This window comes from Lutra lutra, chromosome 7 (assembly GCF_902655055.1).
Source record: "Lutra lutra chromosome 7, mLutLut1.2, whole genome shotgun sequence".
Classification (NCBI taxonomy): domain Eukaryota; kingdom Metazoa; phylum Chordata; class Mammalia; order Carnivora; family Mustelidae; genus Lutra; species Lutra lutra.
In genome coordinates, this window is record NC_062284.1 from 144,874,458 (window position 1) to 144,998,018 (window position 123,561).

Here is a 123,561-nt window from a genome sequence, read left to right on the forward strand (position 1 = left end):
TTGTTTCCTGATTGTTTTTGTAGTTCTTCTCTGGCTCTCTTCCCTTGTGATTTGATTGTTTTCTTTAATGTTTAGATTCATTTCTATGTTTTGTATATCTATTATTTATTTTATTATTATTTATTTTTTACTTATTTACATCTACTTCTGTGTATATATTATAGGTTCTTTGGTCTGGGATTACATGAGGCTCCTATTTAACAGTCTGTGTCTATGGCATTCTGTTTTAAATAGGTGGTTGTTTAGGTTCAAATCCATTCTCAAAGCACTACATTTCATCTCTTCTACCGTTTTATGTTTTTGACATCCTATTACATCTTCTTATTTAGTGCATACCTTAAGTAATTGTTGCAGAATTTAGTTGACTTTACTACCTTTTTTCTTAACCCTCATACTGACTTTTTAAAATTTTTATTTATTTGAATAATCTCTACACCCAACATGGGGCTTGAACTCATAACTAAGACTCACATGCTCTATGGAATGAGCCAACCAGGTGCTCCTGAATGCCTTTCATTTTGCTTGTCTGGGAAACTCTCTCTCCTTCAATCCTGAATGTTAACTTTGTCAGAGAGTATCCTTGATTATGTTTTTTTGTTTCAGCACTTTGAGTATACCATGGCACTGACTCTGGCCACCAAAGTTTCTGCTGAAAATCAGCTGATAGTCTTAAAGGAGTTCCCTTATACATAACTAATTGCTTTTTTTTTTTTTCTGCTTCGTATTCTCTGTATCTTTAATTTTTGACATTTTAATTATAATATGCCTTGGTGTGGATCTCTTTGGATTCATCTTCTTTGGAGCTCAATATGCTTCCTGGATCTTGGTCTGTTTCCTTCCCCAGGTTAATGATGTTTTCAGTTATTATTTCTTGAAACAAGTTTTCTGCTCCTTTCTCTCTCTTCTTCTGTGATCTCTGTAATATGAATGTTAGTATACAGAATACTGGTTGTCCCAGAGGTTCCTTAAACTCTTATTTCTTTTCATTCTTTTTTCTTTTTGTTCTTCATTTTGGGTGATTTCCACTACCTGTCTTTCTCCTCTCTGATTCATTCTTCTGTATCCTCAAATCTGTTGCTAATTCCCTCTAGTGTATCTTCCATTTCTGTTTTCATATTCTTAAATTCTGACTGGTGATTTCTCATATTTTCTCTTTTTAAAAAGTTTTTATTTCAGAGACAGAAAGGGAGAGTGGGCGTGTGAGAACAAGCATGAGAGAGGGGAAGGGCAGAGGGAGAAGCAGACACGTCGCTGAGCAGGGGGCCTGATGTGGGGCTTGATCCCAAGAACTGGGATGATCTGAGCCGAGGCAGACACTTAATCAACTGAGCCACACAGGCGTCCCATATTTTCTATCTCTTTGTTGAAGTCTGCACTCTTGTTTCATTTAGTTATTTTTCTCAGGTTTTGTTATTTTGTCTGAAACATACTCCTATGTCTGTTCATTTTGCCTGACTCTATGTATTAGGTAGGTCAGTTACTTCTCCCAGTGTTCAAGGTTTATGTAGGAAATGTCCTGTGTGGCCGAGAAGTGCAATCCCTCCTGGCCACCAGTGCCAACGGCTCCAGGGGTGTCCCTTACATGGACGGCATGTACCCTTGTGTTGTTGTGAAGCTGTGACTGCTGTGGGTGTGCCCGTGGGCGGGGGTGACACCTGGTCTGGCTGGCTGGGCCTCCCTGCTGTAACTGCCATGGTGCACTGGCAGGCTGGGTTATAATGCTCTCAGCTGTGGCCTCAACAAAACACAGGGTTGTGGGAACTTCGGGGGTGTACACCCTGTTGTTAACCATCTAGAGGGAGGATTTCATTTTTTAAAAGATTTTATTTATTTGACAGAGAGGCACAGCGAGAGAGGGAACACAAACAGGGGAAGTGGGAGAGGGAGAAGCAGGCTTCCCACTGAGCAGGGAGCCCAATGTAGGGCTCGATTCCAGGACTCTGGGATCATGACCTGAGCTGAAGGCAGACGCTTAACTGAGCCACCCAGGTGCCCCTAGAGGGAGGATTTCAAAATGGCACTTGCCATCACTGGGGTCTACACAGAATGGGCTAGGAAAAATGGCTGCTCCCAGTGTCTCCATCCTGGGGAGATGCCCAGCTGTCTCTGCCCTCTCTGGCAGGCACTCCAAGATTTTATTTTTATTTTATTCTAATTTTTTTTCAAGATTAATGAAAACATTAATTATGCCTACGGTATGTACATGTTTTATATGGTGTTTTCTGAGTCAAAGCTAGTCTGTGCATTAACCCTTTAAGGGCAGGCTTTCCTTTTCCTATAGTTCCACTGTTTTCTTGGACAGGACTCCCTGGTAGTTTGGGAATCCAGGTGTTTTGCGAGCTCCTCTGGATCTGGGCTGCCTGATGTGGAGCTCAAACCTCTCTCTCCTCAGGAAGAACCTCTGTACCTGTGAGATCTCTCCACTGTGGAGTACTGCCTTTGTGGGAGTATGTTTTTTCCTTAGGCTGCGTTTCTGCCTTTTCTACCGCTCTCCTTGCTGTGCCTTGTTGTGGAGGCTCTGTTCACCCAGGGTCTGGGTCCCCATTACTGGGGATTATTCCAAATACAGTTGTAGATTGTTGTGTTCATGGGATGAGGTGAGCTCCGGACGGTACTATGCTGCCATCTTGAACTTTCTTCTTTCGATATTTGTCATTTGGACCCTTCAAACAGGACCTTCATTTAACCATGAGAAACCTGTATTGGCTGGAGGAGTTTCCTGTAAATTATCAGAGTCAGAGGTGACCTGTCTGCAGTGATGAGGGGTGTTGTCCGAGAGGGAGGGAGCAGGGTGTCCGGGAGAAGGTGACTGCAGCGAGGAGTTCTGGGAGGAGTGGTTAGGAAGAAGATTTCATAGGACTGGGACGATGGGCCGTAAGGTGGTGGGTGTTCAGGAGAGCCTCTACACATGGCATGGGGATGGCTATGGGGGTCCCGGGACTGTCTCCTTGCTGCCCTTAGCCAAAGGCGTGGTGGCAGGAATGGCTCATTTTGGGGTGGTATTTGAAGGCCCTTCCTCCTCACATATTAAAAAGAAAAATGGGAGCTAATAATTAGGATGCCCAAGGGCAGGAGGCATCATTAAGCTTTTCTTTAAAGCCTCAAAGGTTATGTCATCTTCTTTCCTAAATAATAGGGTCAGATTTGTTGATTTCTTTAGAAAACAAACAAAGTTGGGTCCTAAGAGAAGTTCAGAATCCAATTCCACAGCCAGCCAGTCTGAAAAAAAAACTTGTAATTGGTGCTTGGTTTTAGGTTTGGGATGTTCAGGATACTACAAAAGCACATGAGCTTCTACATGAGTCCTTGTTCCAAGACCAGGTGCCCTAAATACTGAATCTGAGTTTGAGCAAACTGCCATTTTTCCTGGAAGACTTTCTGTTCTTTTAAGGCTAATGGTTTCTACAGGAGGCTGCTGTCCTCCTCCTGTCGGGAGACTTGGGAAAGGGGACAGGGAAGCAAGTGCTGCACAGACGGTACCGGGGGAAGCCTCCAGAAAACCTTGTGTCACTAAGTCCTTTTGTAAGGTGTGTGAGCCCCCGGGGTGTGACTGCCTGAGGGTCCTGCCATCCTGCCCAGGGAAGCCGGGATCCCCGCTGGCCGCCGCCACAGAAATGCTGACACAGGCCCTGGGTACGCTCATTATGGCCAGACCCCGGCTGTCGGTTGAGACGGAGGCGGACAAGGACAGGGTGGCGAGGGTCACAATGTTATTTTATGGCTTGGAGCTCCCAGACGAACCTCCCTGCTCAGCTGCTGGGTTTTCTCACAGGTAGGATCAGGGTGCTGCGGGAGCTAGTGCAGGGGCAGTGAGGCCGGGGGCCTCTAGCGCTCTGTTATCCTGGTGCCCTGCAGGGTCTATTTATAGGGTATTGGTTTGTTCTGGGGAGAAGCTTTGCAGGGTCTGCGTGGGTCTCAGTGGGAGGTGTGCTGTGGATTCTGTGGGGATCCATTGAGGGTTTTGCCCATAACGGGCTGGTAGTTGATCCAAGTGGCCTTGGACTTGGCGGCAGGGATGGAGGAGACACAGCAAGGACATGAAAGGGTCACGTGACCCACCTAGTTGGCTATCTGGATTGCTGCTGTCAAATTCCAGAATTACTTCCTCTTTTGGGAGAAATTCCAGCACTTTCTTGAAGAAATTTGGGCCCGGTAAGGGAATGGGGCCAAGGAACTAAGAAGAAAGTGTGAGTATCTCCTAGGGGGCCCAGGCAAGAGAGAAGAGGTTCACGACAGGACCTTGTCGAGGTTTGCTAGAGACCCCCATTATCTGAACGGATCTGGCTCTCCGAGGTGGGGCTCTTGGTGGTAGCGGGGCTGAGCACTGAGTGTCGCTCTCATGTCAGTTGGGACAGAGACTCATTCCCAGTGTTCAGGGCGGTAGAGAGGGACGGGAAGACCCTCTGTAGTTCCTCGGAGCCCCGGCACAAGGGGTGGGAGGGACTAGAAAAGCCCGGTCAGAGAGCCGAAGGGGGCTGGGACTCTTCTTCCGTGTCCAACAGTCTTTTTTTCCATGGTCTGGCCTCTTACGGTAATGGTGAAGGTCAGGAGGGTTTCGGTTCTGTTTAGGGGCCTCTGTTTGTCAGAGTTGGAAATTATGGGTCTCCGAAGTCCTGGTTTTAGCTGAGGCACGGAGGGCACAGGTGAGCGGGCTTGCTACATCAACTAGACCCACAGTGGACAAGTTTCCCATTTCGTCCTGGTCCTTTTAACTGAAACATCCGCCCAGTAACAAACATGGAGCTCAAGGCCACCTGGCTGGGGTGGGCGTCCAGGGCAGACGAAGCGATCTGCAGGCATCAGAATCGCAGGAGCAGGCTTACAGGTGTTTAGCGTCAAGCCTGAACTTCGAGCAACCAGCAGGCTTGGGAACAGCTTCAGTAATTGTTCTGCAAGTTTTCTAAGGATTTCCCAGGCTTCCTGGTCTGTTCCTCTGAATCCCTTCCAGGGTCTTCCCCTGGGCCACAAGCGTGTGAGCACCTGAGAGACCGCGTCCGAGAGACTGGGTTCAGAAGACTGAGTGACCTGTTCCGGGTGTGCTCGAGTCTGCGAGGATCCCGTCCTTTCTCAGCTTTGGCTCCGGGAACACGAGAGATTCGGGGCTTAGCTTTCAAGGGGCAGGTTCTGACGGGTGCGGGGGTGGGGGGCGCTAGGGCAGAAGAGTTCATTCGGAAAGCACTGGAACGAGGAGGCGCGGGTGGCCCTGGAGGCAGGCAAGGCGGCTGGGAGGGGCCGCTGAGGCCTCAGAAGCCCTCGGAGGTCACGCCGCTGTCTTCCGCCGCGGTTGACTGAGGACGGGGTTTCGTATGGTGCTGGGTGCGCTGGTGTTCCCGGGGCTCTTCCCCTCACGTTGTGTAAATTTGGAGCCACCGTCCTCTCCGATTCTGAGAAAGTGACTCTGGGGAGACCGAGGTTTCCCGAGTGACCACTGCTGCTCTCAACGGTCTCTGCTCGAGTCTGCCCTTGAAACACCTGTCCGAGGGGAGTCGCGGGTTTGAAGCAGGACGCTGGGGGCTCCGGGAGGAGCGCAGCTGGAGGCCTGCCCCCACCGCCCGGAGCGCGGCTGGCCCGCGGGGCCACCCGCCCGCACACTCCAGGGCCGGGGGATCCCTGCTCCCCAGCCTCACAGGCTGTTGCGGGGGGTGGGAGGGGGTCTTCTCTGGAGCCTGCATTTGACACCACGTGCCAGGGACCTTGCAAATGGCAGTCATCTGCAGAAGGACGGGTTTCTTCTGGGACGGCAGGGGAAGGGCATGGCGGGCTGCTCAGACTCGGCAAACCCACGGGCAGGCGAGTCTGGAGCCCAAAGGAGAGGAGCGGGATGTCTGCGGAAGGAGGAGGGGGCTGGGAGAGGCGGTCTGGAATCAAAGTCCGTGGTGGGGACGGGGGGGTGGGGGGGGGGGGAGGATTCAGGGTGTGCGGGTCGCTGTCCGGGTCGCTGTCCGGCTGTTCCAGAACAACCTCCGCTGCGCAGGCTTCTTGAGGGACGAGGCGCGCGGAGGCCGCGCGGGGGATGCTGGGGGGATGCTGGGGGGCTCCGGCACCGCAGCGGCCTCTGCGCGGGTTCCCACTGCCCAGGCGCGAGCTGAGCACCTGCGCTGCCGCAAAGCCCCGGATGCTGTGGCTCTAGCCCCTCCCACGCGCGCACACAGCAGGGGAGCTCGGGCCTACGGGGTGTCTTTCCGGGCGGGGGCAGGTAGAGCCTCTGGCGTCCACCGCTGTCAGGCCCGGTGCTTGGGGCGGGGCGGTGTCCCGGTGGCAGCAGCGAGAAGGCGAGTCACACGGCATGTGTGACAGCGGCCGGGTCTGTGACCAACAGCACCCCCCACACCCAGGGCTGGGACCCCGAGGGTGTCTGGGCAGGGGGGGGCTGGGGCGTGCCGGCTGTCGGCCTCTGTGGGCAGCAACTGAGTGCGGTGGGGACCCGTCACTTTGGGGCCCGTGGCGCTCGGCGGTGTGAACCCCACCTGCTTCTGTGCTACCCGCTCTGCCGCTTCCGTAGGACACCCGGCGCCCGCCGCTGGGATCTGCCGCCTGCACGTTGTGGGCACGGCGGGGCCGTCGGCGATCGCGAGCTGGTCCCACGTGGCGCCGGTCTCCGAGGAGCCCTGCTCCTCCTCCGCTCCTGTTGTTCCCAGCCGGTGGCTTTCACCTGGGTCTCTAAAAGGCTCCACCTGTGCCTGGCGTGGTCCCTGCTGCCCCGACACCCTGATCCTTTCAAGGACAGCCACCTGTGCCCTGTGTGTGGTGGTGGTGGTGGTGGGACATACAAAGTGAGGGGAGCAGATGGGAAGGGAGAGCCGGTGGCGGTGGCCCAGGGGCTGGTCCCTGAACATCCCCGCCATGGGGTGAGTGAGCTGCTCTCCGGACTTTGTGGCCTCACAGCCCCCCTGCAGGCAAGGCTGTCACTGGCCCTGAGTTACCAAGGACACGGGAGCTCTTGGAACAACTACAACCCAACTCACATCGGGGGGTGGCTGTCCACAGCGTCGGGGTGACTCCAGCCTGCCCCATCCCATCCTCTAGGGCCGCTGAGGGGCCAGCGTGCTTGTGTGTGGCCGGGGTCCCCCTGCTGCTCCAGGCGGCCCCACAGACTGGAGCCTCTCCTGCGCGACGACTCTTGTTCTGCCTTGCAGTGTCTCTCGGGTGCCCCCACCCCCGCCCTGCCCGTGGCCCCTGGAGGCTTCTACTTCTATCGGGCTGAAACTCTAACCCAGTTCCGGTGTCTGGCTACCACGAGGCCTGGCAGGAGCACCTAGCCAGGGGGCCCCTTTCTCCCCACAGTGGCCAAGCCCGCCCCTGCCTACCGTGTCCGGGCGCCCCCCACCAGGAGCCCCATCACAGCCCTGGGGGGCCGCAGTCCCACTGGAAGCCAGCTCCGGCCATGGGCAGACAGGTGCCTTTTGCAGGACCCCACAGAGCAACTGAGCAAGAACGGTGTCGGCGGGCAGCGGTTTCCGGCACCGGGTCCCCGTTGGGACACAAGCAGGGAGACCAGTCCTCACACGCAGACAAGCCACTGAGAACTTCAAAACTGCTGTCTTCTGCTTTATTGGCAGCTAAATTGTTCAAAAATGTTCTCACGAATCAATAATTACAAAGACTCAGACTTACATTAAAAAAGTAAAAACCAGAACCCCCAGCAGGTGCCAGACCCAGCAGAAGGCCCAGGGGGCAGCGGACAGCAGGCGCTGGGTGTGCGACACGCACAGGCAGGCCGTGGTGCCCACATCACTCAGTGCCGACTCAAGGGAAGTGCACGTCTTCCACAGCGTCGCCAGAACACGGACCAGCGGGAGCGCAGGGCAGAGCCCGTCCTGAGCCGGAGACCAGCGCCGCCGGCTGGCCGGTTAATAAGCCTTTCACAGGACAGGGCACAGACCTGATTACTCAACACAGCAGCAAGGAAGGGGGAGAGTAAATCCACGGGCAGAGCCAATGTGCAGGAGTGTTGGGCGAGTCTATGTGATGCATACGGGCACTAACCACAGGGCTCCATGCAGGGGCGGGGCGGCGGGGGGGGTGTCCGGCGCCCGCAGCAGGGCTCCGGGGGCGCTGGCCTCCTCTTGCCCAGTGGCAGCTCGCCACGCCCACCTTCATGGTGAGGCAGCAGCCGTGCGAGCGCAGGGACTTCACAGTAGTGAGACAGGTGACACTTGACGGCTGTGACCAGGAGTGGATGGACACACGGACATACACACACACAGCCCAGGGCAGGGGTGGCTCCGGGGGCCTCTGGCCATGGCTACATGGTCGGCAGAAGGTCTGCAGCTGACTGTAATGGCTAAGCGAAGGCCACCGACTAACCTCCGCTTTCCTGTCTTCAAGATTCTAGGGACACGGGGACTGAAACACAATTTCCTACGATTCTCTAAGGTCCTAGGGAACAGGCTCGTCACGGAGGCTGCACGGGGCCTGCGGGCTCACCCCTCGGGAGGCCGGCATCCACAGCTGGTTCCGGGCGGGGGAGGCGAGGTGCTGGTCCTTCCTGTGCAAACGGAATGGTGCTGTCCCACCGTGGTGCAGGTCAGTGGGTTGGGCCCACCACCATCAACCATGTGGCAGAAAACTGATCATTATTATAATAAAGATTTTTCTTTATCTCCATATCTACATATTGAGTCTACGTTTCCTTGGACAACACTGGAGGGTCAGCTTTGCTTGGCACTGGCACCGGAGGCCACCCACCCCAGCTCCCCGGCCCCGTGGTGGCGAGGCCGGTGGCTTCAGGCGTCGTAGGCTGGCTGCTCCAGGCCTTCGAGGGGGAGCTGGCTTCTGTGCGGGGAGTTGGGGCTTGGGGGGCCGCTGGGGTTGGAGCTGTTCGATGGAGTCGAGTGTTTGGTCGAGTCGGAGTCAGGCTGTTAACACAAGGAGGGGGAGAGCGTAAGGATAACCGCCCCGGGCCTGTGGAGGCTGGGTGCAGCCCTCCGGACACGGGCACTGGTGGGATAAAGACGGGCCCGCTGCTGCCTCCTGTCTGGTTACGACAACACTCTGCGAGCATTTCACAGCGTCCTTCAGTGCGCCAGTGAAGCGATCACAAACCAAAGCCCAACCTGAAACCCACAAATAACTCAGCAATTACAGTTCCAAAAAGGAACGAGCAACTCTACAGCGAAGAAACCAGACAGACTGAAGTCAGAGAAGGCGCTCTTTCATGATGAACTTTCTCAGCGTGATAAAAGGCCCACAGCTCACTTCACACTGCGTGGCAAAGTCACAACTTTCGCACTAGCACGAGGCACAAACGAGACGCCCGCTCTCACTAGTGCTGTTCAACTCCGGCATAAATTTAACCAAAGAGGTGAGACATCTGACCACTGAACATAGAGAACACTGCGGCAGAAAGACGGCCTGAGCCATCTCATGACCGTGGATGGAAGACCCAGCATCGCAAGGATGGCAGTACGCCCCCAGAACAATGCACAGCCTCAGCGCCGTCCCTACTGAAATTCCGACAGCTCTTTTTCCAGAAATGGGAAATGGCTGTCCTGTCCTCAAATTCATATGGAATTGCAAGGGGCCCAGAGCAGCCAAAACAATACTCTGAAAAAACTGGGAGGAACCACACGTCCCAAACTTACTCCTCCAAATGCACTGAAAAGCAACAGTACCCCAAACGGCGTGGTGTTGCATCGGCACAGAGAGCAGCAGAACAGAACCGAGTCCAGAAATAAATCTGTGCTACCACGGTCCACTGGCTTTTGACAAGGGTGCCAAGGCACTTCGACGAGGGAAGGTGGCGCTGGACCTCCACCTTACAACGTAAGGAAGAAGAACTCCCAGTAGATCAATGACCCGAACTTAAAGGCTAAAACTGGAATACTCAGAAGAAAACAAGAATAAACCTTCATGACTTTGGATTCAGCAACGAATTCTTAGTTATAACTCAAAAGCACAACCAACAGAAAAAAAACGGTTGGGTATCACCCAAATTAGAAGCATCAGAGAACAGGATCAAGAAGGTGAGAAGACGACCCACAGGAAGGACGAAAACACCTGCACCTCATGTCAGGGCCAAGTGTCCCGATAACACAACGTGCTGTTCAACCCCGTAACAAAAGACAACTCAATTTACAAAAACGGGCAAACGACTAGACGCTTCTCCGAAGGTACAGAAGCTGCCAGCAAGCGCAGGGAAACGAGGCTGGACATCAGCAGTCATTAGGGAGATGCGAATCTAACCACAATGAGGCTGGTAACTTCACACCCACCAGGATGGCTACTAAAAAAAAAAAAAAGGAAGGGAAGGATAAGCACTGACAAGGATGCGGAGAAATCGTCCCCTTCACACTTTGCCGGCTGGAGTGTGAAATGGCGCAGCTGTTGTGGGAAACACTGACGGCTCTTCAGAAAGTGAACCGTCCTCCGCGGCTGGATGCGCCTGCACGACCGCGGGTCCGCACATGGTCTTCTCCGCGCTACTCGCAGCAGCCAGAGCTAGGGACAGCCCACGTGTCCACCCAGGGACAAGGAGGATGTAAAACGGGGGACATCGGACGCCTGCTGCAATGTCAGTGAACCTGGAAGCCTTTACGCTAAGTGAAGAGGCCAGACTCAGAAGGCGGCGCAGATGTCTGTGACGGGCACACCCGCAGAGACGGAACAAAGATGTGTCACTGCCATGGGCGGCGGAAGGGAGGAATGGGAGAAAACGCTGGGTTGGGGTGGGGTGGGGTGGGTTTTGGGGCAATGGAAATACTTTGGTTGCACAACTCTGAATTTACTGACCAGCCACGGAATTGTTCACTTTAGAGTGGCATGAACTCCACTCACATTCCTCCCAGAGTGTGAACACATGAGAGCAGTGCGGGACGAACGGGTGCTCTGTGCCTGGGGGGTCCCCTGTCCACTGTGCGGCAGGCTGGCCTGGGACTTCTAACCTGAACCCCGAGAGGAGGCAACGTTGGAAAGACGGAGGACCAGCTCCAGGGTCAAGGGGACCAAACAACGTGGTGAGACCGGGGGCTGGGGAAGCAGAAAGAAGGCGCCCAGTCCACCCCTGACCGACACAGCTCAGAAGTGTGCGGGTGCACGCACAGGCACATGCTTACACACACTCATCTGCCAGTCCCTGGGGAGAACACTATGAGGCCTTCTTGCTGTTCTCCAAGATCTCAGACAAGCCTCGCCCGAGGGGCGTTCTGCACGAGAGCTGCACTTTTCAAAATTCAACGTCATGAGAGAGAAAGGCTGGACCCAGACTAGAGGCAGGACGACAGAACCCACGGGTGCTCCTTAACTGGACTCTGGGTTTCAGAGCGGCCAGGCCCTGGGCGTGAACAGTCCCCGGGAGACACCGAGGTGCGAGGTGAGCCCTGCCGGGGAGGAGGGGGCTGCACCCTCAGGAGACGCGCTCAAAAGCAGGCTGGGGCTCCGGTGAGGCCGCACCTTCCCTTCTGCTGGGCGTTCCCCCACAGACCCGACCGGGGGGCAGGTCACGTAAAGCTCCGTGGGCGCTTACTCTGGTGTTCTTGCAACTCTTCTGAAGGTTCAAAACTTTCAAAATACACAGCTGAGGGGAAAAAAGCAAAATAAGAGAAAAAACCAAGACCTACCTCTAGAGGCGGCAGCGTTCGGCGGTTCTGAGGGTGTTCTAGGAACCTTCCCGGAAAGAAAACGGGTACGTTATGGCTACCAAGAGCGGAGTCAGAACTGAGCTCAGTACAGCTCTGAGGACAAAGGCGGCCGAGGTCAGCCCAGGGCACAAGCTTTACTGATGAACACTGTCAAGCGAAGGACCCCAGACCGTATCTACTCCAAGAAACAACACATCACAACCAGGGAGCACTGACTCTCAGGAGGCAAGGCCGCGCCCTCCGGCACAAACAGGCTGGAGAGAAATCCCGGGAAGGTGGGGTTGCCAAGGGAAACCTTTGATAAAAGCACCTGACCGACACCCACCACCCCTGCCTTAGCCTGGTGAGACGCTGGCCAGAAAGGATGGAGACGTGTGTCTTCCTCCGTGATGCACGGAGCCCGGGGCATCAGCAGGCCAAACCTCTGCTCTCAGGAGGCCCCCCAGTGTGCTGAGCGAGGAGACGCCACCTCCGCACCCCCACCCTCTCCCAGGGTCCAAGAGACAGAACTCTAAGGCCATCAACCAAACACAAGTACCAATCAGAACTCATCAAGGTAGGGGGACACTGAAGGGCCCAGAGTCGCCAGCCAGAACCACCAGGTATGCGGCGGAAGATTGCGGTCCATTCACAATGGCAACAAACCCCTCCAGATTCCTAAGAATCACTTACCACAAACACGCACTACCTGTAGGAGGGAAACCAGCAACTGGAGAGACACTCCATGTTCCCACACAGGAAAGGTCAAGATGGTGGGCATCCCCCAAATTAATCTATGAATCAGTGTAATTGTAACAAAAAGCTCAACACAATTTTTACTTTTTTTTTTACCGTGAAGCCAACAAGCTGGTTTTAAAATTTGGGGGGGCAGGGGCAGCGCCTGGCTGGCTCGACCGACGAGCACAGGACTCCTGATCCCAAGGTCATGGTTTCGAGCCCCACGCTGGGTGTAGATGTTACTTAGTAGATACACTTAAAAGAAATAAAATTTATTTGTGTAAAATAAAAACAGCTAAGAAACTGTTATAAAGAAGGAACAGAGATTTCTTTGCCTGATCTCCCACAGGCGGCGCAGACAGAGGAAAAGAATCCATCCACTGGTGGACAGACTATCCAGAAACAGAAACACGTCAACAAAGGGGTTTAACATACTAAAAAGACAACATTTCAAGTTGGAGGGAAAGAAATGGCATGGGGCCAGGGCGCCACCCACTTTCAAAATAAGTCAGCTCAGGTCCTTGCCTACAAACATACTCTCCGAGTCAGGACACTCTCTTGCAAACAAACATCACGAAGGCATGACGCACCAAAAGGAAACCTCGCTGAACTCAAGAGATGTGAGAACGTCTGTTCACCTTAGCTGAATGAGACAGACGGGACTGCGTGAGAATTAGCGTGTGCAACAGACCATGTTCACAGTGAGAAAAGAGCTTCCAGGAATGAGGGAGGGGGCGAAGGTGCACAGCTGGGCCTGGAGGAAGAACGGCCAGCCCACGCTGGCAGTGACTGTGGACCTCAGAGAGCAGCCCGGCAGGAAGACCAGCATCGGCCTCTCCTGTTCTGCCCCGGGTGGGGCTCCCAGGGAGCCACCGGGCAGGGTGTGGGGCTCCCTAGTGCACGGAGGCTGGTGAGCACGGGCTCCCACACTGTCCCCACTCCCCACAGCAAGCATAAGGCCACACCCACCACGGCACGGTCCGGGGTGCCCAAGGAACAGCAGAGCCATGCTGGCCCCGCAGGCCCCGATCCTGAACAGCCATCAGAGAACGGGGGAGACAGGCCGGCGTGGAAGCCTCTCGCAGACGCACCAGGCCACCTGCACACCCGACCGAACGCAGCTACCAGGAGTTACATAGGAGCGTGCAGGAGGACACAGACGGTCTAGAAGGGAGAAGCTGGCTGGGCTTTTCTCGGAAAGGCATTCATTTCTCAGTCATTCAGCAGAGAGCCCCTACTTGTCAGTGTCCAGGAGGCTTCTGTGGCCCTCCCAAGCCCCCAGTTGGGGCAGCCACCAGCACCTGGAGGGTCCAGGCCCTCGGGAGCAGAGCCCGGAAGGGGGCCTGGTTCCAGAGGCCTTGGTCTGACTGAGGAACATGCTGGTCAGGTCATTACCTGGGAACAGGATCCCACATCCTTCTCCCACCAGGCTCACGGTCACAGAGCCTGTGCCGTCCCACCCTCCAGTGGCACCGGGGAGTAACACTCAGGTCAGCCTGTCACTAGGCTGCTCTTCCTTCGGCGGTGACCAGGCAGCACCCCGGCCCCTTCTTTCCCGGGCCTGCTGGGCCCCACAAGGCTGGTCCAGGCGGGGTGAAGCTGCTGTCACCACTCGGATTCTCCCCCACGTGAGGAGCTGCAGACACTCAGTGGCGCCCCTGGAACAAGGCAAGTCTTACCTCTTTGTCAAAGTCCTGGTCAGGATCAGACATACTCCTAAGAGGCACAGCCACTCCGGGCTCCGACCCCCCTGTGGAACAAGGACAGCTGCCATCTTAGGGAAAAGAGTCCAGAGCCCCGGCAGGCCAGGCCCCCACTCTCGGACACCCTGGTACCTGATGAGGGCCATGAGATGTAGGGCTTGTTCCTGGGTGGAGGCTGCCGAGACAGGTTGGGGGGAGCTGGGCCAGGCCTTTCCTCCTGGGAGGGGGGTACGGCGCTCTGGGTGGAGAGAGAGGTAGTGAGCAGGCTTGGGGCGCCCAGGCAGACAGCAGGGCAGAAGCACGTCTGGGCCCCGGCCCCACTGCAAGCCAGGCCCCACAGACCACAGCCGGGGGCCTGAGACCTCGCTCCATGGACAGAGGCACCAGACTAATTTTGAGCTAAGAATTGAGAAAAATGATTTTATGCCAAGTCAAATCTTAGCTCATGTTTGTTTTTTTTTTAAGTTAACATATAATGTATTATTTGCCCCAAGGGTACAGCTCTGTGAATCGTCAGGCTTACACAATTCACAGTGCTCACTATAGCACACACCCTCCCTAGTGTCCATTCTCCAGCTACCCCATACCTCCTACCCCTGCCCTTCCAGCAACCCTCAGTTTGTTTTCTGAGATTAAGAGTCTCTTATGGTTTGCCTCCCTCTCTGGTCTCATCTGGTTTCATTTTTTCCCCTCCCTGCCCTTATGATCCTGTCTTCTCAAATTCCTCGCATCAGTGAAATCACATGGTAACTGTCTTTCTCTGACTGACTTACTTCGCTCAGCCTAATACCCTCTGTTCCACCCATGTCATTGCAAATGGCAAGATTTTGCAGTTTTTTGATGGCCACGTAGCAGTCCGTGGTTTGTGTGGGTGTGTGTCTGTGCGTGTCCCACAGCATCTTTATCCATTCATCTGCGGATGGACGTCTGGGCTCCTTCCACTGTTTGGCTGTTGTGGACGTTGCTGCTATGAACATGGGGGTGCACGTGCCCCTTTGGGTCACTACATCTGTATCTCTGGGGTAAATATCCAGTAGTGCAACTGCTGGGTCACAGGGTCTAGCTCACGTTTTTAAGTGAAAAGCTCCACTACCTGCTTGTACGAAGATGTTCCCGAGAAGTCACTTTTGATGGCTAGTTTCCCCACAAAACACGAACAGCCTGAAATGGTGACTGACCCCAGCCGAGTGTAAATGCCCCTTACAGACCCCCCAGATGAACCACAGCCAGCTCCGCAGTGAGGCGCCGCGGGATTCTGTCCAAGAGGCGGTGGGGCAGGGGCTCCGACTGCTCTGCATGCGGGGCAGCCGGGTAGCCTAGGCTGGTGGACCGAAGGGCCTGCAGCCCCGCCCCGCCCCAGGCCCCGCCCCACCCCGCCAACCCCGCTCACCAGAGGCAAGTCCATGAGCACCTGCATGCCGTCACCGGGGCCCATGTGGGCCACGTGGTTGAAGTTGGTGGGGTTGGATATCATTTTGGATCTCAACTCTGGGTCTCTAAGCATCTCTCTGAGGAAAAGCGGGGCGCGTTGCAGACTCCCGAAAACGCCGCGGGCCCCCCCCCGCCCCTCCCCGCCCCGGTGCTCACCGCCGCTGCTGCAGCCGCTCCTCCTCCGGCACCTTGAAGACAAAGCGCCTCTTGCTCCTGGTCCGGAGCATCTGCTTCTTGCTGTTATCAGACGTGTCGGGCACGTTGAGGGCCGTTCCTGCGGGAGGGGGACGAGCCCTGCGGTTCCGTGCGGGCCCCGTGCGGGCGACCCGCGGGCCCCGCCGCCCCCGCCCCGCGGGCAAAGCCTCACCCGCGAACTTGCTCTTGAAGTAGATCAGACGGGGGGGCTCGCAGCTGAGGAGGTTGAGCGAGCCGTCGGAGCTCAGCGGCCGTATCTGCGGGCGAAGGCAGAGGGAGGGGAGCGGCGTGCAAGGCTGCGGCGCGCGGGAGGGGGCCGACCCGTGCCGCCCAGGGCCTTACCCTCCGCAGGCCGATGGTCTGGACCCACTCCATGGTGCGCACGTCGAACACGTCCACGCCATACTCGCTGTACACCGTGACGTGAGAGGGGCTGCAACCTGGCGCGGAGGGGGCAGGCGGGTGAGCCAGCCGCGCCCCCGCGCCCCCGCCCCTCGGGCCGCGCCGCCCTCAGCTCGGGGGGCGCAACCCACTCGAAGGTAGGAACTCGCATGCTCCCACCCTAGAAGGACCCTTCGCTCCCAAGGTCCCCAAACACCGGGCCCGCCTGTGCCCGCGCAGCGCCTTCCACACACGGTGCAGGTGGTGAGCAGCCGTGCAGGGAGCCGGCTGCCCCTTCGCTCCCTCCCGCAACCACTGCGGAAACCAGCGCTTTAGGCTCAACATGCCTGGAACTGAGGTGGGGGCGAGCGCTCTGTTTGGAGGCAAATTCCTTTAAGAGATGCAGAAAGTCAGATTTCTCAGTGAACCCTTAAAATCTCCAAACAAAACTGCTGCCCAGCTCTGGAGCAACCACCCGCCTTGCCTCGGCCCAGCTAACCCACTGGCTTGCTCTCTCGGGGACTGGTCCCTAAAGGTGTGTGCAGGCGGCCCTCCGGTGCTCTGGTCTCAACACACCCGGGACCAGTTTCCTGTGAGAAGCCCTGGGGGGTGAGATGGGGGAACGACATTCCCCACTCCTCCGGAGCGACGGGACACTGCCGGGTGGGGACAGGAACACACCAGGGACCAGGGGCCCATCTGGCATTTGAGGCTTGAGGGGACAGCCCCCGCCTTTAGAACTGCAGTAAGACTGAACCTCGGGGGAAGGAGAGCAGGTCTCGGGAGAGGACCGGCCCAGGAGGGCGAGGCAGGGGCGAGGCCAGCGGTGGGGTCCCCAGCGCCTCCCCGCAGCAGCACAGAGCCCCGCAGCTGGCAGAGATGGGCCTGTGCCCCGGCCCTTCTGCCTTCCAGGCTCAAGTTACTCTCTCGCGTCATGCGTCACTGACTGAAGATGAACCTTTGAAAGGCTTCTCCTGCTGTGCTGCTGTCACCGTCCCAGTGCGTGGTCAGCCCCTCTCTCTTGAACACAAACGGGGAGATGAAGGAGCCTTTAGGAAGCAGCCGAGAGGCTGGAACTAGCCAACGCCCGTCACAGAGGGGACATGCAGCAAAACTCCCTGCGGGAGCTCTCAGAGAACCGTCCTCCACACGGAGGCCCCTGGCATGGGGGGGCTCCCTCTGCGAGGAACCGAGGAGAGGCGTGTGTGGCTTGCCGATAAACTGAGGCATCGTTGTCTAAAGAAAACTGTAAATGAAAACATCAACACCGGTGGCGAGAGGACAGGCTGGGGAGCCTGACAGATGTGCGTCCGAGCCCGGCTCCACCGTGTGGCCTATGTGGGACCGCCCGTGCCTCCCTATGTGACTGGGACGGGTGAGGACACACGCGAATGCGCAGCACGGGCGTGGAACAAGGAGGCAACAGTTTTCGTTCTCCAGCCTGAACTTAGCGAGTCGTTTCTCACCCACTCACAAACGGATGGGGGTGTGTGGTGTGCACGCGGGGGGAGTGGGAACCAGGAGGGCCAACACAGGAGAGCATGAGGTGCGCGGGCCAGCCACACAGCCAGGATGCCGAAAACATCACACGCAGTGACCTTTCCACAATAAACTTCCCAAAACTTAGGGTTCAGGAGGAGAAGACCCTGACAGGCAGGGCTGCTGCACAGCTCTGAGGCTGCTCCTGTCCAGGCTGCCCATGAGGACGATGGGGTGCGGCAAGGAAGGGACCCAGCCAGCCATCACCTGCCTGCCTGTCTGCCGCCCTGGCTGGGGGCTGACTGAGTTGGGGACCATGCAGAGGCCTGGAGAGCCGAAGGCTGGCGGATTACCTCAACGGCCCGGTGTCCCACTTCCAACACCTCTAGGGACTCTGCCAGCTTGGCGAGGCCCGCCGTGAGGCACACAGAAGGTTATCCTTTTAGGTAATTAAGGAAAAATAGGACCCCCACCTCCCACCCTGTCCCCACCCGCTCAACATCAGCACGTGCCCTGTGACCCGTCTCCTCACTCCCTGCTCCCGCCCGACCTGCTGCTTCTCTGACTCCGGCTACACCGAGCAGGAGATCTGAGCCATAGAGTCTGCTGAGAGAGCCCAGACAGCAGGCTGCGTGGGACGTGTCCCCAAAGAGCCAACTCGTGGCCCTGACTCACTGGGCTCAGGCCTTAGAGACTCCTGTCCCGGGACCCCCCCCCCACCTCCCGCTGGTCCGAGAGGTGCAGTCAGGAGCACATCTTCTCCTGAAGAAATGCAGGCGCCTGCCACCCCCACCCCGGGGCCCCTCTAACTGCTCAGCTGAGGGACTGAGACACAAACCAAAGCGAACTAGAACGCATGCTGACTGTCGAGGTGACGAGCGGCAACAGGGATATGGCAACAGAAAAACATATACATACTACAGGCAACAGGCGCCGCAGGCCACATGAGCTCCTGCATGCGTGACCTCCGACCTTGTGGGTCCACGTACAGTCCCATGTGGCTGAAGCAAAGCAGGTACTCCTCGCTTTTGAGCTCCACAGCACAAAGGGCATCAAAAGACTGCTGTGAGAGGAACGTAAGCGAGGGGTCATTGGGATTTACCAGGGTTAGAGCCTGCCCGTCCCCCTGGGGGCTCAGCAGAGAGAACCCAGACGGGTAGCCCACACACAGCTTGTCCTTGAGTGCGGCCATCCACTGCACAGTGCCGGGGGCCACGATTTCATTGACCTTCCTGTGGAAAGGCCTAGTTCTCTGGACCTCATAGCAAAGGACCAGGCGCTTCACAGCCGCAAACAGGCAGGTGGAGGAGCTCTTCCTCAGCGTCGCCGTTGCGATGAGCTGGCAGCCTTTTGTTTCTGGAAGCTTGACGTCGGCGCTGCTTTCTGCCCCATCGAAAGCAGACCACGGACAGAGATGAACGTGGTGGTTCCGGCCGCAGAGGAGGACGGCAACTTTCTCTTTGGGAGCAAGCTCGATCTGGTAGACTTTCTTGTAGTCAGCAACACGGACGATCACTGCGGGAACGGAATAGCGGAATCTCAGCGGCTCAGGAGCACCTGCGCGAGCGCGCCAGGAACCTCGCCATCGGCTCCCTGCCCTGCCAACCAGCTCTAGAACACGCTCGAGAACGTGCCTCCAACCCTGCCAACCTCAGGGTCCTGCAGATGCCAGGGCAGCGCCCTCCTTCAGGAGCCCCCAGGGGCCACCCCAATCTCACACTCCTCTGCCTCCATGGTACCAGCACCCCAACCCCCCTGCCGCCCGGGCTGGGAGATGCCAAGCACACCACGGCCTCGGGGGGTGGATCTGGATCTCTTCCCCGTTCATCCCCCAAGAAAAGAACCCTCGGGTTGCACATGGGGAGCAAAGGTCTGTCTACAACCTCACTGGACCCTCAGATAAACTCTCTGAAAGCAGCCACCCCCAAATTAACCCACTATCCCCAATACCCTAACTGGTGTAGGACCTGCACTAAGGGCTCTCTGAGCAGAGCCTTCAGTCTGGAACCTGAGGGACCAACAGCCCTGGGCGCGGGCTGGCAGGAGCCACTGCTGGTGACACGTGTTCCCACCAGGCTCAGCAGGAAGGGAATGCTGGCCACCACGGAGCAGCTCCTCATTTCTGGGGGATGTGCCCGGAGCCCGTCCCAGGGGCCAGGCCAGTTCTAATCTGCCTGTGTTTCTCTCCCGAGACACAGGATGGTGAAGAGAGGAGATGGGGCTACTTTGCATTTTCTTGCCAGGAAGAAGGAAATACCCCACTTTGAAGCAGAGGAAAGCAAGCTTCAGGAAGGCATCAGCACATCGAGGAATTCAGTAAATCATCTTCCTTCTAGGAGGCTCTCCCTGTCCCCATCTCTCCCCTTAGTCCTGTCCTCCACGAGCTCAGTGGGTGCAGGAAGCCACTCGCCACCCCACCCGTGGTGCTGGTGGGTCTCTGTGCTCTGCTGAACCTGCGGGTAGAGCCTAGCCCTGACTCTGAGGCACCAGGGGACGCGCCACACACATCTGCTGAACATCTGTCTTATTTGCCACAGGTGATGTTTCTCAGCTGTTCGCCCTTCCCTTTGTTTATGGAATTCACACGTCACGAAGACGTCTTCGCTCCCAGGGATCCTGCTCCTCTTCCCGCACCTGTGTGTGTGAACCAGGGAGGGCAGACAGCAGCTCCTGGGCACTCACCATCGCGGGTCACCTCTATGACATACAGCCCTTCTTCTAGGCCGACCACGATCCTGTCCCCATCTGTCACGGTAGGAGGAGTAAGAACAACACACGGACGTCAGTACTATTGATGCACACCGTTCACTTCTCAGAGCAGACACAGGCACTCCATTCCCGCAGACACCACGCAGCAGGAGAGCAGATCGGGCCCCACAGGCCCCCGCGGACACACTCCGCCGTCCCCTGCATCATGAGCACAGCCCCGCACGGCACCAGGCACGCACCAATGACGGCGGCACTCAGGACAGCCTTGATGAGAGGCAGCGTGCTGTCGTAGGCCTCCTGCGGGACGTGCACGACCTGGTTCTTCAAGCGGTTCTTGTGGAGGATGGACTGCAGTCCTTCCAGAATCCCAACCCACTTCCTCTTCTCGTTCTCATTTTCTGTCAGAATGAGCAGTGAGCTGGTCTTAGAAGGTGTCCCTAAAAGAGAAGCTGTCACCTTCGTGACAAAGAAAAGAGCTGTAAGACAAACAAAGCACGGCACACAGATGCCCACAGCCTGGCCCTAACTCCCCGTGCTCGAGGCCGCGCTGCCCTGTACTGACTAAGGGTGATGGCGGAGTCCCGGTTCCGGGTGCCCACGGAGGTGGTGAGGGGCTCTGCTGCCATGAACAGGCGCCCCGCATCCCTTCCTTGTCAGACTGTGCTTTTGCCGACACTGATGGAGCGAGCCCACTTTAAAACGATTTCTTGAATGATCTTACTATACTTAACAAGACGGGAAAGACAGACTTGCCCACAAAAATGCTCTGCCCACACATGCTTAGCTGGGACTGTCCCCCAAGCATGTCCAGGAGCCTGGGCATCATAGGCTGCTGCAGAAGGTCAGCTTTAAGCACATGAGGATGGCAATTCTCTGTACTGCACGTGTGGGGCAGTTTCTGGGCGGGTAGGTGAGTTCAGTTAAGAGGACTCTTGGACTTCATTTTGCGGTCAGTGAAAATTCTCCTGTGTTTATAAAAAGTCCCAGTGGAGGGGTGGGGGTGACTCTTTCCTTAACCCACAATGGCTCAGAGGCTTCCTAATGCCACACCACCTAATAGGATCTCTGTGGGGGGCGGGGGGGGGGGGGACTCTCCACCTCGGCCAAGGAACATGCTGCCGGGACACATCTACTGATTCCTGCTGTTTGCTCCAGCTGAGGACCAGGAAGTCCCAGGGAGGGGAGCTGCGGGGGCACATTCCACTCATACAGGACCACGAGGTGGCTCCCAGCATCAGGCATGCTGTGACTGCACAGACAGACCAGGTGGGGTGCAGACGGGAAGGCAGTGCGGGTGACATGGGGGAGACGGGGCCCTGGGCAGGAGGGACCCCCACACAAGGGAAGGCATCTGCAGCGAGATATCTGCTGGGCTCTTGCTACGGCATACTGAAATGCTCCGAAGAATGGTTCCATCTTAAGCACGGGATTCCTTTTTTAGGGTTAACGAGACTTCTCTAAGGAACGGAAAACATACCCTGAATATACACGGGATATCTCGGCGGGAAGCGTGTATGACGTCTGAGGCCAGGACCGAGCTCACCGAGAACTCCTCATCTCTGGTGAGAAAAAGAACACTTGGAGCATCAGAAAGAAACACACAGCCAGGCCTGACCCCACCCCGCAGTGCTACAAATCTCCCAAGAGAGGATACTTCCATGGCTCTACTTTCTAGAATATACGGTCGGCCCCTCGCCTCCAGCGTGATGAGGAAGCACTTATGCTGACAAAGCCCGCAGACTCAAGAACCCCGCAGGTGTTCCGGTAACAAGGGACGTGTGAGAGTAAAAAGCCTTTCGTTCCCTGAGCCACATGGTTCTAGTCTATGCCAGATGCTTCCAGCCACAAATGCATCGCTGATTTAGCTCAGACCTGGCTCCAATCAAGTGACCGCTTGGTGACGGCTTCTAAGGGAAGGGGTGCAACCCGTGGAAACAGCCGTGCAAGCCCCATGTCGACCCTCTGAATCCGGGGCTCCACCTGACACCACTCCCGTGGCTGCCAGCCCGTGGGCTCTCGCCCACCAGGCCAGGGCCTACCTGTGCCCGGTGACGGACAGGCAGGATCGCCTGGGGATGTGGAAGTGACCCAGCCACATGGCTGTCCCTGGAGCCGTTGTCAGGGGCACCTGCCACAGCTGGGGCCACCCAAGCACTGGGGTGGAGACTGAGGTGCCGGGCTCTTGCCCAGGGCAGGTGCCGACAGGCAGACAAGAACCCTAACCCCGTGCTGAGCGTGTGACTTCTAATTTTTTTTTTTTTTAAGATTTTTTTTTTTAATTTATTTATTTGACAGAGAGAGATCACAAGCAGACGGAGAGGCAGGCAGAGAGAGATAGAGAGGGAAGCAGGCTTCTTGCTGAGCAGAAAGCCCGATGTGGGAACTCGATCCCAGGACCCTGAGATCATGACCTGAGCCGAAGGCAGCGGCTTAACCCACTGAGCCACCCAGGCGCCCGAGCGTGTGCCTTCTAGAACTGCTCTGTCCTCACAACCTCTCCGACCTGATCACGCAGTCGTGCCCACTTTACAAGTGGGGAAACGCAGAGGGGACGCTACCCCTAAGAGAAGCCAAGAGGGAGGGAGGGAGGGGGCTCTGCTGCTCCGTCTGCGGGACGCCAGAAGGCAGGTGGTGAGAGATGCCATGGCTGAGGGAGGGGTCATGCGGCAGAGCCCTGGGCTCCAGATTTCTGTCACTGAGAGAACGTGCAGGTACCGACGCCTTGGGCTGGGCAACGTGTTTCTGGGGAATCTCCTAGTTGTTCTCAGGGGCAGGTGGTCTTCTTACATTAAATACCTATGTGCCAAATTGTTGAGTGCAAAAATATCCACAGGGAAGTTTCTAGCATGCGGGTCTAACACCTGTTTACAGAAGTGCGTGATGACCAAGGCTGTGAAAGTGTAAGTGAGGTCAGAGACTACCCGGCAACAAACGCCCATCCTGGGCAACACGGAAGTCAGCCGGAGCTCGCGGGACAGGACAGAACGCACAGAACAGACCTGAGGTCCAGGACCTGGCTGGCGACAACGCCAGGCTGGGTGGACTTTCCCTCGGGCAGGTCGTAGAGAAAGAGCTTGCAGTCACAGACCACTGCGTAAGCCCGCTGCCATCCTTTCTTCACCCCGGTGGGCTTCGGGACCTACGGGCAACAGTGAGAACATTCCATCAGGCCGGAAAGGCCAGGCCCTGGGCCCCAGGAGCCTCCTTACCAAGGCTTCCTGTCCAGCTGCTGCATGGTTGGCCTGCTTCTCCAAGGACAGCTGCCCCCATGACTCAGGGCACGACTAGGGAGGGGTCCATGCAGGATAAAAGGTGACGCAGGGGACAAAGTGGGGAACTCGGCAAACAGGTGTGTCCACACCACACACAGCATCTTGGAATGCTGTAGCTCTGAGGCCGTCTGGACCCAGCACTCAGCTCTGGAACCCTGTCTTTAAGTGGCTGAAAGATGGGGTCAAGGGTATCTCCCGACTGAGGATCTTCTGGGGTCCTCAGAACCCAGGTCTGAATGCCAGAGGGGAGGCCTCCCAGGACCAGCACAAAGACTTCACAAAGCAACAAAGGTCATCCGGAGAGCGCTGCGGCGGACAGTGGGCCATCATGCCCAAGACAGGGACAGCAGAACTGACGCACGCACCCTCCCTGCTCTCCCCATGTCCTACCTTAACATAGCCCTTGTAGGCTGTTCCTATGCCCCTCTGCACATCCACGCCCAGAGGCCGCTTGGACTGCTCAGGAGGGATGGGGCACACCTGGGGCGCGCTCTCTCTGCAGGATACGTGGCACGCGAACGAGCACACTGGGAAAATGAAGGCGCACTGCCGTCAGAACCTGCTTCCTCCACAGCAGAAGCCACAGGAGGGCGTGGGCCGCACATGGGGCCATGCGGTAATCCCCACACGTCATGGGAACGGCCCGGACCCCCGAGCAGAGCGACCGGTTTCTAGAACAGAAGCTCTGGGACTCTGGCACCGAGTGGCCCCCGCACATGCACGTGGGAGCCCTGACAGGGCGTGAGGGCCAGCGCAGACAGGTGGCCGCAGAGCTGTGCGCGCTGCTCCCCCAGGTAGCTGGGCCTCAGTCCCCACAGCTCCGTCCCCAGATCACCCACAGAGGAAGCCACCTGCGGGTGTGTGACAGAACAGTGGCTCCGAGGATAGACAGGGGTCCTGGCAGCCGATCTGAAGTCCTGCCATGAACAAAGTAGGTGGCTTCTGCGGCCAGGTAGAAGCACAGAAAGCTGCTTTTGCAGAGCCCCCCCCCCCCGCGAGCAGCAGTTAGGACTTCAGCGGGCTGCTTGTCGGTGACCCGGGCTGTCACATTGCCCCGCGGTGGCCACGCTGACAGACTGAGTGAGGTACGGGGCACCCAGAGGTTCCAAGGCCAACCATGATGCCAGGAGAGACAGAACACCTCCGCCTACCCTCACTGGCAGGACGGTAGGAGAGTGAAGTTGTTTAGTGTCTGCTCTTCCTGATTTTCCGGAAGGACTGCAGACATTTCATTTCACAGTAACCAAGAGCCCACAGATAACCTGGGTCCCTGTGGCCCTGTGGTCTCCCAAAGTTCAAATAAGCATTTATCCAACTAAAGAGAGCATCTGCCCTCGCCAGCTCACCACTGGCTCGTGTCCACTGCTCCCCAACCCACAGTGCGCCCAGGCCCGCGCAGGCACCCTGCGGCCTCCACTCACCCTCGCAGGCGTAGCCCTGCCGGATCAGGCCCACCATCAGGGACGTGCAGTGGCTGCACTGTGTGGGGCTGGAGAAGGACTTGATGCTGAACTGGTGAGCTTTTGGCTGGAGGAAGAACATCAAGAAGGTGAGACCCAGGCTCTGAGCAGAGACCACCAGTCTGCTGCGATCACACTGATAGCCTTGGGTATGACCTTGAGAAGCTGAGAATGTGCAGTTTCACTCCGACGTGTACATGTGCCTTCCTGGTGATAACCTAAGAGCAGAGCCGACCACCCGCCTCCCAAGCTCAAGCCATAACAGAAGTCAGCACACGCCTCCCCTGGGGCGCGGCCCTGCTTCCAGAAACAGCAAGGGGCTCGGCAGGGGTGCGCTGGCACCAGCGCCTGGCCTCCTGGGGGCCGCCACCCAGGGCTGCACATGCATGCGAGACCCACAGTCGCGCAAGAAACCCATGGCAGCCCTGCTCCCGAGAGCAAGGGCAGGGACAGACTGCCGTCCCTTGTCGGGAGGGCGGGCGCACCACATGATCCACCCCGGGGGACAGAGCGTGAGGCCGAACAGAGGAGCAAGCTGGAAGCCCGCAGAACTGAGAGTGTGTAAAGCTCTAAAAGAAAGGATAATTACTCGGGGACACAAATGCCACAGGACCACAGGTAAGAAGCAAGGGAGTGGGCAACACCAAATCCAAAGGCTAGTGCCCCCAACTAGCCTAACAAAGCTAACTAAACCCAAAGCCTAACAAAATCAAGTGTCTAGCTGGCCCACTGTCTCCGGCTTGTTCGCGGAGAATGAAGCGTCTGAGGGCATCAGGCCATGCGCTTGCTAAGCCGGACACTTCGGGCCTCCTCACGAGAGCCCAGAGCCGGTGCGCGGCCCTCCACACACACTCCTGGGAAGGACAAGGTACCGAACTGCGCACTGGGCGCCGTTCTGCTTACTTTGGGGAAATCACCCTTCCACGAACCACATGGTTCTCTCCCATTCCAAGTGCAGACAGACAGATGGATGTCAGGTGGAAAGAGCATGGCGGACACATGACCGGAGTGGTCACTGCTGGAGAAGGAAGTGTGGTCTGGGAGATGAAGAAGAGGAGACTGATTTTGAAATTTCCCAGTTAACACACAACCCTGTGTCATTCACTGGTTGATTTAAGGAGACACAGGGTCGGGCGCCTGAGTGGCTCAGTTGGTTAAGTGTCTGCCTTTGCCTCAGGTCATGATCTCAGGTCATGATCTCAGGTCCTGGGATTGAGTCCTGCTTCAGGCTCCCTGCTCGGCGGGGAGCCTGCATCCCCCTCTACCCCTCCATTGCTTGTGCTCTCTCATATACTCTCTCAAGAAAATAAATTCTTAAAAAATGAGAGGTAAGGTCCTGACACTTCGTGGACCACACACTGTCACAGCAAGCCATTACTAGACACCAGGGTCTCACTGTGCACACAGAAACAGTCTTATTTATACAAAGTTATCTCCTAAAACTGAGAAGGAGGCACGGGTGCAAAGCCAGGCCCTACCTTTGGTCCGGCCAGCGCGAGGGGCTGCGTGGTGGGCAGCGGCACAGCGGGTGGCCTCTGTGTGGCCCGAGCCATGTCCTGGGGACAAGCAGGGACAGGTGAGCATCCTCTGAGCTCGCTACTGCTCTTACATGTCACACCCTGCTTGGGATTCATTTCTCTCTCGAACCGATTAATAATGAATGGCATTTTTAATCTCCTACATTGTTGAGACATCTGTCAGAGCAGGCCTCATCCAGCGGGTAATCTGACGATAACTGAGACCCAAGTTGGGCTCGACAGCTGGCAGAGGGTCCTGCTACAGGCTGAGTGGCAGGCGTGGGGGCCCCCCTGGCGTGAGCACGGCCCTGCCTATCAAGGACATAGGCGAGAAGGGGACCCCAGGGCTCGCAGGGGGTAACAGGGTAATACTGCTTACTTCGTGCTGTTCTGTGCTTGCGGCCACGGAAACCGATGGGGACACCTCTGCCTTTGGAGCCTGTGTCTCTTGCTCCCCAGCTGAGCCACTCTGTGAAGACAAAGGCAGAGACACACAATGGGAAAGAGAGAACTTCGCAGAAGTCAGACTCTGATTGCTGGGTCTGTCCCCCTGGAGAACTGAAGTCCCACCTAGGCCCAGACGCTCGTCATGTCCCATCAGAGCCCACTTTACTCACAGCTGTGCTGCCTTCCCTGAGGACCACTGCCCTTGGCATTCTAAGACCGGAGTGGTGACAGGAGGACTGCGTGGTCTGACAAGTCAAGGTTATTACCAAAGGCCAGAGGCCACCTTCCTCACCCTCCACCTGCAGCCCTGACCACCTGTTCTCCCTTCCACCCTCTATTGAAGGGGCAGGAACTGGAAACCGCCGACCCACTCTTCTCGTTCAGAAGTGACTTTATCTATAGCTGGTATCGTTAAGCTAAAGGAGTCCAGTACTTTTTAACCTCATTTCGGGGGCCAAGAAGAAATTACGATGTCAATAAGGGTCTGGGGCCTATGACCCAGAAGTAAGAATTTCCTTGAAAGTTTTACAACACGGGAAGGCAATGTTTTGTTCTAAGATTCCCAAGTTAATTTCACAATTGAAACTGAAGCTAAAGCTTTGAATCTAATTTGAAGCTGTTTTTATAACCACTTAAAAAGGACCTCATTTCCAGTGTTCCTTAAATTGTTTCCTCACGAACGACTGTGACTATTTGCATAGACATGCGTAAAGCACGTACATATGCTCCATAAGCGTGAGCACTGTGACATGGAGGTGGCTGGTGGGTTCTTATGGGAACAGTTTATAGCTTTATCTAGTGTTCCACACTGAAATCCCAGTGACGCAAACCAGGAAACACTTCCTAAAAGTTGGAATGAGCGAGGTTCCTGTACAAGGAGCTGAATTCAGACAGGAAGGTATGTCTGCTCATGAACACACACGACCACGCACCACACTATTTAAATCTGTTAGCAAACTCATGAGAGAAATGCTCTGTGAATTAGCTAATCATCAAAGTGCAAACTAAGTGGGGCGTCTGGGTGGCTCAGTGGGTTAAGCCTCTGCCTTCAGCTCAGGTCATGATCCCAGGGTCCTGGGATAGAGCCCCGCATCGGGCTCTGCTCAGCGGGGAGCCTGCTTCCCTCTCTCTCTGCCTGCCTCTCTGCCTACTTGTGATCTCTCTCTGTCAAATAAATAAATAAAATCTTTTAAAAAAAAAAAACAAACTAAGCAAATTTCTCCCATGAGGAATAGTACACGCATTAGAGTTCCATCTCTAGACAAACGAAGTAAAAGGATGCGAGCTAACTGAATTTCAGCCACATGATGGCCTGGCTAGTCTCCCTTGGTTGGGGAGTCCAAGCATGGGAATGAGGGATGAGGAGCCGTCCACATCTGAGGGCAGCTGGGGACACAGGGAGGGTGGTGGGGGGCCAGCACGGGCCGCGGCTTACTTCTTCCCGAGAGGCTGGCAGAAGATGTGGGGAGGAGGCAGAGTCCTTGGTTGCGACAGACGGTGGGGTGGAGGGGAACGAGAACCATCAAAATACACTGACTCCGTCACTGTAACCAACACTATAGTATTTAACGATGTGTTTGTACAGAGAAAGCAAGGTAGAAACTTCTAGAAGATGGTTCTCAGGTCTGGAAACACCTGACAAACCCAGACTCTGACCAAGGATTTTTTCTTTCCATCAATGAGTGTCCTTCGTCCTCAAACCACAGAGGGAAGGAGGGCGAAGGCCAAACATGGAGATGGCAGGAGTGCCGGCTGCTGGATATAGAGGCCTCCGTCCAGGTCCACGATGGGACCACCTCCCCAAGGACCACTCCTCTTGCCCCAAACCTGCAGAAAAGCCTCAGTTCTCCAGGCCACCTCCACCCGGTGAGGACGGCAGGCCTCGGTCTGTGGGGACATGCCTGGCGTTCCCGTGATGGGAGACACACGGGCCCCACGAGGCTGCAGGTCTCTGAAGGAAGCAGGTAAAACTATCTGCTTCTTAAAACTGAGGAGTTCAGGGTGCCTGGGTGGCTCAGTGGGTTAGGCTGCTGCCTTCGGCTCAGGTCATGATCTCGGGGTCCTGGGATCAAGTCCCGCATCGGGCTCTTTGCTCAGCGGGGAGCCTGCTTCCCTCTCTCCCTCTCCGCCTGCCTCTTTGTCTACTTGTGATCTCTCTCTGTCAAATAAATAAATAAAATCTTTTAAAAAAAAGAACTCTTATTAAAAACAAAAAACAAAAAACAAAAAACTGAGGACTTCAGGGAAAAGACAAACACCACCAGTTTGGTAAGAAACCTTTTTTTTTTTTTTTTTTTTTAAAGATTTATTTATTTGACAGTGATCACAAGTAGGCAGAGAGAGAGAGGGAAGCAGTCTCCCTGAGCAGAGACCCTGATGCGGGACTCAATCCCAGGACCCTGGGATCATGACCTGAGCCGAAGGCAGAGGTTTAACCCACTGAGCTACCCAGGCACCCCTCTAAGAAACCATTCTGACAGATGAACAGAAGCAGGTATGAGCCAGGGTGGCAGGAGTAATACAAACCTGCTTGATTTGGTCATAACCGACCCTAGGCAAGGACCACCGACAGATACAAGCCCGCTGGCACACAGCCAGCCAGCAGCCATCCCAAAGGCCCAGTGCTGACGAAGGTGGGGTGGGCTCTCGCAGACACCACCTCACCCTAATGACGAGGCCCGGCATCACCAACCCTACACGGGAAGTACCCCAGCATCACCAGTACACACAGGGGAAGTACCCAACATCTCCTGGGCAGAATCCGTGTCCAAATGTGCAACCCACTTCCAATCGTGAGGACTATCAGACAAATCAGAACATAGGACATTCTGCAGGGCAGCTGGGACGGCCACTACAGAAATGCCAATGTTATAACGATGGAGGTGGGGGAGCAGTGGGGGCCGCTGTTCCAGACCCAAGACCCATGTGTCCTATGGGCTTTGGCTGGATCCTGACAAGGGAAGGCTGGGCAGCGGTAAAGGACTTTGCTGGGGCAACAGGGGAAATGTACGTGCATGCTCTGCTATGGCATCAGCGCAAAACATCCTCTGCCTGCTAGCAACGGCGTGCTTATGTGCCAACACCCTGATCTCCAGACCCCACCGTGTCCGGGGACGTGTCTGTACACACAGATGGGGTCATACAGCTGAGAGAGACCCGTATGCTTACTGTACTACTCTTTCAAATTTCCTGAAGGCTTATAATTTTCTAAATAAAAAGCTGGAAATCAGTAAAAACAATGACACTTTGTCAGAAGTCCCATTAATGTGATCGGCTTTCATTATCTTAATTTCTGGCTTGTTTTAAGGGTTGCTTGACCCTAGTAAGGGTCCACCTCTAGCATTTTGGAAAAAGGAGGGAAAGGCTGTGCTGGGCCCACTAACAGCGCACACAGGGACGAAGTCAGGCTCACACACACCGACAGCTGCTTCCTTGGGCAGCCCCGACCTGCTCCCGCGGGGGTCACTCCCAGAGCAGAGGCGGCAGGTCGGTGACAGGGCACCTGGGGCTTGACTCCTCTCATAAACCACCTTTCCTCTACCTGCCCCTAGCCAATACAGGAGCCACTGAAAGGATAATGACACTGGCTTATTCTTCATCAGCTGCAGTATGAGAATCTGTATTTTCAAAACTGCCCTGGGCGTCTGGGTGGCTCAGTGGGTTAAGCGTGTGCCTTCAGCTCAGGTCATGATCCCAGTGTCCTGGGATGGAGCCCCACGTCAGGCTCCCTGCTCAGCAGGGAGCCTGCTTCTCCCTCTGTCTGCCACTCCCCCTGCTTGTGTGCTCTCTGACAAATAAATAAAAAACAAAACACAAAAATGCCTGAAATACTCAGCAAACAGCCAGAGGCCAGTGTAGATTTTCTTCCCCGAAGACGTGAAGCACTTTCTTAATCAACTTCCTTTTAGCCTGAGGACGCTTCTCTGGGAACCCTGTGAACACCTCAGATGCGTCTAACCGCACACACTGAACACCTGCGTCAGTGACGGGTCCGTGAAGGCAGAAAGCTGCGGGTGGCCCTGGGCGGGGTCACAGCATGTCATACTAGTTCCAACTTAACATCAATTCATTGATCACTTTGAAAAAGAACCACTTACTCTAAATGTCAGATCGTGTGCGAGAGGCGCAGTGTTGAAATACTCAAAAATGGAATCCTGAAAATCTGGAAGTTTGAGTCCTGTAAAAAAGAAACAAAGGCCAGTCAAAGCAGGTTTAAAAGACAGTCCGTGGTGTTTAGATGGGAAGATGTGACAGCATCAAGACATCAATCCCCCATACGCCAATTGGTAAATCTGATGCGATTCTAGTCATGTTCTAGTCATGGTCCGGAGACTCCCCAAGGAAGACAGTCTCAGGAATCCTTACAAAAGGGGGTTGGAAGAGAAGAACTACCAGATATTAAAACAGGTCCCCCAAGCCTCTTTAATCACGATCGAGTCAACAATGAACAAGGAGGAAAATCCAGAGATAGACTCTGGTGCTCCAGGGACTCATATGGGAAGAGTCACATATGAAACCAGTACAGAGAGGAACTTTCTAGTAACTGCTTTGAGACAACCGACTAGCCACAGGAAAAAAACAAAACCAGATCCATTCCTCAAACTGTACATCAGAGTCCATCCAACTGAATGAGCACTCCCGACGTAACCGATGAAACCGTACCAGCATGGACAGTACGAGCAACTCACTTGGAACACCTGGGGATTTGCGAGTATTTCCCTATGACTTGAGGAAAGGGAGAAGACTGATGAATTTACTGCACAAAAACTAAAAACAAAAAGCACTGAAAAACATAATGCTTGGTAAAAAACAAAACAGACTCCCCCAAACCCAAAAAACCAAACATAAAGTAAAAAAGACAAAACAGAAATGAGGAAAAATATCTGCAACTTCCATCACAAACAGAAGGCTCTAATCAATATACGAACCGCTTCTAGAAGAAAACCTGAAGTTTTAAAAATGGGCAAAAGATACAAACACATAAAAATTACAGAGTAAGAAATACGAGTAACACTTAAACATACAAAAGGTGCTCGGTTGTGCTCGTGACAGAGGACGTGCACGTGACCATGCTGAGGCTCCTCTGGCCTCCTGAGCATGCAGAACCACTCTGCGGCCACGGCGTAGGCAGGGACGCACGCGCTCGAGCCCCTGGGGCAGCAGAGTGGATCCAGCCGGAGTGGAGGGAAGCTCACTCTCTAACCAGCAACCCCAAAGAAACGGGAAGTGTCATACACATATGGCTGTCCTGTGACAGCAAGAGCAGAGCCCAGCACCGTCCGCAGGCCCCAGCAGAGCGTGGTGCGGTGTGGCCATGAGCTGGGACCACCTCGCATGCTGTGGCCCTATCCACGCACAGAACGGAGCCCCGAGCAGGCTGCCTTGTGTCACCAGGGGGATACGGATGCACACCTTTACACACACACGTATTTGCTGTGTATTCCAAGGTCCAACAGCAAGGCTAAACCAAAGCCCATGCGTACCTAAGGGGAAGGTATCTTTGATCATACCCTATTTCGGCTTTGAAATAAGTGGTCTGAACATACCCTATTTTGGCTTTGAAGTAAGTGGTTTCTTTACGTAACCCAAAAAAAAAAAAAAAAAAAATCTACAACAAAACCACATTCTTTAAAAAAAGCCTGTATGTAAGTAATTCAGAAGCTTATAATTTTAATTTACCAGTATCTGCTCTAAATTTTTCTTCCATCTTTTTCTTCAGAATTTCCATTTCTTCTAATAATTCTCTATTTTTGGCTTCGGAATCCTTTAGTTTACTAAAACAAAAAATAAAAAATAAATGGCTTTAAGCACACTGAGAACAGGTCATCCACACGCTGACTCAGCTAGTGTCAGGATGAGGGCAGGGGCTCATCTCCAGTGGCTAGGAAAGTGCCAGAACACCGCAGGCTCCCCGCTGAATGGATGTGCAGACACGCTCTCGGCCTGGGCGAGCCTACTGGGCATGTTATGGAGAGTATGACACTTCTGAATCATAAACAGACATGGATTTTAAAAATCATGGTTAATGCAGGTATATCTCAAGGCTGCCATGCAGTTTCCGACACTCCTACTCTCTTTCCAGAGGAGTCCTTTGCCCTCTGAGGACACACAACCTCTGAACGTCTTTCCCATAGCTGGCAAGATGGTGGGCTGCCCCTGAGACCATGACCACTGCCCAAGCACCGGGGCTCTTGGGGCTCCCACGCGATCACACAGCCATAGTCAGGCCGCGGCAGTTCACATCTGGCCCGCAGCTGAGCAGGGGCTTCTGTGCTGAACTAGCCGGGGCGCTGGCTGGCCCACCGCGCCTCTGCCTGTCTGTCTCACCATCTGTGAAATGTGGCTGCAGGACGGCCAGCCCACCGGGACGGTTGGGAGGGTCACGTCATTAACAGAATAAAACTCTTACGCGAGCATATTCAAATGGCAGCCATTATTACTCTTTTAGCCCAAACCAAGGAAATGGGTGACTCCATAATCCTGTCAGTGATGCCCTTGCTGACACCCAGGTCCCTGCCCCTCAGGAGGGGCTTGCGCCACTCCGAGCAGGGAGGCCCGGTTTCTACGAAGCAGCACGCTGGTGGTTACTGCGTCCTGAGCGTGCCAGGCCGTATCTGCAGACGGCGGCCTCTCGTGCCGTCCCGGCTGGATTTACTGTTGTGTATGAAGGCTGTTCCTAAGACTGCATGAAGTTGGAAAAGTGTTTTCAAATGGGGACACCATCTCCAACCTGTATTTTAAAGTTTCAGGTTAAAAGGAAAAACTTGAAGCTGATGAACGGAATGGCACTGTGGTGCACAAGAAGCCCAGAGCGGCCGCGTCCTGTCGCCCGGCACGGGGAAGATAAGCCTGGCCCTCGACACGCACAGACACACAGAACTACGGACTCACCACTCGCACTGCTCCCCGGAAACCCGAGCTGAACCCTCCAGCAGGAGGTGAAGGGCATCGGCACCGTCGCCCAGCCCGTTCTTCCTGAGCACCTACCAGGTGCCCAAGACGACCCCCTGCTCAGAGCTCCTCCTGTCAGCTGCCGCCCAAGGTCACACGGCCCCCTGCATGGTCGGACCACAGGACCAGGTACCTTTCAAAGGACAGATTCGTGTCTTTGACTTTCCTCAACTCCTCCTGAACCAGCTGCTTGGCCCGGATCTCTGCCTCGAGGGCGGACTGCAGCTCCAGCCGCGCCGACATGTCCAGCTTCTGACTCCGGCGGACTTTCCAAAGGGGATCCTGCAGATGCAATGGCGCAGGCGCGTCGTTAAGCTATTTATCTGTTAAACAAAATGCTGGCAAAAACACGTTCTTTTCTCTAAAACTTGTATTATCACATTTAATAATGAGTTAATTTAAACATTAACTTGATACTACCAGATATTATCAAAGTCCATACGACCCGATTTCAGTTCGGGCATTTTGTGACGTTTATTGTCACTTAGAGATCTTCTAAAGAACGAGCTGTACCTTTTCTTATTTTTTAAAAGAATAAAACTGAAACCCTAGTGCAACTTCTACTTAAGCTCACCAGACTCTCTCATGCGCCAAGATCTATCGCGAGATCTCAGCAGCCTTACTGTTCCTTCATCCTGAGACATTCTGCTGTTTCGCTCAAAGACTGTGTCCGTACGCATCTGTTAGTCCTGCCCAGGATGAAGGACCATAGTAACCGGGAAGGAGGAAGGACAGAGTAACTGAACGGAACCAGCCTGATGCCAGGGTCCTGTTCCTGCTGAGCCCAGTGTGGTCCGACCACTTTCAAGAGGGCTCGAAGTCTGGGGATGCCACTTTCATAGACCTTTTTAAAGTATTCCCTAAACACCGGGTTTTTCGTTTTCTACGCACAGAGTAAGGAGAAGATAACCCGATGTGGGGGCGCAGCGATGGGGACAGGCGCTTCAGCTGGATGCTAACGCTAGCGACTGCACTGAAATCTGGCAAAGGAGAGAAAACTCAGCGAGTCTTCCGATGCCTGAGTCCCACACGGATTTCCTCAATCAATAGGTGAAAACACACTTCTCGGGACAGAACGGAAAGACACTTTCATCCAGCGAGCCTCCGATACTAGTCTTCTGCAACAAGAACCTCATCAACCACTTTTGCTAATTTAGCACCTACGACCGCCTTCTCTCATCTTCTAGACGGTTTGTGCACTCGGTATATCTCCGCAAGGGCAGCGGCCCGTCCTCTGAGGCTCCCCCCACCCCAGAGCCTGGAGCTGGGTGATTACTTGCTGCGAGAGTGCCCTCTCGGGAGAGCCTGTGATCTCCAGGTAACTCACAGACCCTGAGCTCCTCGTGTCAGGGCTTTCACTGGCCACATGAAGTCCCATGTGACTGGTGCAACCCGCCTGGCACAAGGTGCATCGCGCTTAGCAGAAAGCCGTTAGTGAAGTCCGTTGCCGTAGAAATGCAGAGTTCAGAAGGAGGCCTACCAGTGCTCTGGACCCCAGACTGGAGCTCCTCAGGGCCTCGAGCTCTTCGGTCATCTTGGAGGCAAGAGCCTGAAGATAACCTCGGGCATCTTTCTCATCGCTGACCCTAGAGGAGGATCACACCCTGTGAGCAAGAGGAGCCAAAAACGAGACCAGGTTCCTGCCTTCCACAGGAGAGAGTGACACTGTGTCCTATCAGGCAGAACAGGCGCCCACGAAGGACGAATGCCTCTGCCGGCAAGGGCTGGCCCAGGCTCTTTCTGCTGTGCTGTGTGGAGGCCCGGCCTCCCACTCCCCAAACCCGGGGGGCGTGCAAAGCCTGACCCGCACCGTCAGTCACTTGGGGCGGTTTCTCCATTTTGGTCCAATTGCCTATCGCCACACAGAACTGTGGCCCCCAGACGTTAGCGATTTGTGCTGAGAAAGCGCATCGGCGAGGAGAGCCCAACGGGCACAGGCACGTACCACTGAATGATCTCCGCAATCTGGGCTTCCCAGTGGGCCACCGACTCCTTCTTGGCTGCCAGATCCTGCAGCTCGTCCTCTAGCTGTCTATTTTGTGCTGTGAGTTTATCCACAAAGGAACAAAGCTGAAATTAAACAATCATACCGCACAACTTACTATTGGTGCCTTTTAACTTTAACTTTTTTTTTTTTTTAAAGATTTTAAACTTTTGTATGCTCTGGGAATCTCTGTGGGAAGCTAGAAGCTAACCCGGCGCCCTTCAAAGATGACGCTGGTGTTGTTATAGCCCAAGTTCTCCTGAAGAGCCTGAAAACGTTCCTCGTTACAAAATATTGTCCCGAGTTGGTTTTCAATGTAGGCTTTTTGAGAGCATCTAACTTTGTACATCTCAATACAGATCTTAGCACACGAAGGGTAAGAGCTGGTGGTTTGGGGTAATCAGCAGCTTTTAACCCAGTGAAACACCCAATTCAGAAGACCGAGCCCATGACGCCCATAAGCACTAGGCTCCAGGACCCACAACCGAGGACATGGCGGCCACGCGCAGGGAGGCAGATTACCCTCTCGTTCTCAGCCGTGAGCTTCTTGTTCTCCTCCAGCAGCAAGGCTCTCTCGCGCTCGTACTTATCTCTTACTGTGCCTACCGCCTCCTCCATTTCTGTGTGCCTGGGAAGGTACGAGAGAGAGAGAGGAGTTAAGACGCCCGTGAGGCAGCCCCCCGGGGGCAGGCACACCAGCCCGCACCCAGATACTGCAGAGTGCATGGACACGTACCGCTCTCGCTTGGACTTCTCCAATTTGTCTTTTAACACGAGAACTTCCTTCTGCAGGGCCAGCTGGTGGCTCTCCGAATCGTGCACCTCCTTCTTCACATTTTTGACCTCCAGCACATGGGAGGCCTCACGCCTGACCAACTCCTCTTCATAAAACAGGACTTTCTTCTCGAGCTCAGATTTGATTTTGGAAATCTCCTGCTGGTGTTCTAAGGTGGCACCTGGTCCCCGGACTCCTTGCTTCATCTGAAGATAAAGGTGAAATAAAGTAAATTGCAGAGCTCTGTGTCCTCCTAAGGGCCCCATGGCCCATCACCCGCCCACCCAGTGACAGGCACTGCACCTGATGCATCCGGCCCCAGGGGCTGACAGGACCTGCCCTGCTGAAGGGACGTGCTCAGATCTGCCCGGGACCCCAGAAGCTCTGTCTCTACACCCTGACACGAATGGTCTTCAAAGCTTCCTCCCACTGCTTGTTCATCATGCAACACTATTCCTTTGAGGGCCGACTACGTGTCAGACGCCTCCATGGTAACCGGGTTGCACCGAGCTCTCTGCTCTTGCGGGGCCGAGGGGAGAGCCCAACAACGAACCAGTAACTAAGCAACGAGATGCTAACATCAGGCAGCTAACACAAGGCAGCGGGATAAGAATGGGGGTGGCACAAAGCAGACAACTAGGGAAGGCGGCACGGACACATGAAGCCCCATGTCAGAGGACAGGCAACGAGTCAGGCGCTGAGCTGGGAGTGAGCCATGTGCACAACAGGAGGGCGTCCGGGGTGGCTGCGGTCAGCAGGAAGGGAAGTGCTGGGAGGGGCGCCCTCAGGGTAGAGTCACTCTGAAAGTGACTGCTGGGCACTGAAGACAGGATGCGCTCTTGCTGCCACGTGGAGCACAGACTGTCACTCTGGACAGCGACAAGCACTCGGGCACAAGGGAGCAGAAGTCGAGGCCCACAGGGCAGCAAGGACGATGGAGAAAAATAGGCACCTCCGAGATGTGTACCGGGGGAGAGGGGAGCCCACCGTCTCTACTTCACAGACAAGGAAACCAAGGCTCAGAATGGGGACTTGCACACTCGAGAGCACACTAGGCTAACAACGAAACCTGCCAGGTCCTCACCCATTCCCTATGCTAGTGCCTTTCTTTTTTTCTTTTTAAATATTTTATTTATTTATTTAACAGAGATTACAAGCAGGCAGAGAGAGGGGGGGAAGCAGGCTCCCTGCTGAGCAGAGAACCCGATGCGGGGCTCGATCCCAGGACCCTGAGATCATGACCTGAGCCGAAGGCAGCGGCTTAATCCACTGAGCCACCCAGGCGCCCCACAAGTGCCTTTCTACTCGCTCCCTCCTCCCCTCCCTCCCGAGGTGCCTGAGGTGCCTGGCTTCCCCGACCCGGCCACCAGCCTGCCTCTTCAACTTCAGCAGCAGGATGTGGGCTTTTCCAGAAAAGGACTCCACTAAATTTAGAAGCACGAGATAAGGAAGCCTGGTTAAGCGTCTGCCTTTGGCTCAGGTCATGATCCCAGGGTCCTGGGACTGCGCCCCAAGTGGGGCTCAGTGCCCAGTGGGGAGCCTGCTTCTCCCTCCTCCTCTGTCCCACCCCCTCCCCCTCCTTGTGCCCAAGCCTCAGCATGTTCTCTCTCTCTCTCAAATACATAAAATCTTAATTAAAAAAAATTTCAAGACAAACGGCAGGTATCAGGTGTTAGTTTACCAGGGCTTTCTATAAATCGCCTGAGACTTTTTATAGAAAGAAAAGAAATGGAGGAACTTGGGTTTTAAAAGTGAAAAGCTGCCATAATGGCATGTTCTCCACGACCCGTGTTGTGTCCGCGACTGCCCCCCACCCCCCGCAAGCCCTCCACGACCGTTGGTGAGGGGCACAGTCTGGCCTCCGGCAGGCACTACCTTGAGGGCCTCGAGCTCACTCTCCACTTGCTTGGAGAAGTTCTCGCTGTGCTCACGGAGCTTGCGCTCCCTGGAGGCCTCTGCGACCGCGTCCTCCAGCCGCGCTTCCAGCTGTAAGAGGAACGCCCGCAGCTTACTGGCACGTAGTCGGCCCCCCGACAGGGGCCCTCAGCCAGCGCAGTCCCGAGGGCCTCAGGATCCTCCCCTCCTCGTCAGACTTCATCCCCAGACGAGGGCTGAGAAACACATTCGAGACTTAACCGGAGCGGCTGGTCGGTAATAAACAAGCTTAAATTCTAACGTAAATCAGAAACTTGGCATTCAATTTCAAGAAAGGATGCTGAGTGGTGACACAAGTACTTGGATGTCTGGGGACAGGAAGGCATCTACCCGGCGACAGACGTCACGCACGCGCGGGTGGGGGTGCAGTGGAAGGACTGGGCCTCGGAGTTGCGCCCCAACCCGCAGCACCTCCTGCGGGGCGGGGCCGGTAGCGCTCAGCTGGGGGGAACGTGCCCGTCTGCAGCTCCCGCTGCAACTACGAACTTATCTGGGTTGTGAACTAACCCGAGAAGAAAACAAAGATGCTCTCTGAGACCCAGCGACTAAGCGCAAAAAGGCCCTTCTTTTCCTAATTACCTGGGTTTTCTTCAAGTACTTTATCCAAAACAGTGTAACACGGTGGACCCAATGCGGAAACAGGTATGACGCCCTATGTGTTTACTAAGGCAGTTATCAAAGAAAAGCAAGAAAACCTAAGATTGCCCCTCCTCTCGTCACATGGGGGAGGCAGTCAGTTTTCATAAAAAATGTTACGGATGTTAACACGCAATGGGTTTAGTGTTAAACTGAAGACAGTGTCTTAATCTCTAACACGTAGACTCGAAGGGCTGTAACCGACACAAACAAAAGCTCTCTGGGGGTCTCGACAATGTCGAAGAGCAAACAGCCATCCGGAAAGCAGTTTCCGAGCTGCTGGGCTGACATGCGCTGCGCCCGGTGGCACCCGGTCCTCCTGCGCCTCCCCACCCCCCACGGACGTGTGGCTCACACACACGTACGTACACTGTGCTGTACCGATCGCTCACGCTATGTTTCGGTTACACCTGTTAGTTCGCTTTCAAACGGAATTTTTAAAAACCAGCACCCTAAGACATCTCTTAGTGATTTCACAAACACATAGGGAGACCTGAGAAACACAAAATAAAAACCTGGCAGGCCAACTTGATTTCGCCTAAAAGTTAAGATTTTTAAGTAATTTGTGTAATTCAGCCCAAGATCTCAAGATGTTTTATGAAGATGGTAAAAAGGTCCAAACGGTACAATCCCTGAAACAGCCGGAAAGCTACCTCCTTCCTGAGCTTCTCGGACTTGCGCATCTCCTGCCGCATGGAGTCCATCTTCTGCATGGCCGCCTCCACCTCCTCCTCTTTGTCTCGGAGCTGCCGGGACACCTTCTGCTTCTGGGAGCGGAGCTCGGCCATGCGCTCGTTGAGCTCTGAGAACTCCTGCAAGGCCAGTTTTCGCTGCTGGTGGGCGTCTTTGAGTTCTCTGGCCTGGGATTTCAATCGCTCCGAAGCCTCCACCAATTGCTGAACAGAAAAAACAAGGGACGTTTCACGTTTGCTTGACCAAGACGTGGAAGGCCGGAAGCTCAGTGATCCCCGGTGATGCCAGCTGCAGACCACGGCCAAGATCCAAGAGCTCACCTTCTTGGAAAAAGCCCTTTGCTCAGCCCCAGCACAGCCAAGAGCTGTCTGGAAGCAGCCCACCTGAGCTGAAGCGCTAAGCATCATCCTCCTTCCGGGGAAGATGCCCCACGACACAGCGACCCGCAGCCCAAGCCCACAACTTGCAAAACCATTCACGCCTCTCCCACATCAGATCACTTCCTTGACTACCTTGTGAAAATCCTCCTTCTCCTGCCGCACCACACGGTACTGCTTTTCCAGGCCTTTCAGCCGATGCGTGGAGTCCTCATGCTCTTGGCGAAGGGTTACCGTGTCCTCCAGCTGTCGCTCGAGCCTGTTTGAATCTGAGCAAAAGAGAAAACCAACCATCCTGAGAGTGCATGACTTAGTAACTCCTCATGCTCTCGATCATCCAGGAGCTTTCTGACTTTCTCACACACACCGGTTTAGAGACGGGTCACCTGCCGGGCTGACCCTGTGTCAGGTGGAGGGCTGAGACTCAGAAGGGACTTGAGTCTTTAGGAAGCTCTCATAATCGAGGAACCACAGAAGACTGGGGCAGGGGGGCTGGCCCAGCACCTAAACTATAGAGGAAAGCAGGTCACTGAGGAAAGCCTCAAGAAGAAATCAGCTGTGGCAATTCTGTCTCAGGGTCACAAAGAGGGGAATTAAGACTGAGAAATGTAAAACGTTCCGAGAGTTTGTGGATGAAAGACTAGAGACGCATTCTGGCTTCAACTACAAAATCCTATTATTTGAGCTGTGCCAAGGTAGAAAATCCTCTCCAGTGAGCTGACGAAACAGACATTTAAACAGGTTCACCGAAGCCGGAGTTTTTTCCCTCCTTCTCTGCCTCACGAAAAGGACCGAACGTTCTCTAAAGGGAGGACGGCCCGAGACACAGACCACCCACCTGCTATTTTACTCTTCAGACGCTCGATCTCTTCGTTGAGCTTTTTGATTTCCTTCTCCCGCGCCGAGCCGCCCAGCGCCCTCGTGGAGCCGTGCAGGGACTGCACCGTCTGCGTGGACTCTGGGGGAGGGACACGGGCCGTGAGGGCCGGCTGGCACCCAGGGCGGCCGGCCGAGGCTGCGGAGGGCCGGGCTCTGCCCTCACCTTGCAGCTTCCTGCTCAGCTCCAACTTCTCCTGCTCCAGCCTCCGAATGCGCCGCTCATAGGCCTCCACCTGCAGGCTATTCTCTAGGTCCCGCTGTACGCCCTCGTCTCTGGTCAGGGTGCTGGACTGCATGATGCTCTTCAGAGAGCCGCGGTCAGAGAAACAGCTGCAAGGAAAGCCACAAGGTTTTCTCGTCTGAGAAGTCACGGTGAGCTCGTCGGCGTTCTACAGCTTCCTGGGGCCAAACACTCGTCTTCCAGGCAGGCCACCAAAACCACCTGCGGGAAGACTAGTGTTTAAGGAGCCAGAATTTAGGGGTGCCTGGGTGGCTCAGTAGGTTAAAGCCTCTGCCTTCAGCTTGGGTTGTGATCCCGGGGTCCTGGAATCGAGCCCCACGTCGGGCTATCTGCTCTGCGGGGAGCCTGCTTCCTCCCCTCTCTCTCTGCCTGCCTCTCTGCCTGCTTGTGATCTCTGTCAAATAAATAAATAAAATCTTTAAAAAAAAAAAAAAAAAAGAAGCCAGAATTTAGCCCAGGGCCCTCATTAGGGCTAACGGTTGGACGATAGGGGGTGACCGACAAGGATGTGCCCTCCGCAGGGGTCAGAGAACGAAACCCCTACGGCACTGCTTCTGCTCAGCCAGAATGCGACAGGAGCCAGTGTCCTGCGGGCACCTGGGCGTGGGGGCCTGGTGCAGGCCACGGGGACGGCCCTGGACACCCAGGCCCCCGAGGGCTTTCTCCTCCTCCTGCCACTTACTGGCTGGGGAGTTCTGGGGACGGGCCGCTCCACCTCCAGGGCCCATCCTCCCCAACAGACTGAACCTGCAGGGCTCTCTTCTCCCGCACGGCGGGCAGCCCAGCTAACCACCGGCGATGGGCCCATGGCGCACACCACATGCACAGATTAAAGCCCGTGGCACTGCTCTCACTCAGAGCTTAATTTTCGAGCTGGTTCACAAGTCTAGTTCTCTTGCTTTTAACGTGACAATGATGCCAGGGGGACTCCTCTGAGTCCCGCTGTACAGAGGGCGGCAAAGTCACCAGCACACACACGCTTACGGGGAAGGGCCAGGCCAGGGTCTCTCAAAGGTGGCCTGAGAATGCTGCGCTCGCCAGCACCACGGGTTCGGTTCCAGGAGGAGGGCCCTGGGCCCAACCTGCCAAACACCGGTGGGCCCAGAACCCCGGGTTTCACAAGTGCCCACGGAGCGAGAACAGGTCAGGAAATAGGGAAGCCCCGCACCAAGGATTAAGAGGTCGCTAGGCCTACGGCACCTCAGGCCACTTCGTGGGGACTACAGGGCATCCACTGTCATTCTGGCTCCTCACCCCAAGGGGGTGTCTAAGAGCTCAAGCAGAAACAACCCCCTCCTGAAGGAATTCTCATCAATCTGGCTACGAGCTGCTAGCAGGTGCCAGGAGTCAGGCTGTGCTGCCCTCCGTCAGGAGCCGTGGGGCTCCGTCTGCTCCACGTGGCCTGCCTGTCCTCCAGCCCGGTTTCCTCTGAAAGCCGGTGAGAGCCTGGCAAAGAGGCCCATGTGGGACAGAGGCTAATAGGTACAGTCACCTCATGCTCAGGGCCGAGAGCAACACACGGGGCTTCTGCTCCTGCCCTCCAGTTTCTCCCGCATCTGCAACCGCGCTCCGGCCCGCAGTGGAAGCTACAGAGCTGCGACTAAAATCTGCACAAAAGCTGGCACGACCGGGACAGGGGGCCACCGGCCACGGCCAGGAACAAATCTCGCCAAAGCTGACAGGCTGTAAGCCAGAAGTCAGCCAACTACCTCCCATGAGCCAAGGATGGGTTTCTCATTTTCGGAGGTTTTGTTAACAAGTAAGACTATATAACCGAGACCACCCTTTGTGGAAGAAGTCTGCTGAGCCTGAGACATGTCACCATGTATAGTCACCAGGGGGCCCTTCTAAAGGACAGGCCCGTCCATGCTCCATGAGCACGGTCCCCTCAACGATGACGCAGGCACACACCCGTCCAGGAGCAGCCCCCAGATTGTGCACTGAGCCCGAGGGGAGGCTCTGCCTGGGGAACAACACAGCGAGACCCACCTTTCCGTTGTGAACGTAAAACCGATGAAGGGCAAGTGCAGCCCAGAGAAGCCCGTGTGAGAACCCGGAGGCAGTATTTCCTGCAGAAGAACACACGACAGAGTGAAATCCGCGTTCCAACAAAGGGAAAGGAGAAGGAAAGAATGGTACCCATTGGTGAGATCAGGGGTGCGTGAGAGAGAATGGCCTTCTGGGACACGGAGGACACAGTTACCCGCCAGGGAGCACAGCCAGGGCAGACTTGTAGTTCTCAGGCCTGGCTGTGCCTGCTGCACACACAACGCAGTAAGAGGACAGACGTGCCGCTTCAGGGGAGGATGGCGTCACAGGACACCTGCACCACATCTGCCCCCGCTCCATGTGGCCCCCAGCAGAGGCAAGCAGACAGGGCACAGACACAGCCCCCGGAGGGCGCAGGGCAGAGGCTGGGGCGTCCAGGTTATTGGCAGCAACAGAGGCCAAAGGCAGAAGGGAGGCCTGGAAGCCAAGCTAGGGTATTTTAGGTAAATATATGACCTACTCTATTTTTCAGTTTCAGGATCCTCCTTTATTAAACGTGAAACCGAAGTTACAATTCATCTGGGAAATGTCAGTGTGGAAGTAGTTTCTTTGGAGTCTAGGAAAACCCTTCCCACAGTGACACTACTTTTCTCTGTATGGTCTATAGTTAAGGGCTTATTTGAGTAAGAGGAATTCTCTAGGGAGCCATCAAGAAGATCCTTCCTCTACCTGGTTGAACCCCAATAACTCTATCCCCAAACCAGGTCACGTGTACAGACTGAAGAAGGCTGGGTTCAGCCTCAGAGCAAAACTCTCGGGAGCTAAAGGTGACGACTCATGTACCAGAGGCCCGGTTGGACCAGCCAAACGCCGCACGGCCCCAGAGCCAGGACCCAATCTGGAGAACCCACGACATTGGTGGGAGGACTCAGAACACACACATGGTCACTGCTGCTCCCAAAACCCCTGCCAGACAAACACCAGTGAGCACAGGCACACCTCGGAGAAATTTCGGGTTCGGTTCTGGACCACCAGAGAGGGAGTTTCACAACAAAGTGAGTCAACTGTATTGTTCAGTTTCCCGTGCGTGTGAAAGCTGCGATCACACCACCGGGTGGTCTGTTAAATGTGTGACAGTGTATCCCATCAGGATAAAGCAAACCCCTTAATTTAAAACTACTCTAGTGCTACAAAACAGTGACCGTCACTTGAGCTCTCGGCAAGTCGCAAGCCTTGATCACAGATCACCTAACAATACAGAGTTGTTACAATACAGTAAGAACGAAAAGGTCTGAGACATGGCAAGAGCCAGCAGAATGTGACCCAGAGACACGAAGTAAGCAAATGTGGTCGGAATAATGGTGCCGCAGCCGTGCTGGAGGCAGGGGTGCCACGAACCTTCTGTCTGTAAAAACAGTATCTGCAAAGCACAGAAAAATGAGGTGAGCCTGTGACCCTTACATTCTCAAAGGGACATTAAGGACCAAGCTGAAGGTTGGAATAAAAGGCGCATTTCTTGAAACAGCTACCAGATTTTTAAAAAACCAACACAGTCCGAAGATGTATCATACTGGAGAGCAACCCTGGACACACACTGCCAAGACTTGGACCCACAGGGCCGCCACGTTGGGACGAGACTGCATCGACATCAACACTTACGATGTTTCTCAGCACGTCATCATCCACGTCGAAGTTGGAAGTGTCAGAAGGACTGCTCACGTCAGGAATATAAGGGGCCTCCAGGTTCCGTATGTTCTCCCAATTCAGACCTTCAAAGAACGCGTGCTTCTTGAAGTCCTCTATCCCGTTCTGGCCCAGCCGGCGCTCCCTGCTGCAGATGAGTCTCTGAATGAGGTCTTTGGCTTCTTCAGACACGTCGGTGACGTGGGATGGAAACTGAAATCGCTCCTGGGGGTGGGGGGACATGGGATGAAAACACATTCAGAAAAATCGAAGGTGTACAGATGCTACAGGAGATAAGAGAGGCAACCGCTCCAAAGCAACAGTCCTAATTCCACGGTGACTGCAAATTCCATGGTAAAATGCGAGCCACGGCTAACAAAACTGAATTCCAGAAAGGCAAACGAGAAAATCACTAGTCCTGCTTTTGCGCACAGTGGATTTGGTAGCACATGCCATGTAAATGACGAGGGACTGGTTCATCACCCATCAAAGCGGCCAAGGATGCAGACCGCGCTGCGGTGGTACAGGCCCACAGGGCTCTGCAGAGGGTATTTTGCCAGCAGCTATGGCAGACCCCCTCCGAAAACCGTGTTCTACGGAAACAGTCACGAAGAGAACACCCACCGTGTTCGCACGGCACGATATTCTGACCCTGTAAACTGCAAATTACCTACATGCCCAAAAGGGGACTTGTTAAAAAAAAAAACAACAGGGCACACACACGCCAACAGAATGGTCTGTTTCTATGCACCGGACAGACAGATGACAAAAACACAGACAAAACCACCTGGTTCTATGTGATGTGAGGCCGTTCATCCCAGCACCCCCAACTCCTCGGCGCAGGCCCGCCTCTGTGATCCAGAACCAGGGACGGCAGCACCATGTCCCGGGGTGGCGGTAAGGCTCAGGGGAGAGCACACAGTGAGCCGGGCCGGGCCCCGCCCCACCGGGAGTGCGCGGGACCAGCAGGCTCCGTAGCACTCCTGGAGCCCAGCCTGCAGCTTCACAGCGCTTATTGCCGAAAAGGGGTGGGGGGATTCCCATCATCTACACTCTGCCCCTCTGTGTTGTCCGATGTTTTTACTAATACTAACTATATATTAATTTACACAAAAAGACATTTATTTCTACTTTGGGAAAAGTGTTTTTTACAAGTATGGCCTGCTCTGGTCTGGAGTTAAACGGAAGACCACCCACCACTTCTGTGTGCACCTGCTCCCCACACGAGCCGTTAGTGAGGGGCGGGGCTGAGGACAGGTCAGCGCTGGGGTCGCCCTTGGGGAGGCAGGAGGACACTAAGAGCACCATAGCGGAGTGGGGAGCAGCCTAGGGAAGGCCTCCGTGACTGTGGGGGGCAGACGCCAGGAGCATGAGGAGGAAGAGCAAGTGGTAAAGCAAATGAGAAATGGGAGGCGAGGCAGAGGGGAGGCAAGGTCGGGGTGGGAAACGCACAGCCGGGAAAGGGAACAGGAACAGGATCCGGGAGGCAGAAGGATGCCGCTGTGGGGAGGCGTGTGGCGCCATCACAACCGCCGGTGAAGCCAGCCCCTCCCGCAACGTGCCCGGTGGCTCCTCGGCCCCTGCCGTCCTGAGGCCGTGCCCGCTCCGCATGCTCCTCCTGGGCGCAGAGCCAGCAGCTCTCCTCCCCTCATGCCCACACCACCCTTGCCGGCCGTGGGTGTGGACTCTACTGCCCACTCTCTCTGTTCCTGCCTGGCGGCCAGCGGCCTCCTCCAGCCCTATGGCCTCTTCCCCAAAGATGCTCACAGCTTCCAAGCAGCCCTCCCACCTCTGGGCCTGCACCTCAGGACTCGAACCAATGGGACATGGGAATGCTGTGTCTTACCTCATGGTTCATGATCTTTCCATAGGTCTCCACGAGCGACTCTGCGTAGAAGGGCGTTTCTCCGTACAGCATCTCGTACATGCAGACGCCCAGCGACCACCAGTCACACTCGGGGCCGTACTTGCCCATGCCGTCCTCCATCGCCTGCAGGATCTCGGGCGAGATGTAGTCAGGAGTGCCCACGGCCACAGAGGACTGGACCTTAGGGGAGAGGGTGGTGTTGGAAGGGAAACCCCAAGGCAGCTCTCACGCCACATTTCTAACTACCTTCTCTAAAATAGGGACGACAAATAAGGAAACCATCATGAGATAAAAGTGGCCCATGATCATGATTAGAGACTGTAATTCAAAATTCAACGCGCGTAACTGTTCTCCTGCGGCACTATGCCCTGGGCAGTTTCCAGAACGCACAACACTCTCACACCTGGTCTCTCTGGGCCCAAAGGCCCACCTCAGCCCCCAAATGGCACTGCAGTCCCTCAAGGGGTGGCACGTCCCACAGGCTCCGTCACGGCCCAAGGTGGGGTCCTTTGGCCACGTGTGTTCAGGCCACCTAGGTTCTTGCGGAACGAATCCTAGGGTGGGGCCCAGACACCGCATTTCCAGGACGCTCCCAGGGATGCGAAGGCGGCTCACCCAGAGGCTACACCAGCCTCCCAAAGGGACCATCAGGAAGGGGCGCAGGCACTAGGTCAGTGCTCAGGAACTCCCCGGTAGGGAAACATAGGCTAAGGGCCCTATGGGGAGAGAGTATTCCCTCGGCTACCGACATTAGCAGAACAGGCCTGTGACCTCTCTCCTGAAATCTCTGGCCCAAGAGGGCAGCAGTCATCACAGAGAAAGCGAGAGGAAGCCAGTCAGCTGAGAATCAGACTGGTCTCGGAGGACGCAGAGAACAGAGTCCACAAGACTGAGGGAGAAACTATCACAGAAGGCCTGACTCTCCCCTGGTTACATCTGAAGAGAGGGCCATGGGGTGAAGCCGCACCCCGGGTCAGACGGAATCAGCAGGGAGGGCTGTCTCTGTCACGTGACCAGATCACGGCTGGGCAGCACGGCTGCAGCTCTGAGGCGGGCAGGGGAAGACAGGGGCATGAGGTGGCGGCACCGGATGCGCGGCCACGCGTGCAGGGGAGAAAGCTAAGCCGCGCACTAGCTCAGTGGGAGGCCGCCGTTCCGTCTGTCAGAAGACTGGATTTGAGAACAGCACCCACCTATCAACTCTTTGAGACTCAGAGAAATGAGAGACCGGCTTGTTGGAAAGAGAAAAGTCTAGCATCAAGGACCCCTGCTTCTAGATCTGCAACACCCACAGAAGAGAAAAGCCCTCACGGACGGGAAGTTAGCGGCCCAGATAGAACGAGGAGGGTAGTTACAGCGAATGTCTATGCGCCTCAGCGTCCCGCACAGGGCATTTTGAGAAGGGACGCAAGCACCGCCTGCCATCCACTGCAGCCCTGACATGACTTGAGCCGTCTAGCCACGTGCGGAAACCCCACAACCTCCGGCTGAGAAGACACATGCGTGACTTTTGTAAACACAGAAAGCAAAAAAGAGCTTTCAAACTTAAGTAGAACATTACAACTGTCTCCTTAACAGATTTATCTTTTTACTTCATAAACTTGCTTTAACTGGATCTCAAATCACAATTCTAAGCCCCTTCTAATTACAAGCAAAACCCCAAATCAAATGGAAAATCTCCAACAAAATACCTACAGTTCCATCGTCATTCATCTTCAAGCATGATCCAAAGTCAGCCAGGCGGATATGACCATTCACGTCCAAAAGGACATTGTCAGGTTTGATGTCTCTGTTAGTGAAATAAATAAATGAGTTCACCATTTCCATGCTGTGCATTTGGGAGGTCAAGCCCTTACCTTGCAGCGTATCAGTGACAATCTTGGGAGAATGTCTCCCATGCACTTTACGTGGGTATGCGGCGGTGCTCACTGGTGCAGTGTCCCTGGTCCGTCGGGTGACACGCCACTCCTGTTCCCACCACACAGCCGACAAGGTCTCCTGAGCGTCTCCTTTGTGCCAGGCGCTGTGCTCGACCCCAGGTCTACGACAGTGACAGACCCCACAGCCCCCTGCCTTCACGAAGCCTCCCCCTGGCTGAGGTGGCAGGAAACGCGCCCGGGAGCACAACACGCGTGGGAAGTGCTGTGAGGAAATGCGAGGAAGTAAAAAACGCAGCCGAGGCTGGCCGGGCAGAGCCTGGATGAGAGCAGGAGGCAGGTGAAGCTCTGGGGCAGGAGCCCAGCAGACCGGGGCGCACAGCACACCCCACGCTGGATGTGACGGATGATAACCTGAGGGCCAAAGACCAGTGAGCAGCAGCAAGTGCACGGCAGTAAGGGAAGCCTGTGGTTGCACCCGCTGTTCTAGGTCCTGGCAGACATGGGCCCCGTAGGGACTGGGGTTCTAAAGCACAAACCTCCCTCCGGGCAAATAAGCGAACGACGGGGCCGGCGCGCGCGGTGGGAGCACAGGTGTGCCGGCACGGCGCGCCGCCTCCGGGAGAGCAGACAAGCGCCCAGCTGCTCCGGACATCGGGGACGAGTCCCACAGAGTAAGCAAAAGGAGACATTTCTCACCCACAGGAAGACCCACAAAGCTAAAGAAAGCTAGCACAGCACTCCGAACTGACACACAGGGAGAGAAAACAAAGCCTCGACCGGTCAGGAACAGACAAACTAAGAGCAGAACCAGACAAAACAGGGAGAAATGCAGAGAGCTGATTTAACTCAGGAAGAACCAGAAGAAAAAGACAAAAATCATCTCAGAAATAGTGACTTGATTATAAGGTACCCAAAGGAGAACAAATTAAAATAAAGATCTGATAAAAGGCAGCGAAGCAAGGGAGGGAAAGACCTCCCTCAAGAAGTGAGACAAAGCAGAGAGAAGGGGCAGAGAGAGAAGAGTTGGAGTGAAGCAGAAGACAGGCTAAGAAGACCCAGAACACAGACCGTGGGAGTCCCCAAAGAAACCGAAACAGTGAAACATAACTAATACTTGAAAACACAGAAGTAAAAGGACCTGAACTGACAAACTGAGGGGCCCATCAGCGAACACTTTCCAATGTCCTGTTTTTTTGGAGCCAGAGAAGTCAATACTGAAGGTCCCAGGGACTGGTGACTGTGAAGACAGCCAGAAGAGCCGTGCGGACAAAGCAAGGGGTCTTACGCGGCGACCAGGCCGCCATGGGCTCAGCCTCCACGATTAAAGCAGCAGGGCCCTGGTGCGGAGAGACAGAGACGGCGGACAGGACGGAATTTCCAAAACCAGACCAACGCACAAGGAGTGCGGACGTGCGGAGGGTATCCTCTCAGTCCACTGGGGCAGAGAGACACGTGAATAAGTAAGCGGCTCGTGGCACGACAGGAGGGCCTCTTCAGGGTAAAGTAGGAGCCCCCTACCTCAACTGCCCACCCCCAACTCCCGGTCTTGGCTGCGTCTCCCCTGCGCGATCCTGCGTCTCTTCCACACGGGCAGCTCCTCACTCGAGCTCTTCCTTTTCTGAGACCGTGTTTGCTTTCTGCATATTCCGTCTCACAAAACCGCACCGTGCTTTCATCCCTAAGCCATTCGCCCTGTTCTTTCTGGGAATGTGATGTCCTCCGCCGGCAAGCCTGTGTCAACCTGAGAGTCTTCGTTCCCACCTCTGCTGGGGTCTGGGGCCGACCTTTCAGAAGCGCGGGCGCTGCGCTCCCCGCCCCCCCGCCATCCCGTGCTGCGGAAGCCCCGTCGTGGGGCGGCAGGCGCTACCTATAGTCACCGCAGGCCCACGGACAGCCACAGAAGCCGGGTGCAGGGCTGGGGCACAGGGTCCAGGCCGTGCGTGTTAAAGCAAGCAGTGCCGCTGCTCGTGCTGGCAGAACACGCTTCTCTCTGGCCCCACCAGATGTGGTTTCAGGCTACTCACGCCGTGTCCTCCTCCACCGGAGGCTCGGGAGCACCGACTTCCTACAAAACCTGACTTTGTGAACTTTCTACCAAAAATGCAACGCTTACTGTTTTTAGACAGGGTCATTCAAGTGCTAAGTGTGAATCCTGAGTTGATGGCGCTGCTAATTACATATTTAATTCTCGTACTATGCCTGCAGGTCAGACAACAGAGTGAAGCTGCTATAGAGCCAATTAAGAAAATACGAAGAAAGCTTTCTAATTAGAGAAAATAGGGAAAAAATAAACTGTAATAAGGGGGTCAGATTAATTTCCCTGGAGATCAGTGACAGATGCAAAGACATTCACGTCTGGTATGATTCAGGCACAGTCTGTCAGGAAGGTAAAACATAAAACTGAAGGTTGAAAATAACTACAACGAAGTGTTACAAAAGCAGGCACAACGACGTTAAGGAATCCATGAAAAAGGGAAAATGCACTGCCCCAAACCCCATCGCCCTAAACGAAGTGACAGTTGTTTGGGGCAGCTCTCCCTGCTTACTCTGTGACACGGGGACCTGTACCACCGTGCCCCGGGCAGGACATGTGGCTGGAGGCAAGCTGTACCAAGGCCTGGCGCCTCGGTTTCCCTGCTGAGCAGTAAGGTGACACTCACAGCCAGACCTGAAGGGCGTTTCTCTTCACACTGGGTACCACGGCTACCGTCGGGACGGGAGCTGCGTCTGCTGAGTCAGGCCCTAAGTGAGGCAGCAGCCAAGCAGGCGGCAACGCCAGGGGATGGTGGCAGCCCCAAGCCCCCAACCATAGCACAGTGACGCCTTCACAGTCCTAAGAGGAAGGTGACTTCCAATCGAGAACCCCGTACTGGGTCATCCCTCAGTCATACACCTGGATGGAATTAAGATGCTGATCTCAAAAAGAAAAACTCAGGAGCCTCCTTTTCCAGAATTTACAGAGTGTGTGCTACCAAATTGAAAGCATGAACTGAGAAAGAGGAAGATGTGTGACTCAGAAACAAGGGCTCCAGTCCCAGGGCGGTGGGGAGGGAGGCTGTCCGGGGGAAGAGCTCCCAGGAGGAGGCAGAGCAGGAGGCTCAGAGAGCACCAGGGCGGAGGGGAACGGGAAGGAAGAAGCAGCGCCAAGAAAAGTCAGACCAAGGCACACATAGGCTTTGTAACTCGGTGGCAGTGTTAGGGGATAATTAGCGATGGCCAGCACGGAAAAGCAGACTCGTGAAAAAACGGGGCCACTACAACCCCGGAGAGGACAGGTTATATGACAAGTGTAAATACTGTGTGTGCAAGGCTCACCTGTCGTATCTACACGGGCACTGTGTTATGAACACCAAACACAGATTTAACCAAACGTTATCATTTATGGATTGCGATGGTGTGGGAGGGGGGATGGGAAGCGTGTGCCTGGGGAAGGCCGTGAGAGAGACCTCTGTAAAGGGTAAATCTCCATTTTAATAGATGTAATCTAATTCTCCCTTCTCCACAACAAAAAGAGAAGAACAAGAGAAGCCTGTTATTTAGAAATATGAGGTAAATACCAGAAAAAACATTAAGAAAGCGACAAGCCACCTGCGGCCAGTGGAATCAGGCAGGAAACTCAAAGATTGTTATGTGACTTTGACAAAGAAACAAACCCACTCCCGGACCAATTTGCTGTCTTAAATGGCAGGAAGAGATGGACGCAGTCCCTCGCACCAAAGAGAGCGAGCCCGGCAAAGGGCCCCCAGAGCAGCGGGAGGACACCAACCACATGGACACCAGCGCCCCCGGCCAAGAGCCAGTCAAACCTTCGCCCGGGCTGCTGGGGTGTGAGGCCCTCTCCGCAGCCTCTCCTTCCTGCGTTCTGCTGCAGGCCGTGGAACAGGGAAAGCAGCGCTGACAAGCTAGGGGGTGGGTGTCCTGGGGAGGAGGGTCAGCAGGGGAGAGGGGGAGCTGCTGTCAGGTGGCCTTGGGAGACCGGGTGACTGGTGCTCCAGCATCAAGGCTGTCACAATGACGCTGGGATCCCCCGGTGCCAGGCAGTGGGGCAGCTCAAAGAGAGGGCTGCTAAGTGCATAAGCTCCCGGGGGGCCTGGAGCCTGGGGCCTGTGACACAGAGAGCTCTGAGGGCCCTTTAATACATTCCACGCAGCCTCTGTAAAACCCGAGAGGTGATTACCTGTGCACGTAGTGCAGCTGATGGATGGAGTCGATGGCCAACACCATTTCACCAATGTAGAATCTTGCCATATCTTCCGGAAGCTTGTCTTCAAATTTACTGAGCAGGGTCAGCAAATCACCACCCACATAGTAGTCCATGACCAAGTACTACAAATTGGGGCGAGATGGGGGAGAAGAGGGTACAGTCAGCACCAAGCCTGACAACTGAAGGCCAAACCCCCACCGGGAAGTTCTCCGGCTCCTCAAGTCAGGACCGACGGCTTGCTCCCATGTCATCCAGGATGCCCCCGGTTTGTTGGTCCCTAACACTGCTGCAGTTTCCAGTCAGGCATCTGGCAGAGAACAACTTCAACAGGTAATACATTTAACCTCCGGAGAAAGTTACTGAAGAGTCTGATGCAGGAGAAGGCACAACAGAAGCTGGAGACCCAAAGCAGAAACACGACTCATGATCTATCAGGTTCTCCTGGGTTTGTAGGATTCTCCCGGCCCTTACATCACAGGAAGAGGACACTGGACCAGAGGAAGAAGGTGAGTTACCTAAAATCACATGAAACTAGCAGCTCTTATTAGAAAGGCGATCCCACGAACAAGCTGGAAGGCAGATATCTCTGTGTAAAGCCCCAGAAAAAATCAGACCCTTTACGGCTTATGCAGAAATTAAAGCCACGACAGAAGAGCGTCCAAGTGCCAGGTGTCCTGCAAACGGGACTGAGTGGGCCTCCCCTCTGAGCAGGGCAGCCTTCTCTCTGACAACAGCCTCTCAGCGCAGCACCCTGAACGCTCTGACGTCTGATGGGGCATCTCACAGGTCAGGGAGGCCCGGGACAGGTGAGACTGTCACAGCCAGAGTCGGGGTGGCTGCGGCTTGGGGACTGCTGGGGAAGCGGCGGGCCCCGCCCCAGAGCAATCACCTCCCTGGAAGCCAGTTTCCGTTGACGAGATGGACATGCTGGTCCAGCAGTTAACTAGCCAACAGAAGGAAACGCCAGCACCCGGTTTACTGAGCCAGAGAAACGACCGCTGCAGACTGACTGGGACCCGAACAGCGGTCAGAAAGCAGCTGCTGGGCTCTGTGCTCTCAGGCTCCGGCTCGTGCCCGTCCCCGTCCCCTCTGGCAATGCCCGCAGCAGCCCCCGCTGCAAGCACGAGCACAATCCCATTCTGCGGGCAAGGAAGTGAGGCCCGAGGCCCAAAGTGCCCCAGCCAGCGAGTGACGGAGCAAGGATCCGAACACAGGCAATCGGACCCAGGCCCAGAACAGCAAACACGGCCCTCGGTGCCTCATGTGGGAGGAGAGCAGCCACCATGCTGGGGGGCTCGTGTGAGGAGGGGGACCGTCACTCAGGCCCCTGCTCTCCAAAGCACCCGTACCCACAACCCTCCCACCCGGCCTCACAAACCACTCCCCTCGGCCTGATCTCACGGCGCTGAGGCACGGCAGCCCACCCGTCCAAGGGGGGGTCCTGGGTGATCAGGTCCCCCCTTCACCTGCACCCACAACAACTCCTGTTTCATGGAAGGCCCTCGATGGCGCCCGCTGAGCTCGTGCCCTCCCTTGTTCACTCACTCATTCTCGGCCAGGAGCCCATGGCACCCCGGAGACAACGGGCGCTGTCCACAGAGCTGCTGCTGAGGGGAAGGACAGAGACCGTACGTAAGTGTGCAGATGGCCCCAGCACTTTCAGAGAACGCTAGGCACAGAAGAAAACGGAACCACACAGCCTGCCAGAGCACAAGGCGGCAGACGTCTGGGGCCTGCATGGCAGGCAGAAGCCGGCCTTAGCATGGGCTGGGGGTTATGTTCCAGACAAAGGGATGTGTGCAAAGAGAAGGATATGGCCCGCTGGGGGGAATGGACGACAGTGACTATGGCTGGAGTGTGAGCGGGGGTGGGAGCAAAGCCAGGCCCCACAGGCCACAGCTGGGACCACACACCCCCCTCTAAGCACCAGGGAAGCTGCTGGGAGGGCCTGGGCTAGACCGCTGCAGTCGGCTGCACATTGCAAGCCTTCTGCCTGCCCAGGAAGGAGAGACTAGAGGATGAGGGCCAGGAGCAGGGCAGGAGAGGGGCTGGGAGGCCGTGACGTGGTCGGGCCAGGCAAGAGGTGAGGCTGACAGGCGCGGGGGCCGGGGGCGCGGGGGCGCGGGGGCCGGGGGCGCGGGGGCCGGGGGCCGGGGGCGCGGGGGCCGGGGGCCGGGGCGCGGGGGCCGGGGGCGCGGGGGCCGGGGGCCGGGGGCCGGGGGCGCGGGGGCCGGGGGCCGGGGGGGCCGGGGGCCGGGGGCCGGGGGCGCGGGGGCCGGGGGCCGGGGGGGCCGGGGGCCGGGGGCGCGGGGGCCGGGGGCCGGGGGCCGGGGGGGCGCGGGGGCCGGGGGCCGGGGGCCGGGGGGGCGCGGGGGCCGGGGGCCGGGGGGGCCGGGGGCCGGGGGCCGGGGGCGCGGGGGCCGGGGGCCGGGGGCCGGGGGCGCGGGGGCCGGGGGCGCGGGGGCCGGGGCCGGGGGGGCCGGGGGCCGGGGGCCGGGGGGCCGGGGGCCGGGGGCGCGGGGGCCGGGGGCGCGGGGGCCGGGGCCGGGGGGGCCGGGGGCCGGGGGCCGGGGGCCGGGGCCGGGGGGGGCCGGGGGCCGGGGGCCGGGGGCCGGGGGCCGGGGGCGCTGGGGCCGGGGGCCGGGGGCCGGGGGCCGGGGGCGCGGGGGCCGGGGGCCGGGGGCGCGGGGGCCGGGGGCCGGGGGCCGGGGGGCCGGGGGCCGGGGGCCGGGGGCACAGAGAGGCTGGATCAGAAATCGTGGGTATGTGGAGGCAAAGCCCAGAGCACCTGTGGACAGACGCACCGGGGAGAGGGGCAGGGAACAAACAGCCAAGCTGTGCAGACCCTAAAGAAAACATAAAGCAGCGTATCTGGCCAAATGTCAGGGCTTTCCAGGTCTGCCGGGAAACATGAAAAGAAAACAAGGATGTAGTACAGCTGGGCTAAACAGGACGGACAGGCTCTCACGAAACTACTCTGTAAGAAAAGTCAACCGTAAGAGCTCCCACGGTGGACACGCAGAACCTGGTTTTTGGAGTAAGAACCAGACCAATTACCTTTTCTGTCGCGTAACACAGGATTCTAAGTCAGTAAAAGGCAACGCCCTTTTAGTTACTGGTAAAACAGGTTTAATTTTTATGACAGGCCGAGTTTAGACGCCGACAGCAGAAATTATAACGCGAACCGCCTCAACAGGGCAGCCAAGGAACCCACAATCCGAGGGACGCCTGACCCAGCCCGGCCCACCCCAGGAGGGTGCAGACTGACACTGTCCCAGTGAGCAGGAACCTGCTGGAAAGTGCCACTCGGGGGCAGCACAGACAGCAGCCAGACCCCGGTCCACCGACCCAACAAGAGGACCCAGGAAGGGCGCAGAGTGCCTGCTCTCCTTCTCCCTAACTGTCCCTGGACTCCTCTTTGTGCAACTTCACACACTCCAGAAGACGGCTTCTCGGCTGGGAGTCCTAGCGGGCTGTCCGCGGCCAAGATAAGCTCAGACTGCGACACCCCGCGCTGACCTCGGGGACGAGGCGCTGCCCCGCTTCTGCACACACAGCCCCGCGCTGCCCAGACCCCTCAGAGGCTTCACCACGTCGGAAACAGGCTGGAGCCGGTCCGCTCCCAGCGGCGGCCTATGTGCAGAGGGCTCCAGGGCATCAGGACTCTGTGGTCTGTGGGGAAGGGCCCTGAACACCACTTCCTGCCACAGGCCCGGGCTGCGGTCCCTGTCCAGCCCCATCATCTGAGCGACAACTCTGGGCACATGACTTCATCCCTTCCTGCTCCTGACACCCAATTTAAAAAGTGATGACAACCCTGAATGCCTAAGCCATGGGGTCCTTGGAAAGACATACGGAGGTGACCCACACGCCTCTGCTCAGTAAACACAATGGTCCCCTCTGTAGAAGCAAGTGTATATATTTTAAATTCTTTTAGAGACAGAGTACAAGCACGTGAGTGAGCAGAGGGGACGGGGGGGGGGGCGGAGGGGCAGAGGGAGAGGGAGGAAATCCCAAGCGGAGCCTGACACGGGGCTCCATCTCCCAACCCTGAGATCATGACCTGAGCTGAAACCTAGAGGCGGATGTTCAACTGACTGACCCACCCAGGTGCCCCTATTTTAAATTCTGAATGAAGAGCATAATAAACCCTTTTACCTAATTCGGACCGTTCAAATCTAAGGGAGTTCTCTGATGTCTGAAAGAGACGGTTCTCCGATGAATAAGCTTGCTCTAGGGAACAGAGCACACTAGCAGGGATGTGCTCAGGGAGACAGAGGTCTCTGCCCTGGGGCTGTGCTGACCCCTGAAGGCCCCTCGGCCACCGCTGGAGCCACGCAGGCCAGAGGAGCGAGGCAGAGATCAGCTTCTCCAAGGTCTGTCCTTGCCCGACACCCAGAGCTCCACATACGGACTTTGGCTTTAGACAAACCTAGAGTCCCTCTTGGAGTTCACAGCGCCTGAGACCCCGGGTTTGCTCTCCCTCCACTCTGAGCCACCGTGTCTGCGTCCCCACCTGTTCACGACCAGGCACATGTGCGAACCACGTGGCAGACTGGTCACCACTGGAAGTAAGCCCAGCTCAAGGCAGGGGAAACGGATGCCAAGAGCCCCCCAAGCCTGCGTCAGAAGGCCTCGGAGCGCCCGGCTCAGAGTCCTGGACCTGCCACCAAGCAGCAGAGACAGCAACATCCGCTCGGCATCCGGGGCTGAGCCCTGCAACTCGCTCTCGTCCTCACACGTAACTCCAGACACTCAAGATGGAAAACGCTGGACACCCCCAGCTTATTTAAATGGAACAGCGCCAGTGACCAAACTAATCAGGTTAGCTAATGATCAGGAAAACAAAGTACACAAGCTCACTAGTCTATTTTAAAAAATGCCACCTGATTACATTACAACAAACCCAAGTCTTCTCGGGTCAAACGCGCGGTGAAACAGCATCAATTCCACACTGTGTGACCCCTTTTTCAGTCCCAGCACGAAGGAATCCACAAGACACAGCCACGCGCCATCTGAGCACCTCGGCCCCGGGACCCACACGTACCAGGTAATTCTCGTCCTGGAAGGCATAGTGCAGCGTTGTGATCCACTGGCAGTCCCCGTTCACCAGCACGTCCCGTTCTTCTCGGAAACAGGCCGTCTGTAAGGAATCGGGGACAGTCGGTCTATGTGCATCTGAGCAGCACAGTCCCCAGCAGAGGAGACCCTGCCGTGGCCCGGCTCTGGAGACGGTGCAGGACGCCGGGCTCCCCCGCCCTCACCTGGAAACTCCCCGAGGCAGCTCCCACCCACTCCTCAGTCTTTCTGCAGCCCCACGGGCCGAGAGCCCGAACGGCTCCAGGTTCTTCCCTGCTCCTGCCCACAAGGGCACTGAGGACGGCTGAGAACTCCTTCCTCACGATGGGCCTATGCCCTCCCTTCCTCCCATGGGCCCAATGTTTCAGCCAGTACAGGACAGTCCACTGGGCTCGAGTGTGGACGCTGGCCCGTCCCACGCAGCAATGCCTGACCTCTCCTGACCAGGCCAGCTTCGCCTTGATGGCCTACGGTGCGGCCACCCCATGTGTGACCCTTTCTGTCACAGACCACACGGATGGCAGGAAAGGGCACACACCTGTTTCCGGACCTGAGCCGTGCGTGCCAGGGGTTTCACTTCTAGCACGCTGGTGCACACAACCGTCACAGGACGCTCTGAGCACAGAACATTTCAACTCCTTATATTTGAACTTGCAAAGGTTCACAAAAATGAGAGTGGCACCAACAGGGGCCCTGCTCTGGCAGGCACTGGGGAATTCTACCTGTTCTCTCTGGAGACTCACAGTAGCCTGGAGAACTTTCCTCCTACAAGTTTTCTGCTCTAAACTTGTTTTCTACGGTTTTCCTTTCAAGAAGAAATGACTGAAGTAGATGTGCCTCAATTCTACTGATTAAAAGCAGTGAAAGTAACTTCAGTGGGGCAGCGGTCAGCTTACAATGTCCAGATGTGCAGAGACCAGAGGTCTCGGAGTCCCTGTGGCCCCTTGGCCGGCGGCCACCGAGACCACAGGGCCCAGTATGGGACGCTCCGTGGTCCCAAGCACCTGCCCATCCACATCTAGAAAGAAAGCCATCCTGACACCACGGACCAGCACCGAGACCCGCAGTCAGGAAAGACATGTATTGTTCAGCAGTTTTTTTTTTTTTTTTTTTGAGAGAAAACTTTCAGGACTTCTTTTTTATGAGCCAAACAGATGAGCTGAAAGCCCAGCACGACCCACAAGTTATGAATTAACGCGATTTTGCAGCTTCTCTATTGCCTCCTCTTGCTGACTTCACGCTTTTAAAGATTTTTAGAAGTTAATATAAAATTTAATGTTCAAAATAAGATTACTAAGAATGAAAAGATAAATTACTTCTACCCGCATTTTATATCAATATTATGTTTTTATACGTATCTCACACACCCCCCATGACATATATGCTGAGATAATCGTCAAAATTATCACCATAAATCATATAGAATCATAATTCTGGGACTTTTCAGAGTATGCCAATTAGATAGGATCTCTGTAACCAGATTTAAATTTCAAAATGCCATAATTTTAAAATGTACTCACCATGACATTTGGGTAAATACTCGTATGATAAGGTGAGAATCACCTCTCCCTAAACTTGAGACTTCTCACTCTTATCAAAATATAAACTCGAATGAATTTGCTACTAGCATTTATTCCCCTAAACACTCATTCTTCCCGCAGACTTCTACGTAACAAAAGCTGCTCGTTCCCCGCAAAGAGTCATGTCAGCGACAGCCCTGGGACGACCAGAGGACCAGTGGCACCGTGAAGAGGGCTGCTGGGGCCCGGAACAAGGAATACGGCCGGAGCCCAGGGAGCCGCGCCAACGGTGATGCTTCCACCAACCAACGTGCATTCGCCAAGCAGCCCAGGGTGTGAGGCCTTGTGCTGGGTGCGTGGCAGGAAGCAGGGCAAGCCGTAAAGGACAGACACGATGAACCTGGATGCCACGTGAGAAGGCCTGCCCACTGAGTTAATGACAGCCTGAGCTCAGGAGAGCGATCCGACCAGAACAAACATTGGTGCTGTCATCTGCCCAAGGGGACAGCATCACCCCAGGTAGGAACTGCAGAACAGAGGAAGAAGGGCCACCTAGAATTACAACGAGGGTTCAGAGTGACAGAATGAGGGAGGCCAGAAACCAGGAAAGGAGTTTCCGGAGGAGACGGCGGCCAATCCTAGGGGTGTGCAGTCCTGGGTGAGCTTGCTTCCCAGCTGAGGCACAGCAGGGGTGGCGCGGATGGTGGGCTGGGGGCAGGCGAGGCAGACCCCAGCCCCAGGCGCGCCCAGGGCACTGGGCCTGGACAGTCCAGCAACAGGACACAGGGTAAGGATGCTCAGGTCCTGATGCGAAGCGGAGGAGCACAGAGGAGGGCCGGGGAGGGCAGACTGGGGGCGAGTCTGGACAGCACCAGGGCCGGGAGCGTGAAACAGGCACCCCAGATAGGACGCCGAACTCAGGAAAAACACATCGGAAACTGCCAAGCGGTCACCATCTACTTCTACTTATGATCTCGTCCTCCTTCTAGGACGGAGCGTTAAACGCATCTCTGTCCTGAAGTAGGCTCCGAATTCAATAATGCCCTTTGTGCAGGAAGCAAACCTGGGACAAATGCCTACAGTGCCCGCGAAGGCTTTACTCCGCCCTCTCCGCGACCAGCCCTGGCGGGGGAGGAGCCCTGCAGGGCAGCAGAAGCAGGGCAGGACGGAGCGCGTGCTGGCCCTGCGGCGACAAAAAGCAGTTCGCTGGGACCGAGGAGGGAGGCCCCGACCGGGGGGCACAGCAGCCCCGTCCGCCTGCACACTGGTCACCGCCGCACTCACCTCCGCCCGTTTCAGCATCTCCCACTTGTTGAGGATTTTCATGGCGTAGATTCGCTCAGTGCTCTTCATCCTGACAACGGCGACCTGGGACATGAGCAGGCGTGTGACAAAAATGTAGTTAATGGAACAAAAGCCAGCACTTTTTCACGTAACTACAGTGCAATCTTTGTGGCCTAGCGGAAAGGAAACGCTGGAGAATGAGCTGCTGAGGAAGAGGAGTTTTTTACGTCAACAAAAATTTGCCCTTTTAACCATCGAGACCTGATCTCAGCACCTGGCACCACACGCGCTCGGTTCAGAACCCTCCGCAGCAAGCCATGGGCGCATGGAGTGGGGGACGGCGGGTGGAGGGCTCACCATCCTCTTTGGCGCATGCCTGGGATTTTCATCAGAAAAACTTTAAAAATCTACTCACCGCTCCCCAGCCTTGTTCGCTGTGTCCGAGGGCTCCATCCCCACAGCCTCCCCACCTGCCCCGCTGGGGGCTCACCTCTACCTCTCACTCCCGCCACAGTCTCTGCCAAGTGCCAGCTCTTGCCCCTGAGGCCTTCAAGATGGGAGGTGTACCCGCATGAGCTCTGGACTGTGACCCGGACAAATTCTTCCCTTTGGGTTTCTACAGCAAGCAAAGAGGTCACAGCAGTGCTGGCCCGAGACTGCGGTGAGGATCAAAGAAGCCAGCGTGCCCGCACGTGCTCAGATGGTGTTATACACATAGCACGTCGGCTGTCAGCCACCTTCTTCAAGGTACAACTCAAATGCCACCTCTCCCAAGAAGTCCTATTGGATTTCCTGACCCCAGCAAATCTCAGATGAGCTCTCGCATCAGTCCCAATACCAGATGTGACGTCTGTGCCACCGTCTGGCACATTCTACCCTGTAAAAGCATTCACTGGCCTAAGTGTCCACTACAGACCATGTGCTACATGCCTACTGGCTTGTAGGCAGGTAGCCTACTCCCTGGTTTTCTAAACAATCACGTTAAACTAATCCCACAAGCTCCATGCCCTGGGCGCTTTCCCCGCGCTGGGACTATGCCTTTCCCCCATAGTCTCAGCTGACCCTCACCATGACCCTCCTCGGCAGGGGCTGTGTTTACAGCCCCACTTACAGATTCGGAGTCCGAGGCCGGGAGGTTCAAGCAACATGCTGACAAGGGGCAGAGGCTTTCCCTCAAATGCACACATGTGAGCACGCTACCATACAGTCACAACTGAATGTTGTTTTCCACGGGACTGATGATGGGGGGGCGGGGTCCACAAGGAGCACAGCCTAACGGAACCCCACAGCTCGCCAAAGGCCAAAAGCACCTCCCAAACCACGTGGCTTGCCGCCAGACTCCTGCTGCCCACCATGTGGACCATATGGAATGACATGGTCCTCTGTCACCTCCCTAGGTCACCCTGTCACTGCCAGCCTGGCGCTCACAGTGGTGGCCCTGTTCAGCACACCACACCTGTTCCAGCTGCTGTGTCTCAGCCATGGCCTTAGAATGACAGACCAAGCTCACAGCTCTGTACGGAGAACAGAAAGAGTCTGTTGAGTTCCCCGACACGTCTAAGAACAGCAACTCTGGGCACACAGTCTGTCATTAGGTCAGGAGCGTCGATTTCTTCCTTGGAACCAGCTACGATCAATAGGGAAAATATCAGTGTGAAAAAAATACTACTACAATGTAAACCCTATCAAAATATCAATGGCATTTTCACGTGACCAGAATAAATAGTCCTAAAATTTGTATGGAACCCCAAAGACCCCTGAGAGCCAAAGCCACCTTGAAAAAGAACAGAGCTCGAGGCATCACATGCCCCACTCTCACACTATCCTAACGGAGCTGTAGTGGCCAAAACACCACATCCTGGCACAGAGACAGACACACAGACAAACGGAGCAAAGCAGAGTCCAGAGATGAACTCATGGTATGTGGTCAGTCTTCGACAAAGGAGGCAGGAACAAGCAACATGGAAAAGACCGTCTCTTCAACAGACACGCTGGGAAAACTAGACAGCCACACGCAAGAGAATGAAACCGGACCATTTCCTTACACCGCACACAAACACAAAAATAAACTCAAAATGGATTAAAAACTTAAATACAGCACCTGAAACCATAAAAATCCTAAAAGAAAACATAGGCAATAATCTCTCAGACATCAGTCTTAGCAATATTTTTCTGGATCTCTCCCCCGACGCAAGGGAAAAGCAAAAATCAACTATTAAGACTACATCAAACCATAAAGCTTCTGCCCAGTGAAGGAAACCATTAACAAAGCGAAAAGGCAGCCTACTGAATGGGAAGAGGGATCTGCAAATGATACATCCCGTAAGGGGTTAATACCTAAAATACGTAACAAACATACACAACTTGATAGGAAAAAACGAAACAATCCAATTTAAAAAATAGGCAGAAAACTTGAGGGAATTCTCCAAGGAATACCTCCAGATGGCCAACAGACACACGACAAGATGCCCTGTGTCACTCGTCATCAGGGAAGTGCCAATCGGAACCACAATGAGATACCACCTCACACCTGTCAGAACACTATTACCAAAAAGACAAGAAAAAATAAGCACCAGCGAAGATGCGGAGAAACGGGAAGCCTTGTGCACTGTTCATGGGAACACAAGCTGCTGTAGCCACTCTGGAAAACAGTCCGGAGGTTCCTCAAAAAAACAATTAAAAAAGAACTACCATTCAATCCAGCAGTTCCATTTCCAGGTATTTATCCAGAGGAAACAAAAACACTGATTCTGAGAGACAGAAGCACTCCTACGTCTACTGTAGCATTGGTTACAACAGTCGAGATCCGGAAACATCCGAAGCGTCCAACAACAGATGGACAGACGGATGAAGAAGGGACGGCACACACACACCGGAGTATTACTCAGGCAGAAAAAATATGAAATCCTGCATTTGCAACACCACGGATGGGGCCAGGAGTAATAGGTAAATGCAGTCAGTCAGTCAGAGACAAGTACCATGTGATTTCCCTTATGTGTAGAGTCTCAAAAACAGAACAAAAACAGAAACAGACTCACAGATGCAGAGAACGATCTGGTGGCTGCCAGATGGGTGAACCAGGGGAAAAACATGGCATAGTATTTACTACAGAAGTGGTCTAACTGGGAAAAACAGTGGAGTTGATAACTTTTGAGGGAAGTAATGAAATTCTCAAGATTACAAGCCTCAGGAACAATCCAGATCCTGCTGAAGAGGAGATGCAGGACACTGAACTCTCACTAGATGCTTTTTCTGTAGAAGAGGTCATCGGGGCCCAGGCTCTGGCCAGGAAACACGCCGATGCCTCTGATAAATACCCAAATAAACAGTTTGTAAAAATCCCGTTTCGTTTACTCGAAGCTGCTTCTTGGCCCAAAACTCAGTGTTAATTGCGTCAACGAGATGATGATGATGCTACACGCAGCTCCAAAATCAGACGCTTCCATGAGGAAATACTAACAGAAATAACTTACCGAAACCCTGAAAAATGATCCGGGGACATGACAGGCAAGTGTAATGCCTGCCAGCCCAGGCCCAGTCTGGAGGGACCAGAAAGAATGCCAGGAAGGTCCTGTGTGAGACAGTAGATCAGACAAAAAGTATTCTGACTGAAAATCCACATTTATGAACCGTGACTTTCTAAAAGACTATCTCCAACAAGAAAACGGTCTCTGAAGCATCGGGGGAAAGCACCTTGCTTGACACAGGCAACCCCCTCTCAGTCCTTCAGGAAAAATCACACACAAACACCCGCATGGGAGGGCGGGGAGGGGAGCACGGGGATGCGATAAAGCAAATGAGATCAATGTTAACTGACAAAAGGCACCTGGGGAAAGGGGCGGGGTCACTGATCTCCGACCCATTTTATTCATGCACCTGTTCTGTTAGTTTGAAATTGTTTCTAAACCAAGCTAAAGCTTTGTTTCTTTTTAAAAAAGTCATTCTGGGTTGGGCCTGGGGCTTTGAGTCAGGCAGGCAGGACTCAAGTCCGGCTCCAGCACAAGCCATCCTGGGCCCATGGACCTCGATCTGTCATCTTCCTGATGGGGTGGTGTGCAGGCGGAGTCTAGAAGGGTCAGTGCTCCCACACTGATGAAAGCACTTCCCAGACCTGCCATCCCCACGATCCCAGAAGTGTTTCCAAAGCTACTGTGCTTAAGAAAAAGGGCAATGCCCCAAATATTCCCAATCTTGTTTACAGAATCATCCAGAAGTGTTCCCCTCAACTCAGTGTGTGTGGAGGGGGGTCGTGTATGCGTGCAATTCTGAACTGTGATTTTCATACACTCCTGCCAAGGGGTGTAGAGTTCTGGACTGTCCATGTTCTCTCTGGGAGGGGGCTCCGGGGCGGCACGTCCCAAGGCCTCAGTGCTATGGGTCCATATACCTGGGCTCCAATGCAGACCCCCACGGACACTCACCCTCCCCTGGCATGTCATGAGGAAAAAAACAACTCAGTTAAAACCATGTTTCTCTGTGTGTGTTCTTCATACAGACGACCCCACCACTGACAGAGACCTCATTTCTGGGATCCGCTCAGTGCCGTCACTGAAATCGGGCACACACTTCAGGTACGTGATGACACGAATATCTCAGGCAGGCAATGGCAATGATCCCTCGTTACCAGAGAGTGCCACATAATGGCAGGACTGGTAAGAATCCAAATTTCTAAGGGCGCCTGGGTGGCTCAGAGGGTTAAGGCCTCTGCCTTCGGCTTAGGTCATGGTCCCAGGGTCCTGGGGTTGAGCCCCGCCATTGGGCTCTCTCCTTGGCGGGAGCCTGCTTTGCCCACTCTCTCTCTGCCTGCCTCTCTGCCTACTTGTGATCTCTCTCTGTCGAATAAATAAATAAAATCTTTAAAAAAAAAAAAAAAAAAAGAGAGAATCCAAACGTCTAGTCATGGCAAGGGAGGGCTGGCAAGCGTGTACAGGGAGCCCAGACAGGACGCAGAATGGCTGGGTTGCTGGAGGAGCCGGACGAGGGAGCCGGCGTGGACAGCCCAGGCCACAGGGCCCGGGGAGGGGTGGTAGGGCATAGGGGTTGGGGAGGGCCTCACGGGCTGCTAAAGCCTGGACACGTTGCCAAGGGAAGGCAGAGAACCCGAGGACTTCTGCAAAGGCCCAGACAAGGATGGGTTTCTCTTAGTTTAGGAGGAACTTAAAACGTGATACAGGCCACATTCTCTGAAACTCAGAAAGCTGAGTTTTGCATTAAGTTCTCTGGCAGCGGAGAGCACTTGCGCGAACCGTAACCTGCTCGGGCACAAGGCTGTTGTCTCCCATTCTTTCATCTTGCCTCTCCGGCCCTGAGGCATCTTCTTGACCGTCCAGATCCCTCCGCTAGGCCCGTAACCCCAGATCTCTGGGAGGGCCTGGGCCTTGCTCATATCTGCGCCCAGAGCCTGGCACAGGTCCTGGTACAAGGAAGTCAATCAGCAAAAGTATACGCTGCCCTGAGTCAGGCTTGGTTTCAGAAGGCCTTGTCCCTCTCCTCACAGATCAGCCACCAAACCAGACCTCACATCATCATGTAACCCACCTAGGCTCAGAGATGTGTTATTTCTTCTAAAATCTTTTTTTTTTTTTTTGGAAGATTTTATTTATTTGACAGAGACCGTGAGAAAGGGAACATAAGCAGGTTCCCTACTGAGCAGGGACCCAAAGTGTGACCTGATCCCAGGACCCTGGGATCGTGACCTGAGCCAAAGTCAGACACCTGACAAGTGAGCCACCCAGGCATCCCTGTGTTATTTCTGAGCAGAACTCTCTCTTTTCCCTGTGGCACTGCTGCCTCTCTGCCCACCCCCACCTCCATGAGACACCCTCCTAGGGACAGGCCCAGGCGGGGGGACACAGAGCAAGGTGTGAGAACTTGGGGCTGGGGTCCGAGCTGAGGCCAGAGCAGTGTCCAAGGAAGAACCAGGGCACGACACCCAATTGTCCACACTCGCTGGGGCAGGCCAGGCTTTCTCCCTGGATTCTCTGGGAAGCATTTCTGGAGGAGTACCGTCTTTCTGTGTGTTCTACCGAAGCAGACACGGGAGGGGTACCATCGGCTGCTTGCAGGAGAATCGTCAGAAACACCGACATGTGTTCTAAGACAGATGACAGGACTTGTTTCAACTCAGCAGGCAGAGGAGACGCATCCGAGCCCAGGGGCCACCTAGTGAATGCACGGCTTTGCTGTCGTCCTCGGTGCACAACAGAAAACGTAGGCCGGGCACAACAAAGCCCACGTCACGCTGACGGCACCGTGGAGTCACGGCAGGGCTTGTGGTCAGGCAGAGCACGTCTGCTGCAGTGGGATAGCGTGTCACCGCTGGCTTTCTCCTCAGAACTGCGCACCCACCCACCCCCCGCTACTCCAGCCCCAGAGAGCTAAAGGCAAAGTCTGAGCTGGGGGTCCGTTCATTTCCGTATTTAAGAGGTGCACGGGCCGTAAAACCACCTGACCCTGGTCTGCAGCAGGGACCTGAGCCTCAGGCCCTGTGGGTCCCCGAAGCCAAGGAGGGTGCCCGGGGCAGAGGCCACGGCCCCCGGGCGCTGGCTATCCGGCCCAGGGCAGCGAGGCCAGCGCTCCTGAGGGGAGCGGAGACCGGCAGGGCCCCGTGGCAGACCCCCTCTGCAGCACAGAGGGCCCCAGCACCCACGGCAGGCGAGCTGTGGTTCTGCCTTCCCTGCACTCTGTGGAAAATTTTTCAATTAACAAATGAATTTTTAATAGACTTGTCTCAAAGCAGCAAGATTCGGGGCAACTCACCTGTCACGGGGTTCCGCTGCTCTTCCTTGTTGCATTAAGTGCTCTCCCAAATCCCAGTAGTGACCCCCCAAACCCTGGTCAACACGCTGGATCCCAAAACTGCTGGATGGGGGCTGCTTTGGCCATGAGGCAAAGCCAGCACAGTGAAGCTTATCTTACCTCTCCGAAAGCCCCTCTTCCGATCACTTTAATGATTTCGAAGTCTTCTCGATGAAGCTGCATCTCCTTCACCAGCTGCGTAAATGGTTTAGCTATAGATTTAAAAAAGTAAAATCAACAATTTACTCTCAGGAGCTGAGACTACATAAAAATTCAGTTGACTGAGGCATTCTACTAAATTATACAGCTTTCTTAGGAAAAAAGTTTATTTTTAGATGTTTAATATCTGGCAAGTTTCGGGAAGCCCGCATTTATGCTCAATGTAGGTGCACTTCCCGCTCTGTTGTAGTGAACAGCGCCGCTAAAGCTGGGACCGACCTCTCTGGGCAAGCAACTGGTGGGCAGGTTCCCAGCTGGCCGGCGGCGAGAGCCTGCCATGCCGCACGGAACTAGCCATCCTCCGGGAGCGAGCGCCACGCTCCACCTGTCAGCTCCGTGGGGCCACGGGGCAGCTGTGGGGACAAGAGACATTCTCCAAGAATGGCAGGGACCTTTCCAGTGCAGGCAGTGCTCCTGGATGTCGTGACCATCCTTGCTCATCCCGAGGAGCCTCTAACAGTGTCCTTGAAGAAATGGGGAGAAGCGGCTTCCCCGGCACCCGTGTGTTCCGCATTCCAGGGAGGAGGAAGCTGAGCCAGGTTTCTGTGGACAGTGCACTAGGCTCAACAGTGTCGTGTCTCCCCCACCCCCCGCTCCACCCAATCCAGAGTGTCCACCCAGAACCTGGGAATGTGGCCCTATTTGGAAGTGGGGTGTTTGCACATTAAGGTGGGGTCACAAACAGGAATGAGATGGGCCCTAAATCCAACAGGACTGAGTCCTTATTAAAGAGAAGGAATGCAGACGCAGAGGGAAAAAGCCACAAGAAGACAGAGGCAAGTTTGGAGCGATCAGTTCGAGCCACAGAACGCCGCCTCCACCAGAAGCTGGAAGGGATGGGGCTTCTTCCCTGCAGCCTCCAGAGGGAGCAGAGCCCTGCTCACACCCTGACTTTGGACTTCTGGCCTCCAGAACTGTGAGAGGAGATGTCTCCGTAGTGTCAGGCTGCCCCCAGCTCGTGGGAACCACCACACACCGCATGGGTCATCTCCTTCCGGGAACAGCACAAGCCGCAGCGCCCAGGACAGAGGTCGCGCTGTTCACTCCAGAGGCAGTGCCCTCCCCACCACCACCCGCCTGCCCCTGGTCGGACACCCATTCAGTCAGTCACATCTCTCACACCTGTTCTGATTCTCACCTCCCGGCCCAAGTCCTTGTTTGATGCTAACCTGTATTCTACACATTTCTTTTCTCAAATTCCCACTACTGGTTTTGTGAAACATTTCCACTGGGGGGATCAGGCGCAGTTCACAAGGGCTCTTTCTGTATTATTTCTGGCAAATACACCTGCGTCTACCGTTATCTCCAAAACCAGCCAAAACGAAACCTGCAATCTGACTTTTTCTGGGCTTCTAACTGAGCTCTGTATTATTAACCTAATTCTACCATTTTTCTCTTTAACTAAATGCTTAATAAACAGCACTAAGGTTTGATCACCCTGGTTCACTGACCACGGTAAGAGCAGCCAGAGCGCCAGAAGGTTCTTGGGGCCCATGGAGCGCGAACTGTGACCACTACTGGTGCAGATCCCCATTGGCACAGACATCAGGGAAGAGAACACAGAGGGCCTGATTTCAATTAAAAAAATGAAAGAAAAAAAAAAAAGGCCAGGTTAAAAAAAACCTTGAGCTACAACTTGAAAGGTTGTCTATGGCTCATCTTTCTTTCTTTCAAATATCCCCCAAAATAATCATCCCCACAACTCCTAATGGAAATACGTACTGCAAACAGCCACCAAAAACCTGGACCTCTCTTGGTATCGTCTCGGGAACTGCATGGGACTGCTCTTTCTACAACGACGAAAGACAATCCCAGCACATCGGATATGTTCTGTTTCACACCAGAAGAGAGCACTGCAGGAAGGACCGCTCGCTCACCAGCATGGCTGAGCACGTGCCGCGGAAACATCCACTCTGGTAGGGCGCAGTGCGACGTTCCGGACCCTTCCACAGATACCCCAACAACTCCCCAGAGGTGGTAGCCACTGCTGTAATGCACAGACCAGGCAGGAAAGGCAAAGAAAATTCCACCCGGAATCGTGCCACAAGTCAGCTGAACTTGTCCGTGCTCCCATGCCATAGTGCTCACAGGCAGAGTCAGTGTGTCCTATCTTCTCTACTCCTTTATCTTCTTGGACATTTCATGTCTTTGTACTCAGTTATCACTTTAACAGGTGTGTACTCGTTCACTAGCTGACACACCAACAACTGTAAACGGTGTGTCTGCTGAACAGACAAGTCAGACCTTTTTTTTAAGATTTTTAAGATTTATGTATTTGTGGGGGGAGGAGAGGCAGAAGGAGAGAGAATCCAAAGCCCATCCCCGTGGAGCACGGAGCTTGAGGTGGGGCTTGATCCCATGACCCTGAGCTCATGACCTGAGTTGAAACCAAGAACTGGACACTTAACCAACTGTGCCTCATTTTTTTTAAAAGATTATTTATTTATTTATTTGACAGACAGAGATCACAAGTAGGCAGAGAAGCAGGCAGAGAGAGAGGAGGAAGCAGGCTCCCCACTGAGCAGAGAGCCTGATGCGGGGCTCAATCCCAGGACCCTGGGATCATGACCTGAGCCTGTGCCCCTGTGCCTCATTATTTAAAAAAAGATTTGGGCGCCTGGGTGGCTCAGTGGGTTAAGCCTCTGCCTTCGGCTCAGGTCATGATCTCAGGGTCCTGGGATCGAGTCCTGCATCAGGCTCTCTGCTCAGCGGGGAGCCTGCTTCCTCCTCTCTCTCTCTCTGCCTGCCTCTCTGCCTACTTGTGACCTCTCTCTGTCAAATAAAATAAATAATAAAATCTTTTAAAAAAATAAAATAATTAAAAAAGATTTATTTATTGATTTGGGAGAGAGCGTGTGTGTACAAGCATGAGAGGGGGAGGGGCAGAGGGAGATGCAGACTCAGTGCTGAACACGGGGCCCAAGGACATGGGGCTCGATCCCAGGACCCTGAGATCACAACCCAAGCCACAGTCGGACGCTCAACTAACCGAGGTGCCACACAGGTGCCTAAACATTTCATTTTAAACCATTCTCTTCTTGGAGTACCTGGCTGGCTCAGCATCTGCCTTCCACTCAGGTCATGGTCCCAGGGTCCTGGAACTGAGTCCTGCATCGGGGACCCTGCTCAGTGGGGAGTCTGCTTCTCCCTCTGCCCTCCACTCCCCTGCTTGTGCGCTCACGTGCCCTCTCTCTCTCTGGCAAATAAATATATAAAATCTTTTTTTAAATTTTCTGAAAAAAGTAGTTTCTGTAAAAAATAACACAATGAAGATGAAAACTGGGAGCATAAGGGAGGTGTGGTGTTTACAGGTACGATGTCTGACAGAGTAAAGCACTCATGCAGTTGGTTAAACAGGATTAGCGAGCAAATGGGGGAATGAGTGGGTAATCCGCATTACAGGGCATACAGCCGGCGGCGTCACTGGGCCTCAGGAAACTGCCAGTTTCAAAGGCAGGTGAGACATTTGTGTTCAGTGTTGGGATGAGGAGTGGTGACCCAGGAGGTAGTCTGGAGGGCAAATCAGGAGCTGCAGAAAATGGCAGTGTCCTTTGGAGAGTCCTGGAATTTCATCCTAGAATTATTTTAAAATAGTAAAAAATCTGTGTGCATGAAAATGTTCATTCTTATAGTAACTATAAGAATATAATAGGGTTTTTTAAAAAGATTTTATTAATTTATTTGTCAGAGAGAGAGAGAGCACAAGCAGGGGGAGCAGCAAACAGAGAGAGAAGCAGTCTTCCCACCGAGCAAGGAGCCCAGATGTGGGCTTCCGGGATCATGACCCAGTGAGCCACCCGCGCGCCCCTCTCCCACTCTTTGATAGAAGCACTTCTGTTGTGTTGCCTGTACACAGATCTGCACAAACTTCCCTGAAACGGATGGGCAGGGGTTCATCAGGGCCAGTCAGCTAAACAGGGGAAAAGCCACGGAAACGGAGACGAACACTCGAAACGATATCCAACGGTTCTGAGGACAGAGTAAAAATACGTACTGGTGTGTAGAAATGATCAAGACTGCATTAGAAAACCAGACCAGAGAATCATACCACAGCAGTGGGCCGGCCACCCTGCTAACCACACAGGTCTAAGGGGCCATGAAATCACACTGATGGGACAGGACTTAACAGACAAAAAGCAGAAAGAGTGACGTTTCAAACGGGCTCTCAATCAGTATCAATACAAAAAACAGGGTGACCCCGCCGTGCGGACTGGGTCAAGTCAACAGATAGAAAAACACCAGCTACATGAATAAGAAAATCTCACCTAAAATCTAACATAAAACTGTTAACGAGGTAACTAAAAAGTAGGAAGGGAACTTCCTACAGGGACAGCAGACACAGGAAGCAGCTCTACTACTCACAGGATCAGGGAAGCAAAGGAAGATGCTGGAATTTTTGGAACCTAGAAAAAGAGCTCTGGTGAGCTGAGGGTGGGCTGCTGCTGCTGCTGGGGTTTCTAAGCTGGGATTCCGTGGGCTGGGAGCCAGGGAGCTGGGAGGGAGCAAAGGCCAGCTGACGCTGAGGGTCTCTGCCAGTGTGGGAGAACGCCCAACTGGGACCAGGAGCTCCTGCTAGCAGGCGCTTTGGCCAGGAGGAGGAAGAAGGGTTACTAAGGGCATCACTCAGGGGAAGAGGAGCAGGCAGGAAGTCCCCTGTCCCTTCTGCCTCCTCTGTCCCTCTGTCTCCTCCTTCTGCTAGTCTCTGACTAGCGCCCTTGAGGCAGAGCCCAACAGAGAGCAGGGGTCAGAGCCCAATGGGGGAAATGCTGGGGTCAGGAGGATGTCCCTGCAGGGAAGCGGAACAGGGTGAACAGGGAGGGGAGATCTGCTACATCCAGGAGCACTGATCAAGCAAGTAAACAGAATCAGGAGAAGGGGAGTCCAGTTCCTCACAGTCAGAGAAGGGAGTTAACGAGTAAGTTACAAATCCCACAGTACTGGATTAGAATCGGAGGCATCGGTGTGACCTCATGATTTTCAACGGACAGAGATATCAAAACACAGACATAAATGGCTGCGTCCGTCCCCACAGTCCTTGCTCTACCCACGGACAGGGCCTGGGGGCAGCAACAGGCACAGCAAAGGGCTGGTCCTGTGTTCTCAGGACCATCCTCCCACAGGAGGACCGGGGCTCCCTGGGCCCGCCAGAGCCCACGCTCAAACAGTCTGTGCCAGAAAGGAGAGACGTGCTCAAACAATAATGGTCAAAGTAAATAATGATAATCACAGATTACATAAATATGAAATCAGGAGCCCATACTGATACTCCTAAATTTTAATAAAAATCTGATGAGAAATGAGATAGATATATACTTTCAAAGCACATCCCCAAGGAACAGTTCTCAATGACAAAAGGAAGCAGGCCACTTTATGGGGACATCTGGCAGACACTGCTACCTAAATCAGAGGGAACACTATCACCAGTTATGTGACGAAATGAAACTGCTGTCACCCAAGAAGATACAGTGAGGAAAGGCACTGTGGCTTCTGTATTTTTCTGCCCAAGTTACAGAGTTACAGAACCTGAATTTAATCAGGAGGAAACAGGAGGAAAACCTAGACTGAAGGAACATTCTACAAAGTAACTGGCCTGCAATGTCAGGAAAGTCAAGACAAGACCGAGGAACTGTTCACACAGCAGGGAACAGACCGGCCAGGCCAAGGAGGAGCCATGTGTGGCCCTGCGTGTGCCCGGGAGCCACACTGCCACAGAGCGGAATGTCAGTGAGCTGGTGGCCCTTCCGTGGGCTTTGAAGAGCACCTCACTCTCAAGCAGTTGAGGGCACTTCTGTGTACTGCTTGCTATTTGCAACTTTTCTCTGAGTTGGAACATGTTTCAAAAAAATTTTTAAACATCTTTTTAAAGATTCTCTCTATCTGGAAAACAGGCTGTCGGGGGCAGGAGTGGAAGCGGAGAGAGCAGAGGGGGCCACCTGCCCACAAGAGATAGCAACGGTGGCTTGGAGACCCACGACGACAGTGACAATGACACCGGCCGGGAGGTGAGGAGGAAGAGGCTAGGCTCTGGCAGGGCGGTGGTCTGCGCTGTGGACGGGCGCCACCGACTCACAGGGACACCCGGGACGAGCAGGTTTGGGTGGGGGAGGAGCCACGGCGGAGACGCGGAGCCCAAGATAGCCAAGAGACCAATCTTGTACCGTCCCACGGCTGCTCCATCCTTTCAGAAAAGCCTCGCTTCTGAAGCACCAGCTGCCACGGGGGCGGAGGAGCGCGGAGGCCGGGAGGGGAGAGCGGTGCGCCGGCAGGACCCGGGAGACGAGCTTGAGGGGAGGAAGGAGCCTCTGCTCCCTCCCCCGGGGCTGCCTGCTGACCCGACTAGCGCCTGCGACGCTCTCGGAGCTCGGAACATTACAGGCGAATTACACGAATTATACCCACTGCACCGGTGTGACCCAGCTTGTCACACACCCTCAACACATCCAGGGTGCAAAACAAAGCCATTTGGGACGCGTTTTGAGTCTCATTTGTATTAAGGTTCTCCTAGCAGACAGACATCTTACATAACCTGAACAGATGAGCCGCACTCCTCGGAATGTTCGAATTTCATGAAGAGCGTGAACTTGTAGCTTCCGAAGATGAGAAAACTGGTATGAATTTTGGGAAGGTGACGTACCTCTCCTTCGCATTCCATGAACAAACACTAAAAGGCAACAACTCAGCAAGTCCTCCCCAGGCACCTCCAACGTGCCAGCACGAGGACGCCCCGCCAACGGACAGGCTCCAGCACCCGCCCCGCGAGGCAGTGTGGGGGTCCAGGGCCCGCCCCACGTCATGGACCCCACACACCGTCCCCCTGCTGCTGCACCTGCGCACTGTCTCAACAAGTCCCCACCATCCCCGAGCCCCTGGTCAGTCACACGGCCACCCTCTCCCGTCCCTCTGATGCAGACTCTCTTGTTCACTGGCCGGTGCCCCGCGTGCGCCCTCCCCAGCCCCTCCCGCTCCAGTCCCACAGGCCATGGCACCATCTCCACGGAGGCCGGGGGACCACATCGCTGCCCCGCTCCAGACTCCTCCATGGCTTCCCGCGGCTCCTGGCAAGACCGCGCGTGCTCCCAGAGCTGGCTGCGTGAGCAGGGCCCCCTGCCTCCCCTGATGCCCACTCCAGCCTCGCCTGGCTTCACCCCCGTGCTCCCCGAGATCCTGCCATACCCGGGCTGTCACTCAGGCCCTCAGCCAACCCTGGGTCTTCCCAAGCAGACCCTTCAGCCCAGGACAGCCCTCTCAGCCCTGCCAGCTCCAACCAACTGACCAGGTCAGAAGCCTGGTAGTCCGCACGAGGTAGGCCTCAGAGCTGTGCCTGCTCACTGCCATCTTCCCCAGTGGACCAGAAGGTCTGGGAAGGCAGGGCTACCTCCACCGTTACCGCCTGCTCCCCAGGCCCCTCGTGCAACAACACAGCTGACTGAGTGATGTCACCATGCGCCATCAGGAAAGGTTACTTCCTTTACAGGATGGGCGGCAGAGTTCCTAAGGTAAAAATATTTAATGACCGCATATTAAAAGACTATTAAAAGACTGAATAAAGCTTGAGCCCTTAGAGAGCTAAATGTTTATTAGATTTTCTTCCCCTACTCTCTTCATTCTTCCACAACCCAAGACTGTCCCCAGTAGAACTTCTCTTGATGCCCTGAATTAAGCCATGAATTCATCTATCGTGGGCAGCCACTGGCCAACAGGAGATCCCAACTGCACGGAAAAACTGGGGTCCGGTGTTCCCTTTAAACAGGAAAACACTTGCCAGGAAGAACTGGGGGCGGAGGGAGGCTTCTTGGCTGAAACGGACAGAAAATCATTGTGAAATGAGAAACTGATGCCCCCCTCCCTCCTCGTTGGTGTGTTTATCCAGGGAGGAAATAAGATCAGAGTGGCTGGAAGGAGTGCCCAGGGAGGGACAGCTGGAGGAAAGAGGACTATGTCACAGGGCAGCAGGCCACAGGAAGGCAGACAGGAAGTCCCACTCTGTCCCTTCCCAGCATGCACCCTGGCCTCCCGCTGGACTCGACTGGCCCTGCGCCCTTGTCACCCACTCTCTCTGCTGTTCCAGCCACAGCCACTCACTGGTCATGTATGTGGAAGTGGAAATGGTCTTATAAATCATTCAGTCCAAATAATACATTTACTACTTAAGAAACAGGAGCCCCAAAGGCCAGGGGACCGACCGTTAACTCCGCTCTGTGGTGCAGTGCTCCACTCCTAGGAAGTCCTCCCTAGCAGCTACCAGCTGCTGCTCTGGTCCCGTCCAGAGACCACAGGACAGAGCAGCAGCCCCACAGCTGGCTGGGTGCAGGGGAAGAGCCCAGAGGGCTCTGGAAGCCCCGAGGCGGCAGGCCAACACATGCCGGTGCTCTAGGGACCCAATTTCTCCTAGGGGAGAAGCAGCCAGGGCAGCAATCCAGGACCACGGGTGTGGCCACAGCGGAAGACCACCAGGGGCAGGGCCTGACTCTGACTGTGATGAGCACGCGCCGAGAACGAGGGAGCAGGGCAGGACTGAGAAAGGGCCTGTGGTCATCTCGCGGGTAGCAGAAAAAGCAGACACTTCCCTACAAGGACCAGCTTCGAGTTCGAGTTCCCAAACTGCTTCACTTTATTCTTACCATCAGACCATGGTTCAACCTACAGCAGACACATCCCTATCATAAAGTTTTTGAAGAATGTGCTTAACTTATATCAAATGGGATTTGCTTTAATACTAACTTCGTGAGAGGACCGGACACTTCCTTGCACGGGGAGTGGGTCACAAAGCCATCTTGTTACAAACCACCGGTTCCGAATCTTCAGAGAAACCCTGTTAAGTCCCAGATAGAGCTCTCTAAATCTGGACCCTCCCACGCAGGCTGGTAATCAGGAACTCTACTGTGGTAAAGTGAACAGACTCTACTTTTTAATGCAATTTCGGGTTTTAGAGAACCGAAAGGGAAGCCCTTTCACACCGCTCTGACCCAGAAGGCAAGGCAGGCACAGACGGAGTCAGAGAAAACTGGAGGAGTGAGGCTGGGGGTAGGCTGCACTGAGTCAACGTGAACCCGGAAAGGTCTCACTCCCACCGCCTGCTGCCACCCGGGGACGGCGCGCACCCACCTCGGCTAACCTTGCTCAGACCCGGGTTCAGGACACACCCGGGGCTCAGCGACGCGTTCCTTCCTCTTCGTGGCCACTCGGTCGCTGCCTGATTCCTTTTCTCAATTGGCTATTTGCCTCCCTGGGTCTGTGTCGCTCTGTGAATGACCAGAGCGAAGCCGCACCGTGTCACTGCCGCACATCACTTAGGGGTAACTGTCCTTTCACGGCCCGCTGGGGGTCCCTGCGAAGGAGGCCGTGCCTCCAAGACAGCGAGCCTCACTGCCCAGTGCAGGGCACCGTCCTCTGGGATTCCTCTGTCAAAGCAAAGAGCCCACGCCGTGTAAGAAGAGATCTTCACCATGCATGTCTGTCTCCAAAGCCAACCTCCCCGCTGAGGTGAACACAGATAAATGTTTAACTTCAAAAAAATCCGAGTGTGCAATGCAACGAAACGAAACACGGCCAACCGAGGCACATTCACAAGTCACATGAACGCACCAAAGGCACCAAGAGAAGGCGGCACGACGCTCCGGCGCTTTCCCGGTGAGAAAGCCCGCTGCAGGCCCCTTCTCCCGCAGCGCACTGGCAGCAGGCCGTGCGTGCTCGCTCTCCATTTAAGACACAGGAGAACCTACAGGACAGAACACGTGCTGGTTGTCAGACGGCGGGGGGCAGGGGCGGGGAGAACCTCCCCCGAGAGCACCCCTTCCTCACCAAGGGGCAGGCACACGACCCCGGGGCTGGGCGTCACACCCCAACGCCACTGGGCCGCTGCGCCAACCCGGCAGGCTGCCTGGGCTCTCCCGAGGCCGCCTCCTCCCCGGCTGAGAAGGGCGCTCACCCAGGAGAGGGCCGGTAGAGCTGCACGCCACCCGCACGCCCGCCCCAGCACGGAGCACACGGTTCCCCGAAGAGCAGCGCCGGCTACTGGGTGGCGGGCTCTCTCCTTGACGGCAGGAGTGTTACTCAGATGTTACATCGGACAGTAAGTAAACCAGCTCCACCACCAGAATCACCTGGGAACCCAGCTGAACTACCCACCAGCAAGGCGCACCTGTCACCAACACGTTTTACCAGGTAGTCACCCCGGACAACACCCAGGTGGCACTCAGTAGTTGCCACCAAGAGGGAAGGCCACCTGCACACCTTCCACGTCAGGGTGCCACGGGCGGTGGCTCCCGGACCTGTCTACTGGGGAGACGAGGAGAATTTTACCTGCTGAGACCAACCCACCCGACAGCCTCCCTCTTCTCCGATCCCTGCCGTCCGCCGCATGTCTGCAGTCGGCCCACCCACCTTGGGGACTTGCAGGACCAGTGGGGTGACTCTGATCACTTAGTAACCCTCCCACTTCAACCTGACCTGCATGGCTACTTTTCTTCAGTGACACCCCATTTAAGAATTTCTTTCCTTTTTAAAAGATTTTATTTATTTGACAGAGATCACAAGCAGGCAGAGAGAGAGAGGAGGAAGCAGGCTCCCTGCCGAGCAGAGACCCTGAAGTGGGGCTCGATCCCAGGACCCTGGGATCATGACCTGAGTCGAAGGTAGAGGCTTAACCCACTGAGCCACCCGGGCACCGCAAGAATTTCTTTATAAGCGCAAGATACGAAGGGACAACCAAAGGGGCCATCGGGCCTCAGGCTCTCAACAGGCTGCTGCCTGGTGGGACCGAGCGGCTCACACCCTCGTTCGAAGGCTCTGCAGACCTTCCACGCTGCAGTCGGCGGCGCACAGGAGGACGGACTTCCCACGGCGGGTCAGGGGTGCTGCCGCCCCGCTGCCGTGGGGGAGACCCACACGGCTTCCTGCAGTAACCAGAGTTTCACAGAAGAGTCCTGGTTTTCTCGCTGTTTTGTTTGTCTGGGCTCCAGGTACAGGCCATGGTCTCTGCAGGTGGAACGGTCACCCGGGCATGGAGAGCATTTCTGCCGCACCTGCTACTGATACCACCTGCAGCATCGGCACGGCCACGAGCCACAGGCCACGAGTCTGCCACGAGCGCCTGCCTGCGGCCCACACACTGGCAACCATGTGCACCTGGCCCCGAGGACCCCGGGATTCTGTACCCAAGGACATTATGTCACTGGCGTCTGTGTTGACTGAATAAATGATTACAAGAGACAATACATGACAGCACCTTGAGGGGCCTGGGGGGCTCTCAGTGGGTTAAGCCTCTGCCTTCGACTCAGGTCATGATCCTGGGGACCTGGGATCGAGCCCCACATCAGGCTCCCTGCTCAGTGGAGAGCCTGCTTCCCCCTCTCCTCCCTGTTCATGCTCTCTCACTGTCTCTGTCATTATCTCTCTCTCTCTCAAATATACAAATAAAATCTTAAAAGCATTTTGTAAACTACAATATTGCATAAAAATGCTTATAGTCCCTGATGGAGTGACAACTACCTCACCAATAAATACCCAAAAGGTTTTATTTACGGGTCCTAAAATCTGTCAGAATCATTAAACGGCCACTGTTTGCCAGGTAGTGTGGGTAGCTCCGAGCCAACCCCACCTTCCGCATCCACAGCAGGAGCAAGTCCGCTCTACAGAAGATAATCAATCTTCAGATAAAAGCAAAAAGGCAGGGAGACCGGGAATGCTGCAGAGTAAGGGAGGAGAGCTGCTTCTTTAGGGCTGGCAGTCTGGGCAGAAGCTGCCCAAGCGGTGGGGTCAGGGTCTGAAGGGTATCTGAAGGGGGAGCGCACAGGGTTTCCCGCAGGACTGGCTGCACCGTGTGGGAATCGCCCAGGTGCGAGCCTACCTGCCTGGGAGGTAGGAGCCATGGGGGAGGCAGAAACGCAGGCGCAGACAGAGCGGACTGCAGGGGCGGCACCTGCCCGTCAGGAGGCAGCGGATCCCGGAGCCTGGGCTCCCGTGAATGTGGGTCCTCGGTATCCAGCTGGCGTCAGAGTCACTGGCGCGGGTGAGATCCCCAGGGGATAGCAGAGATAGAGGAGGGCCCGGGGCTGGCCCTCTGGCTATTGGGAGGCTGAGGGAAGAGGAGGAACCAGCCGGAGCCTGGAGGAGCAGCCCGCTCGATGTACGGGAACCGGGTCGTCCGTGCGGAAGGCAGAGGGGCTGACGATCAGCCCCTGGTGTTCGCCACCGAGAGACCACGGGCGGCCCCGACGCAGAAGTGGCTTTCGGGGAGCAGTGAGGGACACAAGTTCAAGGGAGTCTGAGGATGGGAGAAGGGGTCGTGAACACAGGGAGAGCAGACCCCTCTGAAGAGCTCTGCTGCTAAACAAAGAACGCGTTAGAGCCTGAAGTCCTTTCCACCAAATGTTTTTGTGAACACAAGAATGAAAACCATGCATCCTGGAACGGAGGTTAAAGGTGATCCGTTCCAAAACCAAGCTCACGTCCCTCTGATCAACTGACCTAAGCAAGCAGGGGCCGGGACAGGAAGGCTCTGTGACAGTCGCCACAGTCTGATAAGCAAAAAGTTCATCTCCTCCAGCACAGATGCCACCAGAGAGCCCCAACTCCAGGCTTCCCGATCCACGTCCGAGCTTCAGGGAGCGACCCACGGAACACAGCCCCTTCCGCGCGGAGTTTCTGTGGCTCTGCACAGACCTCAGTGGTGTCTGCTGGGCTGGGTCTGCACCAGGCTCCGAACACAAGGGCCACACCAGCTCTTGGTATTTTGTTTTGGGTTTTTTGGGTAGAAAGTAATGATTTTACTCACTGGCTTTTCTTTAGCTTTTCCTGATTTTTCTCCACTGAACTGTGAATAAAAAGGTTTTATTTTGATAAAATTATTTATGAACACATATTGCTTTATGGACTCAACTGCTGGGATTACACACACACACACACACACACACACACACACTCACTCTCTCTCTCTCTCTCTCTCTCTCTTCTCTTTCTTTGGATCACACACAGATTCCACAACGCACCAAACGGAGGGACGTCAGAGACCAGCAATCAGAGTGTGGCCTTCTTGTCCGGCAATACAGTATCGCGCCGCCCTCGAGTGGTTTTGTACTTCCAAGTCTTACTGTGTTAACTAGATAACCAGGAGCCCCAGTAAGGGACACAGCTTACCTTTAATATTCTATGTAGTTAAAGACAAAAGGCAGGCCACCAGCACACAGTGCCGGGCATCCTCCAGCTACAAAGGTGCCCCCAGGTCAGCTGGGGAAGAGCCCACACACCCAGCATGAGAAGACCGGGCCGCCCTGGGAGTGCTCAGCCCGCCTTCGGGAGGACCCTGGGAAACCGTCTCCGGCGGCAGGACGGCATGTCAAGGATGGCCTCCTCGCCCTGCTCAGCACGAAGCCAGAGCCATCCTGAACAGACACGACATGCCTCCTGTACACTGGGCAGTGTGACCAGTGGGGCAGGAAACATGGCAGGATAACAGCAAGGCCGGGGACTGTCTGCCTCTCTTCCTCCCGGGATGCCGCATGTTCACAACGCCTCTGTGCCCGAGGCTGGAGCCCTGGGGCAGAGTGAGTCCAAACCCACTCCCCCGGCTCCGACTGTCGACTGTCGGGTCGGCCTGCACCAGAGAAGGGAGCAGGAGAAAGTAAAATCGGAAGGTGGGAAGTCTACAAAGCCTCCATCGGCAAATCAACACATGAAAAAAAAGGTGACTGAATTTCAGTAATCAGTAATTTGGGGGAACTTTCAGCAACCAAATAATATCCACCAACCTTCTGTTACAATCATTCAGTTTATGCCATGGTCCTGTTTAAGAGGCGTGAGAAGGTGGGACCTGGCCGAATCCTGACATCTGTATCTGTCTTCTTGCTACCACCCCGAATGTCTGATAAAACAGTAAATCCACACCATTGCTAACGGCAGCGACCACCTTCCAAAGGTCTTTGTACGAGTCAGGGATGTCACAAAACAATCTCTAAACCCTGCAGGACAGAGATTACCACCTGCTTTTGACAGATAAGTAAACTAAGAGAACACAAAGTTCACGTTCATGTAAGTGGCTGGGATTTTAATTCTTTTTTCTTTATTTCTCACAATATATTAATTATTCATATTTCCTTAACATTAAAAACTTCCAATTTTAAAATGAGAGGAAAAACTAACTGCTCTTGTTTTTCTCGGTGCTCATTCGGTCGGCCGAGTGCGACGGCAGTCTCCGCGGGTGGCCCTGCTGCAAATTTGGAGCAGTGGGGGCTGCACTCCGCACAGGACAATCACAGCCGCTTCTGCTTTCGTGATCAGTCACCTTCTGCGGAACCAAGAGTCAGTGGAAGCCAGGACCGTTTAGGTTACAGGAAGTGTATCGCCCAAATTCTTTAAAATCTGGAACAAAAGCAATTCTTTTGTGCTCCTCTAAACAGACTCTTCATCACCCGTTCCCCTTCTCGTGTTTGTATCTCCTAAGACGTAAGTGTACCCTGACGCCCCAGCTACGCCTACCAAAGACACGAGAGCGTTCGGCAGCTTTCGTCAAGCCATCACAAACCGATAACCACGCAAACGCACACTAACAGGAGAGCGCACGCACAACGTGCACACATCAGAAGAACCACACATCAGAAGAACGAACCGCGGCCACGTACAACGCTGATTCATCCCAAGGGCACAGTGTGACGCGCGATTCCACCGTCTGAAGTTCAGAAACAGACAGCTCCAGGAGAGTGCAACGAGGAAGGAAGGTCTGTCAGTGCTAAGACAACCGAATACCCATACCCTAAAGAATAAACAGAAGCCCCTACCTCACACCAAGTACAAAAAGTAACTCAGAAAGGATCAAGGACCTGGGGCGCCTGGGTGGCTCAGTTAGTTGAGCATCTGCCTTCAGCTCAGGTCATGATCCCAGGGTCCTGGGATCAAGTCCCGCATCCAGCTCCCTGCTCAGTGGGGAGCCTGCTTTCCCTCTGCCTGCTGCTACCCCTGCTTGTGCTCTCAGTGAAATAAATAAAATACTAAAAAAAAAAAAAAAAAAAAATCAAAGAGCTAAAACTATAAAACTCTTAGAAGAAAGAGTAGGTATAAATCTTTGTGACCCTGGATTAGGCAACAGTTTTTTAAATATGAAACCAAAAACATAAGCAAGAAAATTTTTAAAAATAAACTGGACTTCATCAAAACTAAAAATATATGGACTTCCAATGACACCAATGCAAATGAAATGACAAACTACAGAATGGAGAAAATACGTGCAAATCTGCAATTAGGCACAAATTCATATACCTGATAAGGAACTTGTATCCAAAATATACCAAAACATAAATCACTAATACCTGCTTTTTATTTGTTAAGATTTATTTGAGAGCATGCACACACACGTGTAACCACAAGCAGAGGGAGGGGCAACGCGAGAAGGAGAGGGACGGGCAACGCGAGAAGGAGAGGGACAAACAGACGTCCTGCCGAGTGGGGAGCCCAGTGATCCCAGGACCCTGAGATCATGACCTGAGCTGAAGGCAGACGCTTAACTGAGCCACCCAGCGCCTCCATGTACAACTCACTAATAAGAAGGCAAATCAGGGCGCCTGGGTAGCTCAGTCGGTTAACCGTTCGACTGATTTCGGCTCAGGTCATGACAAATCATCCGTTTATTTTTTTTAATCATCTAATTTAAAAAAGGCCAAAGGATGTGAGCAGACATTTCTCTGAAGAAGACACACGGATGGCCGACGGACAGGAGAGAAGGCACTCAGCGTCAGGGAAACACACATCGAAACCACAGTGCGTTGCCGCTTCACATGCGCCAGGACGGTTAGAATGAAAAAAGACCAACCGTAAGAAGCGCTGGCGAGGCGACAGGGAACCGGGAGCCCTCACACACTGCGAGCAGCACTGGACAACGAGGGAGACACTTCGGAAAGCAGTCCAGTCACTCCTCAAAATGCTAGACATGGAGTCACCCCAAAACTCAGCAATTCTACTGTGTCTATGAAGACCCTGTACACAAATATTCACAGCATCACCCAGAGTAGCCAAAGTCGTGGCTTGCCACGACCCACTGTCCATCACCTGACGCACGGATGCACAAAATGTTGTCTATCCACACGATGGCACATTCTTCAGTCATAAAAGGAAAATGCGGATACGTGCTCCCACCACATGGATGAGGCTTACAAACACTATAAGGGAAGGAGCCAGTCTTATCGGATCCGTCCTATATAGGAAATGTCCAGAACAGGCAAATCCACAGAGACAGAGCAGGATGCCAGAGGTGGGGGGAGGGGAGAGGGTAACCACTAATGGGCACAGGGTTTCTTTTAGGGGTGGTGAAAATGTCCTAGAACTAGACAGAGGTAACTGTACAATTCTGTGACATTAAGATCACTTCATCATACACTTAAAAAATAACAAACTTGAAAAGGAGGCATAACCAATCTGTGATATGGGTCACAATGGTGCTTACTCCTGGAAGAAGGGGCTCCACACTGTGGGGGAGGGGCCGCACGGAGCCCGCAAGGGCTATTCAGAAGGTACTAGGAATGTTGGAAGAAATGACAGGAAAGCAGCAGCAGACACAGCGGCTGAGAGCAGACCCGAGCTGGACGCAGCCACCCCACTGGTATCACAAGCTACTGCACCTGAGCTCCAGACTCCTCTGCAGTAAATCCAGGGCAAGCGGGGCTGAGGGTTACTGGGAGGGTTACATGAGACCGTGGACACAAACACCAAGGAAGCACAGTGCTCACTCCATCGATACACAGGGCCACCGTGACCACGTCGTGATCACCTGCTCAGCACAGAAGACTCACGGCTCTCCCCTCCCCACCCCCATGCTCCTCACAGAGGCACACAGCTGTCTGTGCTCAGCAGGTGCACACAGCACCTGCTCCCTCAACCCACACCTCTGGCGCTCCCCTGGGACGCAAACCTCCCCTCCCTGGTCGCCCTGAGCCGGAAACCACCACTCCCACACGGCCTGCCAGCGGCTCCAGTCCTTTCCACCATCTTCATCCTTCCTTTCCACCAGCACTTGGCACAGGGCTCCTCCCTGCCGGGCCCTAAGGACACAGAGTAGGAGCCCCTGACATCACGGACCACCCTCCTTTGGTGTCGTCTCAGCCCTTCACGGCACTCTTGCTCATGACCTTCACACACTGAACATCTTTAATCTGAATACAAGTGCCCAGATTCTTGTATAAAAGGACTGTTATTTAAACTCAACTGTAAAATACTAGAAAAACAAATTTATGCCAGAGATATAAAAAACTATTCTAGCACACATCCTGAGACCAGCAGAATCCTATTTAAACCTTCCATACAGAGCTCCTGGGTGGCTCAGTCAGTGAAGCCTCTGCCTTCGGCTCTGGTCATGATCTCAGGGTCCTGGGATAGAGGCCCATGTCAGGCTCCTTGCTCACTGGGAGCCTGCTCCTCCCTCTCCCTCTGCCTGTAGCTCCCCCTGCTTGTGTTCTCTGTCAAATAAATAAAATCTTTTTTTTTTTTTAAAGATTTTATTTATTTATTTGACAGAGAGAGATCACAAGTAGATGGAGAGGCAGGCAGAGAGAGAGAGAGAGGGAAGCAGGATCTCCGCCGAGCAGAGAACCCGATGCGGGACTCGATCCCAGGACTCTGAGATCACGACCCGAGCCGAAGGCAGCGGCTTAACCCACTGAGCCACACAGGCGCCCCTAAATAAAATCTTTAAAAAAGTAAAAAACAAAAACAAAACAACTTCCACACAAAAACCAGCTTCATCAATGTTCATAATAACTGCCCAGAGCTAAGTATTTAAGGACCTGAGTCCAGTCTCACAACCTCGCCGCACTGGATGGTCAGTACACTAGGAACACTATGGTGGGAAAGGGGGGAAAAAGGGTTTTATGGGTGATGCTCCCTTTACCTAAAATCCATTCCAGCTTTCATTTTATTTTGTGACGAGCTCTATACTTCTGTATGAGGAATACATGTCTCCTGGAGGCATAAAACCGTTTCTACAAAAATTACAAGAATCTTCTAGAACCCAGTCCTCTGCCAGACACCTGAGGCTACAAAGGGATGCTAGCCTGCAGCCCCCAGCAGCTAGACAGGAAAGCAAATAGAAAAAGGAAGATTCAAAAGGGCAGCCCTTGCAGCCACTCCAGCAGGTGTCTGCTGTTTCTGAGCCACAGGAAGGAGCCAAGCAGGCTGCCCTCCCGCGATCCACTCCCCCTCCTCCCTCTGGGGCCGGCCTCGCCCCCTAACAGCTTCAGGGCCTGAGGCCCCTTCCACCAGCCTCACCCACCTCTGGGGGCTGCCAGGGCTAAGGTGGAGACAGTGCCTTATTAGGACGCTTCTGAACATGGAAAAGGATCTAGTTTTCTTTTTCCTAAGAGGTGGCTTATAAAAATTGTTTGAGCAGCAGTAATATTTTAGATGTGATAAAAACCGTTTCGCTCATTTGAAATATGAATCGATTCAAGGTCAACTATTAAATCTGTCCACTGTCCACATTAAATGGTATGTCCTATTATCCAACTGAACCTACACACTTGTAAGGTACGTTTTTAAGAAAACAAACCCTCTGTGATTGATAGTTTTTCAGTAAAATTAAAACTACAGCATAAAACACACACACACACACACACACACACACACAAAGGAAAATAACCGAGACACTTAGGAGAGAAGAAAGGTACATGTCCTCCTGAATCTTTTCTCTTTAACTCACTGTCGCCAAAATAAGTTAATTAATAGGGAGTAAGGAAGCTGATTTTATCTAAGACTTCTTAAACCATTACTCTGGCTTCATCTAGCCATTGGCAAGCTGGTTCTCTTCCCAGTGGATGGCTAGAGATGGGACACACTAAAGAGACGGCAAATGACAGGTGCTTTCCGTAAATCAGCAGAATTTTATTGGAAGGCTGGCAAATGTTTAACTTCAAAAAAGGACATGCAGCTTTGTACGGGCCGCACTTGCTAACAGGTCTGTCACAACTGCTTTCTCCTTCAACCAGTCCTTCAGTAAAAATGACTTATATTACAACATATGATCACCAAAAAAACCACACTTTTCCAGAATCTCTGGCGCTTCTGAGTGAACTGAGGATTTACACACACCCGCACTCAGCTCGGCTTGGCCTTCTTGCTCGCAGTGACCGCTGCCTCCCCGCCAACCCTTCAAAAGCACAGCCTTGTCCCTGGCCTCCCTGGCAGGACGGCCCACACACCCGACCTTCCCGAGCTGGGTTACAGGAACCAAGTGGGAACCTGCAGGCACCAGAGAGCACAGCTTCACGCACAGACGTGGACAAGGACACCTAACTTTTGGTCAGCTCGACTACAGGCCCAAAAGGCTTCCAGCGCCGGTTCAGGCCCCTCACTCTCTCCGACACCCACCTAGCATCTGCTGAGGCCTCCTCCACACACCCTATCCTGCAGGGTCCCTCCGTGCCCTGAGTCACTGGGGCTGGGCCTCTGGCCTCTCCCTGCGTGGACCTCTGCCCCACGGGGCACCTGCCAACCCCAGCAAGGGAGGGAGGGAAGGAGCCGCGTGCTCCCGTGACTTCTCACACAACCAGACACAACGAAAACCAAAGGTCCTGCTTCACAACCCCAGGCCACGCAGTATCTTCCCTATCTCTCCGGCTCTTGGAAGCTGGCGACAGAGACTCCCTACCCACCATCCAGGACAGAAACGGGGGGGGGGAAGACATGCAGCACAGGAAGGGGGGACCACCAGGCACAGAATGGGGGAGGGAGAGACAGCCAGCACAGGAAGGGGGGACATCCGCCAGAAAGGAGGACAGCACCTGAGAGCTCAGACCTGGCACCCTGTATTTCAACTACCGTCATAAACTCAGAACAAAATACCAGCAATGCTGACAAGAGACAAAGAAAAACATATATAAAAAGGGGGTTAATTTCCCTAATACAGAGTGCTAAGAAACTGATAGGAAAAAGCTGAACAAGTCAACGGAAAGTAATGCGGAGGAGGGAAGGGTTTTAGCTAAACATTAACCAACTCTTTAAATGTTCTCAGTGCTCATGACGATGCCCGGGGGGAAATCATGGGGAGGTGAATCAGACATGTGGGCTAGGGGAGGAAAGGCGGGTCCCCAGGGCCACGGCTGGGGAGACGGACGGTCACAGGACCACGGAAAAGGGAGGCAGTAAACGCCGCTGCCCCCGCATCCCCACCTGGAACGTTAACCACCGACCTCGGGCACAGCTGACCCCACACCCGGCCCACACTCAGGATCTCAAGCCAAGTCAGCCACTGAGGAAAAACACACCTCCTAACAGTAAAAACGCGTGCACACACCCACGACAACAAAACATTTCAAATAAAGGAAATATCTCATTTTTTACAACAATTAGTAACCCCCAAATAACTCTATTTCCCACAAAATATACTAGATCAACAGTGTAAGAATGACTTGCCACCAGCCTTATTTGTCTAGCTAGGAAAACACTAAAAAGAAGTTAAAATGGCACAAGCAGGATGGGGCAAAGGGCCTGGTTTCTTCAACAGAAGAACTGAAAATGGTGGGGGGATGGAGGGGTGGGGGTGCGGGGTTGTGGAAGAGGGAGCCTGTAGGTTAAGAGATGCAGGAGGTGCGCGTACAAATGCCATGTGCAGACTTTGTGCTCCTACGGAACAAACCGACTGAAATTAGCAACCAAAAGGAAATCCACACCATGATGGAGTTTTTGATTATGCTGAAAAATTTGCTTTTATTTTTTTTTTTAAAGATTTTATTTATTTATTGCTTTTGGCTTTTCAGTATCATAATGTCACTATAGCTATGTTTTAAAAAATATATTATTACTATTTTTAAAGATTTTACTTATTTATCTGACAGAGAGAGAGTAAGAAAGCACAAAGCAAGGGGATCGGCAGAGGGAGAGGGAGAAGAAGGATCTCTGCCGAGCAGAGAGCCCGATGTGGTGCTGGATCCCAGGACCCTGAGATCATGACCCGCGCTGAAGGCAGAGGCTTAGCCCACTGAGCCAGCCAGATGCCCCCTACCGCTGTGTTTTTAAAGAAAGCCCTTACCTTCTTAAAGTGTATATACTAAAATATTTACATATGAGACCACAAATGTCTTGGATTTGCCTCAAAATAATCCTTTTTGAGGAACAGGGGGGATAAAAATGAAGGAGACTGACCACGATCTGACAACAGTCGAATATGGGCACCATTCCACTCTCCGCTTCTTAGTATCTGAAATTTCCAACAATAAAAGAGATCTAAATTTGCAATAGGAAATACTTCCAATTGCTACCACTTTTATTAATACTACTTATGAAAATAAAGAATATCAACACATGAAAAATTCAAGCCACTCCAAAATAGAAATGACTTTTTCATGCAGGGGTCATCCGCTATTTCTTACCTAAACAGAGGACAGCTGAAGGCGGGACGTGGGACGCACGGCTAGACAGTTTTGAAAAACGGGTCTCCTTGTACACACTATACACACTGTACACACTCGAACCAGAAAGACTGACTGCAAACCAGCACCAGCTGTCGCTGCAACGACCCGGGAGTCTTCCCCACCGGCAGCACATGGGGACGCAAACATCAGCTACACGCCCAGTTTGGAAGGACGTCGTTTGGTTTACTGTCGGCATTCCTTATTCCTGGTCATAAAACAGTTTTATGAGCGGGTAAAAAACCTGCACACACTCCGCCGAGCTGACGTGACTAATGGATTCAGTACCCAGCGTCACGGACGTACACCCGGCACTGACGGACGCTGGCACAGCCGCACCTCGGCCTGCTGAGATCCTCCTACTGCTAAGTGCTCACCCACGGGCGCCCTTCAACTGCGGAGCCGGGGAACACTTCGTGAAAAGTGAACAAGTTACACTTCTCCACGCCAATCTTTATTTTTAGAAACATTTAAAGTTCATTACTGGAAAATATTTTTCTTAGATAATAAATGTAGTATTTTAAGCATTGCTAGATGCGCAACACAATCAACAAGAATTACTAGAGCAGGAAAAAATAAACCATAAGAAACCAGACATGGGTGGTATGAAATGACAGTAACTGAGAATGACACAGATTTTTAAAGTTTCTAGTCTTAGTGGTAAATGAAGTTTTACTGATATTACAAACCAACTGTGATGAAAATGCTACTGAAGAAGGAAAAATAAAAAATCTCATCAACGAAAGCACCTGGCAATACTCGAAAATATTACCATTCATTAGGGACTAGTAATTGTATATTATTTTAGCAACTTCCCAAGTAATCCGTGACAAATGGAAATCCAAGGAGCACCTGTATTTGAAGGAAAAATCACTGGAAGGAAAAGTTCCAAGGTGAACAAAGAACTGACCCCAAAAGCAGCAGATAAATCGAAGAAAGTGTTAAAACACTCTCATGAGCACCCACCACCCATCACCTCCCCATGATCACGAAGCAGAAACTTCAGGAGGGAGACACCGTGAACCTGGAAATCACACTCCGTCAAGCAAACTACCAAGACAGTGAGGGGACAGTACGGCATTTTTAGACATTCAGTAGCTTGGAAAGATTAACAGGGGGAAAAATGTTACATACACACACGTACCTGTATTTATGTAACATATATATCCTCTCCTCACTGGGAAAAGACTCTAGCAAATCACCAAAAAACCCCCAGAATCCATGGACTAGTGATGTGAAGATAAGAAACTGTGGCGGCTGGACAGGACAGGACCCAGGAGCAGCACAGAAAGTGAGGAAGAAATTACAGGGGACTCTTCGGTGCTGACATCTGGAGGATTCTCCTACTCAAGGCACAAGACAGGCCCATTCTCTCCGGGCCAGTCACACAACTGGGTTTCACAGTGAAGACAAGTCACAGAATCACAGGTGGGCCTCGCAGACACTGCAGGTTCGCTTGCAGACTCACAATAACGGGAGTGTCACAGCAAAGCCAGTCTCACGAGCTTTTCGGTCTCCCAGCACACGGAGCCGTACGCTCACGCCATACTGAGTCTATTACCTGTGCGACAGCATTAGGTCTAAAAAGGCAATATTCCTGCCTTAATTAAAAATACTTCAGTGAGGGGCACATGGGTGGCTCAGTCAGTTAAGTGTCTGCCTTTGACTCAGGTCGTGATCCCAGGGCCTGGGATCGAGCCCCGGCTCGGGCTCCCTGCTTAGCGGGAAGCCTGCTTCTCCCTCTCCTTCTGCTCCCCCCCCCCATATGCTCTTTCTCTCTCAAATAAATAAATAAATAAATAAATAAAATCTTTAACCCCCCCCCCCCTTGCCAACCACGCTCACCGCCGTCTGGGCGCCCAGCCCGTCCCCGTCTTCGCTGGAGCAGGGTCCGGCCCCCACGGCGCCGGCTGCTGACCGGGGGCGGGGCTGGGGGCTGGGGTGCCCGCGGCAATTTCTTAAAACGAGACAGCAAGGACGTTTGTGGCACCGACGGGCTCTTCCTTTCACGAAGGATTTCTCAGGAGCAGGCGACGCTGCTGGACAGCATCTGACCCACGGGAGAACTTCTTCCGAAACGGGAGTCGGTCCTCCCCAGCCTGCCGCTGCGTTGTGACTCCGTGTGCGGGACAGTCTAGGTCCCTTGTCCTCTGAGCCGCCCGCACGGCCTCTCCCCCGGGAGCAGTCTCCGTGTCAGGAACGCACCTTCTCTGCTCGCCCACAAGACGCCTCGCCGCCGCCTTTCAAGAGTGATCGTGGACTGCAGGAACTCCAATATAACACTAATGAAAAAGCTTGAAACAGTGCCAGAATTAGCAAAATGGGACACAGACGCGAAGTGAGCAAACGCTGTAGGAAAAATGGTGCTGACAGAGCCGCGTGACGCAGGATCACGACAAACCCTGGTCTGTGAAGGACGCCGCACTGCGACGCGCGACAGCGCGAGACCCGCGGGTTCTGCACGCTGCGTGCGAGCGGCCGATCCTCACAGCGACTCAGACAGGACAAGGAAGACTTCATTACAGTCACAGAAGTGCTATAAGCTTTACAACATAAAACTGATAATTCTCCGAATTAACTTTTTTAAAACCATTTAAAAAATTTTATTTCTTTAGAGAGAGTGTGTGCACACGAGGGCGTGGGGGAGGAAGAGAAAGGGAGAAGGAATCTCAAGCAGACTCCGTGCTGACCACGGAGCCCGACGTGGGGCTCGATCTCACCACCCTGAGACCGTACCTGGGCTGAAACCAAGAGTCAGACGCCCAACTGACTGAGCACCGGGCGCCCCCTAATTAACTTTTCAGTGAAGGTTAACTTGAAAATTATGTCACAGAGGAAAGGAAATTAAAGTAATTAAATGATTTTATATGTAAGTCCACTAACTACAAAACCCCCCACACTGGGAATATAAATTAAAAATTAATAAACAAAACAGAACACAAGAGGCTCAACTGCGCAGTTCGAGAAAAACAATGCCATAGCTAAGTGTGCCCACCTGGGAATGCACGAATGATTCACTAGCATTATGTATGTCGATATACATATGCATAACAATAAAAATTTAAAAGTTTATCAAAGGCAAAAATTGATAAACTTGATACATGCAATAACCATATTTCAACATAAACTTCTCATGAAAATTTTAAAACTATGAAAAAGAATATATTTTTATATTAAGAAGCCTTTCAAATTAATATTCAATTTTAATGAGAAGTCTACAGTATGTTCTAAAATTAAAAAAGAAATAAAAAGTTACATACAATTACTGGGAAAAAGACTTTCACTTTCTAAGGCATACCCTTCTGCATTGTTTCAAGTTATTAGACCACACTGTTATTTTTATAATTTTAAAACCATTTAAAATAAAAATAGCACTGGCCTACTACAAGTTTTGTGATTTATGTTCTGACATATTTAATACTTAGTACATGGGACAATCCCAAATCACAGAGAACTGTAACTTGGACCATCCACGACCATTCCCCACAACTATTGCAGGACTTAGAGTTATGGGAGAGTAACTCAAGAAACATCTAGAAAGGAATTCTTAAAGAAAAACCAACCATGATATGGTAGACACACTGCAGTCAAAGAAATTCTCTCTGGAGAATTTTTTTTTTTAATTTAAAAACCAAACCAATTTATGTTAGAACTCTTCATTAAGAGCCCCCAAACCAGCTGCCGCAGACGTCCGTGCAAAGTGAACGCGCAGACACACAAACACCGTACAGTGAGCAGAAAAAACAAACAGCAGTTGTTGACAGCATAGACGGAGATCAGGGACTTTTACTTGCAGTTACTTTTTTACTGTGGTAAAACAAAACTTGCCGTTTTATGGCAACCCATTTTTTTTTTTTTAAAGATTTTATTTATTTGTCAGAGAGAGAGAGAGCGAGAGTGAGCACAGGCAGACAGAGTGGCAGGCAGAGGCAGAGGGAGAAGCAGGCTCCCTGCTGAGCAAGGAGCCTGATGCGGGACTCGATCCCAGGACTCTGGGATCATGACCTGAGCTGAAGGCAGCCGCTTAACCAACTGAGCCACCCAGGCGTCCCTACGGCAACCCATTCTTAAGGTTGGCCAAGGGGGAAAAAAAAGAGGAGACTCAAATTGTTAAAACTGAAATGAAAGAGGAGACATGCCCACAGAGCTTACAGAAATAAAAGGATTAAGAAAAACTATGAACAGACTCTATGCCAAAAAATTAATCTAGATGAAATGGACAAATTCTTTTTTTTTTTTAATGGACAAATTCTTAAAAAAGATAAAAATTACCAAACTGACTCAAGAAGAAAGAGAAAATGTGAATAAATGTCCAACAAGTACAGGGGTTGAATTAGCAGTAATACAAAAACTAACCAAAGAAAAGCCCAGATAGGGCGCCTGGGTGGCTCAGTGGGTTAAGCCGCTGCCTTCGGCTCAGGTCATGATCTCAGGGTCCTGGGATCGAGTCCCGCATCGGGCTCTCTGCTCAGCAGGGAGCCTGCTTCCCTCTCTCTCTCTCTCTCTCTCTGCCTGCCTCTCTGCCTACTTGTGATCTCTGTCAAATAAATAAATAAAATCTTAAAAAAAAAGAAAAGAAAAGAAAAGAAAAGCCCAGATAGCTTCCCAGGTGAACTGAGAATCTGGCAGTTCTTCAAAATCAAACAGTTAAAGAATACAAAATTTTCACAAACTCTCAAAAGGAAAAAAAAAAAAAGGGAGAGAGAGAACACCTTCTAACTCATTTTATAAGACCAGTATTAACCCTGATATCAAAACCAAAGACAGAGGAAAGGAAAGAAAAAAACACACACCAGTATCTCTTACAATATTGATGTAAAAATCCACAACAAAGTACTAGCAAACCAAATCCAGCCAACACAGAAGAATTGTACACCATGACCAAGTGGGATTTATCCCAGGAATTCAAGGTTGGTTCAACATACAACAATTAATGCCATATAACAGAATCAACAGACTGAAAAACAAAAGCAACATGATTGGGGCGCTTGGGTGGCTCAGTGGGTTAAAGCCTCTGCCTTCAGCTCAGGTCATGATCTCAGGGTCCTGGGATCGAGCCCTACATTGGGCTCTCTGCTCAGCGGGGAACCTGCTTCTTCCTCTCTCTGCCTGCCTCTCTGCCTACTTGTGATCTCTCTCTGTGTCAAATAAATAAATAAAATCTTTAAAAAAAAAAAAAAGATTATCTCAAGGGACCCAGAAAAAGTAGCTGACAAAACTCAATACCCTTTTAGGAAAAAACTCAACAAACTAGGAAAAGAAGGAAACTTCCGCTATCTGATAAAGGACAGCTAATGAAAACTCACAGCTGTGAGCATACTTAATGGTGAAAGATTTACATTCTCTGTCCCTAGGATCAGGAATAAGACAAGAACGTGCACTCTTGCCACTTCTATCGTGCACTGTGCTGGAGGATCCAGCCAGGGCAGTGAGACGACAGGAAGAACGAACATCCAGCCTGGAAAGGAAGAACCAAACTATCTCTATTCACAGGTGACATGATCTTATATACAAAATTCCTAAGGAATCCACTAAAAACTAACAGAACTAATAAACGAGTTGAGCAATTCTGCAGGACACAGGATCACTACAAAAAAATCGATTGTTATTTGTATACATTTGCAACGAATAATCTGAAAGTGAGATTCAGAAAACAATTTCATTTACAATAGCATTTAAAAAAAACCTTAGGAATAATTTAGTAATTGCAAATCTTATACTGTTTTGTGAATGTAATTAATGTAACCAAATAAACACACTTTTAAAGGTAAAATGACAAATTTTATACCACACGTTCTGCAATAAAAAAAAGAAAAACATGTTAAACTCTGAAAACTACCGAATATGTTTGAAAAATAATTTAGACCTAAATAAGTGGAAAGACATTATGTTCATAGACTTAATATTGTTAAAATGGCATTACTCCCCAAATTCATCTACAGATTCGATGCAACCTCTATCGGAATCTCAGATGGCTTCTTTTTGGAAACTGACAAGCTGATCCTTCATATGGAAATTCAAGAAACTCAAAACAGCCAAAACAATTTTGAAAAAGAACAAAGTCAGAGAACTCACACTACCTGAATTCAAAACTTACTAAAAAGCAAGAGTAGGGGCCCCTGGGTGGCTCAGTGGGTTAAAGCCTCTGCCTTCGGCTCAGGTCATGATCCCAGGGTCCTGGGATCGAGCCCCGCGTCAGGCTCTCTGCTCAGCAGGGAGCCTGCTTCCCTTCCTCTCTCTGCCTGCCTCTCTGCCTACCTGTGATCTCTGTGAAATAAATAAATAAAATCTTTAAAAAAAAAAAAGCAAGAGTAATCAAGACAACGTAGGTACTGGCATTTAAGATTGGCAAAACTCTCAACAGAACACAACTGAGAGCCCAGAATGAAATCCATACACAAGACCGCTCAGTGGGGAAAGAACAGTGTCTTCGACAGATGCTGCTGGGGTAAGAGGATACCTACATGCAAAAGAGATAAAAGAATGAGGTTCCCTGTCTCACACCATACACAAAAATTGACTCAAAATGGATCAAAGACCTACATGTAAGATCTGAAACTATAAAACCCTTAGAAGAAAACACAGGTATAAATCTTTGGAACCATGGATTTGGCAATGGAGTTTTTTCTTTTTAATTAACGTATTTATTTGAGAGAGAGAGAGAGAGAAAGCATGACCAGGGGGAGGGAAGAGACAGCAGACTCCTCACTAAGCAGGGAGCCCTCCCTGGGGTTCAATCCCAGCTCTCTGAGATCTTGACCTGAACTTAAGCAACTGAGCCACCCTGGTGCCCTTGGCAACGGATTCTTAGATAGGACACCAGAAATCAACAAAAAAATTTTTTAAAGATTTTTATTTATTTATTTGACAGAGAGAGATCACAAGTAGGCCAAGAGGCAGGCTGAGAAAGAGGGGGAAGCGGGCTCGATCCCAGGACCCTGAGATCATGACCTGAGCCAAAAGCAGGGGCTTAACCCATTGAGCCACCCAGGCGCCCCCAACAAAATTTAATTAAACTTCATCAAAACTTAAAACTTTCGTGCTTCGAAGGAAACCATCAAGAACGTGAAATGAGAACCCACAGTACAGAGGAAAATATTTGCAAATCACACACTTGGTAAAGGTTTACTACCCAGACTATGTAAGGAACCCGTACAATTCAGCAACAGAAAGACAACACAACTTAAAAATGGGCAAAAGAACAGACATTTCTCCAGAGAAGATATACAAGTGGCCAATGAACACAAGAAAGGATGTTCGATACTGGTAGCCTTTAGAGAAAAGTAAATCAAAACTAAAATGAGACACCATTCACTAGGATGGCGAGAATAAAAGACAACAGCAAGTCTTGGCAAGGATAAGGCGAAATAGGAAGTCCTACATGCTGCTGGTGGGAATGTGTACTGGGACAGCTGCTATGGAAAACAATCTGGCAGTTCCCCAAAATGCTAAGCGTAAAGTCACTGAGTGACCCAGCAATTCCAGCCCCGGGGATACGCCCAAGAGCAATGAAAACGTATGTCCACACCAAAACTGGTACATTAATGACCACAGCGGCATTGTTCGTAACAGCCGAAGGAAGAAACAGCCCAAGTATTCCCCAGCTGATGAACAGATCAACGAAATGTGGACTATCTGTGCAATATACGTTATCTGGAACTGAAAGGATGAAATACAGAGATGTCCTTGAAATCATTATGCTAAGTGAAAGGAGCCAGTCCCAAAAGACCACAGGAAATGTCCGGAAGAGGCAACTACAGGACGCGATGAGGTGAGTGGCTGCTTAGGGCTGACAGCGAAAGAGTACAGGGTTTCTTTCAGAGGTGACCAAAACGTCTGTGATTCAACAGTGGAGACGGCCACGCGACTCCAGGAAAGTATCAAAGCTACTGGGCCGTGTAATTTGAACAGGTAAACTGTGTGCGAGTTACACCTCAATAACGCTGCTACCAAAGAGAGAAAGAGAGAAAAAAGAGAGAAAGAAAGAGTAAATAAACCACCTGATAACTCTAAATGCCAGAGAAATCTTTCTTTTCCACTAAAATAAACTTAATCAGTCGTGCAATTTAAGTTTCTCTCATCTTGCTGATCGACATCACTTTTTGTCCCAGTAACCCTCTTCATGTGTTATTTCACAAGGATTATCAAAAGTCCATAAAGGCAAACCTTGCTTTTTAGAAAAATAATCAAGTATTTGTAAAAGGAAATATACCCAGGCTTATCACTTTGGTTACATGAAGCCATAGTGAAGTTCTCCGAAGCGTTTCTTGTCCTGACGCGATCTAATACAAACGCCGCTCCTGGCGCCTTAATGAACCGGTGAAACCGGGAACAGAGCGCTCCCGGTGACTTCCCAACTTGCTGCGAGACAGTACAGTGCACACATTCGAGAGCAGTGCTTTCTGACATTTTCCCAGATCAGTTGTAAAGGTACATCAGAAGGGTGGCTTGTTAACACACTTAAAACATTTTTCAACACTCTGATCTCAAATACTTGCAGTTAAAAAAGAAGTCCACTTGCGACAGAGCTGCAAAAAAATTTTTTTAAAGATTTTATTTATTTATTTGACAGAGAGAGATCGCAGGTAGGCACAAAGAGAGGGAGGGGGGGGAAGCAGGCTCCCCGCTGAGCAGAGAGCCCGATGCAGGACTCGATCCCAGGACCTTGAGATCATGACCTGAGCCGAAGGCAGCGGCTTAACCCACTGAGCCACCCAGGTGCCCCATGAACTTCATTTTTTTTAAAGATTTTTTTTTTAAATTTTTATTTATTTACTTGACACAGAGAGAGAGATCACAAGTAGGCAGAAAGGCAGGCAGAGAGAGAGGGGGAAGCAGGCTCCCCGCTGAGTAGAGAGCCTGACGCAGGGCTCTGCCCCAGAACCCTGAGATCATGACCTGAGCCGAAGGCAGAGGCTTAACCCACTGAGCCACTCATGCGCCCTGCAAAATTATTTTTTAAAGATTACTGTATTCCCATAATTACGAAATCAAATCTTTCTCAATAGTGAAGAATAAAAATGGTACTTCCAGGGGCCCCTGACTGTCTCAGTGCAAAAGCCTGTTAACTCTTGGTCTCGGGGTCATGAGCTCAATCAAGCCCAACACTGCGTGTGGCGCCTACTTTAAAGAAAAAATTAAACTAAAAAATAAATTTTAAAAAATAGCATTTCCAGTTAAAAATAACATATGAGTTAAAAAAATAAATTCAGGGGCACCTGGGTGGCTCAGCAGGTTAAAGCCTCTGCCTTCGGCTCAGGTCGTAATCTCAGGGTCCTGGGATCGAGCCCCACATTGGGCTCTCTGCTCAGCAGGGAGCCTGCTTCCTCCTCTCTCTCTGCCTGCCTCTCTGCCTACTTGTGATCTCTGTCTGTCAAATGAATAAATAAAATCTTTAAAAAAATAAAATAAATTCAGTTCCCTATTTTTAATTTTTTTAAACAAAATGAGAAAAATGCAACAATTTCTGTTCAACTCTTTCCCATGAAACGAGTAAAGTAAAACATCAACAGCTTTAAAATTTAATTTGGGTGTCATGGTAAAGGAGATCTATTTACCTCTGGATTTCATTTCTGTTACTTGTTTTTAGAAAATTATGAGTGGCAAGAACATTTCTTCTTCTGCTCTTGATTTTAAACTGGTGATACCTGGGGCACCTGGGCAGCTCAGCTAGTTAAGTGTCTGCCTCTGGCTCAGATCATGCTCTGGGGGTCCTGGGATGGAACCCCGGGTCAGGGCCCTTGCTCAGTGGGGAGTCTGCTTCTCCCTCTGCCCCTCCCTCCACTTCGTGCCCTCATGCACTTGCTAAGGCGCAGGCACACATGAGCTCAGTGTCAAATAAATAAATAATATCTAAATAAATAAATAAATAGCTGGGGGTACCTTCCTGCATACCAAGATCTTAAACAGAATCAGCTCCATGTCAGTTTAAGAAAGATCAAAGCTGGGGCGCCTGGGTGGCTCAGTGGGTTAAGCCGCTGCCTTCGGCTCAGGTCATGATCCCAGGTCCTGGGTTCGAGCCCCGCATCGGGCTTTCTGCTCAGCAGGGAGCCTGCTTCCTCCTCTCTCTCTGCCTACCTCTCTGCCTACTTGTGATTTCTCTCTGTCGAATAAATAAATAAAATCTTAAAAAAAAAAAAAAAAGAAAGATCAAAGCTTATATACATGGTCCCTGGGTCACAAACACCCCCCAACTGCAAACATCTCCGCACTGTGGACCTCCAGAGGTCCCTCCCTGCTTCGCCCCAAGCCCATCCTAGAGTGGCTGCTCCCCAGCCATCTAAAGAAGCACTTTCCACTTTTCCTTTCAGTGTACCCATCCTGTAACTCTCCCTTCTTCAGATCCCTTTCCTATCCCCCGCCGCCAACCCTGGGATGTAGTTCCTACAGAAAAACTTGTCCCCCTTATTCCCACATCTCCCTTCTATTACAGGAGAAGCTTTCTAATAAGTGAATAAGCACAAGTAGAAATGCCAACACATCCAAGTCAAAGGAAATAGAAACTATCCCTCTGACTTTACACAGCAAGGAAAACTAGACTACCTTTCAGAACAACCACTTTAGCCTGACACTATCTGAAAAAGCTCCTAAAATGATAGCTTGTGATTACCAAGGGAAACAGCCTCATGGATCACACGGGCCCCAGGAGAACAGGGATTCTGTTCATCACTGCAGTGCCTGGTACTTTTAAGTCCTTAAAAAATACTTGGTGGGGGGTGCCTGGGTGGCTCAGTGGGTTAAGGCCTCTGCTTTTAGCTCAGGTCATGATCCCAGCGTCCTCAGATCGAGCCCCACATCGGGCTCTCTGCTCCGCCGAAAGCCTGCTTCCTCCTCTCTCTGCCTGCCTCTCTTGCCTACTTGTGATCTCTGTCAAATAAATAAATAAAATCTTAAAAAAAAAATATTTGGTGGGTGAGTGACAGGAGAGGACAGCAGCCTAGAAACGTTAGCATACTTTTGCACAGTGGGAAAAGCCAATGGACAAGTGATGACTAATTCAGCAAAGCTAGAAAACCCCAAGTTACTGCATGTGAGGTAGGAGTAAGGCAGCTTAGGAATGATCCTAAGGAGCTCTGCGGGTCTCAATGCTAACAGAGAGGAAACAAGACCGGCTTCAAATGTCCGGGAGAAGCAGTGACACCCCAGAACTCCTTCTGCTTCTTCCCCTTCCTTCAACTCTCCACCTTACCCCACCTTCCCAAAAAGCCGGCATATCCCACACCACTGCCCACTACCCAGGCAGGACACCAGAAACCCCTCTCTGGGGAAACTGACAGGCCCAAAGAAACAACTGCTTTAGCAACTTCTGCTAGTGTTCATCATATCAGCAGGCCCCGTCCGTTTCCCAACAGTAAGACTCAACACTTAAAAAAAGGTTTGTCCGTGCACACGGAGAGTTTCCAATCAGCCCACTCACAGTTATAAAAAGACAGCCAATAATCGGCAAAAATTTGGAGAAAAGCTTCTGACATCAAAGACAAAGACCAAAGAAGGAAAGAGGAGAACAAGGACTCAGAAGGGAGAGACAGCATAGGAAACAAAATGTCTACATAACATAAATGCATATGTGTAAATCAATTTTTAAAAAACCTTTTAAAAAATACACTGCGAGGGGCGCCTGGGTGGCTCAGTGGGTTAAGCCTCTGCCTTCAGCTCAGGTCATGATCTCAGGGTCCTGGGATCGAGCCCCGCAGCAGGCTCTCTGCCGAGCAGAGAGCCTGCTTCCTCCTCTCTCTTTGCCTGCCTCTGCCTGCTTGTGATCTCTGTTAAATAAATAAATAAAATCTTAAAAAAAAATACACTGCGAGGGGGCCTGGGTGGCTCAGTCAGTTGAACGTCTGCCTTGGGCTCAGGTTGTGATCCTGGGGTCCTGGGATAGAGCCTCATGTCAGGCTCCGGCAGGCTCCCAGCTCAGTGGGGAGTCTGCTTCTCCCTCTGCCCCTCCCCCCAGTTTGTGTGCAGGTACGTGCTCTTGCTCTCAAATAAATAAATGAAATCTTAAAAAAAAAAGTGCATTGCCTTCATGAAATGAAAATAGGATGTTATAAAAAGGAATGCTGAGAGCAAAAACACTTAGTAATGACAGATGATGGCAGAAATAAAAATCCAATGTAAGGACTAGAAGATACAATTGAGAAACTCTTCCAGAAAAAACAGAAGCAGCAGATAAGTGAATAGGAAAAAGTAGGAAAAGGGAATTAGCAGAACACTCCAGAAGGTCCAACAACCGAATAATAGATCAAGAAGGCTACAGCAGCAAACTCAGGGATGAGATCATCAAGAGACAATATGGAAAAGTTTCCAGAGCTGACGGACTCAGTGTCCCCACCAGAAAGACCCAAGAATGCTGGGGGTGGAGAGAAGACCCCGAGAGTCCCCAGATAAGACAAGTCACACAAAGTCCTGGGGTCACTATGGGGTCAGGCTGCTGATGGAAGATGGGCAGTAATGGACTGACACTTTCAAACTTCTGAGGAACAATTACTTCCAACCTAGAATTCAGTACCCACGCAGTCTGCCACTTAAGAGTGTGGGAAGAACAGGCATTTTCAGACAGGGTAGGTCTCAAAAATTTATCTCTGATGAACCCTTTATCCTAGAAGACACACTGTACCAAAATGAAAAAGACATGAAATCCAGAAAGGGGAATTCAAAAGACACCAAAAAAATTCCCATAAGGAATAAAGAGAAATGCTACGAGTACTGCTAAGCACTGGGCCTAGAACACAGAAGTCTCAATAAGAACAGGAAAAGGAAAGGCTTTGAGGGGTGGAAGGTGACAGGCTGGGTGGGGCAGTGTGAGATGTTCCAGCTACAAAACCCAGACTCTACTCAGCTGTACGCTGGCTTCTAAGCTAAAGGGAAGCACCCTACCTCACTCTAGTAAACACAGAAATAATTCCGTCTCCGTAAAGACAGGGAACTAACTGCATGCTATGTGCCTTAGTCAAGATGTTTACCTAGTGAGAACACACAAACACTACCAATTTAAACAAAACATATTTAGAAAACGGGAGAGAGAGGACAGGTGGGCAGTGAAGGTACATGAAAGTTCTATAACCTTCCCTTCTGCAGGTAAGAAGTCAACAGATAACATCTGAAACAGAAACACCAGAAGTCAGCGGCGCAAGATTCACAGAGACCAGGAATCTGAGGCAGGACCTGCTGAACAGCCACAACCCCCAGACTCGTCCCCTCGTCCTTCACCCTGCCGCCTGGAATGCAGAGGGGACAGCCACCATCAGATGCTGCACCAAGAGCAGGAAAGGGCCCTGGTCCCTAAAGAGTTGCTGGAATGAGCTGTTTACCAGACCTGCCCTCCCCACACCCTAATTCCACATGAGACAGAAGTCGCCTTGATTTGAGGTAAGTCGCTGTGAGCTGGCTGTTACCGGTAGCTGAACACAATCCTTAGACAGAGGATTATCAAACAGCAACAGAGGGGTTAAAAGTGGCTGCTTATGGGGCGCCTGGGTGGCTCAGTGGGTTAAGCCTCTGCCTTCGGCTCAGGTCATGATCTCAGGGTCCTGGGATCGAGCCCCGCATCGGGCTCTCTGCTCAGCGGGGAGCCTGCTCCCCCTCTTCTCTCACTCTCCGCCTGCCTCTCTGCCTACTTGTGATCTCTCTGTCAAGTAAATAAATATTAAAAAAAAAAAGTGGCTGCTTATGAAAGCTAAAACCCAGTGTTACTAACTAAATGCGTTATTTTAATAAAGGTAAAATTATATTTGAAGAAAATCACGGGGTATGGTCAGAACTGCTGTTAATCTCAACTTCTAAAACTAAGGTCAGGTGGGTCTTTTTAGGTCAGTTTTACCTGATTGATTAAAGGCAACAGAATATGAAGTATTTAAAAGGGGAGCGATGAAAGGAAAAGCAGTGTCTGAGGCCGACCCGGCAGAGGCATTTAAGTCCTAAAGTGAGAAAGGCATTCGTTTCGGTCCGTGAGCTGGAGAGCTTCAGCAAGGCCAGTGATGACGGGAATGGAAGGAAAAGGCTACAACAAAACAGGTATTTCAAAGCAAGTGCCTGCAAGGCAGACCGATGTGGATCACGGTCCGGTGAACAAGAGAACCCCCCACTAGAAGGCTGCTGGTCCGAAATTATCAGGGAAAATGTCCTGAGCGTGGTTCACCGAAGGGAGAGCAGGGTTGGGGTGGAGGGCAGACCACATGGTCACTCCAATTCCTAAGGGAGTTCACACTCAGGACTCTGTGATTGTGGAGGCTGGAGAAATCACCGCAGTCCCCGTAACATCTGGAGTCACCTTCGAGCCAGTTCTACAAGTCTCCACAGCAGCTCCAATACAAGGACAGAAATGGACTGAAACGTGATCCAACTCAAATTCTCTCTGAATTTCTAATTCTTACCTAAAGATAACAAAATCCAAAGTTCTCCCATCATGTAACTGATCCTCTTTACAACGTTTTCATCTAAAAACAGTTTTGTTGTCAGTTACCTACCAGTCAATGAAACTGACCAAAAACCTACCACACAACACAGATCTTTCAGATCCTGCTGCACGACCTTCACTGTCAGTATCTGCCTTTAAAAAACAGTTGTCTCTGGTAGATTTTTAAGTCCGTATGTAGTTCAGATTCTCAAAACACGTCTGGTTTCAAATCTAAGATCTAAATGCTTATTAAGAGAGCATTTGTGTGAACTTTTCACACAAATTTAAGATAACCCCAACACACTGTCATTCTGGACCATTCCAAGAAGCTAAGAACCAAACTTAAACTTGGGACAGGGACAAAAAGGTGTTATCTTATGGGGACTACTTAGGGTGATGTGATTACAGGGTTTTCATGAGTTTAAAAAAAACAAAACCCACAAACTCCTTCAAAACTTCCTTCAATTTTATCTTCTTTGGGATTAAAAAAAAAAAAAGGTAAAAAAATCTCTATTTGGTTTCTTCCAGCAAAATCCTTTTACTTTATTAGTCGCAAAAATATTTTTTGTCTCTTTACCAAGAAAAGCACTTGATAGTTTCGCCATACTTAATACAGTTTGGAATTAACAGTCCCGTTTGCTCCCATGTTTACCCAGCACCACGGACGTCAGCACAGACAGACTTCTAAGGGCACCGGGCCCTGCACCAGAGGCAGGGCAAGGGCAGCAGAGGCCGCCTCTGTCCACCCGGGCAGTCCGCTGCACAGCGTAAACCTTCTGAAGGGCCTCCCACAGCGGCATCCTGTTTGAAACCCATTCACTCCAATGCCAACCTTAGTTACTTGAAGTCTAGATTTAACACACACCCTGTGTCACACACAAAGAGACACTGCTGTTCACTCCGACATCCAAATGTCAATGGACCAGGTTTTAGCAGAGAAGAGGTAAGGCTGGCATGTTAGGTTTAATGGTTTCAACTGTCCCATCCCATGCCATGCAGTCAATGTCACCAGGCATTTCAAATAGCTACTTACAAGTCTAAATTATGTTAACTTAATTTTTATTATGCAATCCCAATATCTCCCCCAAATTTAGATCTTATTCAAAACATCTGTTTAAGTCATTCCCATGTTATATAAACATTCCATGTGGAGGAGCCGTTATGTATCAAACCAAAATGGATCTTGAGATGTTAGGCCCCACTACTTCGGCCTGAGCGTATTCAATTTGTTCGGTAGAGCCCTCCCCACTCACACCTCGGGCCGGGGATCCCTGTGCCAACTGCTTTGGGAATTCACGTTGATGAAGGTAATGCTGCCTTCCTAACGAGAAAAATCACAAATGAGGAGAGTCAAGAGGGCTAGAAAGGATTAATTCTCTTCCTTACACAGGAAGTACAGTGGCAGGGTAAAGGAAGGTGCCCTGGACCGCAAATTGGGAAACCCACACTAAGGTCCATGTCCCGGAGGCGTGCCTACACCAGCTGCAAGCTCCAGGCTTCCCACCTGGTTGGCAGGCCATGTCGGGGTCAGAGCACAGAGCCACCAAGGTCCACCCACTGCCAATAGGCTGGGACTTCCAACATCAGCTCCATCCAACTGTAACATTAGCCATTATATTTAAGCCATTAAAAAAAATATTTAACGCATGTAAAAGTATTTTTATGTAACAAAGATAAGAGATAGCAAATTCATCTCATTTACCTGTATTTGTAGAAATTTCAAAGTGCTTCATATGTTCTATTTAGAATGGGATGAAATTTGCATTAAAATACAGCTTAAAGAAATACAGATGCAAAGCAGGGTATTTCCAACTTTAAATTGAAGTCCAGGATTTCATAGAGGAAACTAATCAAACTATAAACATAATCAAGGGAAAATTAAAGACCTACAGTGAAGGTCTTTACTCTTGTCCCATGCAACCACTATGGCAAAAAGGAAATAAGAGCCAGAAGCTCTTCTTCTAAAACTTAAAAACAGGGAAACTGGGTGACCCAGTCAGTTAAGTGCCTGACTCTTGATTTTAGTTCAGGTCATGATCTCAGAGCCCAGAGGTCAGGCTCTGCACTGGGCATGGAGCCTGCTTGAGCTTCTCTTTCCCACTCCCTCTCCCTCTGCACCCACGCACTGCATCTCTAAAAAACTGAAATTAACTTAAAATAAAACTTCAGAGAAAGACAAATGCCATGATTTCACTCGTATGTGGAATATTTTTTCACTCATATGTGGAAGATTTTATTTATTTATTTGACAGACAGAGATCACAAGTAGGCAGAGAGGCAGGCAGAGAGAGAGGAGGAAGCAGGCTCCCCGCTGAGCAGAGAGCCCGATGCGGGGCTCGATCCCAGGACCCTGGGATCAAGACCTGGGCCGAAGGCAGAGGCTTAACCCACTGAGCCACCCAGGCGCCCCTCATATGTGGAATTTAAGAAACAAAGTAGATGGAACATAAGGGAAGGGAAGGACAAATAAAATAAGATGAAAGCAGAGAGGGAGGCAAACCGTAAGAGACTCTTAATCATAAGGAACAAACTGAGGGTTGTGGGAGGGGAGGGGGTAACTGGATGACAGGCATTAAGGAGGGCAAATGATGGAATGACCACTGGGTGTTATATGCAACTGACGAATCACTGGATTCTACCCCTGAAACTAATAAAAAATCCATTCTCACCTGTTGTTATAATAAAACAATTTTTTAAAATAAAAAACCTTAAAAACCTTTATTACTTATCACTTATACATTCCAAATTTCCTCAAAGATTCCTCAGTAACTCTCAAAATCTGAACTGCTGTATTTCTTCATTAAGTTTCAAGATTTCTACGTACTTGTCATTAGACACCTACCAAGACTTGGAAGATGGGAAGAGGCTGGCCCTCTGCGTGCCAGGATCCACACAATGGAGGTTTCAAACACCACACAAAGTGTGAATCCGAAGACAGCAACCCCAGGTTGACGGCTTATGCCTCTGTTTCCAGAGCAGAAGTAATTCTACTCGGAAGTCAGGACACCTGATAACACTCCACAATTCCACTCGACGGCCCAATTCTTCACCTTCCAGTTGTAATACACAGGCATGCTAAGGAACACCACATAATGACCGTACACACATCTTCATTAGTAACGCACCCCTGCGAGTTACAAGTGTACATGCTAACATGCAGGAGATTAAATACTGTTTCCTATTTTACTAGTATTTAGAAGTAGTATTAAAATTTCATTAAAATGCCCCCTTAAACCTCAGTCCATTTTTCTTCCCTGCAAGTCAAGGTTTACAGCTCCCTGCAAACGGAGTTGTTAGGACACTATAACTCATTTGTAATCCTAAATTCCAAAACGCCAGAATACAGTTTCGAAAATGTTATAGCGCACCTCTTCTGTTTCCATTTGAAAAGGTCAAATCTCATAAAATAAGACCTCCACCCACACTGAGAAGAGCCTGCTCCGGTGACACCCACCAGGTCACAGAGTGGCCGGCACAGTCTGGCAGGGAGGGGGCTACACAGGAACCGGAGTGTCCGGTTGTCAGACTTCAGCCTACAGAGGCCACACCTCACCACTACAGCAACCCTCCCTCCGCTTCTCCTTTCGGTCACACTCCTACCCGCACACTGTGCACAGAGTTGAACCTGATTGTGGAACCGTCTGGATTTCAACATCAATGCTCAGCAAGGAGGCAAATACAATGCCCAGAAGGCTCAGATGTAACAAGTACCAAAGACCTCGCTTTCTGCAACTGTGAAACTGAGTTAATTATTTGGTTGAGAATCACATCCGGTAAAGGATCCCAGAAAGAGAAGGCCCACATTTCACAGATACCGCGGACGACCAAGCACAGTGGTCCCTACCGAAATAAAGCATAAAGGGCTGTCCTGGGCTCTGAGTTGCCTTTCTCCTGCTGCTCTTACAAAATATCTCACTAGAGAGCAAAAAGCAAACCCTCTCAACTTAAGTTTTAATTAGTAAACAGAATCTCAAATTCCAGTTACCATTTTGGCCAAGTAGGAGGCCTCACCTCAGGATACATTTGCTTCTTCCTGTAAATATCAGCTTTATCAGTCCCAAAGATTAGAAATTACTGGTTCAAACTGCACAGCCCTAGCCCAATGATGCAACCACCCCAGGATAAGATTTTCTAAGGTCTGCCTGACCATGAGCACTGCATTTTCCTACTAAGTCGTTCCAGTGAATCTGAGGGTCTGGACAGGACGCCCATGTTAGAGAGGAATCAAAAGGGTCTCCCTTTACACCTGTAGCTGTCTCCGGGATTCTAATGATCATCGAATGGCTTAATCAGACTTTAGTCCTCATAAAGCAAAACAGGTGAGCGGATCAATGCGTGGAGAGCTACAGAATAAACCAGAGCAGGCATGCAAGGATCAGATGAACGAAGTTTCTAAACGACTCCCACATACTGACAGTCCAGCTGCCCCCACCTATTACAAGAGACCAGCGCAATTACGAAGAAACCCAATTTGTTCTTGCAAAACAAGGCTTTTCACTGGAAAAGTCCCTTGGAGTTGCTACAGTAAAGGGCGCTGAAGCCCTGGACGTCCAGGGCATGCCGCAGGCCGTCACCTAGGAGGGTCCGAGAGAACCGGGCTTCCCGGAAATGCGCACGCAGATGGGGGGCCCACCGAGCCGGGGGGCGCGCAGAGGTAAAAACCACACGCGGCAGCCCCCACAGGCCATCAGGGCGTGCGGGGGGGCCTCGACGCCGACTCTGGACCCGGGAGCGAGGGGCGGGGGCGGATTTCCCGGGGAGTGCTGCAGGAAATGATATCCAGACTCGGGAGGGTGGATCTAGGAAGCGGCCCGGGCTCTGGCCGGCGGCGGGGAGCGAGTGGGGGTGGGAACGGAGGATGTGGCGTCCAGGGGCAGGATGAGGGGGCGGGACGGCCGAACGCGGACGCGCCTGGGCCGAGGCGGAGGGCAGGAGGCTCGGGGAGGCGGGAGAGCAGGCGAGGCCAGGGGGCGGAGGCGCAGGCCGGCGCCGCGCGCGCACTTACCCCACTCGAGGAACTCGGCCACATACTTGTCGCGCCGCAGGGCCGAGTGGCTGCACTCGGTGTACAGGCAGACGAGCACGTCGAGCAGCGTCTCCACGCTCAGGGCGCTCTCGTTGCGCCACGGCCCGTCCAGGAGCAGCTGCTCCAGCTTCTTGAGCCGCACCTTGGCCGACATGGTGCCGCGCGGCCCGCTCCCAACGCGCCGGACTCTCGCCGCCCGCTCGGCCAGTCCGTCAGGGCGAGCCCTCGGGGGCCCGGCGGCCGCGAGCCCCGGCAGCTGCGGCGCCTCGTCGCCGCCCCGTCCGCGTCGTCGCGTCCCGGCCTAGGCCGACATCTTGGGCTCGGTCCCGGCGGCGCAGCGTCTGGGGCGCCGGGCCCCGCGGGTCCATGGGCCGGTCTCCTCCCCTCGGCGCCGCCGCCCGCCCCGCCCGGCGCGGCCCGCCCTCGCCTCGCCTCGCCCCGCCGCTAGCCCTTCAGCCCCGCCCGCGCCCTCCCCGCCTTCGCCGCCAGCCGCCGACCCGGAGCGGCGCGGAGCCGAACGCAGCAGCGTAAGCCCGGCCGGCGCCCGAGCCCCGACCCCAGCCCCGACCCGGCGGCCCAGCCCCGCGGCCCGCAGCCAACCAGGGCGCGGCCAGCGCGGGCGCAGCCAACCACGGCGGGGCCGGCCGCCGCCGCGCTGACCTCAGCGCGCCGCCCCGCCCCTGCGCTCCCGGCTCCAGGCTCCCGGCGGGATGGGACCTCGCCGCTTGCCGTAGGGAGTCCGGGAAGCTGGGAAGGCCGGGAGGCGGGGGCGGGGCGAGCGCGCGGCCAGTGCGCCGCCGAGATTGTGCGCCCGCGCGTGCGCAAAGGGCGCCCGGGCGGCGTGCGGGACGCTTCGCTGACCAGTCTCGCGGGTGTGGGGCTCGTGCTCGCGCACGCCTCGGGAGTCTAAGGCAACCCGGTGTTTGCGGGGAGGCGGGGGGGCTTCGGCGGCGGGACCCTCTGGTTTAAAACCGTGGCGCGTCCGAGCTGGGAGCAGCCTTGGGAAGCGGGGCCCTGCCGGGCTTCCACGGGAGCCCGAGGCCCGGACTGGCTGCAGCCGCTGCAGAGCGGCGACCCGGGGGCCACCCAGCCCCTCGTGAATTCGGGGTGCCCCGCAGTGGCTACTTAAGACTCGCTGTGCAGCTCTCTCCAACTGCAAGCAAATGTCTTCGGGTGGGAGTTTGGTGGACAGCGGCCGGCTGTCTCCAGGCCGGGTTTGCCTAGCGAGTCGCCGCGTCAGTGAGATTGTTGGTTTATTTGGGTGGCGGGGTAAGGAGGGTGAGGGAGAACACCCCCACCCGAACAGACCCTTGGCGGCAGGACAGCTGGGCCGCCTGGCGCTCACGGGATGTCAATGAGGCCACGGGGTGGCTGAGAGCTGGGCGGGAGGGTGCAAGGCCTTGGGAAGCCTAACCCTAGGAAGCGGGTAGGGTGAGGGGCTTCAGCAGATCCCGGGCAAGGAGGTAGAGCAGCTAGAGATGTGTAGACGGAAAACCGAAGGAGCCTGTGGCAAAACTAACGTATGGAAATAGGAATCAGAATAGGAGCTACCTCTTGGAGGAAGGAGTGGCTGGAAATGGGTAGGAGGGAGTTTCCTGGCTGCTGGAAGTGTCGTATAATTTTATGTGGATGGTGGTTATGCAGGGGTAGGTAAAAGTAACGTTCTTCAAACTGTACTCTGTATATGTTACACCTTAATCTTTAAAAGGCAGGCAGAAACGATCTTGGTGTTAGAGATCAGAGTAGATGTTACTAGGGGTGGATTATGAACTGGGGGCTAGGAGCATTCTGTATCTTGATCAGACCAGCTGGGGACGGATCAGTACATACTTATTTTTTTAAATCTGAACTGTACTCTAAATATTTGTTCATTTTGTATGTATGATACCTCAACTTAAATTGGGAGGAGGTAGGGGTGACCAGACCACGTGGCTCCAAACCAGAGACTTCCCACTGGTTTTAGGATAAACACCAAAAAATTTTTTAAAGGTTTTATTTATTTATTTGACAGACAGAGATCACAAGCAGGCAGAGAGGCAGGCAGGGAGAGAGGGGGAAGCAGGCTCCCTGCTGAGCAGAGAGCCCGATTCAGGGCTTGATCCCAGGACCCTGGGATCATGACCTGAGCCGAAGACAGGCTTTAACCCACTGAGCCACCCAGGCGCCCCTAAACACCAAGCTCTTTACCTTTGCTTTTAAGTAGGGTGATAGGATGCCAGAGTTTTTCCGGAATGGTCCCCATTCTTTGTCCCAGTGGAAGTGTAACAGTGTCCATCCCCCCACTGCCCCCGTTTGGACGACATACGCTCTCGTCTTCAGACCCAGCAGGCTCAGCCTGTCTTGCTCCACTCTCCCACCCTGATCTTCCTCTCTTCAGTCTCTGACTGCAGTGTCACTGATCTCCTTGCTGCTCCCACTGTTTCTGCTCCCTCCTGCCTCTGCCTTTGCACTTGCCAAGACCTCCCCCTTCAAATCCCCTCCCTGACCACCTTCATTTTGTCTGCTTAACCCGAAGCTGTTAGAGCACTGCCTTTCAGCCCAGCCTTGCCTCACTTGCTGGCTTGAGTCAGGTCGCAATTTACCCTATACTCTCCGTCAGCATTTGGCACCATGGGTACCAATAGGTCTTGCCCACTACTCTGAAGACTAGAAATCTCTGCCTCAGTCTCAGGAAGAGAACAACTGTAAGACCTACCCTGTATTTCAGTGAGTTTCTGAAAGTACTAAATGAGTGAACATTCACTGAGCACTTTGAACAGTTCTAGGCTCTTAGTAAATGCTCACATTGGTAACTGGAATGCATTACAATTAATATTTCAGAGACTAGGGGCTCTGTGACCAGCTGATGGATAGAGCGGTCTTGGGTCCTCCAGACCAGAGAATCCCGGTGTCTTCAGGCACCCACGAAGTTCCCCTGTATATGTCTTAATAACTTCAGGCCGCTATAACAAAATTCCGTAGACCGAGTGGCTTATAGACAGAAATGTATTTCTCACAGTTCTGGGGGCTAGAAGTCCAAAATCAGGGTGCCAGCATGGTCACGTTTGAGTGAGGGCCCCATTCCTGTTTATAGAAGGCTGTCTTGCTGTATTCTCACGTGGTAGAAAGAGATATTTGTCCTCTGATGGGGCAGTAATCCCATTAATGACCTCCCTAAGTCCTCACCTCCTAATATATCACATTGGGGATTAGGATTTCAGCATATGAGTTCTGGGGACATCCTCAGTCCCTAGCAGTATCCTTACAATAAGCTCCTACTTGGGCTCCCCTGGGTTTCTGGTCTGTGCAGCACGGCAAGTCAGGCTAAGCCCAGCATTGTGCTTAATACCCTGCAAAGTACACAGCTCACGGTAAGTTCAAGCTGAAGTGACTCAGTTTGGGAATCAGAATGCCCAGGCTTGCAGAGTGACACCTCGGAACTTGATTTAACTCAACATCTTCTCCTTGCACCCTGCTTGAGGGGCATGAGATAAGCACTGGGGACAGGGGCTGTGCTTGGTGCCTGCCTTGCTCCTTCCTGAGCCTCTGCTAGCCTGGCCCTGCTTCCACCCACCTGCAGCTACTTCCAGGGCGGTGGGAGGCTACAGTCCCACCTCTGGTCTGGCAGGGTGTAAGCCGACCCCTTCGTGCCTGGGGATATTCACAGGCTCCTGCTGCTCCCTCCCGAGCAATATGTCATCACTTTTCTGGGTGGGTGTTACTTCATGCATGGCTGCAGGGGACCCTCTACCCCTCAGTGGGGACCACTAGACAGAACCTAAGATGACCCATCCCCATGACTCATATCTGTCCCCAGGAAACACTCTTGTGTCCTTTGCTGTACAAATGTTCAGGAGCAGGCAGGTCCCAGCATGAAAGCATACTCTACCTCCAAAGCAACTCATGAGCCCTCCCTCCCTGGCTGGGAGTCCATTCCCAGTCCATGATGGCCCCAAGGGAGGGCCACATCTTAAGTTCTCTGAGCAATCCCTAGGAAGCCATACTCCCTAGGTTTCAGGTAAAGGAAGGCGTGCCCCTTGCTCCACACCCCAGCAGGACCATGTCATCAGACACACCTTTTATTCCAGAGTGTGGGACAGGTTTTCATGCATTTCTGTGACAGCCTGCATATGGTAATCCTAACCTCCTTTGAGAATTCCACATTGTTGTCTCTTGATGCCCTCCCAATTTCAGTTCTGATAAATTTATTACATGTACACTGGACAAAGGTCACTGTCCTTGCCGGGAAGTTCTTGTGTTTCTCTGCCTGCCATCTGCTCTAAACCTGAACCTTGCACAGAGAAAGAACCCTGAAGATCTGCAGGGGATCCCCCTGGAGTGAGTATCCAGCAGCATTTCAGCTAGCACTAGTGTGGGGGAGGGGAGAACTTCCAAAGGCTACAGAAAGAACCACTCAAGAAGATTAGAGAAAACAGTGCCTGGTACTCACACAGATTGGGAATAGTGTTGTTTTTCACCAGCCAGACTGGAAAAATTCATAATTCAACAGCACTGGGTAGCATTCTTAAGAAGGTTGTGCCTTGGAGATGGGACTTATCTCTAGACTGGTCACTGCTCCAGACCCACCTAACATCCTATTTTTTAAAAAAACCCAAAATATCAAAGTGTTTTGAAGCAGTTTAACCACATCCCAGAATAAAGCGCAACAAAAAATTTTTTTAAAGATTTTATTTATTTGACAGAGACATCACAAGTAGGCAGAGAGGCAGGCAGAGAGAGAAGGGGAAGCAGGCTTCCTGCTGAGCAGAGAGCAGGATGTGGGGCTCGATCCCAGGACCCTGAGATCATGACCTGAGCTGAAGGCAGAGGCTTAACCCACTGAGCCACCCAGGCGCCCAGCACAACAAATTTTTATAGGAACGCAAAAATAGCCAGCACTCAAAAAGATAAAATCACACTGTCTGGCATCTAATCAAAGATGACTGGACATTCAAAGAGGCAAGAAAACACAACCCATAGCAAGGAGAATAATCAGTTTAATAAACCAACCCAGAACTTACACAATTTAGAATTAGCACAGAAGTTATTATACTCTGTATGTTAAAAAATTAATAGAATCACAAAAGACATTTTTTAAAACTCTAATAGAACTTTTAGGGATGAAAACTACAATTCCTTGAAAACATAAGGTATGGGATTAATGGCAAATTAGACATTACATAGGAAAAGTTTAGCGAATGTAAACACATAGCAATAGAACCGTGAGAAGAAAGAATCCAGAAAAATGAATGGTATGTGTGAATTGTGGGGCAATATCAAATGGCCCAATGTATGGATAATTGGGGTCCTGAAGGAGAAGAACAAGAAAGGGAAGGGACTGAAAAAAAATATTTGGAAAAAATAATGGCTTAAAATTTTCCAAGTTCAATGAAAACTGTAAACTCATAAATCCAAGAATTTCAATGAACCCCAAGCACAAGAAACATGGGGGAAAAACTAAAGCCACATCATAATTAAATTCCTCAAACCCAGTTTTTAAAAAAAAAGGAAAAAAGCAGAAGAATAAAATAAAGATGACATCCAATTTCTCCTTTTTAAAATATGTATTTATTTACTTGAGAGACACAGAGAGGAGGAGGGAGAGGCAGAAGGGGTGGGAGGAAGAAACTCAAGCTGACTCGGTGCTGAGCAGAACCTGATATGGGGCTTGACCTCCCAACCCTGAGATCAGAGCCCAAGCTGAAACCCAGACTCAGACACCCAACCAGCTGTGCCACCCAGGCTCTCCGGATGTCATCAAGTTTCCTATTGGAAATTATGTAAATGATAAGATACTGGAACAGCATCTTTAAAAGTATTGAAAGGGGGAAAAAAAAAACACCCGAGCCTAGAATTCTATACCCAGCAAAAATAACTTTCAAGAAAGGAAGGTGAAAATAAAGACTTTTGAGACATAGGAATGCCCACCACAAAGGGCCAAGCACAGTGCCTAACTGTCCCTGTTGGGTTGTATAGACACATTTATGGCTTGGGCAAGCTTCTCTGACTCATTGCTGGGTACCCTCCAAGACTGCCATTTTTTAATGGAACCCAGAGCACAAATGAGCTTTCCAGCAGCTCCGGGCTTTGGTGCAAGCTACCCTGCCACCTGACCCCTAAGGCCCAGCAGACCCTCTGTGGTGAGAGTGAGTGGCAGAGACTCTTGGCGGGGCAAGTCCCAAAAGGAAAATCCCTGTGTATATACACGGGGTTTTGGAGTAAGGCCATGTCAGCTTCCACCGAAAGCTCTTCTCTGGTTCAAAGACAGCTCCTGGCTTGCTGCTGGACCTTAGTAGGGACTTAACACCCTGCCACAGACACCAAGAAACTATGCAACCCAAGCTGTCCCTTACAAAACAGTGTCTTATCCACTAAATCATAAAGCTGTATGTGCATGAGGCAGGCCATTATAAGATGAGACTGAGCCCAAGTAGACCTGGGAGGAACCAGTAAACTTCTTGAGAAAGTAGGTGGTTTGGCCTCCACAGTATCTGCTCCTACGGTTTTGCCAACTCTTCTGAACACAGAGCTACACCCTCATGGGAAGGGACATGACCAATCAAAAAAGGATTGAAAAAGTGTGGACCTGATTTAAAGATTGGTCTGCCCAGGTGTAGCCAAGGGAGGATGGTTGCAGCTTTACAAACACACTCAGGAGAAACCCTGAAAGCCAGTGGCGAAGACAGATTCTCCCAGGAGACAAAACTTCTGTGTTTGTCCACGGGCAGCAGCTAACGGGTTGGCCTGCCAATCAGAAACTTGGAAAAATGAACTTTTTCTAGTTGGAGGGGAAACGCAAGTGGATGGGTCGCTCGGGATGGGCACAAATGTCATGGAACGGCTTCTACTGTGGAGGAGGCTCTTGTGGGTCAGGTGGACAAGGTGACCCATTCTGAGGATAACAGCCTCTTTCCTCCCCCGTCCCAGGGCTTTCTCAACAGGCCTATGTGCAAGTGACTGACGAGGCTGGGAGGGCTGCTACACAGGGGCTCAGACACGGGGACTCCCCTCACCAAGGCTGACTTGGCTTCCATGACAGCTGAGTGCCCACCTTAGCAACGTCAGGGCCCCACAGTGAGCTCCTAATATGGTGCCATTGCCCCGGGGGACGGGCAGTTGCCTAGTGGACCGCTGCCAGCCTGAAAAGGGCAGCGGCTGGCTCTTGCATACCCCAGGTCAGTACTTGCCTTTCCAGCCACATCGCTTCTGCCACACCACCATTTGTAGACTTGGAGAATGTCGTATTTATTCATCACCATGGCAACGCAAGCAACACCACCTTAGACTGAAGGCCTTATTTTCTGGTGGAGGAAGCCCAGCAGACAGACAGCCCTTTGCCCGTGAAATTTCCTGGGCTTACCCTGTGCCCGGACACCCCAAAGGAGCCGGCTTCAGAGAGTGGCAGAGTGGTCTGCAGAAGGCTAGTTCTGGCACTGGAGGAGAGTCAACACCTCGGACCCCGCAGTCTGGATTGTGGTGTGTGCCCTGACCCATAAAGCACCATCTAGGACCATCCCTCCACAGCCCGAATGCGCGGGTCCAGGAGCCATGCAGGGGAGGCGGGAGTGTCCCCTCTCACCATAACACCAAACAACACACTGGAAGAATTTTTGCTTTCCTTCCTGTGACCTCGGGCTGGTGTCCAAGAGAGGAATGCTTCCATCAGGAAACAGTCATGCTTCCAGTGAATGGAGCTGAGGCTGCCCCTGGCCCCTCCGGCTATTTCTGGTCCCTCATGCCATGGAACCAGCAGGCAGAGGAGCAGTCGCTGTGGGTCTGGGACATCGAACCCAAATGTCAGGGAAAATCTGAATGGGTTCTACACACTGGGCCGGGGCGCGGGATGTCCTTGATTTCCCCGTGGTCCCTGCTGGGACTCTGACGGAGGCAGTCATATGTACAGTAATATTCGTTATCAGTTACCTGCAATTAAGTCAGGAAAACCTGAACTTCCAACCCGAGACCCACAGATCAATAATAGTCCCTGCACTCATTAAAAAATTATGGAGATCCGGGGTGCCTGGGTGGCTCAGTGGGTTAAGCCTCTGTTTAATTAAGCCTCTGGTTAAGACGGGGCTCAGGTCATGATCTCAGAGTCCTGGGATCGAGCCCCGCATTGGGCTCTCTGCTCAGCGGGGAGCCTGCTTCCTCCTCTCTATCTGCCTGTCTCTCTGCCTGCTTGTGATCTCTGCCTGTCAAATAAATAAATAAAATCTTAAAAAAAAATTATGGAGATCCATTCACTCAACCAAGCCAAAGCTGCTGACGGCCCGCCGTGCGCCAGCATGGCTCTAGATACGGAGGGTGCAGCAGTGGCCCAGATGGGTGCCCGCGCGTCCACTCTTGTCCGGGGGCAGACCACAGACCAGGGCGCAGAGGGGTAGGAAGAGAGAATTTTGGAGAGTGGCCAGGGCTTCAAGGAAAGCAGACACGGCAACATGATGGAGAAGGAGGGGGCGCCTGCCTTACAGAAATGGGGGACCCAGGGAGGCCTCTGCCCCTCGGGGTTACAGCAGCTAAGACATGAGCAGGAAGGAGGCAGCCGGGTGAGGCTTTCCAGGCACAGAATGGGAACCGGAGGTGACCAGTGTGAGACAGCGGGGAGGGGGCAGGCCCGGACTCGCACGGGCGGGCCCTGACCGCAACCTTCAGGAGCAGCTCTACTGTCCCTGCCTGTTGCCACCTGGGTCCTGAAGTCACGGTGATCCCGGTGGTGGCTCTTGAGGTTTCCTGCCACCCATGTCTCTGGGCCAGGGCTCTTCCAGAAGCGTGTCTGTCTTCCTCCTGCTCAGCCTCCCAGCTGACAACGTGGAGGACTTTGAAGGTCAGGGGCATAAGCCAGTACCCTGCCAGGATCAGACACAAATAAAGTGCCCACGGAGACGTGTGTGCATGAAGGAAGCAGGCTGGGAGCCCAGAGAGAGTGGCAGGGAAGGAGCGAGGGAAGGCTGGACAGTCATCGCTTGAGTGGGCTGCTTCTTATCTCCTTGGCACCTTGACATAGACCGGACTGTGAGTTTGAAGCCTTGCTCTCCTAATCCCCCCATGCATGGCCTTGCCTGAGATGCCCCATTGCCCCCAGGAATGTTCCCGGCGTCCAAAGCACTGAAACCAGCAGTGCCCAGCAACTGTGTGTGCAGGCTGGGTGAGGGGACCCAACCAGAATCAGCGGGCTGACTGTAACCCCGAGCTCCTCATCTGAAAGGGACATGGAGTCCCTGCATTGCAGAGGCTGCAAAACATCAGAGGTCATGGCCAGAGCCTGCAGTCCCACTGGGCACCTTCTATGCAGAAGTCCCGCTGTGTTTACTTACAGATAGTAGCTGCTGACGGTGACGATGCTGGAAGGTGAGACGAGGTGGTGATTGAAACAGCCCACGCCACCTCCTCCCACCCTGCTCGCCCCCTGCCTGGCAGTCTCCCCCAAGCACCTTCCCAAAGGCTGGCTCTGACCACATCTTTCCTGCTCGGAAGCCTTCCATGGCTCCTCACTCCAGAAGTGGGGCCCTCTGGAGCCTCTGATCTAGGATTTCTGCTCCAGAACCTACAGCAGTGGGGAGGGAACCATGCACTGCCTAGAAGAAGCACGTGTGCCCGCTGGACCAAGGAGTCAGGGAGGAGGCATCCAGAGTGCGTGTGTGTTGGGGGCAGCTATGGGGAGGACAGCAAGGCTTTGCAGCAAAACCTGAAAACCATCGAAGTGTTCTGTGCACGGCGCTTTGCAGACCAACCCACTGAGGACTGGTGAGGCAGGGACAGGAACGGCCTGTCTCAGTAGAGCAAACCAAGGCTTGGGGTGCGCCCTCCTCCGCTGCTCCCCGCGCGGGGAGCTGGCAGGATCTGGGTGCCGGGTCCCACCTCTCAAGCCAGCTCAGCCTCCAGACCTTGAACCCTGCAGGCGGGGCTGGGAAAGGGCTGTCTCCCCCCACCCACCGCCCCCCACCCACACTGTTTGGCTCCAGCCTGTCCCCAGGCACCATCAAGGCTTTGCCCCTGGCGAGCAGAGGGTTCCCGTGGGGCTGGCAGAGCCCAGCTGCCGACGCCCGAAGATCGCAGTCACTGGGAGGCTTCCGGGGAGCGGGCAGTGTCTGAGCCGTCCGAGGGCTTACATAGACCCCCAGCCCCCGGCGGTCCACGGGGATTCAACATCCCGTCCTGAAGCGAGGGGAGAGCCATGGCTCCAGGGTTCGCCTGAGGTCCCTGGTCTTGGAAGCAGTCTGGGCTCAGCTCTGTGCAGGGAGCCTGGGGCAAGCCGCTTCCTCCTCCGCGTCTATGTCTGAGCCCGTAGCTGTCCCCAGGGCTGCGGTGACGGTGACGCTGGAGGGCCAACCAGATAGGCCGGGTCCCAGCTGGGGAGTGGCCCCTGTTAAGTGCAGGCACCGCGAGAGGTGTGCCTCCCTACCTCCTCGTGCCCCGGTACCCCAGAGCACCAGCTCAGCGCGAGGGTCAGCTGCAGGTCTCGTCTGCCCCCTGCCAATCCCAGCCTTGCCTTGCGCTCAGCTCTGCGGTGCTGGGCAGGTTTCTCAGCCTCTCCGTTCCCTTGCCTCCACCATAGAATGGGATAATACTATACCCTCCTTCCAGGACAGGAGCTGTGGCTTGGTGGGGTGGTAAGTCCTGGGATCTCCCAGGATGGCCAGCTGGGTCCTACCCCTTGCTCCTGGCAGTGGGTAGACCTCCGAAGGCCCTAATATATGAGAACTCTGACACCCCACCCCCGCCCCACCACCAGGTATCCTGCCCAGCCTCGGCTTCTGGGAATGGGTTGGGGTGAAGAAGCTGGAGGGCTGGTGACAGCACTGTCCCCAGTGGTGGGTGGGCTCAGAGTGGGATGGGGCCAGCGCTCTGCTAGCAGGACACAGGTTGCAGGTGGGATGACATCCGCCCTAGCGGCCTTTGTGGGCAGCACAACCTTGGACAGCTCTCTTCCTTCCCTGGGTCTGGGTCAGCTCTGCCCTGGGACCAGCCTCAGGTCCCGCCAGCACCCCACCCTCGCCTGCCCTAGCCCTAGTCCCCACACTTGGGCTGCCTCTCTCCAAGGTCACCTGTCCTTCAGGCCAGAAATCAGGCCTCCTCTCAGGCCACCCTTACAGACCTTGATGGGTCCACGGAGTCCCCCAGACCTGGTGGGGCTGAAGCCGAGCCCCCCTGCTCCTTTTGCCTGTGAGTGGCGCTCCCTGTGTGGGGGACCAGTGGGGGCCCTAGCCTGTGGAATGGGGAACAAACCCCTCCCTCCACCAGTGCGCAGGGTGCCTGCTTTGGGAGACAGCTTTGCCTCCCATTCTCCTGCCGACCCACTCTTTGGAGCCCCAGTTTGTCCCCCATGTGCCAGGGGTAGAGGCTGCGGGCTGAGGTGCTGAGTGGGGAAGGAACATCAACCTGATCCCCTCAGGCTCCTGCGACCTGGAATCTGCGCCCACCCCCGCAGGGAGGAAGGGAGGGCATGAGGCTTGGAGAAACTGAGACCAGGAGACAGACTCTGAGCCGCTTGGTCTGAGCAGAGAGCAGGGCATCCGGCAGCACCCGTCCAAGGGGAGCGAGGCCTCCAAGGGGACCATCCGTAGGCTGTCTTTCCCTCATTCGTGAGGAGTGGGACGTGGAGAATGGGGCATAGGGATAGGCGTCCCCAGGCTCTCAGTCCGTGCATGGCTGCCCCCTTACCCATCATTGCGGGGGTCCCCGAACACTCAGTGGTCTGTCTCCCAGGCTGGGAAGGGTGCTGGAATGAAGCCTCGTGACCTGCCAGGAATGCCCAAACCAGACCTCTGGAGCCCGGAAGCGATGGGCCTGGCGTCCCTTGTGACATCCTGCCTCATTCACCCCAACTCCCTCATATGCCTCGTGTCAGTCCTGCACAGTGCTGGTCAAAGGAGGGCGGTTCAGATCTGGGAGGACAGGCCCGGGCCCTCCTCCTATCCCTACTCCAGCCTCCCAGAGAGGACAGATTTCTCCCACCCCCAGGGATCGCCACCTGACCCTTGTCCAAGGGCACACCACAGGCCTGTGGTGGTGGCTGATGGCAACGCTGGGGCCTCCTGGGTCCCATAGACTCTGGGAAGTTTGCTTTGCACTGTGCCCACCCACCTGCTCACCCTCGCTCCCTGGGACTGCCTCTGTTGGTGTGATCCTCTTATCCTGGCATTTTAAAAACCCTGAAATCTGGGGTACCTGAGTGGCTCAGTTGTTAAGCATCTGCCTTCAGCTCAGGTCACGACCCCAGGGTCTTGGTATCAAGCCCCACATTGGGCTCCCTGCTCCGTGGGAAGCCTTCTTTTCCCTCTCCCATTCCCCCTGCTTGTGTTCCCTGCTCCATCAAATAAATAAATAAAATCTTAAAAAAATAAAACTCTGAAGTCTGAGTATTTGCATTAGAGAGAAACATCCTGAAGGAAGACTGAAGATTTAGTGTTGGTGCCGGACGGGGGAAGTTTTATTGAGAAGAGACAGTCAGTAGAGACGGCTGGAGGTTTTCTCCAACCAGACCTTTCCTCAACCATCTGTCCATTCATCCCTTAGCCGGTGCTCTCCTCGCCTGGGGTAATTTAGTTAGGACCCTTAGGACTAAGGGTACAGAGGCTCAGGCCCCGACCTGCCTCTCACAGAGGATCAGCCGGCCCGGAGTCTGGGGCGTTTTACCCGATAATGGCCGCAAGAGGGCGCACAGAGCAAACCTTCCTGGACCAGAACCAGGATTCCGCGCCCACCCTGAGTACCTCCAGCCCCGGCGGCTGCCCTCACCCCCGCTCAGGCTTGGGAGGGTGTGTGTGGCAAGGGGGTGGCTAAAGGGGCAGGGTCTACCGAGGACGCACAGCAGGGGCTGGGCGTGGCCAGGATACAAAGCTTCCCTCGCCTCCAGTTCTGTCCCTCTCCTGCGGGGCGGGGTCCGTGGTGGAGGCCAGGCAGGAGCGGGGAGAAGGACCATTGGAGGCTGGAGGAGAAGATGGGCCCCAAGACTGACACTGCGGGTCCGATATGGGCCTCCGGCCCTGTCTTTAAAGATACTCCCTGTTCCCAGCCTGCTGCCCCCCCCCCCCACCGCCTTTGCCTCAAGGGCCTCGAGCCCTCCCAGAGAAGCCTGTTAGCAGCAATCCCCAGGAGCCGCGAGGCCCTTGTAGGCTAACACCTTGGCTGATAACCAACACCCTAGGTGACAGCTCGCACCTTCGTTAACACGTAGGAAGAGCAATCCCTGCCCCACGTGGAAAGTGGCCTTTGGGGGGTTGGGTGGTGTAGATGGGAGCATTCTTGACTCAAGGGTGTCTGGACGGAGGGGCGGTCTGCTTGCAGCCACAGCATCACGCTGGTGTTGCCGGGTGACTCTACGGCAGGCCCCCATGCTTCTGGTCCCTGGTTCAGGTGCTCTTCTGTGGAGAAGTACTTGTGTAACTTGCTTAGAACTTAGCTGACAGGGTACTTACCCGCCTCAAACCCTCCCAGAGCCCCCTGTCGCCATCAGGGACCCAACCCTTAGCAGGGGGTTCCTAGCCTTGTATGACCTCTGCTGACCTCGTTTTCTGGCCTTAGTCCTCTTTACACCCACATCATCGGGTCCCCCAAACCGCAGTCTCCATGGCCGGATCAGGCCTCTGCCAATTCTGCTGCGATGTCCCCTCCTGGTCCTTCTCCCGGGAAACTCGTGCACAGAGGTCTGATGGTTCTATGGCCAGAAGATGGAGGCACCAAGGTTTAAACACAACATACATTTTCACAGTGACACTTCTCTGACCTGTCTCTTCTTTTTGGATCATCATACTATGAAGTCATCAGACCATGAATTTGGATGGGATCTTATTCATCTCAATGGTCCTAGAACCCAGCACTACGCTGAGTAATACATGTTAAATATTTATGGGTTTTTTAAAAAGATTTTATTTATTCATTTAACAGAGAGGGAGAGTACAATCAGGGAGAGCAGCATGCAGACTGGGAGGGGAAAGCAGGCTCCCTGCTGAGCCAGGAGCCAGATGCGGGACTTGATTCCAGCACCCTGGGATCACGACCTAAGTCGAAGGCAGCCTCTTAACTAACTGAGCCATCCAGGCATCCCTAATATTTATGGGTTTTAAAAGATTTTATTTATTTGAAAGAGAGAGAGATTACAAGTAGACAGAGCAGCAGGCGGGGTGGGGGGAAGCAGGCTCCCCGCTGAGCAGAGAGCCCGATGCGGGGCTCGATCCCAGGACCCTGAGATCATGACCCGAGCTGAAGGCAGAGGCTTAACCCACTGAGCCACCCAGGCGCCCCTAATTATATTTATAGGGGCTCCTGGGCGGCTCTGTCAGTTAAGCCTCTGCCTTCTGCTCAGGTCATGATCCCAGGGTCCTGGGATCGGGCCCTGCATCGGGCTCCCAGCTCAGTGGGGAGTCTGCTTCTCTCTCTGCCTCTCCCTCCCCTTCTGCTTCTGCTCTCTCTCAAATAAATAAGTAAACTCTTAAAAATATTAATATTTATTATTGAATGTTTAGTTTATGAGTGAATGGGTGAGAGAATGGTGAGAAGATGGGTGGGTGAGTGAATGAATGACGGAGGTGGGTGGTAGAGAGAAGTCGAAAGGTTAACTGTTGTTTATGTGTATGGGTAGCATAAAGATATAGGGGCAATGGATGAATGCAGGGCAGAATGATGGATGGGTGAGAAACTAGATGAACGCACAGTTGGTAGGGGATGAATGGCTGGATGAGGAGGTGAATTAATGGGTGAAAGTGGATGCAGTGGTAGACGGTGTGTGTGTGATGCGGATGGGTGTATAAATGATGGTTGGATAGGCATGGAAGCATGGTCGCGGGAGGTGCTGGATGGTGGATAGATGGAAGACGGTGAATGGCGGATGCATTGATGTAAGCGGTAATTGGTTAAGTGATGGGCAGATAACCAGACTAGACTGGTAGATGGAG

General features: G+C 53.2%; 1 protein-coding gene across 4 annotated transcripts; it reads right to left on the reverse strand.

The window, feature by feature from the left end:
* Positions 1-7,520: 7,520 nt before the first annotated feature.
* CDC42BPB (CDC42 binding protein kinase beta) lies at positions 7,521-109,143 on the reverse strand. 4 transcript variants are annotated; one of them, XM_047735399.1, is made up of 37 exons: positions 108,668-109,140; positions 67,786-67,877; positions 60,868-60,951; positions 58,032-58,127; positions 52,958-53,106; positions 48,596-48,689; positions 46,880-47,080; positions 45,010-45,258; positions 43,351-43,430; positions 41,284-41,450; positions 41,080-41,199; positions 40,377-40,510; positions 39,825-40,067; positions 38,476-38,586; positions 36,562-36,806; positions 36,348-36,453; positions 35,787-35,911; positions 35,322-35,427; positions 33,975-34,123; positions 32,570-32,664; positions 30,988-31,067; positions 26,823-26,912; positions 26,405-26,482; positions 24,888-24,993; positions 23,857-23,993; positions 23,194-23,333; positions 21,672-21,753; positions 20,434-20,650; positions 20,168-20,230; positions 18,404-19,000; positions 15,968-16,065; positions 15,798-15,882; positions 15,587-15,704; positions 15,390-15,507; positions 14,132-14,237; positions 13,976-14,046; positions 7,521-8,858 (listed from the first exon to the last, which is right to left on the reverse strand). In XM_047735399.1, exons 1-37 carry the CDS (start codon positions 108,840-108,842, stop codon positions 8,727-8,729), a joined length of 5,139 nt encoding a protein of 1,712 aa, XP_047591355.1. In that variant the 5' UTR covers positions 108,843-109,140; the 3' UTR covers positions 7,521-8,726. The 4 variants fall into 4 exon arrangements, 3 of the variants coding, with proteins under 3 accessions (XP_047591355.1, XP_047591357.1, XP_047591356.1); XM_047735400.1 differs by lacking the exon at positions 7,521-8,858 and adding an exon at positions 8,886-9,109 and having other exon boundaries at positions 108,668-109,142; XM_047735401.1 differs by lacking the exon at positions 26,405-26,482.
* Positions 109,144-123,561: the final 14,418 nt, after the last annotated feature.

What these genes read in the sequence shown, in the direction of transcription:
- CDC42BPB (XM_047735399.1), bottom strand. Translation starts at nt 108,842, where the DNA reads ATGTCGGCCAAGGTGCGGCTCAAGAAGCTGGAGCAGCTGCTCCTGGAC. An exon ending in GAAAGATCATGAACCATGAG is followed by an intron (nt 45,259 to 46,879) that starts GTAAGACACAGC and finishes CCCCACCCCCAG; the next exon opens with GAGCGATTTCAGTTTCCATC. An exon ending in ATGACGTGCTGAGAAACATC is followed by an intron (nt 43,431 to 45,009) that starts GTAAGTGTTGAT and finishes GTTCTTCTGCAG; the next exon opens with GAAATACTGCCTCCGGGTTC.